The following is a 121,896-nucleotide window of genomic DNA, read 5'->3' as shown; positions in this document are numbered from 1 at the left end:
AGAAGATTTAACCAAGAGTGATAATATTAATCTGATAAAACGTTTTGTCCTTCGTAGAGATAGCATAGCTGAGTTAATATTAATATCTTTGAACCTTATTTAATTTAAACCATTGTTTTCAGCTTTTAGCACAAAAACTACGTGTAACGTAAGAAGGGATCATGTGTGTTCATCTAATTTTCTCCCAATTTTCTGAACTCACATCCTAAAATAAACTGATTTAAGTCTCCTTGTTTTCCTGACATACATGTTTTTTCTTTAACAAGTGACTGACAACACAATACACACATTACAGGAATTTATTAACATCTGTAATGTCATTTAAACAAATATTCAAGGCAGCCATTAACTCTACACATAGAGGCAACAGAAACTTAAATTCTGCTCAAACATATTTAGCTCTGGAAGATGACATGCATGCACTTCCTCATCAGGAGAAAGTAAAGCACTGGTTACTGACACTTAAGACCAACACAGTTCTGGTAGAAGCAAGGCATTTCTCTGTTCCAATAATCCAGCAGGAAACAGCAATGCCAAATCTGAATTTATGTCTCAAACTAGAAGTACAGCTCTCTCTTTCTAAATTACAAAAAAAAAAAAAGATAAAAACCTAACCATGGGTATTTTAAATTAAAAAGTTGTACAAGGTGCAAAGACAGAAAAACAGCAAAATGCAAAATGCAAAAAAAAAAAAAAAAAAAAAGTTATACCGGGGCACAGTGTCATTTTCTGTACATTCTTCAGTTTCTATATTTATACATCTGAACAACATAAAGCAAATATCCATAAAAATAATTAAATGGAACCAAATCGGACACTCCATAGCATCATTTTCTTGCGACAGAACATAAAACTCTCCACAGAAAATAAGAAAAGTTTGAGATTTTCATGCAACAATGATGAAAGCACAAGCAAAGAATGGATTAAACATGCAGTATAAAGGTTGAAAGGATTCTGACATTTATCCATTTAAAAAACATCCATGTATCCATCTCAAATGAACAGGATTATTTTGTTAAAGCAGCAAATGATCTGTAGTGGAACTAAGGTTAATACTTGGATTAAGGCACCAACAAAACAAAATGAGCAAAACAAACAAGGCATGAAGCTGTTTCCTTGTGCAACATAGTCTGTATGTGGCACCTGCAGAGTAACTGCCTCATACAGTAGAAAGGAAAATAAAATTATTTAGTCACTAAGACCAGAAACATTACTGAAATAATTCCAAATGAAAAAACTGAACAAAGAGTAAATAAGAAAATTCTGATTAGTAACTGAACTTCAGTCAGTATCAAGTGGCGAATACATAAAGTAATTGTGCTAATCCCAGCTCTAATCCACTGTGATGCTGCAGAGCAACATTGCTGCTGTATACATTTACACCCACCTAATGAATAAGTCAACGACAATGACAGCCTAGCCTGCTTACTGATTTGGACTGCTTAGCTAAAGGCCCACAAGAAACATGTCACAATATCGAACTCCACAATCACATTCCAGTTAAAGGTGTGCATCAACTAACAAGACATCAACATTTCATTTTATTTGTGCCACATCTCAACATGAAACCATATATTTCAGAGATGCATCTTGACAGTTGTTAGCGGTGGCCTCTAAGTGTTCAATTAACTTAAAAAACAAAAGAAGCTGACTGACTTTCCACAATTTCCACTGCAAAATTTAAGTTTACAGTTCTGCTGAAGCTGACAAGGTATTATTGAAGAGGCTGCCACCTGACACACAAGCTCAGACACTGTTTTTGTGCTGCTGATCTTACTAAGGCTTCATGCTAAATTTTATGGAAAAATGTGCAGTAATGTATCCTGCACAGCCGACAAGATTGTTAAAAAAAAAAAGCTGTCAAATTTTTTTTTTTTTTTATAGGCCAAGACAGCTACGTGCAGTGAAGGAGGTCATCCCAAGTAAGAGCAGATCAAACGTTTGTGAAATCGCCACTAAGACCAAACAGCACAAACCAGTCACAGTGGTTATACGTTGAACATGTCAGGTGGCATTTCAGACAAGACGCGTACAATAACTTACTTAAAGTGCAAATATATATGTAAACTGTCCCAGGAGCAGATAAATCACACTCACTGACCTAATAAAGTGCTGCAGAGAAGCCCCACAGGAATGATCAAGAACTTTTGCATTGACTTCTTACTGCTAAGACTACCGTCTGTCAAGTGGATCACATGGACCTTTTTCCTCATATAGGAAAAGGCTAAAATGTTAGAAACCTGTACTGCAAAAGCTTAGAAAGAGGGTTTCAGCTGTTAGGTTTCTCGGGGTGCTGAAAGAGAGCACAGAGCTCCTCACATGTTTGTGTTTCCACTGAGCTGAAATGGGACTCCATATTCCATGCCAGGTCTGCTGACAGGAAGTCATCCATGACAGTCTGTGTTTCATTGCTGGTCAGGAAAAGGTGCCCCAGGCCTTCTGCCTGGCTGGTCACAGTCTGAGTCTCAGTGCTGTTCAGCAACCTTGCATGCTCCCCTTGACCCATATGGGTCTGTGAGGAAGGAGCTGCAGCCAGCGATGTGAGATCGGTCTGTGTTTCAGTGTCTGAGGACTCGGTGCTGATAGAAAAGCTTGAATGCCGCAGGATGCTGCTCAGGTGCATGTTGCTTCCAGCATTTAGTAGGAAATTGAGATCAGTCTGAGTTTGAGTATCAAATAGCTCCAGGTCACTAGCTTGGGTTCGACTTGGTCCCTCGTTTTGATCCAGTTCATCCATAAGGAGAAAGTCTGTCTGCGTCTGAATGTCCAGAGATTCCAGCTGCGTGTCACCACCCAGTACACCGAGCTCACTCTCCTCAGTCTGTGTCTGAATGTGCACAGCATTGAGGAACTCCTCAAAGTCAAAGTCTATTCCATTGTGTTGCTCCTGAACGGAGCTGAGACCGGAGCCACAGCCAGCAGAGGCCTCTGTGAGCACCTGATGGCCTGACATGCTGCCAGACAAAATGTGTTCTAGGTCATTTAACAGAGTCATTGTTTGAGTCTGGTTGTCCGCCATGTTGTTTGCACTGATCTCATGTGTCTGCACCTCAAAACACATACCGCCTGCTGACTTTGAGTCCTCATATATACTGCCTCCTGCAGCAGTAAGGGTGTCTATGTCCAAGGCTGTTTGGGTAGAAACACTGAGGGACTCACTATCGAACAGATCCGAACACATGATGGGCTGTTCCTGTGCTTTCTCCTCTAAATGAGGCATGGTAAAGTATGTCTGGGTTTGACTGGTTTTGTATGGGAGTAGGGAAGAAGATGAGCATGGAATTGGGTTCACACACTGGCTGTCTGTCTGAGCTCCGATAGATGACGTGGACTTGACTCGAGAGAAGAATGTCTGGGTTTCGACGCTGACTGGCAGGAGGACTTGGGCACTAATGCTGATGTCTGTCTGGGAGCAAGACGAAACTGAAGACTCACTCCCAGAACACAAACCCATTTCCTCCCCGGTCCCCGCCCCCGAGGGTGTTTTTGACAAGAATGATTTGTCTGTCTGAATGTTGGTAGAAGTGCTCCTTCCTCGATGTCCTGCCACATTATTTGCAGAGTCGTCTGGACACATGGCATCCAGACTGACCTGCACCCCTGTGCTAACTGGTCCCTGGCTAGAGCGAGAAGTGGGCATGCAATCTCTGAAAGGCAAATTTTTTGCATCAAGTTGGGGTACTACTGCTCCAGTGGTTTGTGGTAAGATTTGAAGAGTGCTGACAGAGCCTTGGCTGTCCACTGCAAGAACAACAGACCTCAGAGTCCCACTTTCTGTGGATGGAAGGAGGACAGGTAAATGGGCCAGCTGCATCACTGGAACACTGACCAAAGCCATCTTGGGCTTTGGTAGGAGCAACTTCTGAAGGCTCCGATGAGGGCTGGAGTTCTGCTTCACCAGGTCTGGGGTGTACATAGTTGAATCAGAAGGCAGAGCAGACTCTGTCAACTCTTTAGTAGCAGGCATGATCTGAATTGTTGAATTATTAATCCTAAACTTTTCAGAATGACTTAGTTTCTCCATCTTTCGCTTTTTTACAGGAGGGACTCTGAAGAGAAAAAGCAAAAAAAAAGACAGAAATCAGAACTATTTTTCATCCTCAGCAAAAGACAACAAAGTCCATTTGATCTATGTGTTTACATACCTGTGTTCTGTAGGAATTTCATGACCTGTTCTGTAGATATGTGACAGCAAAGCAGCCCTGCTAGCATATGGGCAACCACATGTACACTGATAGGTCTTCCCACAGTCTTCTATATGTCTCTTTAGGTCCCACTCTGTGCTGTATCCATTGTTGCACTTGGAGCACTTATGTTTCTTCTCTGCATGCATCTTCATGTAGTGCTACAATGACAGATAAAAAAGATACATGGAACAGCCAAAATGTTACAAGCATTACAGGCAAGAATTAAAAAGCAATGTTGTTGGAAAGCCTCATGTCTTGGCATACATTTGGATGCTACCCACCTACATAATTTTGCAGATCAAGCACATGCCCCCCCAGGCAATAACAATCCCAAACAACAGCATTCTCCCCCTAGTGGACAATGCGCTGAGCCACACTGCAAAAACTGCTTAGAAATCCTGCTTGAACACAACAAACAACCTCAAGCAGTGACTGTTAATTCCTCCCAAATTCCAATTTAATCACACATATAGGATGCAAAGCAACAATATAATGATATAAAAATGTATATGCTGGTCTAATGAACTTTATGAAAATGGCTGTAGCAGTTGTCAAAGTAGTCACAACAACATTGCAATTGTACACTTGCTACATTTTCTTTCCTCATTTCTCTACAGCTATAGAGCTGTCATCCCACTGCTGAAGGTGTTACTATTCCTGTAGCGATGCTGATGCTTGCAACATTATGATGTCAACAGCTGCCCCTCTTGACAAGGACAAAAAGCTGTATTAGGGGAATAAAGGGAAAGAAAGTAAACCTCTGAATGTCCCTTCAGGTGAGAGATCATCGGTTCAAATCAAATCTTTTTCACAGTATTTTCACTTTACCATCGTACTATTCTTCTTTACTTACAACCTCCATTCCAATGAAGCCGGGATGCTGTGTAAAACATAAATAAAAACAGAATACAACGGTTTGCAATTTAATACACTACAAGATACTTAATGTTCAAACTGATTTACTTTATGGCTTTGATTTTTGCAAATATTTACTCATCTTAGATTTGATATCTACAACATGTTCCAAATGCTGTGACAGGGACATGTTTACCACTGATGTATAGCCTCCTCTTTAAAAAACACCTAGTAAGCGTTTGGGAATTGAGGACACTAATTGTTTAAGCTTTGTAGGTGGAATTCTTTCCAGTTCTTTCTTGATATGCATCTTTAGTTGCTGTTGTTGTATTTTGTGATTCATAATGGGTCAGACATTTTCAGTGGGAGACACACCTGGACTGCAAACAGGCCAGTCTAGTAGCTGCACTCTACGAATCCACACTGTTGCACCAACGCAGGCTTGACCTCATGTCAATGTATATGCTGGTCTAATGAACTTTATGAAAATGGCTGTAGCAGTTGTCAAAGTAGTCACAACAACATTGCAATTGTACACTCGCTACATTTTCTTTCCTCATTTCTCTACAGCTATAGAGCTGTCATCCCACTGCTGAAGGTGTTTCTATTCATGTAACCCTGAAAAAGACGTCGCTTGGATGCAGCATATGTTGCTCCAAAACCTATATGTAGCAAAAATGGTGCCTTCACAGACGAAAGCTTGTCATGCCATGGGCTCTAACACACCACCATACGGTCACAGATGCTGGCTTTTGAAGTTTGTACTTATAACAATCCAGATAGTCCTTTTCTTCTTTGGCTGGAGGACACAATGTTCATGGTTTCCAAAAACAATTTGAAATGTTGACTTGTCAGACCACAGCACACTTTTCCGCTTTGCGTCATTCCATCTCAGATATGCTTGAGCCCAGAGTGGTGAAAGTGGTGAACACATCTCTGCTTGTGAACAACTGAACCTTCCAGGGAATCTCTTTGTATAATGTTATAATCGTGACACTCACATGTTTCCAAGTAACCTGCTCACCTGAGGAATGTTCAAAACAGAACTTTTCTCAAGGCTTTTGTTGCCCCCATCCCAGATTTTGGACCATATTGCAGACATCCGACACAATATGAATACATATTTGAGAAAAACAAAAAAACAACCAAGCAAAAAACCCCCAAAGTTTATCAGTTTTAACATTGAATTTCTTGTTTTTGTAGTGTATTCAGTTGAATAGAGATTAAATTTTTTTTATATGTTTTAAATAAGGTCCCAACCTCAGTGGAATTGGAGTTCTATGCAATGACCTAAATACTGTATCTACTTCACAACTACCTACTAAAGCCTCGAAAATATCAGCTGGTTGCTACAAACAAATTTATTATATAAATGTTATTTAAAACACATAAATAACATATGTGTTATGTTTTTTTTTTTTAGGTTCTAAGGTTTTACTACTTCTCTATTCAAATCCACCAGTTTAGGATTTGAAGTCTTTTGAGGCGCTCCAGTTTGTATTAAAAAAGACATTATAAAGTTCAGACAAGTAAACAAAACGTTACATAATATTGCTTACTTGTTATTACTTATTAGAAAATGCTTACCTGTTTAACCAGGGAGAATTGTGAGAAGGGTCTGTTAGGCCCCCTTGGACAACCCTCGACAGGACAGCAGTAGAGTTTCTGAGAGCCCTTCATGTCCTTTCTGACGGTGGGGTTGACAATTCCATCCTAAGGATAACAAAGATGACAAAGAGGGTAAAACAAGAAACCAAATAAGTAATTTGCATTTTGGCGTTTAGACTATGCTAACATATTAAATATGCAACGTGTTGGTGAAATAAGTCAAAGCTGTTTTTTGGTATTTCAGCATCTGTCCCAACAGAGAGCCCCAGGTGTTTCAGGAACACAATCCTCTAAACTGTTGCATGCTGGGTCCAAAAACTGAGTGCAAAAGATGTAAACAGAACAAGTAAAGTCATCTAAAATGAAAGAAGCATTGTGGTGTTGGAGGTCTCTCTTACTGAAGAAAAGAGTCAGAGAGGAGGAAATTGTCCAAGTAGAGGAAAATGCTTGCCAATACTTCCCACCCACTGATGTGCAAATCTGTTGCAGGATTACATTTAGCAAGAATCAATACACCACAATATACAAGTGCATGTAATACAAAATCATCTCTTTGGCTGTAGAAGTCCTTCCTCTAACATTCATTTAATATGCTGAAACCAGGACTTATCTCCACAAACAAGAAAGCCCACCAGTGCCTTAACCAGCAGTTGTGAATAGAGTGGATAAACAGTGCCATAGTCTTAGTAATTTACCATTTTAGGCTTTATTTCCATTTATTATAATAGGTATTAACTGCATTTTATAACTTATATTTATATTATGATAATGTCAAAACATATTTTTCTTTAACAGAAGCAAATCCCACACTGAATACAAACACATCTGAAACAAAACACCATTACACAAGAAAGGCAGTAAGACTGTCCCGTTCTTCGTAGTCAAGGTCACCCCTGTCTCCTCCAAGAATGGAGGGAGTCCAGCTGAGGCTGTAAAAGAAAAGCACCCTCTTGATTTATCAAAAGTCCTTTGCAAATAAAGGACACCTTTTGGAAATGAAACAGTTTGCTGCACATTGCCACAGTTACATCATATGGTCGTAGGCTGCAGTCTGAGTCACGCTGAGACATTATTGGTCATCAGCCAGTAGCGGAGTAAGAAAGCCACGATTTTACTGTCTCTGCTACAATAGGGTTAGTTAATGGTGTTAACCCTTTATGTTCCGTTCTACCATTTGTAGATCTAAATTGTCAATGACTATAATTAAGCTGACCAAAAATGAGTGAAAGTAAGCCTGCTTGGGTCATCTACACCACATGGCTTGGGTGTGTAATGACAAAAGTAATATACCCATAATAATTTATTCAACTACAGATTCTTCTGATTGTTACTCAGAAATTGAAAAGACAATTTTCCATTGCTTGTTTCTTAGTGCAGTCACTAAAGGGTTAAGTAAAGACTTGTGAGACCACTCTCTTGTCTGAGAAACCCTATGTTGCAGAAGTTGAGAAAGCAACAACCTTTAACCTCTCTTCCTTCGGATGGAAGGACAGGGATTGACAGACAACTCAGAGTCAAGCCAAAACATTCACATTATCCTTGTGAAAGAGTCTAGACTTTGCTAAGTGCACAATTCAAATTAAATATGTCAAGTCCTCAGGGGAAAGTGCCACCTACTATGAAGCATGAGTAGTGACTCATCAGAAAATAAGCTATTGATGTGCAATGATGAAGTAAAAGTGGTTTTACAAACAGATCTTCTATCCCAACCATTGATTTCTGATCTCATGAAGAATTCCTTAGTACAGAATGAGAATAGCATTTAAAAACTTAATCATTGCCATAATGTCGTTACCTCCATTAACAGCAGCTTCATATTTAAGTGGACTAACCTGTGTAATCTTACTTAAAAAACACTGCACGCTGCTTCCTTACTTTACTCTGTTTGCAGTTCATAAAGGAACAGTACGTAACTCAAATGTGGCTGCAGACTGACAAATCCAAACACAGTACATAGACTCAGATTAATAAAATAAAGTCTTGCCTACACCAGCGATCATAAGCTTAATGTTAAACATTGCCGTGTTCCACTTAGTATTCTTGATTAAAAATGCAGCTGAAAGAAGCTCATTTTACTTGATAAAAAATCTTTCGGTTCTACTGGGATTTTAAAGACTTTGTAAACAGCCCACATTGACTATTAAGAGCTCATTTAAATTCCCACATTCACCTTTTTCACACAAAGCGCTTCCTATGTTTTGGGACAAAAGAGCCTTTTCCAGCAAAGCACTTCATTCATAGTGTGAATACAGTGAATTACAGCTGCTCATGAAAACAGCCCAATGATAACAGAGAAACTATGGCTGGAAGTACAACAATAGCAATACCTGCAAACTTAACTAATGTACCTAAAAGTCATCTTTAAATTGAAGAGACCTTCAATTGTCAGACTTAGAGCCACCTGATATAAAGATATTGAGCTAATGTTCTTTTATGTGTCCTCTGTAACATTAATGGGATTAGTCCATCGTCTTGAAGTACATTATGAACACAGAAGTGGTCATTCTGTTTTTGTAAACTGGTTAATTGGTTGAATAATTAAAAAAAGGCTATCATATTGCACTTTTTATTCTTGTTATCATCCAATGATTCTTGAGGAAAGTGAACTAAAATACAGTAGCAAGAAAAGCTATGGGAAAACACCATTGCCAGTGAGAGGACAACACAATAGTTTTTTGGTGTATTCCTGTCACAACACACCTTGCTTCCATTAAATGGATCCAACATCCAATGAAGTTCTGCACAATGAGTGATTAGTTTGAGTCGGATGTGTTGGAACAGGAACGTACGGAAAACCAGCAGGATTGTGGACCTCGAGGACGGGAGCTGGACACCCCTTATGTTTTTGATTATCGGAGAAACTTTGTTAAATGTATACATTTTTAAAGTTAAAGTGAATGCACTACAAAATATGTAATTGATAAATCTTTAGCAGAGACACAATGCAGACAGAGCAGTTCTGTACAAACGTTCAACAAAGTGAAGCAACTATGTTTCACGTGGTATTATAAAATTGTCTTTACTTAAATATTTTTGCACTCCTTTCCGAGTTAACACGCCATCACAAGCCATACAGTTGTTGCTGCCATTTGGTATTACAACTTCTGAGAAAACTACATGGTGGTGCAAGAAGGTCTCTGGTTGGAACCTTAGCTGGGGATGGGTTGGACAATTTGCACATTTTCCCAGAGTATGCGTGGGCTCTTTCCGCATACTGTGCTGCCTCCCACTGTCATAAGACTTTAATGTTAATCAGTCCCTCAAAATTCTCCCTAGAGGTGTGTGAAAGTGGTTGTTTGTCCCCGTGTGTCCACCCTGCAATGGACTGGCGAACTATTGGGATAGGCTCCGACTTCCCCGCGAGCCTGACTTGGACTAACTGGTGTAGAAAAAGAATGAATGTACTACTGTGGAGATTATAGTGTGGTTGGTAAACAATACTGAGTTTCCTTTTTAGACGACGCTAGTAGTTCAGATGCTGAATTAATGTAACTCCGAACTAGTGTCAAATGAAAATAATTGTCATTTTATATATGACAGCTGGAAAAAACAAACTAAAAACCTTGTAATAGTAGACAATTTCATCTTTAGAAATAAGACACCACCCCCCACCGGATAAAAAGAAAAAGTGAACTAACCTTGCATTACACCAAATACCTGGAGGGTAAACTCTCAGTGAGAAAAACGCACGTGCGATTAACGTCACGTGATCAAAGAAACAATTGATAGCATATGCAGCTAGTTTTCGTGTAGCTAACTAAGTGGCTAACAGTAACTAAACGTTTTACCACAACTCAGTGAAGTTTTACCACACAGCGTCAAAAAGTTTTATTTCCAAAATTCCTACCACGATGTGCAATTAGCTCAAATGAAGTTGGATGACTTGCGGTTTTTTTTTATTTTTATAATCTACGTTTTTGTCGTGTTGCTGATAGATAGCCAAGTTAGCATACAAGTTACGTTGACGCTACAATCGTATAAATAACCGGATTTATTTACAGATTACCTTTATTCTGTGCGACTTCACTAGATGCATGTTTAATGCAGGTGTGTTGGGAAGAATCTTGCCACATCCTTCCACGGTGCAGAGGATGTTCGTCCTCACTTCTTTGGTCAACTCCGTAATGGTTGGTTTAATTATTTCCCGAGGCTGCGAAAGAGACTCGTCGTGACATTTCGGACTGTCTGTCGTCATTTTGTCTCTGTAATTCGCCTTGCACATCGCAGAGGCGGCCATGTTTCTGTGTTGACAGTTCATTCTGCTTGGCAAAAGCCCCAGCAGCAGCAGTGCTGAATGAAAAGGGCATCATATCCCTCCGCTTTGACTGAAAGGCTTGCCCACTTCCACCCATAGACCGTCTATGCTTCCACCTCTATCGACAAACAGCAATGAGCTACGTCACATCCACAATGACTCACATTTCCGTTTAACAAAATAAACTCACTTTTCTTTCAAGGGTTGCTGATTTTGACAATATTATTTGAACCGTCACCAACGTTAAGTAATATAACCATAACATATAAGAGTGGACCACATTACAAAACAATGAGACAAGCTTACTTACCGATACAAAAACCTACAACAATCAATACAATACGCACGTAGGAGTTTGCCATTTTAGTTTCAGACTTCAGCTGAACAGTAAAGGAACCTTTGTACCCTAGACAGGTGTTTTATTTGAAGATATGCCAAATATTGTTATAAATATTATTAACATTTAATACACTGTTCACTGCATGTATTCATATCATATTGGAAATAATTTTGTTTAACCTTTATTTAAAGTAACAACAAGTTCAATTTCAGTTTAAAATTCTTGATAAAACTATGGAAAGTGAAAATTAGGGAATTTCATAGCTATGAAACATTGTCTCAGTCAGACTGCTGTAGCATTAAAACAGTCCTGATTTAGCCTTATAGAATAATTTTACTCCTTAACTGTTGCTTTTGTACATATGCATCTTTGTATGTGTCATGAACATCATTGTGACATGTCAAATATTTTAAACATAGTTCTTCAAATATGTAGTTATACAAACATGAGTTAAAATGCAATTTAATCAAAGTGACTTTGTTCAAACTACAGATTTCAAATTATAAATAGCTTGTTTACCTCCAACACACTTCACTTTAATAAGCAGTGGACATCCTTAATGGTTTCTGAAATGAATGAACCATCAAGTGTTGCAACTACAAAGCGACCCGTGGCAGAAAGGTAAGACCAATCCACTGATGGAATGAGCCCAGCGTGAAAATGACTGGCCCCATTTAAAGTCATTTACGTCGTGGGACAGTCAATCAGTTCTGTGTTTGGTGCATCTGTGAGGAGGAAGCAGGAGCATTGTCTTTAATGACAAAATTATTCCTTCCTTTTAGGGGAATGGATGACAGGAGGGGTGTGACAGGTGTTGAAGCAATTCCTGGCAAAAAGAAAAACACATAAATGGGTTTTAAACGTTAGGAAAATTTATAAAATATTATTTGATATGGTAACATAGTATGGATAACAGAATATGAGGCAGACATTCGCCTTGTCTTCATCAAAAACATCCCCCTTCAGTTTCTTTTAATCCACATGCTAAATGAATATTTATGTCCAAGAGGAAGAAGCAAAGCAACTACAAAACAAACAAATAATTAAACTGAAAAAAAATATTCTTGGGACTTAGTTGGTTAAAAGTTAAAAAAAAATGTTCAGTAGCATAATGCTGAAAAAAATTAAAACAAGATTGCACTATGTCATGAATCAGATAAAATTAATTATACATTCAGTGTATAATATTGTTGATTCCACTTGAGGGGTGGTGTGTGCCCCCATGTGGGCATTTGTGGAGTTACCCTTATAAAGAAACATTTCATGCTGGTTATTGATTGTACAAAGCAACAGTAACACTGTCACCTTTAAAAAATGAATGAACATTTTCTTTCCTGAATGTGACGAGCAGATTCTGTTACCTGAGGATGCGCAGCTTCTGAGTGACTCCAGGAGATTGGTGCTTGAAAATTTAACAACACACCTGAATGGCTCCTCTTGCTCTGTCATGGTCTTATTAGTGGGGTCTCTGAACTTTGTTTCCAACTGTGAAAAGATTAATGTGAATGTTAATCTGGCGACTAGACGGTCACCAACTGTCAGCAACATCTTTGAAACAGTGACAACTATTTTAAATTCAGTATTCAACTATTTGTTTTCTTTTTTGCTTCTATTTAGTCAGGGTACCTTGTAAATGGCAGACTGTAGCTGAGGTAACATCCCATCACCAAATGCCTCACCAGCCAACTGATGTCTGTTTGCTGCTGCGTCTGCTTGTTCTTTTTCTATGTGCACGTCTGTCCACACAAATAAAGCCGAGAATACAAAATCAAAATGCAGTTATTGAAATACACACCAATTCAAATTATAACATGGGAAAATACAAAGTACACAATAATATTCATAAACAGGGAAATAAAGATTAAAACATTTACAGAACATACTTGAGACAGTTTGATTCTTCTCTGTAAGTGGGTGGGGATACTTTGTTGGAAACACCTAAAGATAATGACAAACCAAATTGGAAAAAAGCCTTTTTGGTAACAATAAACTGGGCTTTAAATTTCAGTATCAAAACTATATTATAAGTGAAGACACCTAACTTAAACGATAAGTCTGTAATGTAGTCACAGAGGCTTACTTGCTGGTAATGCTTCATCAGCAGGTCTCTGATCGAAGTTAGCTTTCGCCCACTGAGGTTAGCATCCTTAATTGCTTGATGTCTGGTGGAAAGGGTCAAGACCTGCAACAAATTCTAACCTCTTAGAGGATGGAAAGATGCATACAAAAAAAACCAAAACAACAACAACAACAGCGACTGCGCAACTATGGAATAGAGGAAATACAGGACTAAATGCTCACCTGGGATACCAGAGGTTTTAGCTTTGATCTCAGGCCACTCACAAAGACATAAGGGGTCTGAAGATAATGAACAACATAAGTTGGTTTCAGGTGGTTTGGCCGAGAGAAACTGTCACCCCATGCGATTCTAATCCATACAGCTTCATCCGTGTGCTTCTTTATTTTCACTGACACCTTTAATACAGAAAAATGGATGATGTCAGACACACACACACACACACAGGTCATTGAAATTACATTTAAAGTGATTGAGGAGATAAAATGTCAGACTCACGTGTCTTATAAGTTCACTGAGGTGGGATTTAAAGAGTTCCTTGAAATGTGTCAGGTCTATAGAGTGAGCATCATCTGGAAAACAGAAAAAGTTGAACTCATGTTAAATCTCAGCTAAGCATTGCAAAAAGGTTTGGTCTCAATTTCCTTTGAAAATCAATATGTATTCACCCAAGTACTATACATAATTGATTATTGCATAATCTAGCCTTGGACACAAACAAAATAAAATAATCAAGGGTTATTATAATTAAATACATTCTTTTAAAAATCATACAAAAAAATTACTAGAAATTTAGTGTAAATGAGTTCCTAAAATAACAACACAGTTTTACCACTGCTTTAAAAAAAATAATTCAGACTCCTTCATATTACTTTATACATCCAAGAAAATTTGGTCTTTCATTAAAAAAAACAACAAAAAAACTGCTTTACATTCTCTGTCTTTAATGGTACAAGAAGTTTATGAATGAAATTATGTGACATACCCTCAGGGTCCATGAGCTGAAAGGTGTACCACATCCCATGATTTGGATTCTCAATGACATCTGAGACAACAATACCAATGCGACATTAGAAGTATCACTGGACCCCTGGCTTCAAAAAGACTGACAATGTTTTCTGTTGGTACTTTTCTATTACTATGGATCTATTTTTATATTACTAGTGTGCTGGAAGATACAATGCTGCAAGTCTTTTTATTTTTGGTTGTCCTGTTTCACTGCATAATCTAAATCCAGTCACTGTGACTTTTGTGTGACACAGCTGCCTAGTTTATTGGCTGTATTAGGAAAACCCAAAAGAAAACAAGAAATAGAAAACTCAATAACAAAGCAATGCAAGCTAGCACTATGCCAATTATATCCTTGGTTTAAACTCTCCTGTTTCTTTTACCAGACTCAAATCTCTGCTCCATGCTCAAGTTTTTTTTTTTTCTTTAAAAAAAAAAAAAATAAAATTATTACATAACAGAATTAAATGCCAAAACCTACCTCTTGGGTCAGCTATGGGAAATAAGTAACATGGCATTCACCTGTTAAAGTGGTGTCCTACCTGGTTTGCATAAAAGAAAACCAGCTGTGTGTAATGTTACTGGAGTGTTTCGCTCACTCTGATATCCTAAAATACTCTCATCCAGAACCACTGACATTTTGAAACACGTGAGGTTACTTATCTCTGTAAAGCCAAGTAACAGCCTAGCTGCGAACGCTTAGGTTGTTGCTATGGGGACTGATTCAGGTGGGTTGGCTGGTCACAGCACAGTAATATTTTTCTACAGTCTGAACAAAGCATTTGCCCCTTTAATGTTATCCATTTATTCGAACAATACAGCATTAGCTGTTGTTTAGAGCTGATCAGAATGTTTTTATTGAAATGCAGAATTTTGCAATTAAAAATTTAAACACTGGCTTTAGTTTTTAGAAACGTAAACAAATAAAACACCGCAGATTATGAACCAATACTCACATATCATCTCGAGTTCTGCGATGTGCTTTACTGTCAGTCCATTTTCCTGTGATAAAAAATGTAGTTAAAATGGAATGTGTGTGTGTGTGTGTATATATATATATATATATATATATATATATATATATATATATATATATATATATATATATATATATATATATGTTTTTTTTTTAACAAATGCACCACATACCTCGCAATCATCAAGTAGTTTTTGGGTTAAGGCCCATTTTGACTGAGTAAAATCCATGGATCGCCTTTGTGCTGCCGTCAGACGGCCCCACTTGTCCAGCGTTGTTTTTAGTATTTGAATCGGTATCCGTCGCACGAGTCGTTGCAATAAGACTTTCGTAGAGTCATCCATTCTTTCACGCTTAATAATTTAAATGTAGTTGTTGAATATCGTAAGCTTTCTAATAATGCTGAACTGTAAACTTCTTGTCGTTTGCACGGAAACAATCCCAACTCACAAATTCTAAACAAACCGCCTGCTACTGGCAAGATGAATCAACCAATCAGATATTCGCAAAAAACTTTCTGCTCTTTCTTTATCGCCCTCTACTGGACCGGAGTCATATTGTGTTATTAGCTGGCAATGAGGTGATGCATTTGCTAGCGTTTCTCTATTTGTTAGCAACTTTACTTTTAAGAACTTTATGGCAGAAATTTGTATGTTATTTCCTTCATCCGACTTAAATTCCATTCAATTTTGAGAGTAACATGGAAGGGAATACCATAATAAATGTGAACAAATTTTAGTTGTAGGTCTTGAGTCTAACTCTGTGATCATCAATACAGGCGTCAATCATCGATTTTGGTCCTTGTCTCAATAAAAATAAAATTGTAATTTAGGCTTTTTCCAAAATGTTATGCCTACAGGCCAAGTTTTTTTTTTGTTTTTTTTTTTTTTAAATAGAACAGTAGTCGCAGAGTTCAATTAGGTCATCAACACTGCCACAAAAACTGTCTGCATTCCCACCAAATGCACCTGGTTCCAGCAGACACACTTTGTGGTCTTTGAAGGGGCATCTTGAAAACAGCACAAGTGGTCACATGTGGGGCACAAAGCAAACACAAGTCATCAAGAGTTTAGAGAGTGCTATGATGCAGACAGAAGATGTGCACCTGCAGACACAGAAATCTGCAATGGTAAATGGTAAATGGACTTGTACTTCTATAGCGCTTTTCTAGTCATACAGACCACTCAAAGCGCTTTACACTACTTGTCACATTCACCCATTCACACACACACACACACACACACTCACTCAACACACTCATACCCCGATAGGCACATCGGGGGGCAGTTTGGGGTTCAGTGTCTTGCCCTAGGACACTTTGGCATTTCAGGGGAAGCCTGGAATTGATCCTCCAACTTACCAGTTGAAGGACAACTGCTCTTCCTCCTGAGCTACAGCCGCCCCAATGGAAGGAAATAATCTATTGGTCTGATAGTAAGGGGTCTATGACAACATAGCAAATATTACATTTTGTACAGTAGGCCTTTGATTTGACATCCCAAGATCCCTTCATTGAAATCTAGAGACACTGCTGCAATAAGGGGGAATGCGTGTGTCAGTCACTTCCCAAATCAATTTTAATAAACTGCAGTTGTATATTACTTTTATTGTCAAATTAGACAACCCGGAGTTCTTTTACACTTCATTCAACATTGACTCGATTCACAGCAATGGCCTGGCGCGCTGTCCAGGGTGTACCCTGCCACTCGCCCAAAGACTGCTGGGATTAAGTTGTCAGTATAACGAATGAATAAACGAATCAGTATCTCTTAAATGCTTTTATTTGTCACATTCATTTTAATATGGATACATCAGAGTCATTTTGAACATACATTTGGTAATGTGACTATTTGGACATTCTAAATAGATATGTAGTTTTAAAAAATGTTGTCGGCACTTACTGTGAGGGAATTTTTGTGTGATGGTAGAAAATAATGGCATGTAAGCGTTAAAGGGGTAAATAAAAACAACACATGGAACTGAACCAGTAAACGAAGACGGATATACCTGGTGGGTAACTATCTCACATTTCCTATGGACTTCCGCGTTCATAACGTCCGCCTCTTTCCCAAACAAAGCACAGTATTGGAGAATTAAATTAAAACTCTTGCATTGATTGGCTGGTTCTGGGGTCACTCAAATTGCTGTCTTCAAAAGTTACGAAAGCGTTCTCACAGGCAGCATGTCCTTTAAGTTCCTGATGTTCATGTAGGTTATATTTGTGTTGAAAATACACCTGTGGATTATGTGAAAATTAATAGGGCTTTATAATAACGTGTATAGTTATAGTCTTACATAAGTATTTCCAGCGTGGTTAAGGAAATCTCTTTGTACTTAGTTGCATTAGCTGAGGGCTAGCGGTTAGCTAGCTTGACATTTCACCGGTGATCGTTGAAAAACCTCTCAGATGACATTTTAGCCATAGGTAAGTTAATGCATTCACCTGCCACAGAATAGCTTATAGCAACCTAGGGGATGTCTAGTATGTTAAATAGCAGTCTAAGTTAGTGGGTACGGAACGTGATCAAGTTTCATGTTATCATGAATTTCGAAGATTCTAAAAGTAGGCGAGTTTTCCCACGATTATACAAGTTGTCAGTGTTTTTCCTCTTCTGTGTCTGCAGGTAAGTGCCGACTGGAAACTCCACCATCACAATGACACATCAGGATGGGGAGGGATGGGGCGGCATTAGTATCCTTTATAAACCTCTAACACTAATTTGTTAGGGGGATAAAATTAAAAAAAAAAAAAAAGGAATCGACCTGTTGGAATTAGTGAGACAGACGCTGTTGTGTGTATAAGTGATTTTCAATAAAAATCGTATTAGTTAAAAGAAGGGAGGAAAAAACGTTCAATGCTGACATACTGTACACAAAGTAGTGCTAAAATGGTTGTGGTGATTTATTGATTTGATTTGATCAATAATTAGAAAGATTTATTGTCACTACACTTTGAGGTTGTACAGGTAATTTGGAGACATATTCATTCTCTGTGCTTTTCTCTGTCACTTTTCAATATTGTTGCAGTGGTTAAATAAGCCTTTAACTCATAATGCACCCGGATCTGTCACCTCACCTGCACACTGATGAGTGTAATGAACTTATAACCCTGTTACAGCAGTGCCACAAAGAGGTATGTTGCTTTCCACAGTCCTTTGTCACAGTGTTTCACATGCACAAATAACTTAACCATATAATCTTCTTGCACATCCTGATCAGCACAATTTCCTGAAGTTCTTTGGCACATGTAATGATGTGGACCGTGCTATGCGCCAGTGTCTGAAGAAAGAGGTAAATTTCTGCCTTAAAAAAAGACTGTTAACTTTTTTTATTTTTTAATTTAAAATTTTTTTTCAATGTTTTCTCTTTTTCCTACTATTTAATAGAGGCTGGAGAAGCGGGAACGTAGCAAGCAGCATGCACAAGAGATGAAAAAAAGACTGAAAGATGGACCCAAGGAGCATGTCTGAAGAGCATGTTGTCATTGCCACTGGCTCTGCAAGTTATTTATGTTGAGCTATTGGGAAACTGAATTGAGCCTGAGACTGTTTTTAAAAAAGTTTTCAAACCCAATTTTCTCTGAAGACAGAGGAATATGTGCAACTTGCTTTGTAAATTGGTAGTGTGGTTTATTTCAGAATTTGAAGGTCTAAGCATCATGAGTGAGTGCACATAACAGGGTACAACACAGGTGAAGTAATGTTTTCATTACTGTTCGTTGGTTTCCCAGTCTAACAGCAGAGCCCAAAACCAGTGGCAAAAGAAGAACCCATTTTTGTTTTTATGTGGATCTAGCTTGATCTATAAAAGCTTTCAGACATTTTCATTGGTTTGGTTACAGATTTTGAAATGATTGATAAGTGGGGCCATTGCTTTCTTTCATTACCCTTATAGTTACGGTTCCTTTGATGGCTGGGGTAAAGTTTTCTTAAATATTGAGATCACATCGCAGTAATGGCAGGCCTGATAAAGCATTCTCTCATTTTTTCTGGGTCATATTTGAAGCTTATAGTGTTACTGAAACATTAAGGTTGTCCAAGAAAAAAGAAAAAAAAGGAAACGGGGACAGTTACTCAGTCAACATACACCCACGAGTGTTGAATGAGGAATCATATTGATTCATGGTTAATTCTCTTCAAATTAAGCAAAACTATCTCTTAAATCTCCTTATCCATTTTTCCTTTGATTTAGCATAAAAACATGAATATTTAAATCGGTTTATTTATTTGTGTCTCTCTAGTTGTGGTGAATAATTCCCTATTAAAGTAAGATTCAAAACTGAGTAAAGGCTTGATGAATCACAAATTAGATAATGTGTGACAAAAACTATAAAGAGGCACTGAAAGTGTGTGATGGGGTGTTTAAGCCTCATCAGTCTGGCAGAGGAAGACTCAATGCTGTTCAAACTACAAAGTTTGCTGCAGATGTTAAACTAAAGGATTGACATGCAGGAAACAATTATTCTTACCTTAAAACGGAGAAATGGGAAAGTGGGAGGTAACATGTCGGGTTGTTAACATTGTGTTTAATGAGTGTATAGAAAATATCTCCAATACAGACTGATAAATTGTTAAATATAAAAAATAGATGAAAAGTTCAAATCAGTTTGGTAATAAAGCAGGACTTGCAACTATTTCATTTATAAGGATGTTTCTTTTAAAAACATGGTGACAAACTCATGTAGCTTTCCTAAAAAAAAATAAAGCTGGGTAAAAACCTAAGGGAATAATCAAACAAACCCAGTTTGAAAGATGGAAGAGAAACCGGCAGCTATCTCGGTGTTTTTCAGTTTGTAGAGATTTATCGTATTGGGATATGGTTATAGAACCGCAGTCGGTTTTACATGAGGTAATGAAGCCTAAGTGTTGGGCTGCAAGAAGTATGGTACACAGATATACGAGAAACACCCCCCATGGTCCCAAAATGAACAGAAGTGTCGCAAAGCAGTGGACCGGGAAGATTACAGTTTGCTTTCATGGAAAGTTAATAAGTTTTAAGTAGGTCATTGTGTGAAAAGATGTATCTACATTCCAGAACAGAAAGTGACAGTAATGCACCAATAAGCTAAATCCTTAATACTTATAATAAAAACTAAAAGCAATGGCATGCTTGGGCTGTGAAAAAACAATGAAAAAAAAACTGAAAGATCAGTTTAAGAATCTCTCTTTTTCTACCCATCACAACCTAAAGATAAATCTTTGACAGACATTTAAATGTTAAGGCCTTAATGTTTTGCTTTGAGACAATGTGTGAGGAAGAAAATGAATAAAGGAACACAAGACATGGTGGTGAAAAATAAACGATTGGTCCAGGAGTACTTGTCATTTAAAAGAATAAAAGAAAAAATAGTTTGAGTTATTACTGAAACTTGAATCACTTCAGACACACACTGCAATGAGAGTTTGAATATAAAGTTTAGAAAACAAACAAAACATCAACAGTATTTTTTTTTTGTTTAATCCAACGTGATATATTTCACACAACAAAAATAAATAAATGAATAAATACATAAAGCCCCCTGTCTCGGGACGATCAGTGTGACTAACACTCAGCAGACCTGAGCGATTTGCATTCATTGATGCTGTACAGTAGTCACATCACACATGTCCTTCTCCCTTCATCTCTGGGCTCTGGAGCAAAGCAGGAACTGAGAAAATTAACTGTTGTTTACAGTCAGTGGAGCAGTCAAAAATAGTGAATGCTGGGACATCACAGAAAAATGTAAAACAAAAAACATCTGCTTTTCATCAAGACATGTAAAAAAGTTTGTTCACACACCTGAAACATCACAGTTAAGATTGTGCCACCAGAATCTCCATATTGTGGCAATTCTTAAGCTGGGATAAATCTTAAGTCAGTTTATCATTTTATCATTCAATCCTATGGAATCTAACTTTAATCCAATTAAAAGCTGAAAATGACAAAAAGACAAAGGGTTCATTATACCATTAATTCTTTCAGTAATCTATCACCTTCTTATAACAATGGCCTGAGTCCCTTTTTTCAAGTTTTTCTTAAAACACCACACAAAACTGACCCGGATATTTAAAATAATTCAGTCTTTTGTTTTTTAGTAAAACTTGAAAAAGATGACTTGAACCAGAATTTCAAAAGGACGACAATGATTTATAAGCAACAACATGGTGCAATTACAGACTCGTGTCTTTCACACACAAAAAAATTCAGTTTTTTCAACCCCTTCATACCCATAAAGCTCAGCAAAACCAATATAGATGAAAATTTCCTGACTTTGATCATTTACATGTCATAATATTAAAAGGGTAAACGTCCAAATAAGAAAAGTCACTGTAATTATGAGTTTTCTTCATGAACCCAGTTACCCATGAGAAATTTTTAAAGGGATCATTTATAAAGACGGATGAAAAGTTTTGTGGGTGCCTGTGAAGCAAAAATAAGCCACGTAGCACTGCACAATCAAATGGTTATCTGAAATAAATACAAAAATAAACTGCAACATTTCTGACAATACTTACAATGCTGGTACAAAACCTACCCTGCAGCACAAGGTTTTCACACAGGCAACACATTTATAAAGTATATTTACATGCAATTAATTGCAGAGAGCAAATCAACATTATACATATATTTAAATAGAATTCTTCACTGTAAAATGGACGAGTTTTACAAAACAATTTCCACAGACCGACATACATTTACAGTTTGGTAAAACAAAATAGATCCCTAAATATAGTACACATTGCAAAATAGAAACTTTAATGAAATCTTGAATTATTACATGCAGATAAAGGACAAGTTTGACTTGGGCAACATTAATTTTAATTTTCCGTGTTTTTCACTGAGTAACATCATCATCATCATCTTATTCTTATGTGTCTGACTTCAGCAATAATATTAGAGACTCCCCCCTCTATTTTTCTTTCTGCAAAAATACTACAGGTAGTTTTTATTTGGATGATGTTTAATGGATTTTTCATTAGAAAGATGACCATGACAACAATAATTAAGTAAGTGAAAAAAGAAAAAAAAAAAATCTTTTTTGTGTATTTAAGACGTGGTAAGAGGAAGGAGTTTGCAAAAAAAAAAAAAAAAGTATCTTTTCTTTGATATATCAAAGTTTTGCAGTGTGAATAATAACCTAAAAGCAGTCATTGATACTGATTCACTTTTGTCTATGAGCCTCTGAGGATGTTTGTTTTCAGGTCATACGTAAGGGAAGGAATGTCCATGAGCGAAAAAATGGTTTTTCACGCAAAACTTTGGTTTACACTTCAGCTGCAGACAATAAGGAACTAAAATAAAATTAGGAAAAATTCTCTTATGTACATGAAGAAATTCATTTTCACACCTAAAATAAATATATATTGATATATATTATAGTTTCATCATGTGCAGTCTGACATACATTAATTGCTTACATCCTGATGATGGTACACAAAGACTCCCTGCTCTGAAGCAATGCACATCCGGCCCTTTGCTGTTTGACTGAAAGTACAGGGTTAATTCTGAAAAGTCTCACGAAAAGATGCTTTACAAAAAGATAATCAGAAAGGAGTTTACCCTGTTCTTAGATATGTAAGCAAACAGAGCTCCAGAAAATCCTCCTAGCTGATGGATGGAAACAAAAGCCCTCAGTGCAGTTTTTGATTATGCTGCTGTTGTCCTGGATGTCCCTCTTCAGGCAGCCTGTGACACACACGCCAGCCATGTGGGGTTACTTTTCGTGCGTTTTATTCTGCAGATAACTGAAGAGTGCCTCCAGTCCTTTAGTTGAACACCACAGCTGTTTCAGCATCTGACACTCTTTCTCATTTACTTCTTCCAGGACAGGCATGAGGATGCTCCTCACCAAGCACTTGGATTCTTCTAAAACCTTTTGAACACACGCACACACACATCAATAAATGAAAAACTCATTTGGGTAGAGCCAACTGATAGTTTTGTCCAGATCAGCACCTACCACTGCATTGCATGACGCCATTTCCTTCACACGCAGCATCACTTCTTGGTTAAATGTAGTTGGCCAGAAGACCTGCGACACCAGACCTCGACTGCAAGCTTCTTGTGCTGTGAGTTTTCTTCCACAGAACAGCATTTCATTAGCCTGCATTTTAGGGAAAAATAGTTTGTCATGCATACGTAATTTTTGTTTAGTAAACACCAGTGTCTGGGTGGTTTTTTTTTTTTTATTTTTTATTTTTTTAAAAAAGGAATCAAATAAATTCACTGGACTTTTAAAAAAAAAAAAAAGCCCTTCAGGGACTTACCAGAGCAACACCCAGGATCTGTGGGAAAGTGTACGAGGAACATCCAGACGGGGTGAGGTGGAGGCCTGCGCATGGTGTTTGGAACCAGGCTCTTTCACTTGCCCACACCACATCACACAGTGGTAAGATGGATGCCCCCAAGCCCAGGGCAGGCCCATTTATTGCCACCACAATGGGTTTCTTGAAGTGAATGAATGCCAAAACAAAGTCTCTAAAGGGGTCACAGAAAGATCAGAGCAGAAAGATCAGGGCAGACTGTCTAGAAAAATAGCATGTGATAAAAATGGTCAGGTTCTATAGTGGACAGATTTCCCCCTACCGTACAGCCTCTGCGATGCGACTGCTCTCTTTTCTGCGGTCAGTAGATAGACGCCCTATTAGGTAAGAGGGCTCCAGGCCGCTGCAGAAGACAGTCCCCACAGAACTGAGCAGCAGTAATTTACTATCATCTGCGGCTGCATTGCCCAAAGCTCGACAAACTTCCTTCATGATCTGTGGAGAACAATGCAGAGATGTGTATTACCTCCCTGATTTCAGAGAGAATGCTCAACTCATGACTTACTATGTTCAGATTCATGTTGGTTATACTAGTTTGCTGCTTGGATTGGCAAAGGCTGATTTAATGGTCAACATAAACTGCCAGCAACTTCAGAGATGGGGTACTAAAGGCTGTAGTCAAGTCAGCCCATGCCAGTAAGTGATCTCAGTCTGCAGCTTGAGAAATTGCAGTGTTTGTCGAAATGTTTTATTCAGAACCACAAATAAGACAAATGAATAAAACTTTGCCTCTCAAGGGTATTATTCCTCAAACAGTGACTGTACAGTAAGTTGAACAGAAACATCTTTTCACTACTTAAGTGAAAATGAGCTGCCAAAAAATGAGAACACAAAGTTTTTTTTTCTTTAGGAGAAGTAACCACTGGAAATACTTAATCTAAAGTTCCCAGTATATTTGTGGCAGGAAAACCTGTAGCCAGCCAGGACGTTGATGTACTATGACAGAAGTGGTAAGCGGTTGGTACAGCCAGAAGACAGCACTGCTTTTTTTGTTTTTACTCTTTTTTTATTTGTTTGTTTTGAAACATAATTTGATGATGACGCTGCTTAAGTGAAAGATCAACCAATTCCAACCAGTATGTCTTGATTCAAGACCATTGCTTATCACATCAAGACAGCGCTACATCACTACATCAAGAAGAATTTATTAACTGCCACAACTTGCCACTGCCACTGGCACAACTTGACAACATTTGAGAATGGATTGACAGCACTAGTCCTCCCCTTGGCAGCACATTAACTGTTATTCCTCCTGTGGTGCTCTGTGATCGATTGCTTTTTCAAAGTGGAAATCACTGTTATGTCACTTGTGAGACAAATTGTTGAGTGGTTGGACTAGAAAGTTAGGCTCAGGCGAGGCGCACAGTCTTATCTTACCTGACAGACAAGGAAATACAGGAAAGATTTAGGTTCCTTGGTGTAGGGTTGACATTGCTATATATTTAACATTAAAACAAATGGTCTCACAATTTTCACCCATGACGACTCCACTTTGGAAGGTGAATTAAACTTGAAAGCAAAGACTTTGCTTCTAGCTTTATGATGTCAGTCTGGGTACAAGGAGAGTGGGAGTGGATGTTTACATGTCAACTTGCTGAGCAGCTCGCTCCCTTGACAGCCTGCTAGCTAGCATTTTCTGACTTAACTATGCTGACAGCACCAGCTCACCCACACACTTTAAATCTCAAAATAAAATAAAATGTATACATTTTTTTGCACAATTTATAAGAGAAAAACAAACAAAAAAACCCAAAATGCCATCTTTAAAAAATGTTTAACATTGATCAAGCCTCAGTTGAGTACATTGCAGGTAAACATTTCGACAAATGGGATCTATTCAGTACGTCTATGAAGACAGACAAGTTCCATGCCAGTTAAAGACAGAAATGCTGCGTTAGACATAAAAAGGCGAGTGTTTGGCCTTTGTCTCATGTGCTGAGGATGGAAGAGGTAGCCAACACAGTCAGATCTGATAAGAAATTGTGTGAAAGGCCCAGCCCCCACCCACATCACAACATCACTGTCTACAGTCAATCAGCACACACTGTTTCTGCATTTTAATCAGATTATCACCCTTGACCCATATTAACCATTCAACCTCAAAGTGAACTTAATTCTCTATTTCTGACCAAGCACATAATCTGTCCCCAGTTTTGAGTGGATGTGCATTCTGTGCGTGTGTGTGTGTGCTTGTGGTACTTATTCTGAGGGACAAATCTTTTCACACGTTCACATTATAATGACCTCTCTCCCTCTGGAGTACCAGAAGCAGGTTATCCAAATGCTGATTTAATAAACTGATCAATCTATCTTAGAGATGTAAAAGTAATATTAAGAGATATGATAAGTCTGGTAGCATAATTTGATTCGGTGTAATGTCCCCTGGAGAGATGGAATATGTGTGTTAGAGCACATTTTGACAGATATGCAAAACAGACAGAAAGAAGGTCTAAGGCATTCGTAGGCCAACCAAAAGATGTAATCCTTCCAGTGTCTCCTGGGTCTTCGCTGGGGTCTCCTCCTTGAGGAACAGCCCAGTAACACCTCACTAGGGAGGCATCCAGGAGGCATCCTGACCAGATGCCTGAGCCACCTCATCTGCATCTCAATGGGTATGGTTACATGATGTTTTTTTTAAATTCAGAATTAATAATTTGAAAGTAAATCATTTGGAATTAATGTATACTCTTACGAGTTTACATAAAAATAATAATTCCAAATGGAGGTTTACATGAAACACGTCCTCACTCAATACCGTTTAAAACGGCAGATAGGGAAGGGTTCTGATTGGACGGAGGGTACACGTGATGTCTGACATGTACCCTCTGTCCAATCAGAAATAAATAAAGTTCTTCCTGCTTCTCGTCTTTTCAGTCGGAACTTGTAAAAACTAAATAATCAGTACAGGTTTCACCGCTATATTGATTATAATTTTTAAGTAGCAGCTTGACACGAGCATACTACATCACTTTTTGCAGCAACTTAGAAGGAGAAAAAAGATAGATCACAGAACACTGGAGGTAAAACAACGCGTGTCATCGGGATAGGACTAGGTAACGAGCATGCGCAGAATGACCGGAATTAACTTAGAGCGGAATGAAGGTTTACATGATAGAGGAATTAAATAGTTCGGATTTAAAATGCAAATAAACCAATTACTTTAAATCAGAATTAAACAGAATTAAAACTCCCATGTAAACGTAGCAATTGTGGAGGAGTGGCGGCTCTACTTTATGCCCCTAAAACTCATTTTAGCCGCCTACATTTGCAATATCGTTTTTTTTGTCACTACCCACAGCTCGTAACCATAGGTAAGGGCAGGAATGTAGATCAGACAACTATGACCTTACATGATATTACAGCAACAGTTCCGGCTGGCCACATCAACAATAGAGGCACAAAACATTGTCCATTTGTAATCAATATCCCCTGACTTGCTCTCAAAATGGCTGACATTGAGCGTCCAAAATATGTGGCCAAAGGTCCGATGATACAACTGAAAAGTTGATCATCGGGCTGCGGCCAACTGCGTCCTAGTGCCAAGTGTACATGTGGATGCTCTTATGCTTAAACATGGACAATCCATGACAAGCACAGTAGTCCAATAGCAAAACACACCCCAGGTTCAGATTAGGAGGGTCATTCTTCCCTGTCATGTCCCCTGAGGTCTCAATGTCACAGTGTCCATGTGAACATTGAAGTCTCTCATCAGAACAAGGAACTCCCCAGAGGGAGTGCTTTGCAACAATGCATCCAAGCACTCCAAAACAGGTGGGTACTCCAAACTGCTGTTTGGTGCACAAACAACAGACAGGAAGTGGGTCCAACCATATATAGACAGAACTGCTCAAACTAGGACACCAGATCACACGCCTTCCCCATCAGAGAGGTGACATTTCACGTCCCTAAAGGTAGGTTCTGCAGTCGGGGATCAGACTGCCTGGCCCCCACTTTCGGCTGCAGCCGAGCTGCACCCAACCCCTATGGTTCCTTTTGTGGCTGATGGGTCGACAGGAGGGGGCAATGTTTTACCATCCTCTCTACTGTTTAGAATCCTCTCTTCTTTTTACACATCATAGTCTTTAGACACCTGGAAATGGAGGAGAGAAGCTGCTGAGTCTAGAGAGAAGCAAAAGCTGTTTTAAAAAATTAATACCTTCTCTGAATTGATAGTGTCTTTCCAAATTTCACAGGCACTAATGTACCCCCATACCACCACTGATGAAGACTTTTGAATTGAGCACTGATAAGGTTCTGTCTTTAATAGTAGATGTCCATGATTTCCAAAATGGGCTATGCTGTGGCATAGTGGTTAGCACTGTGGCCTCACAGCAAGAATGTCACTGGTTTGACCGTCGACTGGGGGGAGGTTTGAAGAATGGCTTTCCTTGTGGAGTTTGCATGCTCTCCCCATATATGCATGGGTTATTGCCGGGTACTCCGGCTTCCTCCCACCCACACAACATGCATGTTAGGCTAATTGCTATGGTTAATCACAAGCAAGATGCTTTGGCTATACTTTGATTTCATCTGCATCAGTAAACACATTCCCACATAATACCACCAGTCATGACTTCATTATGTGATACCCACATTATGAATCTGTGGCTACACTGTAACATTTCACTTTCACATCTTAGTATCTTGAGGTCACACTAAATGTACTGAATGTACTAAATGTACTCATCAAGCAATGTTATTTGGGGAGCTCAGTGCTTTTTAGACACAGTTTAGTGTTATCAGTACATTTATATATTTAATTCTCTGGCTGTAGGGTTTAGGCTAATTTTAACTACATATGTACAATACGTAATGAAAGAAATAAAAAAATGTGTACTACTGTGTCAGAATTTTGATAGAAAAAAATAATGTAAAAATGACAAAACATATTTGTTTATATAATAAGAAAAAAACTATAGTAAGTTGTAAGGACAGGAGGGCAACAGAAAGAGTACCAGTGGAAAGCTTGGAGGATTTTCACACTTAAAGACATGCTTGAAATAAAATGTACAAGACTATTCCTTCGGACTTTTTTGACCTCAGCCTTTTAGCGAGCACTTCCACAGACTCTTGTTCCAGCAGCATCAAAGACTGAGATACAAATAAGGAGCTACCCGAGCTGTTTGATAAGCCCACAGCTTACGGGCTTATTGCCACACATGAAAGTACACACAAGTGCGCACGCAGTTTAGGCCACTTTAGTGCCTGTGAGGTACAGACTTCCTTCCCACAACAATGTGTCAAGCTCAGAACATCCCTGTGTGGAAGATCTGAGACACAGCTCATCATCTGAGCAGAAGAAAATCCTGGTTATAAATAAATCACAGTGTGTGTGTGTGTGTGTGTGTGTGTGTGTGTGTGTAGAAAACTAACTATACACTGGTATACATCTATAGTTTAATTACATTATATAGTATGTTTTATTCATATGTTCTTTTTGTTGTATTTACGGCAAATTTTGCACAAACCCACAAATCATTAAACATTTTGTTAAATATGTTGCTAGTGTACAAAAGCTATTGGTTAACTATTGAAAGTTGAACTATTTTAACCATCTTGTTGCTGACTAAAGTGTCAAGGTGAATATCCAAACACAGGCTGGTGCATTTCTGAGGAAGGAGTTGGTTCAATAGTTGATCATCACAGTTTGTGATATTTCAAAGATGTCTTACAGACATCAATGAACAAAAAAACTGGTTAAAACAGGTTTCTAGAACAGCCTTCTTCCACCTGCGTAAGATAGCAAAAATTAGGGACATCTTGTCTCAGAAAGATGCAGAAAAATTAGTCCATGCCTTTATTACTTCCAGGCTGGATTACTGCAATTCCTTATTTATGGGTTGTCCCAAATATGCCCTGAAAAGTCTCCAGCTGATCCAAAATGCTGCAGTGAGGGTTCTGATGAGGACTAGCAGGAGAGATCATATTTCACCAGTTTTAGCCTCTCTACACTGGCTTCCTCTTAAATCCAGGATAAAGTTTAAAATTCTTCTCCTCACATTTAAAGCTCCCCATGACCAAGCTCCATTGTACATAAAAGATCTCATAGTTCCATATATTACAAATAGAGCACTTCACTCTCAGACTGCAGGTTTACTTTTGGTTCCCAGAGTCTCAAAGAGTACTATGGAAGGAAGGGCCTTTAGCTATCAAGCTCCTCTCTTATGGAACCAGCTCCCACTGTGGATTTGGGAGGCAGACTCCCTCCACACCTTTAAGATCGAGCTGAAAACCTTCCTTTTTCATGATTCTTATAGTTAGGATATGAGCATCTCCCGAGTTGGAGTCTGCATGTACGGGACCCAACTATCTAGGTTATGCTCATTGCTCTTATAGTTATGGGTAGTCTAGCCATCCATTACTTATGTAGTAATGGAGATGTTACCTCATGCACTAAGAAAGTACCTTGTTCTATTTCTCTAATATATTAATGTATAAATATATGCCAATATTGCTGTCTCTAACTTATTTCTCCCTTTTTCCGCAGGTCTTCCTGAACAAGTGCATTTGTACATTTTGATCTGTCTTTCCTGTCTTCTCCACCCCAACCAGTCGAGGCAGATGGCTGCCCATCCTGAGCTGGGTTCTGCCTGAGGTTTTCTTCCTGTTAAAGGGGAGTTTTTTTCCTTCCCACTGTCGCCGTGTGCGTGCTCAGGACGGGGGATTGGATCGAAGTCATGACTTGATGCAATCAGTTGGTTTCTATTATAGGACATGTATGAATTGGCTTGAAATGATGTGTATGTTGATTCGTGTAAGTAAAGTGCCCTGTGACAACATTGTTGTGAAGTGGTGCTATACAAATAAAGTTGAATTGAATGTTTCAGAGAACCTTTATATGACATTTGGAGCCATAGTTACACATGTTCCACTCATTTAACAATGATCTCTCAAGAACAAAAAAGTTCTAAAGAGAAAAAATAGAACCACAGCTTTCAAACACTCGTAGAATCTTGATATATTTACTAAGGCTGCATGAACACTGGTGTCCTTTGGTCTGCTTCAGTGGTGTAGTTGAGGGTATACACGGGTATACCCACTTCTTTTTCGGTCAGCATTGAGTATACCCACTTTTAAACCCCCTGTGAATCTTCTTTTACAATTAAAAACGTCCCTACACATGTACCTGTGTCAACCAGCAGCTCAGCTAAGGTTTCCTATGCTACACTGGTGCAGTTAGTCATCAGCTGCATTAACTTTAACCTGAACATAGACAAAATAAAGGTATATGTATATATGTCTCTGAGCCCGTCTCTCACTAGTCTGTGTGCCAGTATTGGTTTTGTCATTTCATAACTCTTTCTCCCTGAAACTGAAGAGCAAAAACTATGTGACAATGAGCAAATATACGGATGGATTTTTGGGGTTAACTATATAGCGTGGTCTTACATGTCACCTTTTCTGAAAGAGTTTTTCTACTGCTAATTTTTACTGTTTTTTTCTTTTTTTAAAAAGGGCAAAAAATTAACCCCAGTTACTGAGGGACCACTGCACCACCGGTCTGCTTTTGACTACACCTGGTCCACTTCCATGGATGATATGGTATGTTGAGAAAAGTGTCATCTGCACACTGGTGTGTGAACTCTGCTCTGCTTGAAAACCCAGGGTTTTGTTTGGCTTGCAAGTGAACCCTGGTGCGAGTCACTTACTGTAAGAAAGGAACTTGACTATCCAATGCATCAGAAAGGAAGTGATATGTAGTCGAGCAACATGGTGGGAAACTGCATTTTGTGCAAACAATATTCGGTTTGAACATCCAAGTAACAGAATGCATGAATTTGTTGTTGTGCCATTGTTTAATGCAGTTAACATCTGCTGCCATGACTTTTTTAAAGCTGGACAAACTGAATAAACTGTAAAGTATACACATCATGATGAGTGTTGCAGAGCAACCTTTTTTTATGTTAATTAGTATATTTCTGGGTTGATGGGAGCTGGTAGCTACTAACGCTACCTTCCATGGTGTTTTAACACTGATATCAGGCCCACACTTGTATTGAAAGCTATGTGGCTACTTGTGGTTTCCCAATTGGGCTTCAATCAATCACCAACACTTATAAGGCTGAGAACAATGATAAATATTATTAATTAATCTTTTAATATAGAACAGAAATGAAAACATTCCTCTTCTAATAAAGCTTTGCCACCTGATTGTAATATTTCTTAAAGCCCCCAACATGACTAAGTAAACACACATTTCATACTTTCATTAACTGAAGATGGCTAGCATAAAACTTCATGTTTATCCCTAAAGTCTTGGAGCCAGTGACAATTTGTTGATCATTGTGATAGGTTATATCAAGTCTGACAGCAAATTCTGAAATCTGAGCAGAATATGATATTTGCTGGTTAATGCTGATTTACAGAAAAACACTTAACTGGCAAGTGATAAACAAATCACTGATAAGCCAATGAGAATACACTGTAAAAGCCAGGGAGCACAGCTTGGTGCAGATTATGAATCCTAAATGCCTGTACAATGGGCACTGTTGGTACATCAGACCCAAACAGAAATGCTTCTAAAAATAGTGAGACCTCGCTCACTGTGCACATTGTATTATTTATTAAACAAGAACTATTTGTTGTGTAGGAATGTGGTCTAAGAAAACAAGTTTTTAAGATTTTTTTTGTATTTTGCCTTTTACATATTTCATAAAACAGATAGCTCAGAGGCATCTCTACAAAAGTTACCAAGGAAATGTAACTAGCTTGACCTCAACAAAGCTCTGTGTTAACAAGACAAGGATGATGTAGAAACTAATTTAACAATTTTGGTGTATTCTTACATGCCAGTGAAACAGAAAAGGGCCAAACCAACATAAACTAATGAAAACAAAAGCGGTTTGTGTACATTCTGTCCTCACCTCTGGTGTAAGAGCGTTGTTGTCTGTCGTTTGGCTGGAAAGCAGGACATGTGTGAAGCCTTCCTCTTTCCTGACCACGATGTCCCTGAATCGGCAGTTGCTCTCATTCTGTCGCACGTTGTACCTGAGCCGCTTGTCAAACACGTAACCTTTCTCCTCAGCCAGCTTCCGCTTTACTGAGCTGTGCAGATGCATCTTTCCATTGGCGAGAGGGGAACCTGGCACACATGACGGAAGACAAACCAGATCACTTTGTCTCAAGGACATAATGTAATAATATTGACAGTGAGATAAAACTTTGCCTGATCAATTATTTGCAAATACTTTGGGTAAAAAAGGTTAGTTTTATATAATGAGATGCATAAAAAACAGATTTAAAAAAGTAAGAAGAAACGTCCCTAAGAAAACAGTCAGGACAGATCTGAAATGGCAGCTGTATATATCCTTCAGACATTTGGATGGAACCCAAATTGAACAACTCTGGGGGGAAAAAAAAAGAAAAAAAAATATTGACAGCCTGAGAGCATCTGTGGGGTAAAATATGAAAATAAATCCTCAAATGTAGACACAGAAAGCCTAACACATCTTACTAATGTTCATCAACTGAGTACTCAGCAATGGTCTTCTGTTCTTTGTTAAAAATGTCCATTTTCCCCTTTTCATAATTTGCTGAAATTAATGACAACTATTCTAACCAGGGCAAAGCTTCATCTTTACAAAATGAAGAAAAGTGGAAGCAATTCTTTGGTAGTGTACTGTACAACACACAGGGATCAACTGATAGCGAGATTCAGTGAATTTCAGCTTAATTGATTTAACATTTAAACAATTACACGTACAACGGCTTTCAGATATAAATCTGAATTTTTTCGATCTTATCAAATAGAAAGCCCTTTAATTATATCAGCACAATATCTTATGGCCCTTTATGAATCTTTAACATGATCTTATTAATTTTATACATTGGGCGAAAAGATTTCAGTAAAATCAGCACCTCAGTTGTGGACTTTCAACAGATGTGATGATAAAACTGGAAAAAAAGAAGTTATACAATAAACCAGTCTCTTATCACCTAGACCCACTGCGGGAGTCAACAATAACCTAATTTAGGAGTTTTTTTTTGTTTTGTTTTTTTAACCACAATCTGTGCTGTGAAGCTTTTACAGATAGTATGAATAACAGTGTATCAAAAGTAATGTTTGAAATGTTAGAAAAAAAAGTGACATCCTAAGTGACATCAAGATGAATAATGCAAGAAGGCCCACAAGGTTTTATGAATATATAGCATTAAATATCTCTAATAACAAGGATTAATGAATGGCCTAATCAATAAATAAATAAATTTAAGACAAGAAATAGGTAACAAATATATCATGTCAGAAAATATTTTAGTGTTTCAATTAGAAAGAGAGAGATTAAGTCACATAGTAACAGCAGACGTCACAAAACAGTTAAACCTGCCAGAGCTGGAGGATTTAAAATGTTCATGTTCTATTTTCCATGCAGTCATAAATACCCTATTTTACATATTAATACCTGAAGAAGTCATGCAACTCGACCTTTGGCGCTCTTAAAGTGAAAAACACTATTTTCTGACATTAATATTGATTGAAAATGTTAGATATATGATTTCCTGCCACACACACTTTGGTGATGACATACAGCTACGTTAAAAACTAATGACAAAGCCAGAAGTGATGTTGTAGTGATGGACTCAGACCTGACTTTTAGCAGTCACATTAAGACAGTTGTGAAATCTGCCGAACATACCGAGGATTAAAGGACTGATGTCTCAGCTTGATTTAGAAAAATTTTATCTTGTGAATTTATCTTCAGTAGACAAGATTTTTGCAACACTGTCATTACAGGTCTCCCTAAAATGTCCATCCAAGAGCTGCAGTTAATCCAGAATACTGCTGCTCGACCAAGCACTCACTCAGACCAAGAAAGTGCATCACATTACTCCTGTCCTCAGATCTTTACACTGGCTCCTTATCTGTCAGAGAATTAACTTCAAAATCCTGCTGTTAGTTTGTAAAGCGCTGAATGGTTTTGGACCCAAATACATTCAGGATATTCTGGTTTGTTATGAACCAGTTAGATTCCTCAGGTCATCTGGAACAGTTCTACTTTCTGTTCCCAGAGTAAAAACCAAAATGGAGAGGCAGAGTTCAGTTTTTATCCTCCTCACTTTTGGAACAAACTCCCAGAAAAACAGCAGATTTGCTTAAACTCTAACCTGCTTTAAATAAATATTAAAAACTTTATTTGCCACCTTTTTATCAAAATAATTTAATTTCTCACAGTTCTTTTTATTCAAAGCATTGTCATTCCCTCTCCTTTTATTTAATCACTTTTTTTGTTTGTTTTTAATGTTATCTGCACCTTGCTGCAATGTTGTAATGTTTTTATGAAAAACACTTTGAATTGTCTTGTACATGAAATGTGCTATTCAAATAAACTTCCCTTGCACTAAAAAAAAAGCAGTAGTTAGCCTGAATTACGCTGTTTTCTAAAATACAAACAATAACTAAACTCTACCTTTAGCCTAAAGTGACCCAGTTGAGTCACTCCAAATGTTTGTTGTATTATTTACGATAATTTATTTCAATTACATGTTTTGCATTTGGTAACTTAGAAATCTGAACAGCTAGCTTAGTTGCTGCTCAAAGGCACAGATGACTTAAACTTGTTCAACTCTGAGAATAGTCTCGTAGAGAAAAACTTACCGTATTTTCACGACCATAAGGCGCACCGTACCAAAAGGCGCAGTCTCAGTTATGTGCGTCCTTTCTGTATTTAACACATACATAAGGCGCACCTGACCATAGGGCGCGGGTTTTATATACCGGTACAATCCACGCCCACACTTCCCCCTTTAACATTCTCAATGCACACAAGCATACAAGTATGCCTTTTTAAAAATAGAGCGGGAGCAAAACCGAGTTTGGTTGTGCTTTATTTAAGTATTGATTACAAAGTACTAACATTTTTTAATCATCAATCAATCATCGGCGCGGGCATGGTAAAACACACGGATAAAACAAGCACACAAGTGTGCGTATTTAAAAATAGACCGGGACCAAAACTGAGTTTGGTACTCACATTTTTCTTTTTACCGGTAATCGTCATCAGTCAAACCCATCAAAGTCCTCATCCTCTGTTTCTGAATTGAACAGCTGCGCTAAATCTCCAGCAAACATGCGAGCTTCACTTCCTCCACTGTCAAAGTCACTTTCCGTGCCGTGCAGCTCCTCGGAAATGATGCCGGCTTTTGCGAAAGTGTGGACAACAGTGCCAGCAGACACGTTAGCCCAAGCGTCTTTCCTCTAACTCGGGCCACCTTGCCTTGTCCACGGAAACTCAGCTGCGTCTTCTTTACCTGTCGGAGCTCGTTTTCCATCTTCCTCCACTTGCGAACCATCGATTCATTAATCTTAAATTCTCTCTCGGCTGCTCGATTTCCACGTTGCTTGGCGTAGTTGATGGCCTTCAGTTTAAACTGTGCTTCATAAGCGTGTCTTTTTGCCATTTTCAGGGTTGTTAGAAAAAAGTGTTCTGCATAACGCACATACCTGTTCTTTTATATGCGGTCAACGCCCACGCTTCACCCTTTAAGGTTCTCATGGTGTTCTCTATACGTCCGATTACAACAACACCACGCACACAAAGGGCGCACTGCACTATAGGGCGCGCCGCACATTTTGAAGAAAATCTAAGACTTTTATGTGCGCCTTATGGTCGTGAAAATACGGTGTGTAGTTATTCTTTACCACAAGAATCTTATATATCTCAGGATTCACTCATGCTGAGGATGTTGAGCCTCTGGGAAACGTTCCATTTAGTTTTGGGATTTTAGTAACTTTGCAGAGTTGATAGTTTCTTTGGTTCTTGTGCAGCTTTATGTGGGTTTGTCTTTGAGCAGAAATTATGGTACACTGTTGTTGTGCATGGGAGAGTGTCACGTGCTGACAGTTTATTTCTAACATAAGTTGTTGGTGACTGGTGACCACAAAGGTAAGCCCTGCAGTATATATATATCTATATATATATATCTATATATATATATCTATATATATATATATATGTGTATATATATATATATATATATATATATATATATATATATACACACACACATATACATGGCAAGTGTTTGTAGTTCTCCGTAAGGTCTTTCTAAGTACCATCAATTTTACTGTTGTGAGTTAGTAGGTGGAAGTGATGATGCAGAATAATGAAATGAGAAATACTTTATTAATCCCATAAAGAAAGTGCCAGCACCATTTTATAAATGAAATTATGTATTGAATTAGACTTGATTCAGTGACGAAGCTTCATACTGAAATCACTCTGTTCACTTCTTTACAGTGTTGTGTAGAGGATGTGAATAATTTCCCACCATCTTTACTTGCTTGTGCAGCATTCTTTTTTGGACAATCAGCTCTGGCAGCTCCAGAGTTATTCCCAGCACAGATCTAGGCATCTTGATTAGCCGCCTTCTTATTCAGATGATCAGCTTTTGGCAAGTCTCTGGCTCTAATACTGCTGCACCAACAGGCGGCTGGAAAAGTTATCGGACTTCCTACAACAGACTCATAAAAAGGATATGTCACATTGTGGTGCACATATTGAATGATCTTAGCTTCCATATGTTGAAATTAAACACACCTATAATTGACTTGAGTGCTGGAGTATGTTCTGTCCCTTCTTGTAGATGACCTGTTTCATTTCCAGTCTAGTTTGTTGTCCAACTGAACTCTAAGGTATTCCTGCACCCCTCCATCTCTTCTCCCAAGATGTATACCATGCTTTTTTGTAACTCTTGTTCTCCTTGAAGTAAACAATCATCTATTTTATTATTATTTTAGATTTAGAATTTAAAGTAATTATTTCCAAACCATCTCACAAATTAACCAGTCCTCTGTACATAGCCTCTTGTCCATCACTAATATCCCTCTGCAGAGTAATTTAGAATATTTCTGCAGATGACAGGATTTACCCCAGGGATCCACTGAATGCGGAAGCACCACGGTGCGGCTGCGCTGCATCTTCTCAGCTGTTTGCGGCAACACTAGTAAAAGGACTGGTTCTACCAGGTGTGCTGTGGTGAGTTTCTGAAGCATCCCAGGAGCGTCATTTTGCTTCTCTAAAATACACGTTGGTCCCAGTGCTTTAAGTGGGCCAGTATGCAGCGGTACGCAGTACCGGCACTTTTAAATTCTATCCCTTTACATACCAGAACTTTTTTGCTGTGTATAGTGCGTACCGGGGCTAGTTTTTACAGCGCAGTGCGTACCGGGACTATTTTTAACAGCGTATAGTGCATGTCGGGACTTTTACCAGCTTTCTTCAGCAATCAGTATACCCTCCTATGACTTCACCACATATTACAACTAATATTTGTTGATTTTAATAAAAATTTTTTTTTTTTAAAAAGTCGCCTCAAAAGAAATGTTAAGACCAGTTCAGATGCACAACGCTTGCTGTTGCCCACAACGTCACGCCGCACGTCACATTGTTCACTCGCTTCTATGTTTACATTGAAGTGGACAAGCTTTGAAAATGAGGAAAGGCGGAGAAAAAAAAACTATGGCGGCTGCAATGTTACAAACTGGAGCAGAGTTTAGTGCTGACAGTAGTACTACTCATTTTTTTTATTCATTGTCTGGTATTTACTACACCAGACAATGAAGATCAGATGCTGCAAACTAACCGTAAGGCTGGTCTGTATTTTGAGTTTTTGAAGATTATTTCTAGATAAAAGAGAATATTGCTAAGTAGCATTGACCAGGCCTAATGCTGTGAAAAACATATTTCACAGAGGAAAAGTGTAATAGTAATACACTGTTAAATTAGTTTGGTAATAAGCTAAATAAGTCTAAATGTATAACTTTTTGGTTTTTAACCCTTTCATGCATAGTGGCTCTGGAGTGGGCACCTATTTATAAGCTTTTTTCTTGCATATTCATGAATGAGGATGGTATTTTTGTAAATAAACCACTGGTTTTTTTTTGTTTTTTTTTTACAAAAATGTAAAAATTTGCATTGCTTTTCTTATTTATTCATGCATGAAAGGGTTAATGAACTTTAAGTTTATGTATTTACTTTTTATTGTTATTTTTAATGTCCAGCAATGAGGCTTGAAGTTCATAAAAGTGTCTCCATGGCACTTTGAATTTGGCAAATGTGGATTTGATTTAGAACTTACTGTGTTTATTTTTTGTCATTTATGTGCTATAAAACTATTAATCTATCGATCAATTCATAGATCTACATGTAAGTATCAGCCATGTTTTTGTCCCATTTGCATGACAAACTGACAGCAAGTCATTAAAGCAGTACCACCACTTATTTTTTTCCACTTAAAGCACTGGTTGGTTCCACTTGCTGCTTTAAAACCAGGTCAATCCAGAGCAGAACAGATTGTTCAGGCAGGAAATCAGTTGATGAAAACCAAAGTGGATACAGTGGATTTTGCCAGTAAAAGACTACATGTCCACATTGGATGCATTTTACTCTGAAATGTCAACAATTCTTCATTACCGGCGGCACCAAGTCGTAGCTGCGAGATGTTTTAATTTAATAAATAACACAGTGGAAAATGCGCATTTATCTTGGAGGAGGAAAGCTGCACCATTTTGTTACCTATTGTTTTGACACCACACATCCTTACTATGAAGAAAAAAAAAAACAGGCATGAGAGACACGGTTGAACTGTGCCTGCTTTTTTTGTTTTCTGGTTTATTGTTCACTTTAAAGACGTTTTATAATGAATTTTAAGAAGGCATACACCAACCATGATACACAATTACGCAATCCTAATGTGAACCGTAACACAGACATTCCGCTCTAAAACTCTGCTGGTAGACAGAAAGCTCTGCGCACCTGCTGTGGAGCACTTACATAACACTTCCACAACACTTCCATAACGCTTCCACATGCAGAGAATCCGCGCGGAAAGAGTTGGTATTGGAAGTGTACAGTGTGATGAGCAATGGTAAAAGTACAGTCCCTTGTGGTGCTCCTGTGCAGCTGATCACCATCTCAGTGGTCAGCCACCTCTCAAACTATGGTTGATCTGTTAGGTAGTCATAAATTCAGATGGTTGTGGAGTTTGGGGAGGTATTCCACCTGGCACAGCATCTGAACCAGCACAAAAAAGTCTTGTTGAAAAAAGTCGGCCGTATCTAAAAATGAAAATAATGTGGTTGGACCTACGAAAGTTTTCTACCACCATGCAGGATATTCTTGAGTGGAGATGAATAAGGAGAATGACAGTCAGGTTAGTAAGGATTAGCAGATTAGAATCCATTATAATTGACAGAGTGATAGCTGTTAGGCTGGCTCACTACTGCAGTCCTGAAGCTCTTGTGCAGGGACACACACAAAGTATAATTATGTTATACTGTCATATTATCAATACATTGTAAGATTCACTGTGAACCTTTACAGGGATGTTTTTAACCTCACATACTATTCTGCCAATGAAAGGTAACTACTGTACAACTACAGAACTACAGTTTGGAAAAGTCTGTAATGTACTACTGATCTGCAGTACAAGTACATAGCAAAAAGGCAACAATATGGATATGGATTACCATTTTATATCTGCATCTGATTCTAAATAAATAAGGCAAGATATTGTCTAAATTCTGGTGACTATATAAGTTATTACAATGCAATAACTACTGTTAATTAAAATTTTTGTTTTTTACGGAATAAACACATTAACCCTGTATCCATGTAAAGCAAAGCACACCATTTACTTTCTGACACTTCAGTGCTGAGTTATTGTGCTAAAAAGAATGTACCCAAGGAGTCATATTACCACAGAAGGTCATGCCTAAAATGTACCATGATGGTGGGATGTGAAAGTCAATAGTCAACCAGACCTGAGTAGGCACATAATATACAGACAGGTGAGAAATTCAAGTGAAACCTGAGCCCTTGACCCCCACACTGAAGGGATCTGCTGCCTCGGTTATGCTCTCGATGAGATTTTGCAGCTGTGGTTTGGGAATCAAAAAAAAAAAAAAAAAAAAAAATCAATAGAAAGTTGTTGTTAGTGATTCAACTTTTATCCTATGGTGAAAAATTTCTTTCCTAATGGATTTGTTCTTTTCCAAGACAATAATATTTTCATCTAGAGGGAAGTAAAGAATACAAAGGGACCTGATAACATGAAAAGATGGGAATTCCATGTTGCGGTCTTTACAATAAACAGAATGCAACCCGGGTGAAGCATTTTGTAGGACGGAGTTGTCAGTTATCAACAAAACACAAAACACTGAGACTGCTCTGGTGGTACGTAATAATCCAACACCTTACTAAGAAACTTTTTCCTTTCATTTGTACTCATCTGAATGTGTCCTTAAACATGGATTCTATCAGTTCTGAGATATGCAAGTGGAAAACTTACCGATACCCAGAAGAAAAAAAGACAAAACATTTTTTAACAAGAATTTTAGACTAAGAAAATTTCCAAAACAATTCCAGTACTGACACTAAACAGTAAATGCTGTTAATAAAATACCCAAAACAAGGTTGTTGTTTTAATTAGGATTTTTTAGGCCATGATGACATATTCAAAACATACCAGGAAGTAATGATTAACTCGAGTGGTTCAGACCCTGGACTGTGACCCAGGAGTTAAATTCAATGGTTTTATCAGTTCTCCTGTAGTAAAGAACCTTAATAGGAGCTTTTACAAGATATGTCATACCATAGTGCCCTGCCATGTAAACGTATTCCTCCTAAAATAGCATGAACAATGTAGCCCATCACATACTTAGAGATTTATAGAAGACAGACAACTTATGATTGTCATTTTAGAATCAATGGAATTACAAAAACTGTGTTATGCTTTTTGCATTGGCTATGTCTACAAGTAAGACCTGAATGCTATGGGTGGTTGTTCCCATATATATACACATATATATACATACATACATATATATATATATATATACACATATATATACATACATACATACATATATATATATATACACATATATATACATACATACATATATATATATATATATATACACATATATATACATACATACATATATATATATATATATATACACATATATATACATACATACATACATATATATATATATACACATATATATACATACATACATACATATATATATATATACACATATATATACATACATACATACATATATATATATATATATACACATATATATACATACATACATACATATATATATATATATATACACATATATATACATACATACATACATATATATATATATATATACACATATATATACATACATACATACATATATATATATATATATACACATATATATACATACATACATACATATATATATATATATATACACATATATATACATACATACATACATATATATATATATATATACACATATATATACATACATACATACATATATATATATATATATACACATATATATACATACATACATACATATATATATATATATATACACATATATATACATACATACATACATATATATATATATATATACACATATATATACATACATACATACATATATATATGTATATATATATATATATATATATATATATATATGTATATATATATATATATATATATGTATATATATATATATATATATGTATATATATATATATATATATGTATATATATATATATATATATGTATATATGTATATATGTATATATATATGTATATATATATATATATATATATATATGTGTATATATATATATATGTATATATATATGTATATATGTATATATATATGTATATATGTATGTGTATATATATGTATATATGTATATATGTATGTGTATATATATGTATATATGTATATATATATATATATATGTATATATGTATATATATATATATATATGTATATATGTATATATATATATATATATATATATATATATGTATATATATATATATATATATATATATATATATATATATATATATATATATGTATGTGTATTTATATATATATATATAAAAATATGCTGCAACATTCTATTCTATTCTATTCTATAGTCATTTAGCAGACGCTTTTATCAAAAGTGACTTACATATGAGTGAGACCAACACAAGCAAACAGTAGAAGACATCATAGGAAGGTGCTAGTGGACTGTCCAGTTGGACACAGGTCCTTACATGAAGTGCTACATTCTTTTTTTTTGTTTTGTTTTCTCCCTTCCCACCCTATAATATCACCTGTGTTAAAATAGAAAGAATTAATACCATATTGTTTGTTGGGCTAAGTTCTCCAACTTTCTAATAAATACAGCTATACTAAGTGTTGAAGTGCTCCTTGAAGAGCTGAGTCTTCAGCTTGCTCTTAAAAGTAGACAAGGACTCTGCAGAGCGGACAGAGTTTGGGAGATCATTTCACCATCGTGGTACAACAGAGGAAAAGAGTCTGGCTAGTGGTGTAGTCCCACTTATTGGTGGCGTCTTTCACTGGTGGAATGTAGCTGTCGAGAGGGAGTGTAGGTCTGGATTAGGGAGTGAAAGTAGGCAGACATTTTGTAAGCCAGAAACAAAGCTTTAAATTTGACTCTCATCTTGCTTTTTATGTTAATTTAGCCCAGACACCAGGAACAACGTTTTAAATTAGTAGGGGACAGCAGATCTCATGCTTGTATGAGCATGTCCCATAATATTCCACATTTTACAACTGATTACATTTTTACTACCAAATTCCGTCTGCATTCTTTGCATGGGAGAAATCATGGGCCCTAATTTTTTATGTTTTCCTGCTGCATCAAAGCTGATTCAAATTTAACCCTTTGGTGCATTGTGTTTACTAAAGTGGACACATATTTAAAAGACTTTTTTCTAGTATAATCAGAGATGAGGAGGGTATATTTGCAATATTTACTTCATAAATATTTCTATGAAACAGGTAAAATACATAAACTAAATAAATAACCGTAGCACATCACAACTAGATTATGAATATAGATGCAACATTTGTCCGGTGTAACTACATGATAACGACTGCTTTTCGAATACAAACATGTAACATGGTTTGACATATTTGTTGTGTCAAACCACAAAGAAGACTCCTTCATCTATTTGTAAATGCAAGGAAACTTCCATTTCCACCACATACGAGCAAAACATAGGCTGACCAGAGTTTGTTACTTTGACTATGTTCATTCAAACCATCACAAACATATCAGGGTATTTTGGATATGGAAGTGCATCAACAGTTGATTGGTTACCATTTAGGGTGACAGATTTACATGTATTTTCACTTGTTTTTTTTTTTGTTTTTTTTAAACGGGCGCTACTATAAAAAATAATTCAATCATATAATTATCCTGAATTCAAAATAATAGTTAACTGCAATCTATATGTAAAGCTATGCAACAAGATTAAACAAAAATCATTCAGCAATGCGATCATTAAGATTATGCATAAGACTTTCCCACATTTTCAATAACAGAAGAAGGGGATTGTTGCTTTTATCTTATCTTATTGGTATGAGTAATCTGAGTATTAGAAATCTGTTCAGTATTTCATAATATCTACTGTATATGTTGAAAGTGAGATTGAACACAAATTCTTCTCATGTGTTTGCTTTGACCATTTCAAGTTTCCATCAGATCTCGGCTGTATAATTTAACAACATCAGTATCTGTCACAAAGAGAATCAGCTGATCCTTGTTTATCATTTAATTTCCCAGTATCTTACCTAGCTCAGTAGAGAACTGTGGTCCAGTGACATCCTTGTGTCCTAGTTCTCCATCTGCTCTTTCTGATGGCAGCCTGTGTGACCTTGCTGCTGTTCTGTACATGAGAGACTCCATCTCTCCATTTGGGAGTCCATTGTAGGGAACCCTCGGAGGGGAAGTAAAATGAGGCCCACCTGATGGAGGAACCTTTAATGTCAAGGTTTTACTCATTCTGTCCCCTAAAGCATGTTTTCCACCTCCAGCACCCACTTTCTTCTGTTTCTGAGTGGACACTGGTGCTCCACTTCCAAGTCCTAGAACAGGTCCTACTCTCATTCCGACCGATGGGCCAAAAGTTCTTTTCTTCTTCCGGGCCTCGGACCGAGCTCTAGAAATTTCTGTTGCAGAAGGGCGGTTGGTGACAAGGGGCTCCCCACGAATTTTTGTAACCTTGGATCGTTTGTGTGATTGCCTTCTTAAGCTGTTGAACTGATCAATGAAGTCCTCACAGTGCAGTAGGTGGTGCTCTGGTTCCCAGGTGTCTTCCTTACTTCCATAACCTTTCCACCTTATCAGGTACTCCCACTTACCCTTCTTGTTCCGCCGCTTATCCACAATCCGCTCCACCTGAGGGCCACACACAAAAAGGGAAGTGATTCAGTAGGGCAGCACAATTAATCGTTAAAGAATCAAAATCTCGATTCATACTTGTATACGATCTCATTTTCAAATGACGACAATTTAAAAAAAAAAAAAAAGAACACGAATGTACCGCATTTCGAACTGGGACATCACCTGCATCAAAACAAGCGCTCCCTCTTTCTCACTCAACAAATGACAGCAGCGGATCCTTATACCACGTGATGCAGATGCCGGCTGGTAGGAAAAAACTTGTCAACTTCCTCGCTAAAACTGCCAATTTTCCAAATCCCCTTGGTGACTTTTTTTTTGTTAATAGCGACTTGCGACAAATCTAGCGACTTTTACTGGAGTTATTGGAGACGTTTCTGGTGTTTTGGTGACTGACTTGAAAGCACATATTGTTTAGCAGTTACTGTCACGAACTAGCAGCGGGATTCCCTCCCATCATAAAGCACTCCCAGGCGGCCAGTCTCACAGTCAGCTCCGGCTGCACCTCAGAGGAACAGAGAGGACACCTGCACAAATCTGCGTGCACAGTCACAATGAATAGCACATGTGCAAATCCACCGCTGATCCCACCCTGGCTTACAGAGTGGGATCATAATCATCATATTCTGGACACAGTAAACTCATTTCCAGTCCAGTCATATTTGCCAATCCGTTACAACTTCTCTGAAACATTCAATTTATGTGAAAGTACCATTTATGCAGATCTTACTTTGTGGGGAAACACTGGCTTGTTTTGGATTTTTCTCCAAATTCTAGAATTGGCAGAATTTGTCAATCCACAATTGAAGTTATGAGACAGAGTACAGTTTAAACACTTGGTGATCTAAACTGCTATGTGATGGCTCTCCCCACTGTTTAGGGTGAATCTGAGATGAGGCTGTGACTGCAGTCACACAGTCACACAGTCATCTTTAGCCTTACTCTCAGTTAGACTTCATTACATTTAATTGAATTCGTTTTGATGATGTTAAAGCAGGAAGCAATATCCATCATTTGTCAAACAGAATAAAATAAAGGTAGAAAACCCATCAAATACAGTTACGACTGAACATTGTAACTATACTGAGTCAAAGTAAATATAAAAAGTGGACTGAGTTAGATTGCATACAGGTGAAGACGGAATGACCGAAGGTAATAATTAATCTAATGCCACTTTGTCCAATAGTAAATTGTAAATGTATTCATAAAGTGCTTCTTGTAGTTTTAGTTTAGTTTTGCTGACCACTATAAGCTAAATTTACACATTCACCCTCTTACATCGTAATTTAACATTAGAATATTACAGTCTATACAACATTTGTTTTCCTGCCATTGACACATTCACACACTGATGAATGCATTAGTGGCAATGTGACGTTCAGTATCTGTGCTAATTCAAGGGGAGTTTAAAAAAAAAAAAAAAAAATTTTTGGACGCATTGCAGGAAGTGTTATGTCTTCAAAATTTTGTACATTGTCCAGTTTAAGATAAAGACAACCTCACTGTACAAGAAAGATAAGTGCAGTTAGTATTTGGTGACCTTGGCTGGTGTTTTGCAGAGCTTTTAACACCAACCGTTACTTAAAAAATAATTTTGAAACCAGAATGATCATATTAAGACACCAGTTTGCAGAGAAAGCAAGACACTGATCTATGGTTGTTGTGGTTTAAATTAGATCTCCTACACTGTGATTCTGCACCCAGATTAACATGGAGGACCGAATGTGTTAGAAGAAACTTTGGACATGATGTGGCGCTGTGGTAGCTTTTTAGTTGTGGAAAACCAGATAGATTCTTTGCTATAATCAATGTAAAAACAAGAACTTGAATCTGCCTTGAACCAGCACTGGAATGATTGCTAAAGAAGGGAAAGTACTAAGGAAAACACAGAGGTTTTAATTTGACTACATCTTTTAAATAAATAATTAACATAATCAAATAATGTAACTTAAATTGCTAAGTGCAGTTGGTAAAAAATACAGATGCATATTGTTAGTTGCCATCCAGCCTAGAAATACTCTGATATGAACTTTTGGTTATCATCCAGCTCTACAACAGGTTGCCTTAATTTTATCTGGCTCACATCCTCAAACTTCATGTTGCTTTTTGTTCATCCTGTCACATACTCAATACACTGGAGTTGAGTTTTCAGCCATTACAATTACTTGCTCAAATTAGCAGTTGCTAAATTTGGGACATGTTCATATTATGACCATCAGTGTCACACTGATGTTTACCTCTCAAACAAACAGGAGGTTCCGGGTTTGTGCTTAAACCCAAGAGAAGCAGCATGAGGGACGTTTTCACACTAAAAACAATTAAGGTTGGTTCAAAACACTTCTATATATTTTTGCTAAGTGTGTTTTGTAAGAAAGGAAAAAGAAAGGTTCCGAAAACTAGGAAAGATTTAAAAACAGTTTAGTTTTAGTAACAATTTAACCCAACAAGCTTATTCCCATTTATAGTCTAGCAAGTGTATGTACATTGGAGAGACACATGTAAAGTGTTCCTGGGTGTCTGGTATGCTATTTAAAGTGGCTTTATTGTACATATTTCAGTCTATTGTGCATATGCAAGTCCAGAAAGGCAAGAAATAATCAAACATTTTTCACAAGCCCCTTCATTCATTTTGTATTGATCCTCTCAGATCTGCCTCTGCCAGAAACAAGCGAACACCCTATGTCCTGCCTGCGGGCTGCGTCTGATTGGTCAACTGCTAGGAGTAGTTATACTGAGCAGTAAAGGTGGGTGTGGCTTTCTTTCTCTTCAACATGCACAACCTAGAGGAGATGACCAATCACCAAGTCCCTCCCCCAGGTTGTCACTGAAATTTCAAAGTAGAAAAAACTCTCTCTAACCAATCCTTTATCACCTAAACATGCATTTAGATGACGGCGCCACTCAAATGTCTGATGAATATTCAAAATGATAACACTGTAGAAAGCTCAGAAAACTAAAAATAGCATAATAGAGCTCATAACTAATTTGAATAGGGAAAAAAAAGATGAGTGGGTTGCCAAACTGGTTGACTCACTTCAGTATTAATATTGTGTGGAATTCTGATGTATTTAAAAAGTGCTATGAAGTTGAGTTGAGCTGACTGATCTAAATAACCAAAGATGTCAAGCTCATTTATATAAAAAAACAGTTCACATTGTGCCATATTTGAGATATTTCTCCCTTTCTGTGTCAGTGTTCCTCTGGAAATTACTTAATCTACAATGCCTGGCCAAAAAAATTTTAAAAATTGCCAATTTAACAAAACAAATAGGTACAATCCTCCTATTGGACTATTACTGTATGGGCAGTTATCTTTCAGTTGGCAAAACATTATTTGACCCCAGTCATTAGAATTGAAAAACAGTTCATATTGTCTAATGAGTCCAGAATTACCTTGTTCCAGAGTGCAAGGTGGATCAGGGTGAGAAGAAATGCAGATGAAGTGATCCAGACATCATGCCTAGTGCCTACTGTACAACCCTGTGGGGGCAATCTATGATCTGGGGTAGCAGCAGATGGCCAGGTCTAGGTTCATCAACATTATATGTTGAAAGGGTAGGTCCACTGACTACTTGAATATACTAAGTAAACAGGTTATTCCATCCATGTTCCTTTTTCCTTTCATGGCCATATTCCATGAAGACAATGCCAGGAATTATCAGGTTAAAACTGTCAAACAATGGTTTTGCCAAGCAGTGTATAATAATGTCAAAATGTAGGCTGTGTGCTTTCTCAAAAAACAAAAATCTAAAATAATACAAAAAGACCAATGCAAATGCTGTGAATTTGTGAAATATGTGAAATATCATATAATTATGACTGTACAGTCTATCAACTTTGCATTTGAATTAAATCACTCAATGGCATGTGTACCACATCAGATCATATGTCCTCATTCTGAGATTAAGTTGATTAAATAAAACTTTACTTGAAAAAGGCAATGATTGGACTCAGTGACATTTCTGGGTGACAATATATACTTATTTCATAACTTAATAAAGCAAGGGAAACTTTTATCAATAAAGGAACATTTCATGTACTTTAATAACTTATTTTCAACCTTTGCTTAGGTTTTGTAAAAGCACTCTACAAATGAACAAATTGACTTAATTTTCAAAAATTGCTTTTGGAAGCATGATAGTGATTTCAGGTGTAATAATTCAGTGCAAAATTAATAAGAGAGGAGAGGAAAATTGTCTGACAGTCATGTTAGAGATACAGAAGACAGGGTCACAATAGATACTCAAACTTTGTAAACAAATGTGCTGTGTAGCAGAGTGATTGTTTGTTCTTTTTCTTCTTAGAATATTAACTGGAGTAAACAGTGCATTTGTGGAAAAGGGTTTAAAAGAGCCATTATAAAAAGGCTCTAGCAAGATGCATTTTTCATGTGTCTATTAACCAAATAATTGTGAAACATTGTGTCACTGGATTAATATGGTGTTGCTGAGTAGTTTAAAACTATATCTTAACTTGATAGGGGTTATGGCTCTCGAGCCTCCTGATAGTGATCCCAATCTATTGCAGGAAGTTTTTCTGAGTCAGCATAATAGGCTCTTATTTTCTTTTCAATGGAAATCTTAACAGTAAGCAGAGACTCTTATATTTAAAAAAATAAATAAATAAATAAAAAAAAAAAAACATAAATCATAACAGAAAACAATTTGATATCAGTGGTAAAAAAGCACAAACTGTCCCCTTGAGTTGATAGGATAGAAATTTGCATCTAAAACACCAACTCACGACTGAGACCTGCCATTAGTTGGAAGATGCATCCTACAAATGATATCCTCTGTATTTTATACACAATATCTTTATAAGCTAATCTGTCACAACAGTTAAAGCTGCTGATAATTTTAACAACATGCTTTTATCAGTGTAAAAACATGACTGACTGAACATGTTCCAAGTTCAGCACCCCACAGTATTTTTATTTTTTTGTCTTTTGTCTCTTTACTGTTGTTAATGTTTTGTTATGGTGTGCATCAGTGACATCAGCAAGAGAGGAGGTAATGCTCTGAACAGAATAAAACATAGCTTATCACCTTGTGACACCATGGCAAGGATTTTGCAACATTTTTTTTATGATTGTTGCAACCTTGTGAAAAGCTGAGTAAAGTTGTGTTTGTAATTGCTGGTTTGTAATTGTGAGTATTTAACTTTTGAATTAAATTAGCAAAAAAAATGTACAGAGTTAATTAAACTTTGATATTTTATGAATGTGTGGCATTTAAAGAGAAACATGGAATGGTAATTTAATTTCATACTAAAGAGAAGCTTTCCACAGTGATGAAAGATAAGAAAGTTGTTAAAGATTTGTGTTGCTCGTTCATTTGCTGAAGTTAGCATGCTAACCAGCTAGTTCTGGAAGAATAACCAATTTTGCCTCCAGTCTGCCTGAGAAATTGAACAGTACTTCTCAGATATTGGAATTTTCTTTATACATACTATTGTTTCAACTTTGACATTATCGTTATCGATCATACCAATGTCATGTGGCAACAGAGGAACACAGCATGTTGAAATAAGATTGTAGGCAAATGCTTGAAGGACATTTAGACAGAATGTCTTAGGATTGACTGGAAGATTTTATACGAGGTGTCACTACAGTTCTGATAATTACTTATCATGCTCTCAGTTGTGTTGCACATATTAACAGGAGTAAACAGCTTTTGATGGTTGAGCCACAGGAGTGTGAGAGGAAAATAACCCAGATGATTAGACTGCTTTTGGTTCTAAATAATGTCACACTTAATGCACAAAGAGAAAGACTGAAAAGGAAAAGAGGGGAGTGAAAGACTGCGTATGGTTAAATTGTGTACTCAGACCACAGTGGTTCAAAAAGCTTGTGATGCTGAGAAGTTTGCGCTTTGAAAATCAGTAAATGTAGGACATCAGTATCCTCCAACCCACCACAGAAACCAATGTCTACACGGTTGGTTTAAAACAGAAAAAACTTGATCACATGCAGTTATGAATTATTTCAACTCAGTTTTTCCTTTTAAAAATTGCCTTCATACTTATTTTTTGTGATAAATCTTGAAGGGCAGTTTATATCCTTCTTTCAGCTTGCAAAAAAGAAAAAAATGTCCTCTTTAAGATCTGGAAAAAGGGATAGGAGCAATTCTAGCAAACGGGAAACAGACAGCTGAAAAAGACCAGGAAACCAAATGGCTGTTAAAGGGGACATATGCATAAAAAAAACAAAAAAAACATTTGTAAGCGCTTGGAGTGTATGTTGTGGTGTTCTAAATCACTACCAGACTAAAAACTCCAGTAAAACAACTCTGGCACTTCTTTAGAGTGTCCCTGAGTTTAAAATGTAACTGAATGAAAACATCAAACAAAACCTCTGCAGTTTTAAGACCGGTAGGTTGAGTACATTTCTGGTAAGGAGTCTTACTTGCTTGTATTCAACTTCAATCCTGTCTAAACCTGATTTTTCTGGGGCCTTGCAAGCATCAGCCACCGCTAGAAAATGACAATGGAGCCCCAAAATAAAATGCTCTATTGCAGGGGTGTCCAAAGTCGGTCCTCGAGGGCCGCTGTCCTGCAGGTTTCCCATGTATTCCTGTTCCAACACATCTAGCTTCCACTAAATGGATCAAACAGCCAATGACGTGCACAACTGATTAAGCTCTACTACTAGTTAATTTGAATCAGGTGTGTCTGAGCAGGGATACATAGAAAACCTGCAGGATTCTGGCCCTCGAGGACCGGAGCTGGACACCTCTGCTCTATTGATTACTGTATTGCAGAGCATGTAAAGAAGCTCAGCTCTTGAGAATGAGGGCAAACTTCAGACCACAGGTGCATGAGTATTTGAGAAATTATTCTATAATTTATAGATTGGTTATGTTAAATACCTAAGCTAATGTTGATGCTAGTTGTCTTTGATAATGTACTAACTTTTATGTTTATGTTACTGTTCTTCATGTCTTTGCTACTTGGCTATTTTTAGTACAGTTGAACCTGTGAATCAGAAAACCTGCAGCTTAGCCAGATGTGTTTTTCAGATCCTCTCACTGCAGAAACTCAGCCTAGACATCCGTTTGCCATTAACTGTCTCTTAACCATCTCTTTGTAGCTACAATGTTACGGTTATTTACTGTTAGCAATGCGTTCAGGTACGTATCAAGGCTGCCACGCATTCCGAGTGTATGTCTGGCTCACTAGGAAGGCTTGTGTTGACAAAAGGAAACTGGTCACATGCACGAGTTTCGATATTGGCTAATGTCAGAGGAAAACACAGTGGCAGATCATTTTGAAGAGTGCTTTTCAGATCTTGCTGGAAACTACTGGCATCTCTTAAGATTTTTGCTCCCTGTTGCATAGTGACAAACACTTGTGCCTTAACAGCAACAGGTTGATTATTTACCGTTTATGAAAATGCCTTGAAATACAATGTGACTGGCAGAATGGACTTTTCACCATTTTGGGGACAAAGTGCTGTGTATTGGTTCTTGTCGTGACCTCCAGTAATGATCACATACACAGATGTTGAATGACGGTGGCCATGTTTGCGTACACATAATATATATCCTGATTTGAGGCTGCTAGCTAACATAATGGACTAGCTCGAAGTGCTAACAAAGCTTCAAAAATTACAGGGAATGCAGCATTATGTGCTCCTCTGATACATTGCTGCATGAAAACATTTCAGACTCTAATGTGTCTGTACACTACTTTAAGACCGTACATGCTAATCACAACAAATCAGTCAGTGGAAAACTGAAAGGAGGTAAAATTGCAGTGATTTTTAACAACTGTTGGTTGCCATCCTGGATATGCCACTAACTGTAAAGGAGATATGCATAATCTACATCAAATTGTTAGCTGTGACTTTCCATTCAAATTATTTACCGAGAGAGTTTACTTGCGGTATTCTTGTAGTGGTTTGTATTATTCCGGATACTTCTGCAGGCACAGTCTGTGAGATCATCAGCTCTGTTGCTGCTAGGCTACAAACACAGCATCCTGATTCTTCCGGTTTGATTTTTCAGGTATGATGTCACCCGCGTCTGGCTCAGTCACTGCCGGCAGCAGTCTGTCTTGTAAATCTGCAGAGCTTGTCTTCTCTGCACTGCTGTTCCTCCTTGTTTTCAGTGACACTTTGGCTGCTTTGTTTTAGGATTGCCTGACATTCTTTTAACAAATTTTCTATGACAGGAAAATATACCTCATCTTCCAGTCATAGTGATCCCCATTCTTGGTTCTCAGGGGCTTGTTCCTAATCTGGTGTCATATGTAATGCCCTTCTGGGGCCATGTACACCATAGAGAAGGAGAGGGAAAAGAACTAGTGTCCAGGTAAAGATCAGGTTGTTCTGGAAGCATGGAGTGACCAGTTAGCGATGTTGAGTATTTCTGGTCAGGTGTGTTCTATCATTTCTCACAGGTGCGAATGCTTTACCCGCATCCCTGCCTGGATAGGATAGGATGTATTGTGTCTATATATTGTTAAATGAGGGCGTAACTACAAATTACCATACACAGGCACGAGCAGGCGATTTAGAACATGTTGGATTTATAAACAGCTGATTGCTTACTACGTGCTTAAGACTGGTCTTCATACATTTGAGAAATAAAGGTTTTTCTTGTACTTGCAACCATTCTAAATTTCATTTATGATAGAATTTGCAACAATTTCTACAAACAATTGATAAAAAGGGCCCTGGATTTTCTGTTCCTATCCTGAAACCTAAATGTGCGCCTCAGACCAACAACTTCTCATTGAATTCTGCCCTGTTGGTCGCTACTTAATTCAGGGGTGTCCACTTCTGTTCCTTGAGGATCACAATCCTGTAGGTTTTCCATGTATTCTGGCTCAAACACACCTGACTCAAATCAGTGAGCAATTGTGCCAAAGTTCATGGGTTATTAGATTAATTTAACTTGATTCGGGTGTGTTGAAGCAAGAATACATCAAAAACCTGCAGAACAGCAGTCGTTGAGGACTGACTTTGGACACCCCTGCCTAAATCGGTCAGCCTCAGACCTAACATCTGGCCGAGGAGGAGGTGTTGCTGGGGTCTTTGCGAGCTGTCTCATGAAGCTCAATGAACATCAGACAATTTTCATGATTTGAATTGCAACTGTGCCGTCATCCAACGGGCCCAAAAAGCCACATTTTAAAGAAATTCAGTGAATTTTTATCCTCTACTATGAAACTCCTGGTTGTAATTTATGACTTTAACATACAGGACTTTGACTCTTGACTTTTGACTGTGACCTTTTTGCCAGAGGTTTCATCGGTGTGGTGGATTCTTTGAATTTTACTCAACGGAAATCTATTATTTTAACTTGTCATTTCTTGAATGCAGACGGCAGCATCCAAAATTTGATCTCATCCACCTATGGTGATGCTGATCTCTCAACAGATGTTAATCTCTTTCCACTTGAAATGAAGTACATCCTGTTAAAGCCAGTATTGCTTCTATTTAAAAAAAATCATTCTTCTGGTTAAACAACATAATTACTGTCTTTTAAAAAGAAAAAAAGAAAAAATTTCTGGAGGAAAACTGGTTTGCACGTTTACCTGCTTTACTTAAGAGGATATTTTGGTTTCTTTTAACAATACAGTTAGATATGTGAGGGGTGAGGATGCAAGGGCTGCTTACTTCTCAAATCTGACTTTGAAATGCTCAAGAAATCCAAAAGGTGTTATTTGACATCATTAGCAACATAGTTACTCCTACTCCCCCATCTGTCCCCATTTCCTTAATTTGAGGAAATGGGGAAATCTCTTGGCCTTTTTTTTGTGGAAAAGTCAGAATTGTGAGAAACTTAATATCAGCTATTCCACCGTCTGCTACCAGTCCAGCTTGCCTGTGATTTTAGATCAGGGCTGGGCAACTCTGGTCTTTCAGGGCCACAATCCTGCAGGTGTTAGGAGTTTCTCTGCTGCAATACACTTGACTTAAATCAATGGGTAAATATCAGACTTTTGTGAAGTTGCTGTTATCCTCTGTACAACCTTTGAAAAATAACTTTGGTCCAAGTATTTAAGTGCCTAATCTCTCGCTGTTACAAAAAAATGTCCAAATGAAATGATAAGATGAACAATTTAGCTGAAACAAGGAATCGTCATGTTCTGTTAATTATATCTGTAGTAAAGTGGTCAATGATAGAGTCTGTACATATATAAACTGACTATTCTATTCTTCTGATATATAAATGTCCATAAACTGCTCTGATAGATCCGCCAGGTCCCTCACCATCTGATGGGCCCAGGTGTGTGAGGAAATGGAGTCTCTCTCATGCAATCTGATATCCCTGGCCTATTTCCTATGGCCTTCTTCATCTATCTTTTGTGTTTGTCTCTGATGTTATGACTTGTGGCTTGACCTAAGCCATGATGTGATTTTACTGCTCCAATATGGCTGCTTTTGGTTGTTCTTGTGAACCGTCTTGTTTCCCTCTCACATCCTGTTCTTTCTTATAATAAATGATCTCCTGTTTCTCCAATCTATGTTTTCATGCATGCATGTTTTCTTGTATATGATGTTGCATTTTTGTTGTGTTCTATTTTATCCTTGGGATGGGCCAGAAACTCTCTGAGTTACTATTTTTTCATATTTCATTTCAGTAGCTCTGTTGTAGCCATGATGTGTGGCATGGTCACTACACCCATATTGTTGGTTTCAGGTTGCTGTTTGGATTTTGGTTTTGGGCCGTTTTGCTTATTTATGACTTGCGTTTTTCTTTTGTTATTTGTGAAGGGTATTGGCTGTGTATCAGATGTATCAGATTTGGATTAGTTATAATTTGTGCGCTGTGGGGTGTCCATCGTAAACATTGATCGGTGTGCTGGTTTCCTGTATACTATTACTTTTATGTTACTGTCATGTGAAAGAAAGCTACAGTTTTGATTGTTCTCTCCTCATGGGTGAATTTAATGTTTCCAGTGCTGTCAATGCTACTCAGGTGATCAGTCAGTTCCAGTGTCTGTGTCCATTTTTAATTTTATCCAGTATGCTTTTTGGATATCATTTTCAGAAGGTGTGTCTGCAGTGTATTGGAACTGTGTTAATGGCTGTATTTTCCATGTGCTCTATGAAAAAAACTTCTCATAATGGCTGACAATGGGTCCCCATGGCAAAGCCTTTGTTTTGCCTGAACATCGTTCATTGTATTTGAAATATGTATATTTTACATCAAACCTTTATCGCTTGGGTATGGCATCAGCTGTGAAGTTTTTGCATTCACTGAGTGTCCCGTCTTTGCGGATTTATCTCATAAAACATTTAATGTTGCACCAATGTTTTTTTAATTTATTTTATATAGAGAAATTACATTATGTGACATAAGGATCTTATCTGATTTTATGTTCAACGTCCACTATCATACACCCCAACTTTGTCCAGTAAATAAGTACTGTTCATGTCTTTTTTCCCTTCATTATACGACAATCTGCAGTTTCACTGTGGAATCACTGAGCTTATTGGAGAAAATATTAAGATAAATGAGAAAATATGTTTTTTTAAAAATGTAATTAGTTTTTTTTGGAAGATGCCCAGTGATGAATCCAATAAGTCAGAAGGGTTCAACAAGTTCAACTATATTCTTTACACCTTTCGATTCATATGATCTACTTCTATCAATAGATAGAGCAGCTTCTGTAATGAAATGTATAAGAAAAATAATGTTTCTTAAATGCCAAAGCATGTAAGCATATTTTTGTACATCCTCTGTAGAGTTTTTTGTGGCAAAGTGATTAGTTTTAATTCCTGACCACTGTGTTTTTGGACAGTTTGAATAGATGAACATAAGCACGACCTGAAGTTAAATTGGAAAGGGGAGTTGGGGGGGGGGGGGGGGGGGGTTAGGGTTAGGGTTACATTGGTGATGTTTGGTTTGCCATTGGGAGGAGAGGGTTGATGTGGTCCTGGATGGGGTCCTGTTTGCAACAGCAGAGGGAGCTCAAAAGGTGTGGGAGTTTGGAAATAGGACAGAGTGCGCTAAATCTTACGTGGAGGTCTTCTTTCTCCATGTTTTATGGCTCTGATGCACACCTTCACTGCATGATTTTTTGCTGTAATTGTATGCAGGGATTTTCTGCATTATAAGAGCTAGGTTTCCAGGAATCATGACATTATGTGCGATTCTCACAATTCCGCAGTGAATTTTTAGGAGTAATCCATCTTTGTTTGCAGATATCAGCACTGTGGCAGAAGCAATCACTGGATATATGTCTTTTTGTGTTGATTCCATCATCCCTTTGAAACATATTAAGAAATAGAACAATAAACCCTACATCATCAAGGACATAAAAGGCTGTATTGACAGGAAGGAAGGGACTCCAAATAAGGGGAAAGCGTGGGGATCAGGGCTAAACAAAGGACCTCAACAAGAAATTAAAAGCAGCTCAGCTGAAATACAGGAAACAGAGGGAACAAGTTCTTTCCAAGCCTAACACTATGAGGCTGCATGACACTGTCCGCAGCATGACCAACATGGACACAGAGAGAAAACCTCTGTTTTCCAGTGATGACATCAATGAATATTGACTTTTTGTGCATTTTGAAACTGATAATCACAGGAATACAGGAATTTTCCTGAGCTAGTGAACTGTAATGGGTTTCAAGACAGAATCTTACGATGTGTTCAGACCAAACGCGTTTTGAGCGTCAAAAACGCTCAAACGCTGAACGCTTGACGCTGGTCACTAAACTGTCACTCTTGTGTCCAATGTCCAAAACGCTCCTGATGCTCCTGCCGTTTTTGCCACTTGTCTGGAGCGAGCGGCAAACACGGTAGAAAAGAGAGGGGGAAAGGCGGAGCTTTTCTTCCGGTCAGTTTGAATGATGGTGGTGCAGTAGAGAGATGGCGTGGCTTTACTTAATAAATAAAGCTAGAGAACGTCGTCGTAGGGCAGTGATAGTCACTGTTGATGCAACAAGACCCGCACTCAGCAAAGAGCGCCCCCCCCCCCTCTGAAAAAGCATTGCCACGCAACGTATCCTGCTACGTTGCCAAATCAGTAACATTCAGCTTTTCAGCAAGGAATCGTTATCCTAAATATTGTACGGAGTAATGGCATTCTGATGCAACAGTATATGGTGAAAATACAAAAATGCCTCCAGAATGTCGGTTTTTCTTTTTCAATATATAAACGAAGCTACAGACGGAGCAGCTCTTTGGCGGAGTTTGGTGCAGCTGAAATTAGCCAAAACTGGCAACTCCGTCCGTTAGGGCCATTACGACAGCAGAGTTTCTGCACGCAGTTTGTGGACAGAACTGCACCATTGAGGATCATTATGACTTGTTTAGATAGCATTTTCAGAAAGCCAGTGGCTGCTTCACGAGCCGCAAGAGTGAGCCGCTGTTTTTTGTTTGTTTGTTTGTGTTTCATAACGGTTATTTATGAAGTGACCGTAGACCTGTATGTGTCTGTGTTGTTGGTGCAGCAAAATCCCCCATCCGAGACAAATTTCTCCCAAGGGAGACTAAGAAATATACACTGACTTTGACTTTTTGACTTTGATAGGTGATCTATAGGGTGTCACTGAAATACACTTGAATGCTTTATGTGCCTAATAATGCCATCGTGAAAACTACCATTATAAGAATTTTTTTTAAAAAATAGAGGAGGAAGGTCCAAGTTGCATACATGGACCAGTGAGTTGGCAGGGGTTAGGATTTAATTACAAGTACTGAAATTGTGCACAGTCTCACAGCAGTCAAGTTCCTTGTCAGCATTCACCACCACAAAACACTGTGAGAACATACAAAGATATGTTTGACTGATACAGATGACTAATACAGATGCGGCTATAGTACGTAGCTGACACACTTTTTGAGTGTGGTTATGTGTGTAGCAGAGTACATTTTTTTACCACAAGCATTAGTCATACAGCATTTCTACTACTACATTAAAGCTGGGATAGGTAATCTTGCTCAGACATTTTTTTTTTTTTTACTCTGGGTGAAGTGGTTCCTCGTGCTGATAGTAGTATATACATTTTGTTATCATGAACAATAAAAAATATCGTTGGACCTCTCTGTAAATCTGTGAAAACTCTGACCAATCAATATGTTCAGGCTGAATTGAAGTTGTTCATTTCTTATATTTCGTAAGCTTTTTCTCCCGGTTCCCGTCCTCCCACAGGGCATACCTGATAGCCACACCCTGCATATAAATAGCGTGTTAAGATTAAAGGGGTCCTATTTCAAGTTTTCTGAGCTTTCTACAGTGTTACAGTGTTGAATCCTCATCAGACATGTGAACGACACTGTTTTTTATCACCTAAATGCATGTTTGAGTTTGAGTTTGAGTTCCAGCACCCTCTCCGTTCGGTTTCCATGGCAAGAGTTTTTTCTACTTCTAAATTCTTTGGACGTCCCGGGGAATAAGGTTCAGTGATTGGTTAACTTCTATTTGTTAACAAGGGCATGTACAAATACATCAGGCGGGTGGAAAACGTTGGATAAAGTTATTTCGAACGATGGCTGGTGAGTTTACCAAAGAGAGACATCCTGCTGCATTCGTTGCTGTGGGTTGCTGTTTTCCACTTTGCTGTATTTTTAATTTTTTTTTTTTTTGAGTTTATATTAACCTAATCCTTCTGTTTATGAGATGTTACAATGACGGCGAAAGCAGTTGTGGTGTGCGCTCCCGATGTAGTGAAGTGGCGGGAGGCGGGGCTTAATGCGGAAGCGTCTCAATCCATTCGTTTTGCCCACAGGCTGATCTGACAGCCTACGGAGAGGGTCGGTCTGAAGTAAATAAAGTGATTTGTGACAATAACTTGATCAATCCCAGCCCTTCTGGTCTAAGAAATAAAAATAAATTAGCCTGAAATGCACATAATAGTTCCACTTTAAAATAAAAAGTAGTGAAGAAGAAAACTATTTTTATAAAACACTAAGCCAATTTACATGACCATAAAAATCATATTGTAGTTATTACATAAATGCACAAATTAGATCAGACATGTGTACATGCACTTCTGAAATACAATATTCTAGAGATTATTTACATTTACATTTACGAGTCCAGTATTAGATTTGACATCCCTTCCATGTTACTTTAAAAACATTCAGTTGGTGTTGGGTCTTGGCATTGTCAATGTGTGAGGTAATAAACTGCTGAACAGTTTACAGGTGAATGATGAATGAAAAAAAAATAAAATTTGGAATTGTCTTGGTGACAAGCTCATTTTGGCCATTTGGGCACTTTGTCACTGCTGTGAACATTATCCACTTTTTTTTATGAAGTTTCTGAAAAATTTTCAACCTTACATTTAAATTTCTTTATTATCATCAGTTGTCCAGAAACAAAGCTCTTATGAGTGCTGTTTGAAAAATCCAAATTTGTCATCATCACACTGAGAGAAACAGATTTTGGATGAAAGCAACACATGCAAGCTTTCTGTTATGTGTATGCTAAGATCTTGCTGAACATCAGTTAAGAACAATAGGTTGGTAATCACTGCTTTAAGGAACCTTGTCATGCACCTACTAAAAAGTCATTGATCCCCTGCCCTACCTCATGCTGAAATCATGCTTTGGTTTATGCTTTCAAAAGTGAGATACTAGTCATAAATAATGTATTCTGGTTGTACCAACTAGCATGCAGTGAATGAGAATCCAGAGAATATCAGCAAGAGAGGCTTACTACCCTGGCAAGTTGGCAAATCTGTTCAATTGTCACTTAAAAAAATAAAAAAGCAGGACAATACAGATGCAATGCTGGAAGCCTTTTCACTGTCACCACTAAAGCAAAAAAAAGGCACTGAAAAGGCAATGTGAGTGGAGCTTCAATTAGAAGGTGAATGAACATCAGACTAACCCTCTACAGGTGGAAAGTGTTGAAGAAGGAGAAAGATTTTAAAAGGGATACTGAAGTTGCAAGCTTTCTCCATCACAATTCAATTGTACTGCCTAACTTGGCTAAATTAGTTAGTATTACTCATTACTTAAACAGCATAACCATAGAGCTTTCTAAAATACAGCCTCATTGGTTCTGATTTGAATGTTCTTTAGTTTCAGTAGCTTTTAAAGTCAAGAGAATAGCCAGCTTTTTGTTGCAGTAAATGCGAGGGTAAAAAGCCCTCACTGGAGCCACTGGATTTAGTCTAGCTTTACAGCAACTGAAAGCCAGTGTTTACTGCGACTACGAAAGTGTCTGAAACCATGCAAACATACAGTTCCATCAGAGTATAATAACCGGATTTCATTGTATGTTTAGTGTCTGTTTTGTTAGTTGTGTACTTACTGGATTGTTGAGGTTGAAATAATGTTTTCAAGTCATCTCCATACCATCAATTTGTTATGCTCATGCATTTAACCAGGTGATACCATTCAGCTCAGTGCATTAACCTGGTTCAGTGGCTGAGCAGAAAAAAATGCACAGGATGGAAATAACATGTTGGGTGAGGCGCTACATTGCATTTTTCATTTAAATGCAAGAGAATTTAAACCTTATTATATTAAGAAAATTTGAATCTATTCAAATCAATTCATCATGTTTTTTAATCCAGCTCGTTAACTCACCTTAGTGTTTTTCGTTGAGACTTTGAAACTAACAGCAATAACTTGTGCAGAAAGAAAGATGAGGCTCTGATTGTGTTTAATGATCTACAACACAGCTGGCTGATTCCTAGTCCAAATGTATGGAGCCGATGTCCATGGTCTAATAAAAAGAAAAACAGTAAAGTGCGATATCAGAGACTTATCAGAAATGATGCCCCAAATCTGCCTGCAATGGGGCATTTTGACACTATTTATTCATGCTGTCAGTTGCAGTTTTGTACCATGGGAGACAGTGGTAGTTAAATCTATCTGATTATACTGCAGCCCTAAGAGTACAGAGTACAATTCCTAGAATTGATAATGGGAGAGGATTTTATCTTGTTACTTTATTGGATTCCACTGAGTTAAGAAAATCTTTAGCTACTTTTTCATATCTTCAAAATAAATTAAAAAAAAAAAAGTACAAAGTTGTTGCTGTTGACAGATGCCCGTCTAGAGTCCAGTGGTTTAGTTGACAAACTGAGAACAAGAACTGCTCCCACTATCTATGCCCTTCTCCCTGACTGACAGACATTATCTCATTGAGGTGCTCTCTTGTGGTGTTTAATTGAAAAAAGTTCAACAATCCAACACAACACTATTATAATTTAAGAAACAAAAAAAAAAATAAATAAAAATAAAATAAACTGAGGACCCATTGAAATGTCCAGGAACTTACTCAAACTGCCATCTATGTCTCCTGGGGACTCACTGCATTAAAAACCTGTCAACAGCACTGAGTGCATCAACTTGCACCAAAAATCTGACCTTTGAATTTAATGTTGTATTATCACAACAGGGAACAGTAATGAGATTATAATACTATGATGTAGGGACTCTTATGTTAAGGGAAGAATATTTAGGTTCCCTCCTTCTTATTTTGAGCCAAAATAAAATTTAAAAACCAGCAGTATAGATGTTGACTCTAGACTTCATTTTCATTCCTACATGATGACAGAAACTTCTTTTGAATTAGAGACAGAATGTTACATTTTGATACATTGTCACTTGTCTGATATTCAACACTTTACAGTGTTTATTTCTGCTCATATTGTGAAGAATCCTTTTAAAATGCCCTGTGTCAAAAATTCCTTCCAGATCACTCCTAAAATGAATGACCAAGACCCACGGAGGAAAATAAAATACTTTTACATAAAGTTGATAACAAACACCAATAAATGCTTACAAAAAGATAGCATCGTCAAGGTTATAATGCCAGCAAAAAAAAACTGAATTGGAATATCCAATTTAGGTACCAGCTGATTTTCCCTTAGTCCTGGAAATAACTGCTTGGAGATACAAAAGTCCCTCAGTCCAGGCACCAGAAAAACTCAAGAAAATCTCTTCTTTTTACTTTTATTGAAAAATAAATACTAATGCTAAACAAGCAGAACTATTTACTTTATGGCTATGAACAAAACACATTTCTTGGTTCCGGTTTCCTTTAATGCTTAATAGCCGTGGCACCACTGGCAAAGAAGACTTTGCGTCTTTTAATGTTTTCCTATAACCAGATGTGGCGGATATTTTGGTTCAGTCTGTGAAGTAACACATGAGCTGTGTCTGAATAATGGCTCTTCACACTTCGAAGTACGGATTCATCGGTCGTATACGTCATTGTTGTGCACCATGTGCTGTTCCAGGTCAAAGGCTCCTTCTAATCCTCCCTTCAAATCCGCAATTCGTTTGGCTTTAGATTAGCTTAAAACGAAGGCTACAAGCGATGCATCCTTTGCGGCCTCTTTTCTTCCAGAATTCATTGCGTGCCTGATAGAAAAGAATAAACAGCCTCAATGGTGTAGGTAGCTGTTTTGTTTTTTTTAAATGTATGTACACACACACATATTTATCCCAGCACGGATGACAGCGGCAATGTGTCCATTAACCACTAATAAATTACATGCATTAAACCAGGATTATTTTTAATTAAAGTTAACGTCAGCTGGACTGGATGTGATGTCAGCCAGAGGAGAGAGCTTCACTGCGCTCTTAGCCCGAGGAGAGCTCGTAACTAAGATCCAGTTTGCATATAAGTAACCCCCTTATCTACCATTTTCAAGTTCATATGTAGCAACTAATGCATTATGCTGATAGGATAAACACAACAGAGATCACCAACTCAAGAATTGTATCATATAGATTTCAGATGTTTTCCTACTGCTCTGGTGGCCCTTGCAGAACTTGACAGCAAGCTGTTGGAGAATGTTGTAATCAGAATCAAATACCGTATTTTCACGACCATAAGGCGCACATAAAAGTCTTAGATTTTCTTCAAAATGTGCGGCGCGCCCTATCGTGCAGTGCGCCCTTTGTGTGCGTGTTGTTGTTGTTTTTGTTGTTGTAATCGGACGTAGTAGAGAACACCATGAGAACGTTAAAGGGTGAAGTGTGGGCGTTGATCGCATATAAAAGAACAGGTATGTGCGTTATGCAGAACACCTTTTTCTAACAACCCTAAACATGGCTAAAAGACACGCTTTATGAAGCACAATTTAAGCTGAAGGCCATCAACTACGCCAAGCAACATGGAAATCGAGCAGCCGAGAGAGAATTTAATATTAATGAATCGATGGTTCGCAAGTGGAGGAAAATGGAAAATGAGCTCCGACAGGTGAAGAAGACGCAGCTGAGTTTCCGCGGACATAAGGCGAGGTGGCCCGAGTTGGAGGAAAGACTGGAGCAGTGGATCATCGATCAAAGAATAAGTGGGAGAAGCGTTTCGACGGTCACCATTCGACTAAAAGCATTAACACTAGCAGAGGAAATGAAAATTGAACATTTCCAAGGAGGTCCGTCTTGGTGCTTTCGTTTCATGAAACGGTGCAATTTTTCCATCCAGACAAGGACTACAGTAGCGCAGCAACTTCCAGCGGATTATAATGAAAAGCTGGACATTTTCCGCTCTTACTGTAGCAAACACATCGCCGACAAACGCATCCAGCCCAACCACATCACTAACATGGACGAGGTGCCGCTCACCTTCTACATCCCGGTTGGTCACACTGTGGAGAAGAAGGGGACCAGCACGGTAGCGATACGCACAACGGGGCACGAAAAGTCTTCTTTTACTATTGTGCTTGGCTGCCATGCTAATGGACAGAAACTGCCGCCAATGGTGATTTTCAAGAGAAAGACTTTGCCTAAAGAGAAGTTTCCAGCAGGAGTCATCATTAAGGCAAATGTAAAGGGCTGGATGGATGAGGAAATGATGAAAGAATGGCTGAGGGAGGTGTATGTAAAGAGACCAGGTGGTTTTTTTCACACATCACCATCGCTGTTGATCTGTGACTCTATGCGTGCCCATCTCACAGCTGATGTGAAAAAACAAGTGAAACAAATGAACTCTGAGCTTGCTGTCATTCCGGGAGGCCTGACGAAGGAACTACAACCGCTGGACATCGGTGTGAACCGGCCGTTCAAAGTAAGGCTGCGAGCGGCGTGGGAGCGATGGATGACCGATGGAGATCACAGTTTCACTAAGAGTGGAAGGCAGTGCCGGGCAAGTTACGCCACAATATGCGAATGGATTGTAGATGCTTGGGCTAACGTGTCTGCTGGTACTGTTGTCCGCGCTTTCGCAAAAGCCGGCATCATTTCCGAGGAGCCGCACAGCACGGAAAGTGACTCTGACATTGAAGAAAGTGAACCTCACATGTTTGCTGGAGATTTAGCGCAGCTGTTCAACTCCGAAACAGAGGATGAGGACTTTGATGGGTTTGACTAATGACGATTACCGGTAAAAAAACAACAACTTTGTAATCAATACTTAAATAAAGCACAACCAAACTCAGTTTTGCTCCCGCTCTATTTTTAAAAAGGCATACTTGTATGCTTGTGTGCATTGAAAATGTTAAAGGGGGGAGTGTGGGCGTGGATTGTACCGGTACATAAAACCCGCGCCCAATGGTCAGGTGCGCCTTGTGTATGTGTTAAATACAGAAAAGGAGCACATAACTGAGACTGCGCCTTTTGGTGCGGTGCGCCTTATGGTCGTGAAAATACGGTATGTTGCAGCAGGAAAACATCTACAACTCGCAGGACACTGACCCAAGGCGTCCAGAGTTGGTAATATCTGTGACGGAATGTTCACGTTTTGGCCACAAATTATATTTTGAAACCTGGAATATCTGGTCGTAATTAGCTTGCAAATCTTTTAAGAATCCAGCTGCAATGCAAGATTAAATATTTGTGCATCTGCTTCATATATCATACTGTTTTATGCTTGTTTTTACTGTGTTATTTTGCTGTGTCTTACCTGTTGGAGATTTTCTCAACTAAAGAATTAATGAAGTGGTGAAAAAAAGAGATTAGTTTGAACTGACTATTTTGTACAAAAGAGTAGATAGTCTGCCAAACTCTCTTTGCTATACAATACATTGAGTATGTTACAAATACCTTTTTGAAGATGGGGAAAATGACAAAAAAAAGCCCAAGACTACCCATCGAGAACAAAAGTTGTCCAAGTAGTATTAACTTTATAAGGACTTGTTTAAGTTTTTTTTTTTCATTGTGATGTAGGAGCTTATCAACAGTTGAGGCCGATTTATACTTGCACAGCATCTGTGTGGGTGTGTTTAAACTTGAGCATAGGGTCTGCAGATGGCAGTAGGGCTGGTAGCAGCCAGTAAAAGTTTGTTTTGATGTTTAACTTCAGTTCCATTAAGTTTTTCCAGTTTTAAAACTACAGTGACGGCCACTGGCATTTATTATGAACACTATATTGCCAAAAGAATTTGCTCATCTGCCTTTCACATACATATAAACTTAAGTAAGATCCTATTCTTAGTCTATTGGGTATAATATGATGTTGACCCATCTTTTAATTCAATTCAATTCAATTCAACTTTATTTATATAGCGTCAAATCACGGCAATGCCATCTCAAGACGCTTTACAGACAGAGGGGAAAACATAATGAAGGCCAATTCATAACAGCCTATATAAGGAAACCAACAGATTGAGTTGAGTCCAACTCAATCTCCCATCCTGAGCAAGCACACTGGCAACAGTGGGAAGGAAAAAACTCCCTTTTAACAGGAAGGAAACCTCCGGCAGAACCCGGCTCAGGACAGGCAGCCATCTGCCTCTGCTGTGTGGGGGGAAGAGGACAGAAAGACAACAGACAACAGGAACTGCTACTCCTGGCCAGGGAGACCTGCTGAGACAGGAGACATACATGTTAATGATGCAACACTGTTATGGGGGGGGGGGGGGGGGGGGGTAAAAGAAAGAGATAAAGAGAAAAAGAAAGAAGCTCAGTGTATCAGGAAATGTCCCTCAGCAGTCTAAACCTATAGCAGCATAACTAAGGGATGCTAACCATCCCTAGCTATAGGACTTATCAAAAAGATAAGTCTTCAGCCTAGTCTTAAAGGTGGGGAGGGTGTCTGCTTCCCTAACACTAACTGGGAGCTTATTCCATAAGAGAGGGGCCTGATAACCAAAGGCTCTGCCTCCTCGGCTCTTTGAGACTCTAGGAACCACAAGTAAGCCTGCAGTCTGCGAACGAAGTACTCTACTTGGTATATAAGGAACAATGAGGTCTTTGATATATAGTGGTGCCTGGTTGTGGAGGGCTTTATATGTAAGGAGAAGGATTTTAAATTCTATTCTAGATTCAACAGGCAGCCAATGAAGAGAGGCTAAAACTGGAGAAATATGATCTCTCATGCTGGTTCTGGTCAGGACTCTGGCTGCAGAATTCTGGATCAGCTGAAGGCTTTTCAGGGCATATTTAGGACAGCCCAGTAATAGAGAGTTACAGTAATCTAGTCTCGAAGTAACAAAAGCGTGAACCAGTTTTTCTGCATCACTCCGAGACAGAATGTCCCTAATTTTGGCTATATTACGTAAATGAAAGAAGGCTGTTTTAGTAACCTGCTTAATATGTGGGCCAAAGGACAGGTCAGGGTCAAATATTACTCCAAGGTTTCTCACTGTAGCACTGGAAGCTAAAGTAAAGCCATCCAGGTTCATTACAAAACCGGAAAATTTAGCTCTGAGTTTTTCAGATCCAACGAGAATTACTTCAGTCTTATCTGAGTTTAAGAGGAGAAAATTTCTAGACATCCAAGTCTTTATGTCTATGAGACAATTTTGTAGCCTATTGGGCTGATTTGTTTCATCTGGTTTAAAGGATAAGTATAGTTGAGTATCATCTGCATAACAATGAAAGTTTATTCCATGCTGTCTAATAATTTTGCCTAAAGGGAGCATATATAGCGTGAAGAGTATTGGTCCAAGTACAGAACCTTGAGGAACTCCATGACTTACTGTAGTTTGGGAGGAGGACTTGTCATTTACATGAACAAACTGAAGTCTATCAGATAAATATGATTTAAACCAGCTTAACGCTGTACCTGTAATTCCAATCACCTGTTCTAGTCTTTGTAACAGAATGTTATGATCGACTGTATCAAATGCAGCACTAAGATCAAGCAAGATAAGTACGGACACAAGTCCTTTGTCTGAGGCCATAAGAAGGTCATTAGTAACTTTCACCAATGCTGTCTCAGTACTATGATGAGCTCTAAATCCTGACTGAAACTCCTCGCATAAATTATTTCTGTTCAGGTGGGCATGTAGCTGAGCTGAAACTATTTTCTCCAGAATTTTGGACATAAACGGGAGGTTAGATATAGGTCTATAATTTGCTATCACCTCTGGATCCAGAGATTGCTTTTTAAGTAAAGGCTTGATTACAGCAGTTTTAAATGATTGTGGTACATATCCTGTCACTAAAGACATATTGATAAGATTTAGTAGTGATGTATTAATTAAAGGGAAAATGTCCTTAAAGAGGCTCGTTGGGAGAGGGTCTAAGATACAGGTGGATGGTTTAGATGAAGCTATTATTTTAGTTAATTCAGAGGGTTGGACAGGACAGAAACTATTTAGACACAAGTCAGATCCTGGTTCTAAGGATGCTTCGGAGACCACAACAGGCTCAACATTATAGGTAGAAGGAAGAGTATTGTGAATTTGATCTCTAATAGTGTCAATTTTATTCCTGAAAAAATACATGAAATCATCACAGCTAAGTGAGAAAGGAATACATGGCTCCACAGCGCTCCGGCTCCTAGTAAGCCTAGCTACAGTGCTGAAAAGAAACCGAGGGTTGTTTTTGTTTTCCTCTATCAATGATGAATAATAAGCTGTTCTTGCCGTACGTAAGGCTTTTTTGTATACGCTTAAACTTTCTTTCCAGGTTAAGTGAGACTCCTCTAGTCCTGATGAACGCCATCTGTTTTCCAAACGCCTTGATGCCTGTTTTAGAGCTCGAAGCTGGGAATTAAACCAGGGAGCCTTCATAATCTTACCTAATTTCTTCTTCTTTAGGGGAGCAACATTATCCAAGGTTGTACGCATTGAAGCTGTTATAGTATCAGCATGTTGATCAATCTGAGCAGGAGTAAGGCTTAAAGGGGGACTCTCAGTCATGCTAACACATGGTAGATGTGAAAAAATTGATTCAATTGATTGTTTAAATTTTGTAATATTATTGTCTGATAAACATCTACTATAGTAGAATTTATTTTTGGTCAGTGAGTAATCAAATAAAGTGAATTCAAAGGTTAACAAGAAGTGATCGGACAAGACAGGGTTTTGAGGAAATACTTTGAGCTTATCTGTCTCAATACCAAATGTTAGAACAAGATCAAGAGTGTGACCATGAGAGTGAGTGGCTCCATTGACATTTTGTGAAAACCCAATTGAGTTTAGAATAGAGCTAAAGGAAATGTTTAAACTATCATTTTCAACGTCAACATGAATATTAAAATCACCTAGTACAATGACCTTATCAGTAGTCAGCACTAACTCAGACAAGAGATCAGAGAATTCGGTCAGAAACTCGGAGTAAGGTCCAGGTGGGCGATACACTAATGCTAAAAGGAGCGGTTTCTCTGAATTCCATTTTGGATGAGATAAATTTAATGTCAGGAATTCAAAGGATTTATAGTTAGTTTTGTGCTTAGGATTAATTAAAAATTCTGACTTAAAAATAGCTGCAACACCTCCTCCTCTGCCTGTAGTTCTAGGAATGTGAAAGTTTAAATAGTTAGCTGGCGTAGCTTCATTAATACTAACATAATCCTCTTGCTGTAACCAGGTTTCCGTAAGACAGAATAAATCAATGTGGTGATCACCTATCAAGTCATTGACTAATAAAGACTTATTTGGGAGGGATCTAATATTCAGTAGGCCACACTTTATTGTCTTATTTTCAGATTTTATTAGATCCATTGTTTTTATTTTTATGAGGTTTTCACGATTAACCCCAGAAGTGTTTTTGTGTTGTTTAATTCTTACTGCTGGGAAATTGTATAAGGTCGGAATGGGGTTTTGGGTGGGCGGCGGCAGGTGGGAAGCTGCAGAAAAGTGTGTAGGACTACAATTCTGCCTCCTGGTCCCAACCCTGAGTTGTCAATTTAGCTGACTAATAAAAGAGTCCATATTGCTAGATAAGAGAGCGGCTCCATCCAACGTGGGATGGATGCCATCTCTCCTAATAAGACCAGGCTTTCCCCAAAAAGCGCTCCAATTATCTATAAAACCCACGTTGTTAATCTTTTCTGGGAAAACTTTGCACAAGGTTTCAGGGTGTTTTAAAGGGATTTTTGACCATTCTTCCAGAAGCACATTTGTGAGGTCAGATACTGATGTTGAACATGAAGACCTGGCACACAGTCTCCACTCTAATTCACCCCAAAGGTGTTCGTTCTGTAGTGTTGAGGTCAGGACCTGCAGGCTAGTCAAGTTCTTCCATACCAAACTCGTTTATCCATGTCTTTATGGACATTGCCTTTGTGTCAAGGCATGCAGTCATGTTGGAATGGGAAGGAACCCTCCCCAAGCTGTTTCCATGAAGTTAGGGACATGGAATTGTCCAAAACCTTAGTTTACTGAACTATTCAGATAATTTCGCTGGAACTAAGGGGCCAAGCCCAGCTCTTGAAGAACAACCCCACACCATAATCCTCTATCCATCAAACTTCACACTAGCCACAACGCAGTGAAATAGGTATCATCAACCATCAAACTCAAAATCATCCATCAGATTGCCAGATGGAGAAGCATGATTTATCACTCCAATACTTTTCAACTGCTCTACAGTATAGTGGTGACAGGTTTCACACCGCTGCAACTGACCCTTTGCACTGCACTTGGTGACAAATGGCTTGGATGCAGCAGCTCAGCCATGGAAGCCCAAACTCAAAGCTGCCTAGACACTGTTGTGGAGCTAATCTGAATACCATAAGAGGTTTGAAGGTCTATAGCGATTGAAAGTTGGCAACCTCTGCACACTGTGAGCCTCAGCATCAGCTGATCCCGCTTTGTCAGTTTACATGGCTACAACTTTGTGTCTGAGCTGCTGTTTTCAGTTTCTTCAGCTTTGTTATAATAGTGCAGTTACATCCTTAAGTCACTCTTTGCAAATCTGACTGTGTGATCCCCTCTAGATCATTGGTTGGCTGCCTTAATTCCATCCCATGACTGGCTGCACTGCTCCATTCCTGTGATTGGCTGGCTTTACCATCCCTTGTCCAGGATTGGCTGACTCCTCATCCATCTCAGCTGGGCCCAGCTTGTCAGCCAAACGTAAAGAGCAGGCTGATAGACAATCAGGGCAGCTGGGTTATGACTGCTCAGTTTGCCACACTTTGCTTTGCTTGTCAACCTGTGGGTTTTTATTATGTCCCAAGTTTTTCAACAGAGGAGTTTGTTGTGAGGCAGATTGCAATGTCAAACTGTCACCTAAACCGGAATCAGGACCACCAGTTACTATAAGGGGAGAGCTGCCCTGTCACAAGTTTGGAAACCTCTACAGCTTGAGGATAAGACACACGGTTATGGGATTAACATATTAATGTGACAAACATGTTTCTTACTTTTCCTCAAGCTGGAATTAAGGCAGCCAACCAATGGTCTAGAGGGGATCGCACACTCAGATTTGCATAGAGTGACTGAGGGATGTAAGAACTGCTGACAGTTGACTGTGTAAGATTTAGTAGCAAGTAAATTTCCTGACTTGGCTTGTTGCATTGGCAGGCATTTTTAATCACAAGAATGTCCTTAGTTAACTCACAATTAATTACATTAATATTGTAAACTCAGGATCTATTAAGGTCTGGGAAAATGCATTTAATTTTAAAAGAGTAAGAAAGAAAATATCACTAGGTTAAATTGTCATTTTAAATACTTTAACTAACAGCTACAGTTATTCACTAATTAAGAGTCTATAACATGTCACGGTTATTTCAACTTTTAAAGTGTGTTTCTACACACTCTTCATTAATAGGCATTAATTTCTAACAGTAAGCCAGGGCTGGATCAGCCAGTGGCATCTTGTGGTCATGCAGCAGAGGTAATCACCTCCTGCTCTGACTGAAGCTTGAAACTGAATGCCATGTGAGGACAAAACTTGTAGTGTTTTCTTCTGGACTGGGAGAAGTAAACTACATGTTCTTGCACGTTAGTCACCAAGAGTCACCAGAAGAGTTGTTAAGTTGTTGATAATCACAATTAATTAAAATACTCAATAGCAGGGTCTGAAAAACCACAAAATACAGCGCCAGTGTTGCTATGCTAGTAGCGTGTGCATCAGTGTAATCAATGTGCTCTGACAAATGTGCAGCAATTAAATGCATGAATTTTTTTTGCAATCAAGTAATCAAAATGATTTGTTTAACACCAAATTGCAAAGGTGGTCTTTTATACAAGCCTGTTCATCTTTGTCAAATGAAATCATGAAGCCTTGCTGGTCCCTGACATTTCCTCTGCAGATTTTAATTAAAATTTGTTTTAATATTTAGTATATAGACCTAAAGAACAGAGGAAATAGGATCATTTCTATCATTTTGGACACATATTTTATGCCATTTTAATTTTAGTGTGTTCATGACATTCCAGATCAAACAATGTGGAAGTATTCTGTAAAGGAGGGTATGTAGAGTTGAATCAATAATTTATTTGCAACATATTGGACCTAGTATGAATAAATGTCCTAATTGTTGTAAAAAATTCCAATTTCAAACCTAAACAGCTGGAAGTAGTTTCTGCAGCATCTTCAGAGGAACACCTGGAAGACTTTATGAAGGTAAGCAGGCACCAGGGCAAATAAAACAACGTGAACTGCAGCACAATACAAATCTGCAGCAGACTTCTAAAAGAATGCTGTTCCATGCATGGGGAAAAATAAATAAGTAAAACTCCAATCCCAGCACACACATGCAGTAATGTTTGCATTGCATTCAGAAGCAGAAAAACAATCTGCGCTAGATAACTACTGAATGAAGTACTGCTTTAAACTTGTGGTTAATAGTGTAGATGGTCATGATCATATAAGTAGCCTATTATTGCCTTCATACAGCCTAACTTACTTCAGTCATGTTGTCCAAATGTCACTTCAGGTTTATGCCCGCTGCATTCTTTACACACTGAAGTTTTGACTTTGTTTCCATAGCAAGCAAGGCTACAATTATTGCCTTATGCTTTTTGTAAAACATAAAGCTATTTCATTGTAAGAACAAGTGAAGGCATAGCCATAACTGGTAAAACAAACAAACTAAAGACCGTCAGCTACAAGGCTTCTAGCATTCCTGTCAACACAACTGGTAGGTGTTTCTGCACCAGTGTCACTTGTGCCTCCTTCCTCATTTCTCCTTCCTGGTCGGAATGGTGATGGTAGTTTGATTATAAGTATTTTATACTGGCGTTGCATGATCACTTTAAAGTTCTGCTTGAATTTATAAAGCAATTATGATACTTGAACAAACAATGTCATCATCCCAGTGTCTGATTTTGTATTAGAGAGCATGAAAGAAGCAAATGGAGCCAGTGTATCAGGTCAGTTAACATAGTCTGTAATGGTGAATAAGAGGAAAAACACTAAAGAACATCTAGGACATCTGGATGAAGGCATCATTAATTATTGGCTTATTTCATACATTTGTGATGCCGATACATTTGTAGGAAAGCCAGGGTTTAAAGAACTGCCAAGATTTGCTCCACATCAGTGATGATGTTTCAGTTAATATCCTATTGATGAATGAGCTCTGTGGACCTTCTCTTTAACAGTTTGTTTCTTTGCCTTTTTGTAAACACATTTCAAGAATTAAGAACAATAGCAGTTCTCAAGTGGGTTTGTGGTTTCCATGTCAGAGTGTGAAAACTAATAAAGACTATCCTGATACTCATGCAGTCTGATACCACTTTTTGGTCCAAACAGGAGTATTTTATCAATTTAATACATTGTATAGGTATGCACAATAATGAATCTCTTTAAAATTTTTCTTCAAAAAATATCCTTGTTTTTCTGCTCTTTGTCCTTTTTAATGCAAAATGCCTCATGTTTTTTTTTGTTTTTTTTTAAAAAATGGAGACTGCTTAAGATGCGTTCAGCCCAATCAGTCAACTTGTATCATAAATATTTTGGCTGCATGCTGTCAGCCTCAAAAACTTCCATTGGGCCTTCACAGACTGCTTGAAATATCTGCGTTTAGAGCAGCTAATAACCCATTTTCCAGCCAATTTGAGAATTAGAATAAAAATGGGTCATGTGAACATCTCAGCTTATCCAATAGGTCTTGATCAGTAAAGAATTTTCTATATAATTAGGAGGGGTGTCAGAGGATCTGTCAAACTGCATGGCTTTTCATGCCCAAACACAAAGTGTGTCACATAAAAAGAATTTATACATATTAATTGAAAAAAGAATTGTGATTTGATCAATACGACAGAATTACCATGTACACTCATTCTGATCAATTCTGGGGTGTGTGTTTTTCCAGTGCATGAAAGACTTCTAACTCTGAAAGAGTTAGGAATTACTGAGCCTCTTGATAGTTGAAAGGCTGGAAACAAGTTCTTCTTTCAGATATTTTATAAAATGCAGGAAACCAGAATTGTTACACATTCAGTGGATCAAAAGTGTTATGATTTTATTAAAAGCTTTCAAACATGTAAACACGCAAGTAATCGGATAACATTATCTAGCATCCATGTAAACATATCAGTTGATGTCTCTGAACTAGACCATGCAGGGGAAAATGCAAAGAGGATCAGAAATGCTGTTGTGCACATGCCAGGCCTCTAGAAGGCAGTGAAACTTTGTAATGACACACCCAGGTGTGCGCCATTTTCTCATAAGACTGGAAAACACAGCAGAAAAGTTGTGTGAGAGTTGCTTGTTATCTTGCATGTATAACCTGTCATTGTTTTACCAGAAACAAGTTTTTCTCCAACAGATCAGATAAATTAAAAAGATGCACCAGCATAAACATGACACTGAGGTCTGCTGTTGTTGCTGTTGTTTTTCTTTTTGTGGCTTTAATAAGACCTGAGTGTGCAAGGGTACAGTGACGTGAACAGCATCTGTTTACAATGTCAGGATTCGCCTTGTATGGCAAGAAAATTTCATGTTGTGGTTTTATCCACCTGAAACTTTGTAAAAATGTAAATGAAAGGCTTTGTTAATTTAATCTGAACAAATCTGAATTTAAGTCTGTTCTTAAGCTAGTGAATTAAGTTGTTGGTCAATGGGCCACAGCTTCACAAAACATTTCTTTTAAAATTCACCACGGTTTTAGCAAGAATGAACCACCAACTCACCAGTAGTGAGTTACTCAGGTCCACACAACAAACCATGGCCACAGTGTTATAGAACAAGCCATCAGAAAGCCCATTTCATCTAAATCCTACAGCCTGCGTCAAACAAAAAGCACTCACAATGTCAGATTTACACCGAAAGTACACTACTGCTCAGTAGCATGTCACTGATGTAAAGTAAAATTCACTAATGGAATTATATATAAATGGTATTTTCCCCACAGCAACAACAATAACCAAACAATGACTAAAATGTGTCATACAACAAACGGCTTTCACAGCTCAGAATTAGTGAATGAATGGAAAAAGGCAACCAGAGCAAGGCATATATAGTGCAATGTATTGAAAATTTAAACACAAGTGATGATATGACCAGGTTGATTAATTAATTACAATTAATATCTAAAAATACGTGGCTTTGGAGAGTGCATGTGGAGTTGAACTGTTGTTAATTTGGTCTTGAATGAGCCACAGTGCAACAAGTTATAGTATTCCAAATTAAATCTGACAACTGTGGAAAAAGGAAGCAATTTAAAGTAATAATAAAACGGTCTGAGAGCCGACCTTTGTTTAAAGAAATATTACATACAGCTTCCATCTTACTAAATTTATTGACTTTGTTGTTTTCTAACTGATGTCCAACTTGACTCAGACATTATTTGTCAGTGCTATGAGCAGATAAGGTTATCTACTGGAACACTCAGAGGAACCCAAAGGGTCTTCTCAGATAGTCTTTTTTACCAAAAGAAAAAAAAAAAAAAAAAAGGAAAAAAGAGCAATATTTAAATTGACATAACACACAAACACCGTCCTAAGTTAGAAGTCAGACACCCAAATCTCCTCCATCTCCCTGAAACATATGACAACGTGACACTACAACAAAAGCTAATAATGACACTAAGTGACTGATTCAATAAAGCTGACGAGGCTGTTTATACACCAGGCTTCGTGTATGTTCTGGTACCGGTTCCAGTGTGATGTTGCGCACGAGGGCAGCGTGACCTTCCTGCCACCCGTTCAGGCAACTTTTACACTCAACATTGTGGGAGTCCCAATTTCACACATTCACGCAGCAGCCGATGGAAGACGAACACACGGTCTCGCTTCTGCACCTCGATAAGAAAATAAACTGCTGTTTCTTCTTATCTGCCGAGCAGCCACGGAAACACGCACACCGCCGTAAAGGCTGCGATGACTAAATATCTGTTGGCATGTATGCGCACCTCCAGAGCCCATCACTCCGTCTGTAGCTATTCACCATGCCCGTCCGCTCAGCGCTGCTGTCACTTTACCACGACTTTCAACTCGGCGACAGACTGAGGAGTTCAGCCCCTCAATTGCATCTTATTTACCACAGCGGTGAAGAATTATGTCAAAGTATATCAGAAGCGACTTAAAGTAGAAGCATAAATGAACTAACCTTGTCTTTGCAAAGCTTGAGAGCGGTTAGTTTTGCCTGTTAAAGGGCTTAGGACACCGCTTTTTACATACGTGACGCCCTTCCCTTTACTTCCTAATTCCATTATTCGTCAATATTACAGAGCATTTTCCGTGGACGTGTTTTTATCCTACCTCGTAAAGGTCTCCTGAAGCCATTCTGGGGTGCGGACCACGGCGGCGCGGCGTTCTTGCCTGCCCTGTTGGATTTTTTTTGGACCGTACTCTGTCGGTGTTTCGGCGAAAGCCCCGGTAGACGGGAATTAGCGAGCAGCGTTGTTATTCTGAGCAATCCGCAGTAGCAGATCAGCAGACAGCGTCAATCGAGCCCGGCGCTGTGCGATGGATCGTTCCACACTTAAAACAAACAACCATCGGGGCGGTGCTGTTTACCCAGACCCAAGTGGAGGTCTGGAAATTAGTCTCGACTAAAGAACGCATAGCCTGATTATCTGCATGCGCCTCGCTCCTTTAAGATCTGTTGCAATCCAACTACTCAAAGGGATGATACGTTAGATGTTCCGTATTTATTCATAGCAGCTGAGTCAGATCCCTGAGATCCTCTCTACCTGTCCACTTTCCTGCCAGAGTCCTGACTTAACCTTGATTTAGAGTCATTAGAGGGGGAAGTGGAGCTATTATCAGTTATGAAACTGTAAAACTAAGAACATGAGTGTAATGATCTTTGCAGCATCATGAAGTTGACATAAATCTATCAATATTTCTTCATGCTAAATCTTTATCTGTTGAACTTAAAAAAAAAAATGAAGAAAAAGACAATTAGCTATCAACAAATGAAGGCTTGGATGTGATATTTATTCAGCCTTGAACACAAAAACATACTATTGGAAGATCTCAGCCAATAAAACTTTTGTTGATGGCGTCAATACTAAAAATAAACTACTTTAATATTGCTTTAGAAGATATCAGTATAAAAAAAGTGCTTTACTCACCTGTGACTTAAAAATAGTGAGGACTGCTGATAAGAAGTTCCAAATTATGAGTGATGTGTGTTATTATATCTAGGTTGTGTCCCTGCATTTGATCCTCACAAAGGTTGTGTTTATCCATCTATTAAAGTTCTGTTTTCTAAATTTTATTTATCTACTTAGTATTATTTTAAAAAATGGTAAACAAACAGATAATATGCTGGGTCAGTCTACAAATCCTAATGTCAAGAGATAGCTCCTATAAACAACTAGGAAAGCAATTAGTGCATTTTCCATGAAAGTTTAAAGAAACAAAAATGAAATCACTACCATTATTTTCAACTGAGAATACTCAGCAAGGTTAAGATTTACTTCATGACTAGGAGCTGATTAATACAGCTCATTTTCTCTAGATGTTTAGATCTGTGCAAAACATTGACTCCAAATAATCTAAAAATCTACAAGTATCAATTTAAATTTAGTCTAAGCAGGTGCTTCAAAAGTCAAGATATAGAAATACTGAAGAAAAAAATATTATTGATTATTATTTAATGTTGTTATTTTTTTCTGAATTATTATTATTATTATTAGTAATAAAATAAAAAATAAAATATGGGCCCAATTAGGTTCTTGGGGTTGCTGACCTTATGATATAGCTCTGAATATAGAGACCATAATAATAAGACCTTCTGGAGAAATTTCCCTCAGATAACATTTTAATAAACCTTAAAATATAAGAGTATAATCAAAATCACAGATCAAACACATTTGTAAACATTGTGTGTGTTACAATGTCACATACTGGGCATTTTATTTTTTAACTAAGAAGGCTTTCCAGATGTGTCTCAGAGTTTTGTTTTCTGAGTCAATGCAGGTTGACACTCCATGCTGTGTAAGGTTGGGGTGTGGTATTCAGTTGTTCACAAACCTTAACCTCAGGTGTTAAGTTGTAGGTCAGAGGCTGTGGAATGTATTATGTCATCCTAGGACCTCTCAGGTACGGAAGTCCAATATGATTGTGTTTGTGCTTGTTTGTGTGTGTGGGTGTACGTGTATACACAGGGTTTCCTGGGATCTTGTAACAGCATCATTGTGTCCACTGAGGCATCTGTTACACTGTACTTCATGTGAATTCTAAAGCTACTGATAACTGTGAATGTGTACTGATAAAATTCAGAGGTTTTCTTAAATCGGGTGGAAAATAACCTTTAAACACAAATGCAAAAATATGCAACAAGAGCTGAAATTATATTTGGTGGTTTCCATCCTATTTTTTGAATAAATAAATCTTGAAATATGTGAGAAGCATAAGGAACTAATTAAACAGGAACCGTTGTTTGTTTTCTTATTTCACAATACACCACAAAAGCATAAGTAAGCCTTTTCAGCTGTGTCTTTGTATAAATTTGACAAGATATGCATTTACCCCTCAGTTCCAAACAAAATTATCCAGTTTAACTAATTCTGTTCACCTCTCAGAAAAATTCAATGGTTACCAGTTGGCAAAAATCATAAAGTAGACCATAGAGTTAATGTATTGATCATTTCAGTTGTCAATCAATAAATGGGATTTCAACTTTCCCTAGAAATGATCTACATGAACCACAGTGACCATGGCTTCTGATGACTATATGATACTAAGAAAATATATTCTGGACAATTGAATCCAAGGTTGAAATATTTGTGAAGAACATATCTGTTACGGGCCAAGCCTGCTGGAATGTGGAGGAAGATGTCCCAACACCCGCACAAGACCAGGATTGGCCAGCCTTCTGCATCTCAGCCTCTACCCTTGGTGCTTTAGGATTGGTGGAGGACTTTTCAGGACCAAGGCTCATTGGCTACCTCCTCTGCCACTCTCCTATTTAAGGGACATCATCAGCCTCATTCAGGGCAGCTGTGTTTGAGTGTGACACAGTTTGCCACTTTTGGACTGTTTGTGGGTTTTGCTGAGGTTTTGCCTTCTGGGACTTTTTTTTGACTTGCTGTAGAGTTACAGAACCTGTTGTGTTTTGTCTGTGTTTAGAGTTGTTTGGGTTTTGTGTTATTGTATTAAGTTATCTCTTTTGTATTGGGAAGTTTTGAGTTATCCCTTATTGTTTTGGTAAATTCACCTATTTGTAAATAAATCTTATTGGTGAAATTTTAGTTGCCACTCTTTTGTGTTGCAACCCCCTTTTTCCCCTAGACACCACTGGGGTCGTAACAATATCACTGTAAGTTGCAGCTTACCAACATGATGACATCATTTAAAATGTGATGGAAAGACAGAGACTGCATCAAAATTGGGTGCTATTTTGGTGCCTCTGGGCCTGAATAGCACGAGAAAAAAATATCCACAACAAAATGTGAAACTAGAGTCCACCAGCTGAAGATCTAGTAAATGCAAGAGATGTAATGGGTCAATAATCTACCTGCAATTTATCTGTGCCAGACTTAGTCAGAAACTCAACCATAATTCAATAAATATATGACATCAAAACTGTTCACAATCCCATAAAAAAGTAAAACCCAGTTTAGCAGAATGACATGAAGACATGATTTACAGAAAAAAACTAACATATTTGAATGTGAATGCAGAATGAGGGAGTGAGTGATGAACAAGAAAGAAGTGGGGGCTGGATGCAAGCTGAGCATGGTGAACAGCAGGAAGTGAGAGAACCAGTGGCTGTGCGTGGCTTGCAAAGACAGCAGCGAGTGGGAAAGCAGGTTCTTAGAGGGCATTGAGGAACGTAGTGGCAGACTTGGAGGAGATTCTGCCTAAAGATAAGAAAGGCTGGCAGGCACATGTGGGGATATCTGTGGCAGAGAACAAGAAGACTCATGATTGACAGTGAAAAATCCAGAGGACCTCAATGCAACCAAAGCCTCTAGCTGAACCCATTGACAGAACAATCTGTTGAAGACTGGAAATCTGGAACTAATAATACTGTTGGCGTTGACAAGATAGAGATGAGTGGGTGGGGCAACCTAAGGACGATCAGGAGGAGGAGAGACTGGCCACAGCCAGTGTCAAATCGAACATAAAAGAACACAGAAACTCAGAGAGACACAAAAAGAATCTCAGGAGATGAGACAGAAAAACAGAAACAAGGAAGAAACATTGGGATACTTGATTTCTAATTGATTTTACTTTAAGGGTACCTCGTTTTCAAGTTAAAGGCACACACTACTATAAGACATACACAAAAATAATCTAAAAGTGCCACAAATAAAGGTGGATTAAAAAATGCCCAAAATCAGTAATACAATTTCAAAGTTGCTTTTTAGCTTAAAATAACTTTAAATGGTCAACAATTCTTCTATATCATTCAATAATGTCTACTTTGGGTGTTATTTCTGTGAAATCCACAAAATGAAGTAAAATTTAAGCACTATTTAGGGATTTATAGATGCATGCCTGCAGACTGAAAAAAAAGCTTGGAAAAACATCATTTGGGAAAAGAAAGATGTAAAAGAGCTTAATTCTTTTCAACCTGGCTGCTGTTATTAAAGGGATGACAAACAAGATGTTGCAGTGAAATTTCAACCAAGGTGCCTTGAATCACAATCAGCAATCAGCAGCCTTCCAATCCTTGGATACAATTGGGTGCACAACGTGAACAATATGAGAAAGAGAGCGGACTGAAGAGATTTTAAAAAAAGATGGAAACAACTGCTGAACATGTACAAGATAAAAGTAACAAAACCATTTCAAGCTGTTTGAGAATTCTGTCAGTTTTTTGTGGAAGAGCAAAGTTTAAGATCTAAACTTCAATTAATTTGACAGAAAATTGATCCAGAATGAACAAAAGTCCAGCACAATTTGACTTGTGAAAAAAAGAAAAATATCTAAAGATGTTCAAGTTACCTGAAATAAAAGATAGAATTGTTTTATTAAGTAATAAATCTTAATGGAAGTGGGGTATATGTGACATGAAATTTGATACAATGTTTCCAAGTATTTTTTCTTCACAACTACCATGTGTTATATTACTTAAGATAATGTGTATTACTGAAAAGGCAAAAGCAAAGAGTGATGTATTACAAATGGAACAGATATGTGGATGTGTCAGCTCAAGACACAAGCTGTCAATGGTTGGGAGTAGTTTTAGTATCAGACACTGAGGCAAGAGAACAATGTCCGGCAATGAACTAAGATGAAGAGGGATGCTGAAACATGCAGCGGTGCAGAACAGCCTGGAGACAGAGCGTGCAAGGTGAATGAAAGCTGATCAAGCAGGTAAAAGAGTAGGTTGAGAAGCAGGGCAAACTACAAGGTTAATGTGGCAGCCTGGGAGACTGTCCTCTGTCTCAAAAACGAGTTCATGTGCAAAGTCTCTCTTGTGAAGTTGTACAAGTAACACAAAATGTTAATTCAAGTTTTTTAAAAAAGCTTTGGGGAAATGAAAGGTAAATATGTTTTTGTGGTTAAAGTGCTTCAAATGAAGCAAAGTAGTCTTTCCTGCAAAATTTTTGAAAAGCTACTCCTCCTATACCTTTTGTCTCACTTTAACCATTCAAGTATCAAACTTTTCAGCCCATTCAGGAGATATGTGCTAAGACTTTTGGTCTTTGGAACATTGAAATTTTTCAAGTTATTCAAGTTTTTGTCAATTTTTAAAATCCATTTCTGTGATTGGACAAAACAGAAAATGCAGCTCAGCGATTGGTCCATTTTCTGCACCGGTACACAGGTACACATTGGTACACATTGGTACACAAGGAAAGGGATCAAATCCAGTCTTGAACATTGTACACCATAATTGTATGTCAGTTATGCATAGAGAGTGCTGTGCATAACTGACAAAACTGTCAAAACTCTTTGATCTGATCAAAGAGCTTTGACTTTGGCTGCAAACTGTGCAATTAAAGTGTGGGCTGTCTGCTCAAATAAGATATATCCTGGGGTATGTCTGTCCTCAAAGGTTGTGCAATTAATATGAAGGTAAGGTTAGTTCAAGGTAAAAAAAAAAAAACAAAAAAAAACAAAAACGGCAGAAATGATAGTGAAATATTAGTTTTGTTGTTAAAATGCTTCAAATGAAACATTGCTCACATTGAACAATAAAGTCTATAACTGATTGCACAAACAGTTCTAAATGGTTTTCTGCAATGATTAATGTAGTTTAACTACTGACTTCAGAATTTTAGTTGTATTTACAAACTATTTAAAATAAAAATTTGGCTTCTTGACAGCAGTTCAACCTTTCACATCTTTTTGCAATTCTGCTGATTACACGCTAGTGGCAAAGGCAAAAAATATTAGCCGGGATGTGAAGAAGGACTGTAGTGGCATGATGGTAAAATGAATTGCATTTCATTCAGAAGGTTGTGAGTTCAATTCCAGGTGCTGGATTTTCATAAATCATATCAGATGGTTGTACTTCTCCTTATGCTGATATGTATCTAATAGATCTTGTGTTCTACTTTACACATTTAAATCTTGAGCTATTTTGCCGATTCCACACTGCAGGAAGTGTAAAAAAAAAAAAAAAAAAAAAAAAATTCCTATTCCAATGATAAAAAGTTAGATTATTCTGCTATAGTTCATTCGAGAGCTGTGCTGGTGTAGTGGTTAAAGAAATGGGCCTGTTCAGCTGTTAGTGGGTTTGTATCCCAATGCATAACCATAATGGTTATTCAATTGCATATCAATCATTCAACATAAAAGGGCACATTTCACACTATTACTATTCTGCAAGAAGAGCAGTTTTCTAGTTATTATTATTTTTTTAATTAAATAGTGAAAAAGATAGTCTTCTCACCACCTCACTAATTGAATAGAGGCCAAATAACCTGCCAGTAATGGGCACAATTTGTTACACCTTGAGTGAATCTCTCTTGCAATTGTGACATGAATCTCTCAGGGCATTATGACATGTTTGTTTGTTTTCTAAAGTTTTACTTCTTCAAAATTTTCTATTCTCACTTTTACTTTTAATTCTTTTACCAGGGGGTGGGTAGATCCGGTCCTCGAGGGCCGCAGACTAGTCCTGCAAGTGTTAATTGTTTCCCCACTCTAACACACCTGACTGAATTCAATGGGTAATTAACAGACAAGGGCCAAGCTTGACTATGCATGTAATCACTCTGGGGAAGTACAGTTCATACAATTGCACTTTATATAGCTTGGCAAGCAGGAAACCTGATGTAAAGTGTCTCAATTTTACAAATGATACTGCAAATTTTATTGAACATTTATTACCTCAAGAGTTAATGGTATTCAAGTTAGATATCTCAGATGTGAATACAATGAAATGTTTTCAACTTCAAAGGTAGTGACAACTAGAACAGGCTTCAACAAAAGTTCAAGTTCTTTACTGGTTGAAATGCTCAGTCATGTGCCAGTCAGCACTACCTCCCCATAACGATTATTTTTCTTGTTAAAGATACAATTTGAAATTTATGAAGTTATGCTAATATTAGTCATATTTCCTTTCACTGTATGACACATGCATGAGGGAATCCAGTCTTCCTGAAGAAGGGATGCATCTAAAAATTGCAGGACAGTAAATCTCAATAACCGGACTTGGACACCCCTGCTTTAAAGTATGCTGCTCTAGACTCGACCATGTGAATGTTTCGATTGAAGGATTGGAGGCTAATTCAGCGTAATCTCTTTTTCTCTTTCTTTGACTGTCTAAGTAAAAGATATTGGTACTGTTACCAGTATCAGTGACACAAGCCTTTTATTTATTGTATTGATACCAAATCTTTCATTTTCACACACTACTGACCTTCAGGTTAGAGAAATTTCCTTTGTGCAACACACAGACTCAAATTAATGAGCAGCTAGCAGAAGCTCTGCACAAATCCAAGTCTAAATCACATGCGTTGCAACATAGAAATTTCTAAAACCTGTAATACACAGCTTATTCAACAAACCTCTCTTTTATCACTCCTCAAAGTGCACTTTCGGTAATGAGACATCCTTCAAAATATTATTATTAGGTCAATTTCCATGTCACAGATGATACTTAATGCGTCCTGTTTTGGTTGACAATGTTTTGTGTTTTCAGACTCATGCTTGCTTTTCTGCCTTTGTTTCCATCACCACATAAGTTAATTCCTCCACACATATGTTGTAATCATCATTCTTGGAGAAGTACTCCCTGTTTTGCATTGCTTCATTATTTTTGTGCTCTTTTCATCAACCATTCAAATGAGGTTATCCACACTGTGTAACGATTTAATACATAATCCGTCTCCTAATTTTTTTACCCTTGGCCACCTTCCCAGTGTATCACATATGCTCCTATTCTGGCCTTCTCCTTGCATTCAACCAATGTAAGGAACTAAGCTTTGGGTTTTAGAACAGATGCAGGATGTGATCTACTATGTCATTCTGTGGCAGGGTCTTCCTCACTTCACCTCATTCCATCTTAAATGAGCTTTACCACAATGAAAGGCAAAGTTGCATCATGTTTTTTTGTTCTTATGATGCATGGTCAAGGTTTTATTTATTTGTGCATGGTGCAATGACTTGTATCCATTGACAATGGTTTTCAGACGTGTTCCTGAGGCAGTGCAACTATTTCCAAAACAGAGTGCTACTTCCATCTGAAAAAGAAAATTGCATAAAGAAATGTTCAAGTTATAATATGTCTGTGCATTTTTTTCAGTTAAATACAGAGTCTCAGGTTGAAAACTGAACATTCAATTCACTGGCAACGACTCTGGTGGACATTCGTGCAGTCAGCATGCCAACTGCACACTCCCCCAAAACTTGTGACATCTGCATATTTTAGGGTGGCCTTTTATTGTTGCCAGTCTAAGGACACCTGTGCAATAATCATGCTGACTAATCAGCATCTTGTTATACCACACCTGTGAAGTGGGATGGAGTAATGCTCACTAACACAGATTTAACAAAACACAATGAACTAGCAAACAGAACTGAAACCGGGGGCTATAAATACTGGGAAACAAAACAAGGCACAGGCGAAATGGATGAACAAATGAGACCAGGTGAAAACTATGAACAGGAACAAAGGCTACACTGGAAACAAGGCAAGGGAACTGAACAGGGAAAAACTACAAAATTAAACAGGAAACTAGAACTAAAGACACACCATGAAACACATGAAACGACATATCATAACAGCATGATTGGATGGTGTTTTTTCCGTCCTGTCCATTCCTCAGATGACTAAATATTTTTATTTGTGAGATCAGAACATTTAATTAATTTTACTGCTACAGAGATGTGAACGGAAGATAAAGCTTTATAAAAATTAGGTAAATAAATGCTTTGGGAAAATATCTACTTAGGTTTTGTAGCTATATGCTGCCATTCTAATGGACGTCTGTGCTTTATTCAGCAAGACAATGTCAAGCCACATTCTTCACATGTTACAACTGAGTGGCTTTGTAGAGTGCTGTATTTAAAGTGGCCTACCTTCAGTCTAGAACTGTGTCCCACTGAACACATGATGAATTCTGAAGTGTTAAGGATGATAAGGGGGGCCTGAACTGCTGAGCAAATGAACTTGTAACATCACGCAAGGGTGGGACAGAATTCCACCTACAAAGCTTCAACAATTTGTGTTCTCAGTTCCCAAATTTCTTTTTGAGTGCTGTTTAAAGGATAAACTATGTTTTGGAATTTTTTAGTTTCTGAAACTTTTGGATACCTATACAGGCTCTAAGCCAAACTGGTCTAAGAAATGAACTTGAGAAAAAAACAGGAAGGTTAAGCTTATAACATTGCGACATGGTCATTGCCTCCACTTTTTTTATAAAATCATTATCAAACCCTGCATGGGGCTGCGTGGTGGCATAGTGGTTAGCACTGTGGCCTCATAGCAAGAAGGTTGCTACTTTGATCCTTGGCTGGGGCAGTGGCCTTTTTGTGCAGAGTTTGCATGTTCTCCCCGTGTATGCGTGGGTTCTCCCTAGGCACTCTGGCTTCCTCCCATCATCCAAAGACATGCATGTTAGGTTAATTGGTTACTCTAAATTTTATTGAAAAAGAGATTTTTTTTTAAATGTATTTAATTTAAAAGAATTCACAATGCATGGCAACACCAATCAAATACAAAATAAACTCAAATGATATAGGTGTGGCAAGGCAAAGCAAGTTTATTTGTATAGCACCTTTCATGTACAAGACAATTCAAAGTGCTTTACATGAAACATCAAAAGCATTACAGAAAAAAAAGCATAAAAGAAAATACAAATAGCAAAATCACAATAAAATCATAAATGATATTAAAATAATTAAAAGCAGAGTTAATTAAAAGTTACTGTGCAGATGTCATGCATAGGCACACGAGAAAAGAAATGTTTTTTAACCTGGATTGAATAGTTTCTACATTTGATGAGAGTTTAACCTCCACTGGCAGTTTATTCCACTTTTTTGAAGTGTATCAGCTAAATACTGCTTCTCCATGTTTACTCTGGACTCTGGTCTTGACTAGTTGACCCGAGTCTTTGGACTGAAGAGCTCTGCCTGGTTTATATTATCTGAACATATCACAGATGTTTCTGGTCCTAAACTGTTCTGAGATTTGTAAACAATCAGCAGGATTTTGAAATCTATCCTGTGACCGACTAGAAGCCAGTGTAAAGATTTTAAAACTGGTGTGATGTGTTCAGACCTCATAGTCCTAGTTAAAGCTCTAGCAGCAGCATTCTGGATGAGCTGCAAATGTTTAATGCTCCTTTTAGGAGTCCTGGTAAAAGACTGTTACAGTAATCTAGTCTACTAGAGATGAATGCATGGATAAGTTTCTCTTGGTTTCTCTGGGAGATGAAACTTTTAATTCTGTTGATGTTTCTTACTTGGTAAAAAGCTGTCTTAGTGACAGCTTTGATGTGGCTGCTGAAAGTCAGATCTGAATCTATCAACACTCCAAGGTTACAGACTTGATTGATAGTTTTGAGAGCTCCAGTCTTCAGGTGTTTACCGTCGCTGACCCTGATCTCTTTGCTACCAAACAGAATAATCTGTTTTGTCTTCATTTAATTAAAGAAAATTCTCGCTCATCAAGGTGTTTACTTACTCTAAACACTGGCACAGTAAAAGTCTATTGGACTGTGGTCATCTGGTGACAAAGACCCATAAAGCTGCATGCCATTTGAATAGTTGTGATAATTGTTGTTAAAGTTCTGTATTATTTGACCCAAAGGGAGCATATACAAGTTGAACAGAAGAGGTCCAAGGATTGAACCATGAGGTACTCCACAAGTAATGACCACTTGCTCAGATTCATAGCTGTCAATAGTAACAAAATAACTTCGACCTTCTAAATAGGACCTGAATCAGTTAATGACCACTCCAGAAAATCCAACTCAATTTTCCAGCCTGTCCAACAGAATTCTGTGATCTACAGTATCAAATGCAGCACTGAGATCCAGCAGAACCAGAGCTGACACTTGACCAGAATCCATATTCAACCTAATATCATTTAAGATATTGACCAGAGGTGTTTCAGTGCTGTGATGAGGTCGAAAGCCTGACTGGAATTGATCAAGATTTCCATTTTCATTTAAGAGGTCATGAAGCTAATTGAACACAACTTTCTTTTCTTTAGGAGTGGCTTGATGGCAGCTATCTTTAAAGGCTTGGGAAAAAAACCTGATGCCAGTGAGCTGTTGACAATGAGCGCAAGATCACTTTCTACAGAGGTGAAAGCTACTTTTAAGAAGTTGGATGTTATCATGTCCAAAGAGCATGTTGTTGATTTCAGATGCCAAACTGTTTCTTGTAGATTTTTTAAATCAATCATATATGATATGTCATAAATTCTGACATAACATCAGACGACACAACTCGTTTTCTTGTTTGAATATGTGACATTAATATTTTTTACACTAACACTGTCTCCCACCTGATACTTGCTGGGATAGGTATAATAAAATGAATGAAAAAAAAAAAGAATTTTGCTGGTCTGATTGTCTAAAGTCACAACATAAATTGCTTGTTGAATGCATGAAAACAATAAATTTGTCAGATAAATAAGGCAGACAAGAGTCTGCCAAAAGCCAAGTTTTTATTGTAACTCATTTATGCTCACCTGTTGCCATGGAGCTGACAAAGTCTGGCGGAGAATGTACTGGAGCATGATGATTCAACAGAGGAAAACAGACCCACAGACATTTTCCAAATCAAGTCATTTTCTAAAGAGAAAACAAAATATAGATCCACAAAGTCATTTGATCAGATTTCAGTTAACTGGAAAAAAATATTGATGTATAGAGATAATTTTATCTGTCTTTTATGTAAAACTACTGTATGCAGTTGTTAAAGATGGCGCCACATTAAGTCTGAAAATCTCCTTTTGTCTGAAAATAATTTGGTCAATGTAAAAGTTATTAGGAATATGTTTTGCTTAATATACTGTAATACGGAAAGAACTGAAAAGGAAAATAGACTGCCAGTCGCCAGGACGGATAGGAAGCTGCCTGCTCTTGGATTGGACAGTTTGATTTCTCAAAAACTAAACAAATAGAAATACAAAGAGTAGGTCAAAAATCTGAGTCTGTAACTTCTTAGTCTTGAAGGCAGCTTTATGCTTTGCATCTGTGCCAAGATGTTTGCAAAAGCAGTGATCAGATCTCTGGAAGCTATATCACTCCAAGTTGAACTCATAGAGTTATTTCCTCCACCAAGGAGGTTATGTTTTACCTGCCATTTATCTGTGTGTCTGTTAGCGTTCAAGATAACTCAAAAAGTTATGAACGGATTTACATGAAATTTTCAGGAATTGTTGTGAAATGTGAAAAGGAAGAACTGATTTAATTTTGGTGGTGATCTGGATCGAGTTTGGATTCAGGAATTTTTTTTAAAGGATTCTTTAACATTATGAGGTATGGTCATTGGCCCTTGGCAGAGGTTAACCCAATTTTATACTGTACATAACATCTGATGTATTAAGTCTTAAGAAAGAGGGGGATGCTTACTGTTTGAACATCAACACAAAATCCGAACTCTAGCAGACAGTTGAAAATTTTGCATCAGTGATACACATCTCCACATTTACTCATTCTATCTTTAAATAGTGGTTAGTACCCCATAGTACCTGCCTGCGGGAGCCAAATATGTGTTTTATTTCTTTTTTGGTCAGTAGGTGGTGCTGTGGGCTCATGTATCTAGCAAGGTTGACAACAGGTATAATGTACGTGTAAAATTTGTGTGCAAATGCAGTTGATGTGTGACCTAGTGAACTTGGGGAATTCGGATTACTTATCTGCTGGGAGGAAATAAAGTGGTGATATTGCAACTACGAGGAATACCTCTGGACTGAATTCTAAATGCAACAATAACAGGTACGACTTCAGCCGTCTTGTGTGTCATAAGTAAAGATTATAAAGTGAAGATTATACATTTTCTGGGTAAGATTACTGTCAATGAAATAATCACAATTTTGTCATTGTCTGCATTAATTCATTTCCGAACATTATAAATGTATAAAACCACATGGTCACTCCCTGTAGGTCTGAAAGTTTAATTTATTTCTCTCTTTTGATGCCAATATAGCAAAATAATATAACAAAAAAAGCAACCAATCAGTTTCTGGATTTTTCTTAGAGAAAGAGATGGAAATGACAGCAGGACTGCTTCCTGGACTGGGAAGACTTCTTTCTTGAAATTAAATGATTAAAAATAGTTTCTGACATTTCTTTTTAATCAAACAGTCTCACTCATCTCTGCTGCTAATGCAGGAAAGAATAGACTTACTAAACACATTGTGTCGCATAAAAAAAGCCAACACAATGCTGGGTAATGGGTAATGAGGTGAGCTCAAGGCAGTTTTTCTCTGCAGGAAGCTTCACTAAACCTAAAACCTCAATCAGAGATAACAGACATCACGTCAGTGCCTATCAAGTTTCTTGTATGACCCAAATTTCTCTTCTCTTGGTGCTCTCGTGTGGGTGATTCTTTGAATCCGGTGCACATTGGGTTCTCTGGTTACTGAAAAATGGACTACAAAAAATCTGTGCTTGTGAATGTTGCACCCTACAAGGGACTATTTGAACCTCCGAAAAAACATGCTTTGCCTTAGGCAAGAAATTCCAAACACAATTAGAATTATTAATCACTTAGATTATTTTAAATTAAACCCTGTACCAGGACAATTTGATTGTTATCGGATTCTGCTTTATTTTATTTCATTCTCAAAAATAAGGATTTGACTGTCAAATAGGATATGGCAGGTGAAGGCACAAGCAGTCTTTGTAAATCATGAAACTATACTTTAAACATTTGGTTTCTGTATTCCTCTGTTCCTCTGAGCTCTGCATACTGTTCAGAATTTATCTAATGTTTATTTAAAAAAAAAAGAAAGCATGGAATTGTATCAGTAACCCTAATTTGATTCGACTCTAATAATTTTCATCTGCAGTATCAGAAAAAAAGTACAATGCTGTCTGCTCTAAATACTGGAAATTGAAGACTTACTAAACTCTAAACTAATGAGTTACTCATTTAATAACTTGTTCCTGTTTTTCATGGTTCTTTCCTCCTTTAGTCACACAGTCTTTCCGAATTTGCTTGTGTGGTGAATCACATCTTGTTATGGGATGCGGAGATGAGATGAGCTCAAACACAGCATCAAATGGAGACCACAGCATGTCTTCTTGTAGAAGCCAAACATATCAGCTGGTACATACTTTTCACCTCAGCGTCAGTTTCATTTGTGGCAAGGATTATTCTTGGATACAATGCTATATCATAAGTGAGCACACACTCATACACACACACACACACACACACACACACACACACACACACACACACACACACACACACACACACACACACACGCAGTTCATCCTGGCTGATTTGTTTCTTTGCTTGTGACACAGTAGCTAAGACTTTCCTGACAATGCTGAAATGCTTTGCATTCCAGCATTTTTCCACAACACATACTCCAGCTTTCCATAGCAAGACCACATGCGGCTGATAGGTTGCAATATTGCCTCCTAAGCCAATAACCTGCACTGGCTTGTGTCACAGTCTGAAAGGGATGAGTGGACAAACCCAAAAGGTTTGCAGCCACCAAACTGAGATGCAGGAAATGGTTTAGGCATAGGAAGTGTTTCTGGCAGGAAAAATCCTGTGAAGGTTTTTCATCATGTTGCAGTTGCAGCAAGAAAATGTTAAAAACCCACAGGACACTGGCCCTTGAGGACCAGGACTGAGGATCCCTGCTTTGGGCGCTGCATCATGGCAACTTACAGGGTAAAGTTTATTAAAGTTTACGTTGCTCACTGTGTGCTCAAGCGAACTGATAAATCACAAGGTAAGATTCATTTTCTTTGAGCTTTGCATTTCTTATTGCAATTTCCTTCTGGGATTAATGAAGTATTTTCTTCTAATTTGTCATTCTAATCATATTAATGTGGGTGCATAGTTAGTTTTTTGTTACATGCCATGGGTGAGCTGATGCCTCAGAAGAAATAAGATTCATGGTGATAGTATCTGAAACAGTAGACTGCGAGTGTTTTGTAGCACTTCCTCTAAGGATTACAGCGCCTGTCATCATGACAGGTATGTGAAGCGTAATTGCAGCAGCAGTAACACACAAAATACATCCTGCTGGCAGCTAGTACATCAGAAATTACCAAAGTATAATTCAACAACCTATTACCAGACTATCAAGTCAAACAAACAAGCTATTTAGCTAATGTGTTGACATGCAGCGGCAATGTCATTGCAAGAGTTTTGCAAGGATAAAATGTTTATTCATACACTCTGGGGTTAAGGGAATGTTGTGGAGTCTGTTCATAAATATGAAAATATGGGAAATGTTTGTTTTTCAATGATGGAATGGGGTACACCATGCCTGTTGGAAATGGCCCCGCACTTTGTAATGTCCCCACCACATCAACCAGGAGCAACTGTAGTGGCTCAGTGACGTTTCTTCCCCTTCATCTGATCTTCGCAAGGTTGAACCCAGCCTAATCTATAAAGGTGAACCCACGTGGGATTGCATAAGCATCCGTTTCCAGTACTCCCTGAAAACAAAGAACAACAACAACAAAAAGTCAATATTGCGTTATCCAGTTCACTGGGAAAGTGTTGTGTGTAGTGTTGCAGTCAATGTTGCACTTTCTTCCACATATGGTTGTTGGAGCTCTTTGCTTCCTAAACGTTTCTCTCAAAAAGCACCTTATAAAGATTATCATTCAGATTTGATTTAGCATGAGAACGCCAACCAATGTGCATAGACTAAGTTGTTGAATATTATTGAGTATGGTATTGTTATTGTCTCAGATGATGTGGCTTTGAATTTTTTGCAATCTTATTTTTTTATTTTCCAAACCAAGTCTACTGGACGCCTCCTTGGTGAGGTGTTCCAGGCACATCCCTCCAGGATGAGACCCTGAGGAAGATTCAGGACATGCTGGAGGGATTACAATTCTTGGCTGGCCTGCAAATGCCTGTGGATTGCCTGAGCTGGTGAATGTGGATCAACCCTGGATAAACAGTAGAAAATGATGGGTGGACGTTTTCAATAACAGCTTCCTGTATCTGGATGAACATTCTGCAGGAAGCATTAAAAAAAAGTGTGTTAAAAACAAACTTTAAAAAAAGTCCAAGTCCAAGAGTTTAAATTAAAGGAGAAAAAGAAAGAACAAACTAGATAAAATGCATCAAATTAAAGTTAAATAACAGTTGTTTTGATAGAAGGTACAAAAAGTTTTTAACCTTGATTTAAAACAGCTGCGTTTCAGCAGACTTTATTCTACATGTGAGGAGCATAAGAAACATCTGATGACCTGAAGGATCTGGTTCAAAGCAAACCATATGGTCCTGAATGGGCCACTGTCATGTTTCATGTCAGTAAGCTCAGCTCTGAAGTGTAGTAGTTTTCTGTCATTATTAGTGTGTACAGAATAAAATAACTGAATGAACAACTGCCAAAAGTGGTGACTACTTTGCTTGTGCTGATCTGTTTTGCATTTGTGCAGCATCACATGCTGGGTGCAGCGCAGTGTCCCAGGACATGATTATAGCCCGCTGCTTAGCCTGCTGACTTCATCTTCCAATTCCTCTGTCATCACCGATGCTTCATCAGTCACTCACATGACCAGTTTATCATCTGTACTTTCCTCATCAAGTCAGTTAATGGGATGGCCAAGCTTCCTCCATCTGCCACCTGCTACAACAAAGTGAACGTCCACCACGTCTCCACTTTACATAGAAGAATACATAAATTTTTCCCCTTTTTCCATGTCTGAACTTGTCTGACATGAGGTGTAGAAAACTGGTTACTCCTGCTTTTGCTCTGAGGAACATTTTTACAACTTCAATCATGATTTCTCATCAGTGCCATGCCTTGCTTTTTGTTCACATGGCAGTTACTACAGAAACTATAATACATACATTGTAATTTCAACAAGGAAAAATTATATAAAAGTAAAAAAAAAAAGATAATTTCATTATTCTATATATGTCGCCTTTTAGACTTATTAGATAAATCAACAAAGAATAGTGTCATAAAACAGACTTGAGAAACTGGTGGGAGAGTTGAGATTATGAGTTGTGGTCAGGATGCCCTGACAACCTGGGATTAGGAGAACTGGGAAGAAACTCAGAGAAACATTTACCATATGTCGCCTTAACTGGCAACAGTACTTTTACAGCTGGTTGATGCTCATAGACTTATATAAGATTCTTTCATTCTCTTTTTTATTTTTGAAAACGCATTCATATTATTAGGGTCCAGTTGTTGTGGCCACTGTGGTAAAAAGGTTGATAAAATTCACAAGTAATTTCACAAAGTAACTGCATTAGATAATTTGCAACCAGGATTACCTTTCCATTTTTATTTATCTATAGATGTTTTAATGGTCAATTTGACTAAAATAAATGGCCAAAACTGTTGCAAATGTGTGACATAAGCAACAAAAATATGTAATGTTGTCAGGAAAAAAAGTTGCTTTAAAGTGCATTTCATCAGTAGATGCTCAGGAGCACCATTTTCTTTTGCTTTTAGATTTGACCATTTTAGTTGGATTCAAATTGGGGAACACAGCTCAATGCAGTACCAGTAAGCAAGTTCAAAAAACAGACCCAAAGTTGCAATATCATTAAAGCCTAAACTACTATCCTATCCTATTTTGTACAAAGCCTCAGATGCAAGCTACATAGATACCTATTTGTAAAATAAATCCTCCAAAATCAGCTTCTCCAAACTGTAAGGAGATGAAAACAATATGCTGAAAATAATTTTTTTTTCAGAACTTGTGGGTTTTGTTTGTGAAACCACTAGATGGCAACATTGTTTTAATCGTCAAAATAAGTATTCCAGTAACATTTGAGGAATGGTCTTAATCACATTCATAATGAAGGCTGGAAGAAGCAGGAAAGCACAGTCAATAATAGAGATGTCAGATAATCAGAAAGAATATACGATTCTTTAGTTGTAAGATTTTATCAGGACATTTAAACTCAAAAGCCCTAAACAAAAGTCTCAAATACAACCTGTGCATGTATAACTTTAGAACATGACATTTTATACCATCATTATTTATTTTATAAAATCATAGTCAAAACACAAAGTATGTGAAAAACTGAGCTACCATCAAATACCGCCAAAAGAAAGACGAGTAAGAGTAAGAAAGGTTGCATGGAAGGGCTGCTGTTACATGCAGGTTTTGGCATTTTGCTGGTCTGGATGTATGTCATCACACTGCAGAGAAGAACTATGGGCTCCATATGAATTCATAAATATTTTGCAACTGTAAAGGAATGTTTGCAAATACTTTCAGAGTTTATATTTGTAAATTAAGTTTTTGTCATCCTGCAAAAAAAACAAAACAAAAAAAACAAACAAAAAAAAACCTGCCCCAAAAAAGTTTGTAGATGGTTAGAAAATGAGTTGCATGGCTGTAAAACAGATTTTAATTAGCAGAAAATATGAAAGTTCTTTTGCAAATATACTGTTCATAGATGTAAAGCATAAAACTGCATGCAAGACTTTGAAGTTGCAAATTCTGTATTTTTCTTTAGACCTGATTGGAAAGACTGTCCAGTCAGATTGCAGATGGTTTCTTGTTCTTCCATACCACTGCAGGCTCTTAAAGAAAAAGAAGTTAAATAAAAAAGAGGAAAAGCTGAAATAAAGTAGATAAAATGCATGAAACAAAGGTTACAGTATGAGGAATTATCCGTTTTGATAGAAAACAGCTTTTAGAAAATATCAAGTCACTTGAATAATCCCAGAAGGATCTCAGAAATGTACTTAAGTCTTTTTAATTTTTTAATTTTTGTCTTATAGAATTCTACTCTTGTAAAGGCTTCCATCTCTTGCTGTGGTTTTATAGCAGGTGATATAATTTTAAATTATTATTAGTTAAAAAAAAACTTTTTAGAATGAACTGATAGTGTATGCCATCCTCACCATGATGTTTCAGTGTTTAAGAACAATTCAAACCATCATTTCTACTCGATCTTCTTTGGATCCGTAAGTCCTAGACTTAATGTTTGTTTTCATGATGGAAATTGAAACCTAAACATTTTATTGTGAAAAATGAAAAAAGAATCTGATCAATTTCAGTTTGTTCTCTTTCCTTAAAAAGTCTCATTACAGCTTGGCATCCATCAGAGGGCAGACAAGTGCAGCAAATCTCACTGTAAACGTTCGCTTTGCTCACCCACTTACACAGAGTCCTATCTGTGCATTAAAACAAAGAAATATATATGTGCATATATATATATATATATATATATATATATATATATATATATATATATATATATATATATATATATATATATATATATATATATACATATATATATTTATTTATCTATATGCACACACATAGTCACTGTTCTATAGTAAGTCTAACACCTCTACTTCCTGCTCACCTTTTCAGCTCCCAGTACTTAAGAACACAGGAATAAATATTCTGCCACAATTAGCGTGATGTCAATAGTAATTGCCACCGCTGCAGTGCTCCTCTGACCCCAAAGCAGTCTGCTGTGAGACAAGATTACGCTTCTCTTATGTTAAAATTGGCCGTTCCAATCAAGTTGCTGCATGTTCTAACAGACATTCAAATACAGATGCACAGGATGCCAATTTACATTCAGAGCAAGCAGGTAGCATGACTTCCTCCAAATAGCCAACACTAATGCATGCATATGCAGTAGTTACAGTTAAATTAGAGGAAAATTACTGTAAAACATAGATAGGTATTACTCATGTTCTTTTAAGCATTCTTCTACAAGCTACTTTGAACTTGACACAGTTTTCAAGAGAAATATTGCATCTAAAATCCTCCTTTGTTGTAGAAAATTGTAAATCAAAATTGTAAAATGCTTTTCATTGAAAGGGAAGTGTTTGTAAGGGGTAATCTTCAATTTTACTATAAGCTAAAATGATCATGTTACTTTTATCTCAGTTTTCTCATGTTGATAGTCATTTTAGTTTAAATGTTCATGTCCACTGATTTGTATATATTGACGTAAGAAGCACATAAAGCACATAGAAGTGCTTTCATCATTGAATATCCTAAACTTCTTTCTTCAGTTCATTACATCAGTTTAAGTGTTGCATCAGTTTATAAGTTTAACTCTTACTGATCTGTTTCCATTGATATGGAATTTATTGTTTGACGGCTTTGCTTATAACTGTGTTATAACCACAGGCCTGCATTACAAAGTGGGAAAAGTAACAGTTATTGAGGTCTCTTCAGAGGCAGCTTTTTTGTGTCACCTATGCTGGAAATAAATAGACTGATACATGGAAAACCACCATCACAATATTAAAATAAGGAATCAGTGCGCAGACAGAGGGAAAGTCCTTCCTCAAATCTCATGACTATCAGAGTCTAACAATGCAGTTTAGCTGAAAGGCATTAGTATAAAGGGGAATCTCAGCAGAATGATTGTCTAACCAAAAACAGAAAGTGCTTTTTTGTAAAGTTATATTCATAGCTATAAGTTATATTTATGATCCATGAGTGCATCCACACTTTTTTTTATTTAACACTACACTATAAAAGATTTCCTGCCACTTTCACTATAAGCGTATGAGAATACATTTGTCAAATTGCATCACCTGATATCTGTATATTATGATGTCTGTAACAATTTTTATTGCTACTCTTTCTTATTTGCACCTGCATGACAGAAATTAGACTCAGTCCTGCTTTCTAGTTTAAATTGCTTTCATGTTTTCTGCAATTTGGCTCGAAAACCATTTATGCCAGCGTTACATGCCACACAATAAACAGCTTTCTTTTAATTTATATCAGCATAACCTACACCTACAGCACCTTCATTTAATAAATTACCCAATCATAAATTATCAGAGCTTCAAGACTTGTTCTCAAATGATAAGACATATTTATTTATTGTTTAAGATTTGATCTATTGTTTAAGATTGTACATCCAAGAATTTGCACATTTTTGTTTTTTGTTCTGTCAGCTTTGCTGTCTCTTTTCACTGCAGAGATCATGTTGCTTTCAGCTTGTTAGAAATATATGATTTAAATCAGTCATTTAATACTAACTCTACCAGTTACATATAGATGTATATAACAGTCTAAAGCTGGAAGAAATAAACTGACTTGCCAAGTCTATTACTAACGTGACTGCGCCACTTTGCAAGTTCTCTACAGCTGATGGCAGTCAACCAAAAGAAAACCCTGAAATGTTGAACCTGATTCATAGTACAGGCCCCAGGTCTATCAGAATATCTTTTTTGTTGAATAATATACTGTTCCAGACATAACTGTTATAAATGTCCCTCTTTAAGTCTTATCATCCCGCTATGAGGACATCATATATTTGATCATCTGCACCATAATACTAAATTCTGGATACGTAAATGCTAAACACTTACACGGCCAATTTCTGGTGTCAGAAAAGTTGTTGTTTTTCAATTTAAAATGATTTTAATATGAACATCATATATATTACAACATAAATAAATTATTTGTATAATAGTAAATCATAAAAATGTTATTTATGGCTAGAAGACAAATAGTCAAGCTGAAGCTTCAGTCTCAAGAGGTTAAACCATTTTGTCACTACTTAGATGTATTACATCATGATTATCCATTTTTCTATTTTTCTGAGCACAACTTTTAATTCTTCATGTTCATCAAAAGATCTGAATTTTCAGGTTGTAGAATATGATACCAATATGAAATTGAATCACCCGAAGTACATAAAGCAGCAAAGCATTTACCACAGACAGTTGATAACACAAACCAAAGCTTGCTATCTCTTCTGGCATTAAGGAGACACTTTTATGTAAACAAGCATACGTATTAGCAGTATGAGAAATAGTGACATCAGTAAAAATGATTGATGCCATGATGTCCTTATACTGCAGATAGCAATAACAGAAGTACAGTTGTTGCTGTTTAGTTTGCGCTGCTTGTTGGAAATTAAAATCAGACCCCTGCATTAGTTTAGGATCTTTAAGTTTTGTATGGCTTTGTAACTGGAAGAGAAATGCATCTGGCTGTAATTTGTTTAGCCTTATCTGTCACCCCTTATATCATATTTATTGTACTGACATTTGAAACAGTTTTTTATGAGAAACTTTTCATTAGAAATTTTGTTTCATGCAGCCATTTTGACCAGGACTCCCTAGAAGGAGAGATCTTGAATCTCGGTAAGGCCCTCTTACCTAAATAAATAAAATGAAATAGGAATAAACAAGCTATACAGATTCATAAATTAAGTGTTGATCACGCAGATTTCATAATAAAGTTAGTTAAAGTTGTGATGTTTAAGGTCTCCAACTAACCGTACTGTAAATGCTGGAGTGTATATTGTAGATTTGTGGGCTGTGTTTATGGTCCTTGTGTCTGTTCTGAATTGGGTGTTGAAACATCCCACTATGGGGCCACGAGTATTGATGGTGGTGATAAAGATGTAATAATATCATAAAGCCAGAGAGGACAAGGAGCCGTAAGTGGAGACTGGCTCAATAGTGTAACCAGTAATCAGTCAGCAGGGTGAAAAATGACAAGGCCAATGTGAGCAGACAGAAATGGGGAATAAAACATGGAGCTCATGAAGGCTAAGCAGACCAGAACAGGAAGAGGGCGGGGGAGCAGAGGTGACCTGCTCTTAGAGGGGACAGGCCTGTCGCATTTCCTGATTACAACCAGTAGGTCTCAATTTCACATGACAAGCCCAACTACTCATTTGGGGCAGTATCTATATTATAAAGGTTGGTGGAGAGAAGCGAGGCGTTATTGTCCCATTGGGTGTGTAATACCTTCTTAAAAGAGCAACTGTTATGAAGAAGACTCCGTTTTTCTGCCAACACATTCCCTTACCTATCAGGTATGTAGCTGGAAAATAAACATGAATTTTTCCATTTTATTATTATCATCAATATCAGCATGGAAATGTATTTTCTGTTGTTAATTTGAACGTAATTACTGTATAACCGTCTTATGATGGAAGCAGAAACTGAATTAAATTTATTAAATTATATCAGCACATGGAATGCGGCTGAAGGAGACCTTTTATGTTGTCCTTCCTTTGTTTTATCTGGTCATTCTAAAATATAATTTATTTAACAAAACTTTTTGAAGTTGGGTCGTTAGGGAACTTAACGGCCAATAACAGTGAGACCATTGCCTCTCCTACCCCTACGTTTTCAGATAAGACTGAAGGCATTCCCTACCCTGAGCTGGATGGGTGCCCAGTATGCAGGAGTTTATCTGGCACGCATGTCCCTCCCTCCGTATTTCACTTCTGCTTCTTCTCTCTCCTTCTGATAGCTTTATCACTGCGGAGGGGTCAGATGCTGACACCAGCATAAGGGCCGCTTAAATCGCTCTAAACAACATCTATCATGGACCCTATAAAATAAGCTTCATGGCACACACAATACCCTGGCCTTGCTGTTGGAAATGCTCGTCGATCATAGGGTGGCTTGACTACGGAAAGGTATTTTTGATGATATGTAGAGATTTCAGGAGAGGGAGGTTCTGATTTAGCCCTAATCAGTCTTTATGAGTAATTTTAGATACAGACAGCATGGAAGTTCTATCACTCAAGAGGAGTGAGGGTTTGGAGGTGATGAATGGCACTTGCTTACGGTTCTACTTATTGATCAGGAAGAAGCTTGATATCAGTAAAACCCCTTTGAACAGCTAAAACAAAATAAAACAAAAAAACCCCTCAGAAATGCAGTCACAGTTGTGACACAGTTGTACTTCCAAGAGCTTAATAGAGAAACAGCAGAGATAATGTCCATTTAAGTAAGGGAGTGAGGGTGCTGATTTACTTTGATTGTAAGGATGATAATATGAGATGCTGATGTGATGCTGACAGGGCCTAATAGGAAAAAAAAAGTTGCACACCAAAATAAAAACAACGAAGTTGGTTCAAGAAATGGTTCTTGAACCAAGAGGTGATGGTTGTGTGGTCTCTAAATCACACAGTGTTGCAGACTGTACAGTAACTGCATGATTAATAGCAGGATACTAACAAAATGCAGCATGTTTAGTTCAGTGAGTTATAAAAAAACCCAAAACAAAACAAAAAAAACCGAACCACACCCACCCCAAAAATGAGGGTTTTTACATGGTTGAACCAGTTTAAACGCTGCATGTACGCAGGTGTCTATATTTCAGGGGCACTGTGACTTTTTCAGGACCAGCTTGTCATTTTAAAGGTTAAGTACTGCCATTAGCAGGAAACAAGTGATGCTTCTGGCAGAGATAGATCATGCAAATTAAAGGTGAACATTTGTAGGATTTGATAGATAGGTGCACTATATCCATATACTCTGGTTGCGATTTGTGCAAAAAATTGTCATCCTGATGAATTTAGACATAAAGACTTTGCAACTTTTATGCTAATTCTGATTTATGCTATATTCTTCTACATTGCATTGATTTAAATATTTGGGGGAAAAAAAGTCTGCACTTGATGTAGTAGGGCATTCTTTTGTGGTCATCTCTTTTACTAAATGGTGGCATGCACACAAGAAAAAACCTGTCTTGATTTACAGTTAAACATACTAACAGCTACAGTAGCTTGGCAAATTACTTATTTTCAGTAGCAAAATAATAATAATAATAATAATAATAATAATAATAATAATAATAATAATAATAATAATAATAATAAAAACACAAAAAACAAAAAAAATCTCCTTAAGGGAGACTATTTTAAACTACCACATTTCAAAAGTATCAATTATAAAGGCTCAGCCCATGCATTTCTTACAGGCTTCACTTGCTGAGGTTATAGGCATAAGACAGGGGTCCTGGAATATAAATCTTTATCAGAGAAGCGAATTGTGTCTAGGAGCCAAAAAAAAAAAAAAAAGAGAGAACAATCAATGATCCAGAAAAGAGAAATTATTGTCCAAGCCCATCACTTAATTTCTTTAAAAGCCTTTGAGAAGTCAAAATGGCTCAATGTGCATCCACTAAAGTTAACACTCTCACTATGCCACACAATTTAATTATTAGGACATGATTCATTCAGTAAGTGGTCACCCATTCAGTAGGACCATTTATGGGCCAGCTTATTCTTTTACAGCTCAAGAATCTTCCTTTTGGTCAGTAATCACTGAACTGTACAAATGCAATTTAGATACTTGATTGAAGAAGAGATTTACTAATTAAGAGTTTTTGTAGAGTGAATAATAATTTTGGCTGGTTATTCATCAGGAACAATGTGATGATTAGCCCTCATGGCAATCCAAGTACTGCTTATTTGCCTAAAAGAAATGAAAGGTCTCTTAAAGGATCCTCTGGCAAATACAATAACTAATCAGGCCTTTTAAGACAACAGGCAACTCCCTCCCTATCTTATGCCAAAAAGTGTTATGAAATAACATTAAAATATCTACTTACATCTCACAGCTGATTAATTTGTGTATTACACAACCTATACTAAAGCTAATTACTTTGGTATGATTTAACTAAAGGCCACTTGCATGGGAAGAAATTGCTTCTAAGCCTGGTGGTCCTTGACTAGAAGCTCCTGTAGCCACTACCAGACGGCATGAAAAAAACAAGTAATTGGGTATACAATTATGTTAAACCAAAAAAGGACTCAAAACAAGACAATACTATGGAATAGTAAAAGAACAGATGTAGTGCAAATTATACTGTGATACAAATTTAATAAAAGAAAATGCTTAGTGGCATGTCAGCTTGCTGGTATTTCTGCCTCTGGTTGCCATATACACCAAAGCAAAGGACACACAGTTTAACTGTTACCGTAATGAAACATTATTTTACAGCTTTGTACAGGTGCCATACGCTTAACCCTGAAAGAACAAACCTATAAAAAAAAAAGGCTAGATAAGTCCATTTTTTTAGTTTGAAGGCAGAGTATGTAAGATTTCAAGGCGATTCTTTCCACCACCAGGTGGCAAACACCAGGTCGCGAGCAAAACAAAACTGCTACTTCCACAAACGACCACAGGTTGGCAGTAATGAGCAAAACTCAACCCTCACCCCTCCTCCTTGGTGGAAAAAAAGTACTTTTTTTTTTTTACTGGTCAGAAAACATTCAAGAAGGGTCTTTGTCATTAATTAAACTTGTAATTTAATAACATCACATATGGACAGACTGGAACCTATATGTTTTAAAAAACTATTTAATTATGACTGTAGTTATTTTTTAAGTTAATTTATTTTGAAAATATTGAAAATCTTACGTACTCTACCTTTGAGGTTTTTATTTGCCCCTTGAAGTCAATATTTAGAATAAAGTAACACATTTTTATTTGGATATTTATAATTTAATAACGTGTGATATGTAAAAATTGAAATAGTACTGTTATGTAGTCTGACATAGACTTCTGCTTTCTGGTGCCCATAATGAGGCAGAAGACAAAAATCAGATTGTGTTTCACAGGAGTCTGAGCAAATATTTTACCATACCAAAGGGATGTCATATGTTTCAGAAACTGTATCATATATATCACGCTGAACTCTTATGGGATAACTGTTCTTACAAACAAGATACATATTCTCTTTTATGATAATTTTTAAATAATTTACTGGACTTTTCATCCTTTGTATGCTAATGTCTTCTGTTATTTCTGGAGTGAAGCTTAAAATGGAAATTGAGGAGCATTTGCACCACACCTGGGTAAATTTTGAGTGCAGCTGCATGCGTTTATTCAGGAGTAAACCACATTCAGCCACATTATGTTATTCTGGCTTGGAGAGGGTCAATTTTGTATGATTTTGTTTCGTACTGACATGTTTATATGTCTTTTGCAAGTTTGGTTTTTGTCTTACAAATACAATAATTTGCTTTCTTCTAGTGTCATCTAAACATTTGCTGACTGATGAGGCAATTAGAAGTAACTTGTCGGTTTAAAAAACTTTAAAGAGTCTTTCACAATGGCTGTGGTATGTGGTGTGGTGGTGTGGGGGAGGATACAGCAATATCCATGAAGGAGCAACTTTTTCTAGTTGTGGATTTTTAAACAAAATGTCAGAGAAAGCCCTGGGATCAGTTTTATGGAGGTTGGGACAAGCAGCAGCTAAGAAAATGCACCATGTGCAAGGGGTCAACTTCCGGCTGAGTAGGGAGTTGACACTTTACTCCTATAGAGACTTAAAAAAAAAAAAAAAATTAGGCAGCCATCACTCTAAAGCAGGGGTACTCAAGTCTACACCTCAATATTTATCATCCTTCAACTTTTATATGAAACCCTTGTCCAACAAACCTGAATCAAATAGCTGAATTCCCTCTTCTGCAAGTCGTCCCGCTCTGCAGAGGTCTGGTAACAAGACAATCATTTGATTCAGGTGTGTTGGACATCTTAAAGTTGGGATTGCTTCCAAAAGTTTCAGGATGGTAGATGATATTGTGGGATCTATTGTTTCTGAATTTTAACAAAGGGATTTGCCTCTTGCTCAATGATTGCTGGGATAGGCTCCAGCTTCCCGCTGGACTAGGCGGTAAAGAAAATGGATGGATTATTGCGGTGAGGAAAGGGAACAAAAAAAACCAAAAGAAACATAGCTGCCTGTAGCACTACATGGCAACACCTACATCCAACTTGACTCACAACAGTCTGGTAAGCACTTATCTACTCTGCCCTCTACTGAGTGATTTCTTGCTTGTGTTGTTCTCACTCCCAGATGCAAGTTGCTTTGGAAAAAAAGCATCTGCTAAATGACTGTAGAATAGAAAGAATTCAGATATATAATTAAAGAAATGCAATACCAATGAATAAGTGGAAAATAATAATACACTAACACGTATGCCTGAATGCCTATGGTATTACCACCCATAATTAATACTTACTGCATGAACACCCATGATTAAGAAAATAAAAAAAATAAAAAAAATAAAATAGAATTAAATAAGAATAGTACAGAATCAAACAATACATTTTTGTAATAGGTCCTATATGCACATACTTTCAAATGCCCTCTGTCATTTTTTTTAGAGTTCTTATGACCCTTCCCTCTTCTTAATTTTTACAATAGTAAAGGATACAAGTATCTTTATTATTCCTGCACTTTAGTATTCCAAGGTTTGTATTTATGTTTCCTTGATACTTCATTTTAAAGCAAATCAGCAGCTGTCAACACTTCCATCTTCTTATCTTTCAGAGACCTGAATACTAGGATTAACAAAAGATTAAAAATAAAATGAAACATAATTAAAAAACAGTTAAAGAAGTGCATAAAAAACACCTTTCTTCTCAGAATTGCCCACATTTAGCATAATTATAGAATAATTTGTTGCTTATCCTTTTGCATTATCAATTATTCAATTAAAACTTCTGAAGGAAAGCCCATTCAACCCATTTCACCACTTGGGAAAATTGCTAAAAAAAACGAGAAACAGAGTAAAGATCAGAGTATCATAGTGTGTTTTGGCAAAAGACCTCTGATTCTATTTACAGCTTTTAACAGAAATCTGATTAACGGAGGCATTTTAAGCAGAGTGACCTGGAGGAGGAGTGAGGAATGGAGGGAGAGGAGCAGACACTTTCATTAAATCACCAATCGATGCCAGCAGTCCTCAGAGACTATACAGGAATAAAGAAATGGAATAAAATGTAATAAAAGAGCCATTTCCCGGTTTTATCTAAACTGTTTGTGTTTGAACTGCAAATTCAACATTTCTTCACAATAGGAGGGTTTCATCCTCTTACTTCAGTTTTGTCTGATTACACTGTTACTGCTAATTTGTTTCCCTCAATAATAGTGACAAGATAAATTATACTTGTCTATTTATTATTATAAGAAGGATTACTTTTCACGATTTATAAAACTGATGGTGTGCCAGCTGGTCAGCCAAGTACCTGCTAAGCAGACATAATAATATAGCTCAGTGATCAAAACATGCCATTATGAAACACTTTAGAATATTCCCTGAATTGTACCTGAGGCTATGGCCTGAGGGGCTGCTGATAAAGCTGTCTCTTCCCAGCAGATAAAACTATTATGACCCCATTAGACATGGCTATTGCGCTGAATGTTTTTCCTACCCCTGATGCCATGTGGTAATATGGCTCTGACAGCAAGGAAATGTATCAGTTCCTAGGATCAGTGTTCAAAGCATATTCCTCCATAACAAATAGGAGCAGCAAAGTATAGCAAGTTGTCAGGGCGCTGTTGCCAGTAGGGAAGATCATTGCAGATCTGTGCTGGTAATTGGTTTGGATTCTGCGCAGTACGGGCAGATACACCTGATTATTATGAAATTCTAAGGTGTAATTCCCATGCTGTAATTTACTCCTATTTAGTGAATCGGAGTGAAGGAGAAAGACTTGTTATGATGCTGGTTCTGATTAAACAGACAAGTGAGAGTCGAAAATTACTAAACCTGCAAGGCTCCAGCTCCGAAGAGTCTGTATAATGCATCATAATGAGACAATTTTGTCTGTTTCAAAATGTCCCACCATGCAAGTTTTAACCTCTCCCTATTTTCCCTTTTCAGTACAATACAATCGTTATGGGTGAGAAGAGAGGCAATTACTAGCACACACCACAATCACTCATTTACTTTAACATATCATGCATAATTACTTGTGTTTTAAAACCACTTTGGAAAAGGAGCCAAACACTGCAGATTGCAGTGGAGCACAGTGCTTGTATCCGTGTGACTAACACTGCTATAACGCAGACAGATTGCCCCCCAGAGAGTGCAAGTCTGGTGAAAATAATATGTCTCCCTCTTTGTGTGTTTGGTGGAAAATCTGCCACAGGGGAGCGGCATCAGTGATGGCAGCAGGATCACTCTTTCAGCTCTTAAGCTGTTAGTAACTTGCTTGATCAAAATCACCTTACTCTAGGAAACAGGGGGCACTGAAAAGGATGAAGAAACCCCCTGTAGTTGTCTATTTTACAATGTATTTCAGTTGCAAACCCTGGAACTTTGCACCTTTATAAGGAAACAGCAGCAATGGATTTGTCTCCAGGTCAGGTGTCACCTGGTCAGACTTTCATTTACACAGATCTTCTTCGCAGTTATGCTGCAGAAACAGTATCAAACGTGCAAATACATGAAAGTTTCTGCTGTTTAGCTTAATTCAAAGTAAAAGTCAAATGGTGATGCCCAATTCTTTAATTGTCCTCATGACCAGATGTAGAAGCTATTTCTGACTCATCACAGCCCTGCCACTTGTACTGATTCATTCTTGTAATTCGTGTTGTGTAGACTGGTATTGCTGGCAAAAAGAATGGTTGAATGGACTGAAAGCAGAGTGAAGATTGACAAGTCAAGTGCCTTCGTTGATAAACTACCTTGGTTTTATTTAGCTTCATCTCTTTAAGAGAGACTCAGCACTCTCCTTTTAGCTTAAAAGTCCCAGGGAGATTCCCACCTCCCTGGGCAGGACGGCTGGGTACACAGCTCTCCTCTTTGGGTAAGCATCTCTCCCTTAGCCACATGCCTAATGATCCTCGCCAGCATCTGGCGTAAAAAGCCTCGGTGATTCTTTTTAGAGAATGAAGAATTGACAGCAAGTCTCTCTTTCTCTTGCTACCATCTCAGTCTTTTCTTCCAGCTTCCTGTTCTTCCAGTCTACAACAACTTTGCCAACCAACTGTAAGATTTTCTTTTCTTTTTTTTTATTTTAAGTTTGAGCGTTTTTAATATATGAATACTTTTCCTTTGGTTCAGTTTGCAGTGGCAGTTCTGGGCAGCGCTGAGGCCTCTATAAAGTCTGTTGGTGCAGAAAAGCAGCAGATGTGCCCCCAGCTGAGGGCAAGCATGAGCAAAGCAGTTTAGAATTGTGACAATGAACAGGCTGAGAAGATTGCAGATTTAAAATGGAGTCGTTTGTATAAATAGTATATATGGAATTTGGTGCAGTCTGCAAAGGGTAAAATTATTAAACTCCTCTATTCATTCAGGAAAGATTAAAATACCTCAAATTACTTTGCTTTCTGGTGATGCAAGACAACCTAAAGCAAGCCTTAAAATCTTCATCAGTTAGGAGGATAACGTTGTTTCTAGTGGAATATGTTCACAGCTATGAAAAAGCACCTATCTCAAAACTGAACTTTTCTTGTGGACATAACATCAAGTTCAGATTACTAAAATAGAACCTGTAAAACCATTGTTTATTTATACCCAATGTTCAAAACTGTAAGGCTTAATAACTGTTAGATACTTAAATAATATAAGATAAAATAAGATATTGCTAAATGCATACCTCTAACAGAGATAATACCAAATTCTGATTTTTAATATGCCATGAGTAACTAGAAGCATTTAAAGAGCATAGACCTCTGGCAAGCCATTGTATTTGTTTATTCATTTATTTATTGTCCAGTAAATGTGGGACATCTTTGAAAGATCCCTATCTTACTATAATAAAGAATACTTTTGAAAATGCTACTTTAAAAAAATCCTAAACACAGGCAGTATTCTCGATCATCCCCAAATCTAATCACTGAGTTGGTAATAATTTACTTTCTACTACCACAAAAACAAAAAAAAAACAAACAAACAAACAAACAAAAAGTGACAAGTCATATTCTGTCTTGGTCATGACTCAGAATATTAGGAACTGACAGTTACACCCCTTGGGGTCTTCACATCCTCAAGAAAAGCCTATTGATGACTCCAGGAATAAGCAGCTCAACTGTCACCACATGGGAGTGTTTTACAAAGCAGCAATCTCATCAAATCATTATTTTGTTTTATAAAGTAGTGGGCAGAGTTTCTTGATGTAAAAAACTTCACATGATAGCAGAGAAATCAACAGACGAGAAATCAGGGTGACAGAATTTAGGTAAGTGGTGAGCGATGGGATAGGGGAGAGAGGTGGGTGTATGCGGAAGGGCATGATGGGGTGGATGTGTGTATGATGTAGTGTGCTTGTGTTTGAGGAGGAGTGTGAGTGTGGATGGGGGTGTGTGTGGTGTGTGTGTGTGTGTGTGTGTGTGTAGAGTGGAGTGTGTGAGTGGAGGTGGGAGGCAGTGTGTGAATAAAGGGGAAGTATGTAAGTGTATGTGTCACATGTACAGGCCTTTCTGTGTGGAGTTTGCATGTTCTCCTAGTGTATGCGTGTGTTCTCTCTGGGTACTCTGGCTTCCTCCCACCGTCCAAAGACATATATGTTAGGTTAATCGGTTACTAAGGGTGAACTCCCCTCACCCTTACCTAGCAGTGGTGAATCAGACACATGATTCTGCTGCAGCTGGAGTAGCTGTGTGGTGTTTATTGCTAAAGCTAATAGCAAAACATCGACTGCTAAACAGACAGCTTCACACCGCTAACTTTCTCTGCTCTGACATCACCTGACTCTGACTCAGACCTACCTGTGTATAAGCTGGCGGGCTGTGTGACTCTCTACCCCTCTCTAACTCAACTTAAAAAGGGACATGCCCCTTTTGAACACAGCTATAAAAACATGATTTCTCCTTATATAACTCTTGTCCCAATAAAAGCCATTGACATAAAAAAAAATAAAAAAAACGGGATCAACTTTGTGAAGTATTTTAGATAATCGATTTGTCATTCACATCCCAACTTTTATATTGTAATACGGGAAAGTTTGTTGTTCAGGTCAAACACTATTTCTTCACACATTCACCATGAATATTTTCCATCCAAGAATTCTGGCCATTTATGTAAAAAAGAAAGTGAGTTCTTGTTGTTGTTTATAACTACATTTTCCCCAGCCCCTATCTAATTTACCTATATGTCTTCTATTTCTTCGTTTGATATGCGTAAATAATGCAAATTAGCCACTTAGTAACCACATCAATTACCCACCTGGCCTCTTATCAGCTCTACTGCATTGTTTGCAAAATGCTTGTTACGGTCCTGTGGTGATGAAGGCGGACAGTCGTTGGTGGAATCTCTGTTATGGTTCGCTTTGGAACCAATTAGCACTCAATGCCCGCTGTCCTCTGAGACCCATAAAACAGAGCAGGAGGCCGAAGCTTAAAACAATAATGTGCAACCAAGCCACACCTATAATATGTCTGTGTAAGTAAATTATTAAACAAGAATCCAAGCTGCTTCACTTTATCACAAAGCCAACACACACTGAACAGTATGTCATGCTGTAGTAGCAGAGGAAAACAGTCAACACAAACATGAAGACAAAAAAAAAAAAAAAATAGAGGCTACAGAATTTAAGATGTATTTCACTTGCATAGTTGATCTTCTCTTTATTCTCCCCCTGATGTTGCCTTCTCTCAATGAAGTGACATCAACAAAAGGCTTTTTATGGCCCGTCTCTATTTCTGGAGGGAAGATCAGCCCAGTTTCATCCGGTTGTGCTGTGGTATAGGTCCTGTATCTCCGGATGGCGGAGCAGAGAGATGGGAAGCCTTAGCTCAGGGAGGAAGAGGAGAAATAGATGGAGGTGAAACTGATCTGTCTCTCATTATGTCCTCTGTCTTTGTCAGATAACCCAGGAAACATCTCAGACTCATATGCAGCTTTTAGAAGCTTGATTTAGATCCACTATGCTCCACAAGCTCGCTCAATGAAACAGAAGAATTGTGTTAGTATTGTTAGCCACAGGAACTTGTGTGCATAGCATGTGAGTATCACTAAGAAGGAGCCATGTGTCTCCACCTGTGTGTGTGTGTGTGTGTGTGTGCATGTCATACAATCTGCTGTGGGATGGGATCCTGTTTTATGAAAGGAACATAGCTTTGGTGAACCCTCAGGAGGTTTAACTCTTGTGCCACCCTTTCATTTCATGACTTTTACTGCCCTAGCTAGAGAATCTTTCAAGTGTGTGAATCTGTTTGTGTATTTTTGACAAGACAAAACACCAGCCCTTCCTTTGGTGATAAACAGATGAATACATACATGAATGGATTCGATGTCACATCTTAATGAGCATCAAAATTAATCTGAATAAATCACTTAGATTAAATCTGAATAATTTATGATAATACTAACATTTTCTGTACTATGACTGTATAACATAAGATTTAAATGTTGCTGCCATTACAAATCAAGCTATTTCTGTGTTTAAAAAGTACAACTGAATTGTCTTTTCTGCTTTGGAAAAAGCTAAACTAAATTAAGAACAAATTGAACAGTTTCTCTTACCATGCATATTACTTGTTTTCTTTACCTTTAAAAAACAAAACAGAATACCAATGAAATCCTAAGTACACCAACTTCTGCTGTCATCAAACGGTGAAAGGTGTAGTGTATCAGTTATTAATTATTTTCTTAAATGTACAGCACTTTGATTAACAGCAGCTGTTTTAAATGTGCTTTATAAATTAACTTGTCTTAAATTAATTGATCAACTCAATTTATCACCCAGTCCTATTACAGAGCAATGTCTATAGCAATAATGGGTCGGATTTTTTTTCCTTAATGCAGTATGGAGCCAATCTGTCCTGTCTTGCAATACATTTGTGCAATGAGAGAATTGCAGCACAAGCAAGCTTGTTGACTAAAACGATAATGTGTGAAAGCAATAATAAAAAAGGCAGAGAGAGTCCCATACATCTGTTATACAAAGCTACAAGTTTTCTGCTACAAATGGACCCAAACATATATCTGCCTGCTGAGATTATTCCTGTGGTCCCCAAAAACAAAATATATCGAACTGAAAGGTGACCCCTTGGCAAAATGTACCATTATTGTCTGCACGCTTAGAACTAAGAGAAGAGCTGCAAGATGAGGATGCTTTCCAACCAACATCATCCAACAGAAAAAATTTTATAAAATTTGAAAAATGTTAACCCTCCTGTGCATCTTTCCCTTTTCTACAACTTCCTTAGCTACACCTGCACATTGGAAGTCACACACCGTTGAGCCTCCCTTTTTTATTTTCCGCTTATGCTTCAAATAAAATGCCGTTTCAAACACATCGCCATATGTGTATTTTCCACACTTTGGAATATGTTATATATTTAGTTTGGTGGTAATCACTCATGCATTGGGACAACAGAGGCAAAGTACTGACTAAGAGAACAGAGAAAGGAGAGTCGCTGATGTTTTAAAACATGTATGGATGATTAATTACCTGGAGGTGCTGGAGGAAAATACGGGTTTTAAAGAACACAGAGAAACTCTGCTACAAAAAGTATTTCCTCCCCCTCCATTGGAATAATTGAAATTTGATTAAAAGGGAAACCAGATCCTTCTTTCGCCTGTTAAGCAGAATATTCACAGTGAAAACATGAGTATCCTTTCCTCCTTCAGTATGGTAAAGTGTCCGCCAGAGTTTACATAGGGTCATTTGCCAAAGGACAAGAAGGGAAGTCATTACTGCCTCTGCCTCTGCCTTTACCTGTAACCTCTAACAAATGCATATTACATTGAGTGAGGCACAGTCAATCAATTGCAACCATACAATTACAATCTATCAACAAGGCTGTCAGGTTGAGCAGATCCCCAGGCTGGAGTTGGTAATGATGAGTTCAAACACCTGAAGCTGGTCTTTCAAGTCCCTTTTTACTTTGTTTGAATGAAAGGGAGAGAGATTTGTGTGTGTGTGCATATGAGTGTGTGTGTGTGAATGTGAATGAGAAATAAAGAAAGAGAGAGAGAGAGAGAGAAAGAAAGAGAGGGAGACATTAGTTGTATTTCCACCACAGTTATCCGCAAAATAAAAGTGATATTTCTAAATTTTCAACAACCGTGATTAGCAGGTTGCTTCCACTGCATGGTGTTTAGGGCTGGGATTTTCGTAAAATCTCGTCTAGATCTGGTTACCAGGTAGCAATGTTTGAGGGGTTTTCACTAGCTGTGGAGGATTTGCCATGACTTCTCAAAGTCCTTCTCCCTCACTACCCTTTTTCTAATTTCTTGTAAAACTGCATTTTACTGTTGTTTGCTTTCATGTGTGGTAGTTATATTTTCACTTTAATTATTTGTAAAAAGATTTCCATCTTGTTCTCCATCCATGTCATTTTGCTTCAAATAAACAGGTCAAGTGACCCCCCTACATCACTTCCTGAGACGTGTAAATGCAAAAATTGTGTTTCCATTATACATTTACAATAGACTTCTCTATCAACATGTCTGAAAAAAAACCCAAACAATTTGTGAGTGCAAAAACTTTTTAGTGATATTTGAGAGATTTTTTTTGAAATGTAAGCATTTCCATTACCATTCTTTTTGTGATGCTTCAGCTTTGCCCATTCTATGGGTAATGGAAACATAGCTCAGCTAGAGAGAGAGGTAGTGAGAAACAGAAAGTGTATGATATAAATTAAGGGGAGCGAGAAAGATGTCATTTCTCTTGGCTCTTTTTCTTTGAAATTAACAAGAATATCAGAAAAAATTCTATTGCTCCCTGTAAACCTCATCTTTTTATATTCTAAAATCTGTCCTAAATCATTCTGTGACCTCCTTGTAATTTGCAATAAAAGAGAAAATAAATAAAGGGAAACTTGGCCTATTTTACCTTTTGGGCCACGGCGACTGTTAAACTGTGTTTTCGACACTTTCCAGCAGGATTGTACAAAACTGTCTTTAGAACACTTGTCATTTTCAGGCAGAATACATTACATAATTTGCTTTACATTTACTTAGTTTTATTCATTGTGTTGTTTTTTAATTTATTTTCTTATTTTTTTTTTGTCTTTAGGACTCTTTTAAATAAGTATTAGAAGCAGAAGTCCTTCTCTGATATGGCCTGTTAATATACACTTGAAGGATTTGAGCTTTTGGGGTGGAGGTGCAATTTTATAACTTTAAAATAACAACCTACCGCCTAATGCTGGCAGGACCTAAAGTGAATTCCACTTCATTTGTAACTCTCTATTTCCTGTCACCAACCCACAAGAACATATCACACACTCCACTACAGGCCTTGAATTTGAAACCGAACACCACAAATTCCCAAATATGTTTGTGCAATGACCTAAACTGCACAGGGTAGCAATGCAGAATAAATAAATGTCTGGCTGGGGCGATGGGTGGAGGTAGGCTCCAGGAAATGGTTTGGGGAGGGGGGGGGGTCTTGAGTGCTTTCTGGTTGACATCCTGTGATGGATCAGAGTGTCTCGGAATGTCTGACCGGTGATCTTAAGTGTGCAGCTCAGATGGATGCAGAGATGAGAGTCGGCACAACTGTATCCATACTCACATGGCCTTAATCAGTGGAGCGCTTTCCGCACTGTATCAAATCACTGGACACCACCTAAAGTTAGAAGGGCTGTGGGCAGACCACAGACATGCTAGTTGTTCACCAAGGATTAAAAAAAATATTTCAGATTGTATAAACAAAAACAGTATCAAGGCTGTCGAATAAGTCTTAAAAACACGACATTATTTGCGATTACTTGCTTTCTTCCCATGAGATCTTGTTGATAGAACCTCTGCAAAAGGTTATATTATTATATGATAGATTTTTTAAAACTTTTTCAAGAAACATTCTTTCTTTCTCTCTTACCTCATCAATATATCGATCAGTTTTGAGTAGAAAGTTCTCAAACGATTTAATGGATTATAAGATGTAGTCTTTGTATACTTGCTCATACTGGCTCAGAAAATTATTGCTATGTTTGTCATAGAGTGTGAGGACATGAAATATGTGTACTGTTGGAATACGTGAGGTGTTCTGCCTTTAATATCATTGGGAGGTGTGTGTGCGTGTTTTTCTTAAACAACCTATATGAGGTACTGTATTAGCATACATATTTACTGTAGCAGACGGCAGAAGATGCTTTGGCATAAGAATCAGGAGCAAAAAAAATCCGCATATCACAGCTTACAAGTTAATCCACATTTTATTACGGCTGCTGAGCTAGCGAGGGGTAGATTAAAACCAACATGTTTTTGAGCAGGTTTGTGAATCATCTATATTAAAGGGGAGATTAGTTTGCTTTAGAGATTAAGTGTGAACTCACTACATTGTAATTTGTAGATTTCAACTGGTGCAGGACAAATGTGGCCCAGTGTTTCTACTTCCCAACACATTGTTGTTTGTCCTTCTGTAACTCACAAGTGATAAGATGGCTCTCTTGCAATGTAGCTGACATTGTCACAAGTAAGTCTGACTCTGGCAGAGTAGCAGACATGACTTATGAGCAAGTTTTTTTTTCACTCTGCAACCATTTTGGGAATATCTACATTAGGTTAACAAGACATATGTTAAGAAATGAATGGATCGCAGCTAATTGCGATCTTCACACGTGATATTGAGATAACTAGAAATCTTTAACTTGGTAGTTGTGTGATCTGATATGTCTACTTTGAATTCTTACCATAGACTGTATATAAAAAGATGGATGGAGCCTCAGTGACGTCACCCACTGGTTCCTGAAGAGCTGGTATACGTGTCGTCTCACCCGGAAAATATAAATATGGGCAAAGAGGTAGAGCTGAGAGGGGGACTTTGATCATCATGGGGGATGACCGACATCGAGTGAACTCCGAGCTGCCTGTAGCAAAGAGCTTACCGAGCTAAACCGGAGCTAACAGAAGCTAACCAGCTAACGGATGTAAGCGGGCTAAAGCTAAGTCATGTTATTAACTGGCTAAAAACTGCGGTTGTTCTACATTTTTCTTACTTGGAACAGGAGATAGGGTACCTGTCAATTAAAAGGACATGCCTTTAAAGATGCAGAATTTCAAGATTAAATTACTTTTAAACGCACAAGTTAGAAAAAAATTCTCTCCCCCACAGCTGTCATGAAGGTAAACCTCACCTATTAAACCAAAAATGAATTTTTGTACCAGGCTGTTAACATGTTTATTTCTGCTGTGAAGTTGACCTTTTAAACATGGGAATTTATGGAGGTTTGCTCTGTTTTGCAGCCAGCCCCTAGCAGATGAGTGGAGAACTTCAGTTTTATGCATAGGATTCACTTTTAACCGCAAGAGGCTGCCGCTTGATTCTTACTCAAAAGAGGATCTGCATCTCTAAAGTCCCCCTTCACCCACCTCCTCAGTCATGATAGTAGTTAATGATGGACTTCTAAGGTGGTTCAATTGTACTTTAAAAAGCCGAAAGAAGTTGGTGCTATTCTTTTCTTTTTTTTACATTTCTGATGATGTTACACCAGAAACAAATGCTGGCATCTCAAGTACAGCTTCATTGAGTTCAAACTCTGGTAGAAGTTTTATTGTTTCCCCCACGCTGATAACACAGTGAACTTAAAGACTTTATTTTGGAATTTACATTGTAAACTTGCAACTGGGCCCACTGGCAGCTGTTGTCCGTCTCTAAGCATTGTTTGCTATTTAAACAGTCTAACACCGCTGCAATAATGGTTCAGACGGTTTCATTGCTGTTACTGCTGCCCTAGGAGCTCAGCCAATGTAATAACAAACCTGAGCTGGCGAGCAAATGGATAAAGCATTCGACCTGTGGAAACTAGGTGCTGTCTGCAGAGTTCATCATTAAACAAAAAGAAACAATAGGGACAAAAGCTTTGAAGAAATGTTCAACTGCAATGACTGTCCACTGGGATAACCAGATAATACATCTTCCTTTGTAAAAAAAAAAAAAAAAAAAATGTCTGGACCATTCCCCCTCAAGCACATGCAGACCGAAACCACACACACTGGAACGTGTGCATTTCCATCCCGCTCTCTCCAAAACCAACGCTAAACAAACCTGCTCTAACACCTCTCTGGGGGACTTGTTCGTTGGCAGCCTATGGACCACACACAGTTACACACATGCACACACAAGCAATTCCACACACTCTAATTTAATATCCATAACAACATAACCTTGAAGGATAAAATGCAGGACTCATTTAAATGCTAATTTGTTTGTTAACATAACATCAAGATTCCATGCGGGACAGGTTACGGAACTAGGCTGTCACTTGATATGTATATTTTATTCCACTTTGTTATTTTTATTGGAACTTTGATTATGATAATACAAAACACTAAATAAAACATTAATATAAACAGGAAGGACTTGAGTAACATCTTTTATATATTCAGGTGCTTATTACCAGGAAGGAAATCAGGATGCCACTGAAGACCATGGAAGATAAAGGGGTTGAGGATTCTGTGATTCTTTCAATATTGAAACTATATTTGTTTGGCAATTCATATGCACATACTTCAACCTCTGAGTCTGCGAACAAGTATTCATCTCGGTCAAAATCTCTGTAGTATACAATAAAAAGAATTTTACAGAGCAAACTTTGATAATGGTGCAACTGGATGAAGACTAGTATTAAAGTGTTTTTTCCACATAATAACAATTAACTCTTGCTCTTTACTAATTTATCCAGCAGTATCTAATCACTTTTTACCAAGCGGTGTAACTTTATTTTGACAAGGTAAAATATTGAAGGAGGAATCACTGATACTGGGAATGGACAACTGGATTTTTTTTTCTTTCTTTTTTTTTTTTTTAAAATGTAATTTTCCCTGCTCTAACCAGTTAACTGTATTCCCAGTCAACCTAATGCAGATGTTCTTCAGTTTTTGTTTTTATTCTTTTATTTTTTTTTTTTTTACGGAGAATCCCATGTAAGCATAGGGAGAAGATATGTTGTCCCAAAAAATGTCTGCTTTCATTGTGCAAGCAATGAATCTGGTTGTTACCTCCGCCAAGGAGATTATGTTTTTCATGGCGTCTTTTTGCTCAAGATAATTCAAAAGGTTACAGACGGATTTTTATAAAAATTTCAAGAGTTGTTGGTAATGTAAAAATGAAGAACTGATGAAATTTTGGTGGTGATCAGGATCACCTTTTGGATCCAGGATTTTTTAAAAAGATTTTTTAACATTGTGCTTTTCTAGTTTCATATTTAACAAGCAACTTTGTCTGCGGCAGGGCAGGTTGTGCATGTGGCAGGGCAGGTTGTGCACGCGGCTGGGTCCGAGTGTTTTAATGCCACATGTAAAAATGTTCTTACTTTCTCACCACCTCGATCAGCTGTTTTATCAAAACAATCCGTTTTACCTGCAACAGCAAAAATGCAGAAGCAGCAACTCCGCTTCATGCTTTCTCTGTGTTAACGACGCCCACCTCAAATGTCTGACCAATCACACGATACTTCTCGGAGCCCTGCAAGAAAAAAGTTCTGCCAGCCCAATGTGTCGAGAACTGTCTTCAAACTCGTCCGTGAGAACAAAATGACGTCATTTTCTTCTCGGAGCTTCGAGAACAAGAAAAAAGTTCTCGCTTCTCATAGAGTATGTAACAAGCTTACATCTTTTTATGTCTTGAAAGGTTTGATGATCCATTTTTCCATGTGCACAAAGGACATTATTCAGCTGAAAGAGAGGAACATAGGGTTTTCAAAACATTTAAGTGAACATTGCAAAGTAACAACCAATGACTGCCAGGACCTTGGGTTTATAAGCTAAACACGGCCTACTGCATCGGTATTCCCTCTAATGGTTTGCTTTCTTTCCACAATACATCTAGTTGTCACCTCTTCCCGAGGCAGATGACATGGTTGATACCACCTGTCCACATAATGTAAAGAAAAATATTAAAAACATAATCTTTGTTCTAAAACATCACCTATTTAAGTAGTTTTAACTGCTAGAGCTTTAACTAGGACTAAGAAATCTGAACACATCACACCAGTTTTAAAATCTTTACACTGGCTTCCAGCCAGTCATGGAGATTTTAAAACACTACTAATCAAACACTAGAATGGTTGAGGCTCAGAATACTGCAATATGTTCATAAGATATAAACCTATCAAATATTTCTTATATTCAAAGACTCAGGTCAACTAGTCCAGGCTAAACCAGTGGAAGCAGCATTTAGCTGTTATGCTGCAAACAAGTGGAACAAACTGTTACTGGAGATTCAACTCACACCAAATGCAGACACTTTTAAATCCAAGTTAAAGACATTTATTTTTCATGTGCCTATGCACGAAATGTTCACAGTAACTTTTAATTCATCTTGCTTTTATTTATTTTAATTTAATTTATGATTTTACTATGATTTTTGCTATTTGTTGCTTCCTTTTACTGATTTTTTATGATTTTTTTTTAACCATCTGTAACACTTTTAATGTTTAATGTAAATCACTTTGCAATGTCTTGTACATGAAATGTACTATTAAACTAGCCTTTTGGTGGTATACAATGGTCAGAGTGGGCAATGTGGTGGCTGTGCAGGTCCAAATCCAGCAAACTGGAATGCACAGCTAAAACATTTTAAGACAAAGTAAATGAGTTTGCATTAGTCAACAGTTTGTTTTCAGTGCCAATGCTGTAGACAGCAAGTTGTAGAACTGGGGGGAAACTTAGTGATGCCTTTTATATTAATCGATCCAATGTAGGTTCAGTGCCCACAAGCAGAACCTCTTAAAATCAATAACATCTATGATTCTGGCTTAGATATGTGCTTGGAATAATGTGGACATGTATCTTTGGCAAAGTACAAAGGCAAAAAAAGATCTCTGGTTATAGAATGAGATGATAACATACATAGCTTTCACCAGCTATGAGTAGGATCCATTGGGACAAAACTGCTGTCAACAAAGTGGCCTGTAAAGAACAAAACTGTAATAAAAAAAAACAGTTTGCAGTGTTTTACTTTTATTTATTTATTTCCTTTTACAAAATTGCTCTGCTACTTTATTGTCTCGAAATTAAGCCAGTGTATCACTGCCTCTCACAACTGTCGTATCATCGTGAGTTATGCTTTGAGTGGTGCCCTGGTGCCACAAATGATCAATCGGGCTATTGTCTGTGTAAGCCTGTCAGTAAGAGCTTATCTAATCCATATTTTATCCCTTTCTGTTTATTTTTTTCGCTGGTGTGTAAGGTGTCTTGGCGATACAAAATCCTCCAGTGTGTTCTCATCAGAGATGGACAGCCTTACTTGAAGGCCGTAAAGGCAGCATAAATATGTCTCCTGCCTCTTGCAGCAAAGATACTGCTGTGATTGTGGAATGTCAGCTTGGGGAACATTTTAGTGGTGGGGTGGTGGTGGTAATGGGTAAAGATTTGATCTGGCAGGATTCCTCTTGACAAGTCTCTGCTATTAGAAACCAGATCTGTTTATTTGGCTGAGTTGCCCCAGAGGGCATTGAGCTGATGGGGAAACGTGTGCAAGTGTTCTGGCAAATGTGAAGACTTGTGATTATTATATCACTTACCACAGTTCATCAAAGACACATCACTTCTGAGAGTGTTTAACTAGTGCACCCAGTCGTGGAAAATGTTGAGGCTGGTTTGCTCTGTTTGTTGCTGGAGGGAGATGCAGCAACAGTGCAGCCTGTGTTCCTTGCTGTACATGTCATTTTATGTTGTTTGGGTGTTAGAATGAGCAAATGTGTCCCTGTGTGTTCGTGTGTATGCAGACATGTCTATATGTTTGTATGTGTGTGGTCCAAGTCTATTGGCTCATGCTCATAGTTTCATACCACACACACATGCACTTGTAGTCCAGAAACATATGGTTTCTCTATGTTTTCATTTCAGACTGAATGAATCCACTTTAGGAACACACATAGGCTGAGGGTGAGCTCTCTGTCTCTGATGATCTATAGAGTTGGTGGTTTGGACGGGCTTCCTCTTGATGTGAGCCCCACTCACGCTCAACTTGCAATATGTCAATGTCGACTGCAATACACTGAACCATATGTCGACTCATGGGCTTCTTACACTGAGCCAAAGACTTTTCCCTGTCACAGTGGCACAACACCTTCATCATTACACATTAAGAGCATCTCCTGTGTCATCACATACAATGATTGTACAGGGAATTTTCTCTGAGGGTGATTTGTCCCTGTTGCTATGTATTGTAGCTGAGATGTTAAGGTGTTGGCAAGAAGTACTATGAATCATCTGACTACCTCAGAGAACAGTGATGCAGTAAAGTCATTTTCTCTTGCTCTACAGACCTCCCAAACATACATTTAACCTTATGAACAATAGCTACTGGCTATTTTTTATGGGGGCTGAAATGACACCCCATGATATGCAAGCATCCCTGTTGGGCAAAATAAAGTTAAACCATTGGTCAGCTAGTTTGCTGTTAGAGATTTCTCTCTCGTGGTTGCATTGAATGATTACTGTGCATATGACAATTTTGTCTGTAAAGAAATGACACAAAGGAGTGATGCCAAACCTGGCTCTTATCAGTAACCAAATCTTTGGTGGGCCCAAAGACAAGAACAATCATGTCTGTTGCATCAATGGCTGGCAGGCTACTACCAGTAGCACTGGAAGTGAACTGCCAGCTAATACCAGATTAACCATGGATTATAAAAAAACAAAATTGTCCAAAGAGGAGACCCATGATTTCCTGTTAATGTGGTTGTCATCTTAGATTTAATCTAGAATGGGCCAGTAGGTCAAAGTCTGTTTTTGTACACTTACAGATGGAGGTGGTTACAGCAGGCTACACAAAAACTGTCGAGGAGGAACTACATAAATGAAAAAAAATCTGAAAAAGACTTTTTAGACCAGGGGTGTCCAAAGTCAGTCCTCGAGGGCCGCTGTCCTGCAGGTTTCCCATGTATTTCTGGTCCAACACATCTAGCTTCCACTAAATGGATCAAACAGCCAATGACATGCACAACTGATTAAGCTCTACTACTAATTAATTTGACTCAGGTGTGTCTGAGCAGGGATACATAGAAAACCTGCAGGATTCTGGCCCTCGAGGACCGGAGCTGGACACCTCTGTTTTAGACCATAAAAGGGAGCTGAGACATGGAAGCAGGCAAAAAAGAGGACATAAATATCAATATGTTTGTATGGCTACTGTGTTGATATATGTGTATGTGCTAAGTTGAGCTACATATAATACCATGCAGTTTTTTGCATATAGCTAAAAATATTGTAAACCTCCTTTAAATAATTACTTTTCTCTTTAAACATACTCAGCATTTTCTGTTTATAAATCAGAGGTTGACAGACAGGTATGTAGAGGTGACTGATCCATCTGTGGAAGTCTAGGTAGGTTTGGAAGAGCAAGAGCTATGCTTGCAATCGCACCATGAACTCCTCCATGTTAAAAATCTCTATCTAAGAAATTACCAGTACTCCTTTCTCGTCCTGGGACTGACATACTCACTTGTGCAATGACACAGCTCCAAGTCTGTGGAAACACACCACAGTCGAACCAGCTAAATGCTATTACCACTTCTTAACCAGCACTGGTTCCTTGTTGATTGAAAAGAGATAATAGAGAAACAGAAATTCATGCTGCTAACATTTTGAGTGGATGGAAACCATTATTCTCACTGAATCACATCTGCCCTTCCCTTAAACAGAAAAAAATTTAACAAAGTTTCGTTTGCACTTTTTATGGCATCA

The 121,896-nt window shown here is 37.7% G+C and overlaps 5 protein-coding genes across 9 annotated transcripts; 1 reads left to right on the top strand and 4 right to left on the bottom strand.

Annotated features, from left to right (window-relative positions):
* Positions 1–2,187: 2,187 nt before the first annotated feature.
* On the bottom strand, positions 2,188–4,339 carry LOC306760574 (ATM interactor-like; the record flags this gene model as incomplete). The annotated part of the gene is made up of 2 exons (XM_079246488.1): positions 2,188–4,049; positions 4,146–4,339. The coding sequence occupies 2 exons, from the start codon at positions 4,337–4,339 to the stop codon at positions 2,270–2,272; spliced, it is 1,974 nt and encodes a 657-aa protein (XP_079102614.1). The 3' UTR covers positions 2,188–2,269.
* A 450-nt stretch (positions 4,340–4,789) lies between these two features.
* On the bottom strand, positions 4,790–10,886 carry LOC306760579 (ATM interactor-like). The gene is made up of 4 exons (XM_079246501.1): positions 10,657–10,886; positions 6,630–6,755; positions 5,041–5,067; positions 4,790–4,911 (listed from the first exon to the last, which is right to left on the bottom strand). Exons 1-4 carry the CDS (start codon positions 10,870–10,872, stop codon positions 4,879–4,881), a joined length of 402 nt encoding a protein of 133 aa, XP_079102627.1. The 5' UTR covers positions 10,873–10,886; the 3' UTR covers positions 4,790–4,878.
* A 1,063-nt stretch (positions 10,887–11,949) lies between these two features.
* cenpn (centromere protein N) lies at positions 11,950–15,650 on the bottom strand (the record flags this gene model as incomplete). The annotated part of the gene is made up of 10 exons (XM_079246018.1): positions 11,950–12,071; positions 12,607–12,730; positions 12,872–12,981; positions 13,129–13,183; positions 13,326–13,427; positions 13,547–13,720; positions 13,821–13,894; positions 14,308–14,367; positions 15,287–15,332; positions 15,480–15,650. The coding sequence occupies 10 exons, from the start codon at positions 15,648–15,650 to the stop codon at positions 11,950–11,952; spliced, it is 1,038 nt and encodes a 345-aa protein (XP_079102144.1).
* Positions 15,651–17,466: 1,816 nt separating this feature from the next.
* cmc2 (C-x(9)-C motif containing 2) lies at positions 17,467–20,618 on the top strand. 5 transcript variants are annotated; one of them, XM_079245876.1, is made up of 5 exons: positions 17,467–17,514; positions 17,931–17,998; positions 18,369–18,439; positions 18,526–18,597; positions 18,693–20,618. In XM_079245876.1, the coding sequence occupies exons 2-5, from the start codon at positions 17,962–17,964 to the stop codon at positions 18,774–18,776; spliced, it is 264 nt and encodes an 87-aa protein (XP_079102002.1). In that variant the 5' UTR covers positions 17,467–17,514; positions 17,931–17,961; the 3' UTR covers positions 18,777–20,618. The 5 variants fall into 5 exon arrangements, with proteins under 5 accessions (XP_079102002.1, XP_079102005.1, XP_079102001.1 ...); XM_079245875.1 differs by having other exon boundaries at positions 17,474–17,731; XM_079245879.1 differs by lacking the exon at positions 17,931–17,998 and having other exon boundaries at positions 17,469–17,514; positions 18,334–18,439.
* Positions 20,619–22,784: 2,166 nt separating this feature from the next.
* On the bottom strand, positions 22,785–76,572 carry LOC306755728 (chromodomain Y-like protein 2; the record flags this gene model as incomplete). The annotated part of the gene is made up of 7 exons (XM_079240231.1): positions 22,785–23,158; positions 23,246–23,389; positions 23,553–23,763; positions 23,872–24,044; positions 32,474–32,691; positions 44,246–44,852; positions 76,549–76,572. 7 exons carry the CDS (start codon positions 76,570–76,572, stop codon positions 23,000–23,002), a joined length of 1,536 nt encoding a protein of 511 aa, XP_079096357.1. The 3' UTR covers positions 22,785–22,999.
* Positions 76,573–121,896: the final 45,324 nt, after the last annotated feature.

The sequence above is a fragment of the Telmatherina bonti genome (assembly GCF_933228915.1).
Source record: "Telmatherina bonti genome assembly, chromosome: 1".
Taxonomy (NCBI): Eukaryota; Metazoa; Chordata; class Actinopteri; order Atheriniformes; family Telmatherinidae; genus Telmatherina; species Telmatherina bonti.
This window is presented reverse-complemented; position numbering and strand designations above follow the sequence as displayed.

What these genes read in the sequence shown, in the direction of transcription:
- cmc2 (XM_079245876.1), top strand. Translation starts at nt 17,962, where the DNA reads ATGACACATCAGGATGGGGAGGGATGGGGCGGCATTA. An exon ending in GGAGGGATGGGGCGGCATTA is followed by an intron (nt 17,999 to 18,368) that starts GTATCCTTTATA and finishes TAATGCACCCGG; the next exon opens with ATCTGTCACCTCACCTGCAC. An exon ending in GCCAGTGTCTGAAGAAAGAG is followed by an intron (nt 18,598 to 18,692) that starts GTAAATTTCTGC and finishes ACTATTTAATAG; the next exon opens with AGGCTGGAGAAGCGGGAACG.
- LOC306760579 (XM_079246501.1), bottom strand. Translation starts at nt 10,872, where the DNA reads ATGTGCAAGGCGAATTACAGAGACAAAATGACGACAGACAGTCCGAAA. An exon ending in TGAAGTCGCACAGAATAAAG is followed by an intron (nt 6,756 to 10,656) that starts GTAATCTGTAAA and finishes TGTTATCCTTAG; the next exon opens with GATGGAATTGTCAACCCCAC. An exon ending in AATTCTCCCTGGTTAAACAG is followed by an intron (nt 5,068 to 6,629) that starts GTAAGCATTTTC and finishes TGTTTTACACAG; the next exon opens with CATCCCGGCTTCATTGGAAT.